The 102,145-nt window shown below is 38.2% G+C and overlaps 3 protein-coding genes and 1 pseudogene across 4 annotated transcripts; 3 read left to right on the top strand and 1 right to left on the bottom strand.

The window, feature by feature from the left end:
• The first annotated feature begins 19,892 nt into the window (after positions 1–19,892).
• On the top strand, positions 19,893–21,293 carry LOC149838745 (putative UDP-rhamnose:rhamnosyltransferase 1 pseudogene; annotated as a pseudogene).
• A 1,677-nt stretch (positions 21,294–22,970) lies between these two features.
• On the bottom strand, positions 22,971–52,111 carry LOC149838744 (proteasome subunit alpha type-6-like). Of its 2 annotated transcripts, XM_090007778.1 has the most exons (9): positions 51,953–52,111; positions 51,600–51,694; positions 51,428–51,509; positions 50,072–50,168; positions 47,318–47,376; positions 47,073–47,155; positions 25,371–25,466; positions 24,175–24,234; positions 22,971–23,278 (listed from the first exon to the last, which is right to left on the bottom strand). In XM_090007778.1, the coding sequence occupies exons 3-9, from the start codon at positions 51,432–51,434 to the stop codon at positions 23,186–23,188; spliced, it is 495 nt and encodes a 164-aa protein (XP_089863904.1). In that variant the 5' UTR covers positions 51,435–51,509; positions 51,600–51,694; positions 51,953–52,111; the 3' UTR covers positions 22,971–23,185. The 2 variants fall into 2 exon arrangements, with proteins under 2 accessions (XP_089863904.1, XP_089863905.1); XM_090007779.1 differs by lacking the exon at positions 25,371–25,466.
• Positions 52,112–53,662: 1,551 nt separating this feature from the next.
• On the top strand, positions 53,663–56,970 carry LOC149838743 (large ribosomal subunit protein eL21x/eL21w-like). The gene is made up of 2 exons (XM_090006780.1): positions 53,663–54,024; positions 56,483–56,970. The coding sequence occupies exons 1-2, from the start codon at positions 53,788–53,790 to the stop codon at positions 56,738–56,740; spliced, it is 495 nt and encodes a 164-aa protein (XP_089862906.1). The 5' UTR covers positions 53,663–53,787; the 3' UTR covers positions 56,741–56,970.
• A 17,283-nt stretch (positions 56,971–74,253) lies between these two features.
• On the top strand, positions 74,254–92,331 carry LOC149838742 (receptor-like cytosolic serine/threonine-protein kinase RBK1). Its single transcript, XM_090008309.1, has 9 exons — positions 74,254–74,323; positions 74,571–74,882; positions 76,531–76,785; positions 84,054–84,062; positions 87,240–87,394; positions 87,662–87,741; positions 89,222–89,357; positions 89,984–90,133; positions 92,158–92,331. The coding sequence occupies exons 1-9, from the start codon at positions 74,254–74,256 to the stop codon at positions 92,329–92,331; spliced, it is 1,341 nt and encodes a 446-aa protein (XP_089864435.1).
• Positions 92,332–102,145: the final 9,814 nt, after the last annotated feature.

Here is a 102,145-nt window from a genome sequence, read left to right as displayed (position 1 = left end):
ATTGTGGGTCTTAATCGGAGCTCGGGTTAAATCCGGGTCTGGTATAAAATTTCACAAACTATACCCAGGTCTTAATTGGGTCTTCTTATTTATCACCATACCCGGACCCTATAGGGTTTGGTTAGAGTCGGGTCCGGGTAAACCATGCCCGTTGACACCCTAGTCCCAATTGATTGCACCATAGCCATGATTTTCCTACGATCCTCAACCTTTACTGAAGTGCTTTCCCACTTTACTGTGGGAGGTTTTGAGAAAACATTTCTTTAGTATGAAAGACACCTCTTGAAACCTTCCATCATGTCGCTGCCTTTCACTTGTAGAAAAGCAAGTCTATCGTAGAATTAGGACATATGAAGGAATTTTTGGAGAAAATTTTCAAATAACTTTGAACTTAGCAGCAAGTGGCTGCAATAAAAGAAGAGACTTTTCTAATCTCACAAATGTTTCAAGAAAACATTTTTTAGCAGACAAAGTTTCAAGAATCTCTTGCCATTGTGTATGAAATGAGTTATTTCAAAGAATCTAATTAAGGCTTTTATGTTTTCCAGACTAAGATCATCACCAACTTCAATTTTAATCGCTTGGTACTTGTGTAATTCACCAATGTGTGCGGCATTTGCTTTCACCAAAGCTTTTTTTGATATTTATATAGAGGGAAACCACCCCTGGATCAGAGACTTAGCCGTGTTGGCTTCGTCTGTCGTACTTACGATTGTTGTCCCCTAAGGAGTCGTCGGAAGCTTCTTGCTACATGGTAAAACACATTTTTCCCAAAAGTATGCTTTAAAAGTGAAAACTTCTTATTTCAAGCTTGAAACAAGGAGAAGCTTTAAGAAACTGGTTTTCAAAATATAAGAAACATGTTTCCCTTTAACGGGAAGCTCCCTTTTCCCCTTGCTTCTCAAATCAATTCTCTCATTTTCTTAGTATTTATTTGCCTCACTCCTGGTAACTTCCCACTTAATATTGTTCTAGCGTTTCATTTTTCATTTCCCATGTGCTTTAGTAATGGCCCAGTTCTTACTTCATACTACTTTTTGGCAGTCGTTTCCTCATCTCTACCTCAGGTATTGCTTCTTATATACATTTTGCTCCCTAATAGCTGGTCCAAATGATTGTAGTTCTCAAAGAAGTGAGTGCAAAAAGTAACGCACAATGTATGGAGTGTAGAATCCAAGTCTCAGGATAGAATCCCTCTGTCACATGGAGTGGATGTTGTTCTGGTAGGGGTCGGCCTAACCCCAGCTTGCCTTTAAAAAAAATGCATGGTGTCACAGGCTTATTTTCTTTAATAGGTCAGTGTGGCGCGACGGTTCTTCCTCACCGCCGCAAGCCTACTTGTCAGCTCGTTTGCCAATCATGAAAGCTTGTAACCATAGTGCAAGAGAGCAAGAGAGAATAAATAGAGAATAATTGCACTCACACAAAGCAATCACAACGAGAGTGAACAAAAGAAAGCTCAACGCATTTAATTCATTCACAATTTTGCCTGCAAGCTATTACAGTTCAAGTATACATGTTGCCCCTTTGGGGTATTGATTCACCTGAACCGGGCAGCTTACATCAGACTTAACAAAAGCAAAACAGACTCTAAGCGCAACTTTACAATGTAAGTCGCAAGAGAACATGCTCCCCCCTTCAAATCATGCACTGTCCTCGGCACCATCTGTTTTATGGTAAGCCCTAACTTCAGCCAGGTAGTGGTTGTTCATTCGAAATGCATGCTCCCACGTTGGTTTTGTTGTTTTCTCTCACTGCACTAGGTATTTCTTTGCTTCGCCCAAGTAGTTGACCTTGTGACGAAGGATCTTACTGAGGTGCTTCTCGTCCCGTTGTGTTGTCAGGGCCCTCTGCATGATGGGAGCGCATTGTAGCACGCTGCGTTCTGGATCTCCATCATATGGATGGAACTGCTTGAGGTTGCACACGTGGAACACCGGGTGCACCTTGAAGTTTGGGGGCAACTATAGCTTGTGCGCCAACTTGCCCACCTTCTTTATGATAGTGAAGGGTCCTTCGTACTTTCTAAGCAGTCTGCGGTGCTGTCCGTAGAAGATGCCTGTGCGACCAGGATATAACTTCACCAACACTTGGTCCCCAACTTGGAATCCATCGGGCCGACGATGTTTGTCCGCCCACTTCTTCATTCTCTTTGTCGCCTTGTGTAAGAATGCCTTCGCCAACTCATTCTGCTCATGCTAGTCGCAAATAAACTGATCGGTGAAGGATGGTCTTCTTTTTTCTTGTGCGGCAAGAGTGTGCGGGGTCAGTGGCTGCTGCCCCGTAGCTATCTCAAACGGGTTATGGCCTGAAGACTCGCTCTTCTGCATATTATAACAAAATTGTGTTATGTCAAGGAGCTTCACTCAATTTTTTTGAATGGCACTAACAAAGTGCCTAAGGTACTGCTCAAGTATCTCGTTGATGCGTTTTGTCTCTCATCTGTCTGCGGATGAAAGCTTGTTAAAAACAGCAAATCAGAACCAAGTCGCTGAAATACTTCACGCCAGAACTTGCCCATGAAGCGAGCATCACAATCACTCACAATGCTCTTTTGTATGCCCCAGTGTTTCACCACATGCTTTACAGTCTTCTCTATAGGGCACTTCTTAGAAGTTGGGATAAATGTGACATAGTTTGAGAAACAATCCACCACAATCAAAATAGAACTGAGGCCCTCTACCTTTGACAGAGTAACAATAAAGTCTATGAAGATGTTATCCCAATGACGTTCTGGAATTGGTAGAGGCTCAAGGAGACCAGCAGTCTTTTGGTTTGTCCTCTTATCTTGTTGACAGATGAGGCATGTCCGCACATACCCCTCAATGTTGTCCCTCATATGCGGCCAATAATAACCGCGCTCAAGGAGTGCTAAGGTCCGCTCCTGACCAGGATGGTCGGCCCATAGTGTATCATGGCACTCCTTAAGCAATTCTCGATGAAGGCTTCTCCACTGCGGCACGAAGACACACCCACATTTTGTCACAAGAAGGTCATCTTGTAGCCAAAATTGTTGGGTCTTCCCTGCCTGCACCAGAGAAACGAGGTGTTGTGTTGTCGGGTCCTGTTGCATCCCTTCGCGAATGCGGCTCAACATTGCACCCTCTAAATGCACTTCAGAAGGTTCTGTGTGTGCAGCTGCCAGTTCAGCCCTGCAGCTCAAAGCATCTGCCACAACATTGGTCTTTCCAACCTTGTACTCCAAGGCAAAGTCAAACTCAGCCAAAAACATCAGCCACCGAGCTTGTTTAGGCGTCAGCTTCTTCTGTGTCTGAAAATAGCTCATGGCCATATTGTCCGTCTTGATGATGAACTCGATACCTAGAAGGTAGTGTCGTTAGGTCCTGAGGCAATACACGATGGCAGTCATCTCACGTTCGTGCACCGTGTAACACCTCTCTGCATCCTTCAACTTTCGACTCTCATATGCAATCGGATGACCCTTCTGCATAATAATTCCACCGATGGACAAGTCTGGGGTGTCTGTGTGGACCTCAAAGGGTTTGGAGTGATCAGGCAGTCGCAACACTCGCTCCCTCACTAAGGCTTTCTTTAAGCCATCGAAGGCATCTTGGCACACTTCTATCCAAAGTCATACCTGATTCTTCTTTAACAAATCTGTGAGGGGCACAACAATAAGGGAATAGCCTTCAATGAAACGTCGACAGCAATTTGTCAAATCAAAGAATGACCGCAACTCTGGCACTTTACTTGGCGTAACTCATTCCTGGATGGCCCTTATCTTCTGCCCATCCATACGCAGCACATCACGCCCCACAACGTGGCTAATGAAGTTGATCTCCTCCTACCCAAAGAGACACTTCTCTCGTTTGACACAGAGGTCATTCTCCTTTAGCACCTGAAACACGATTCGCAAGTGCCCAACATGTTCCTCCATATTGCCGTTGTAGATCACGATATCATCCAGGTAGACTACCACGAAGTTGTCTAAGTAAGGGTAGAAGATCTGGTTTATTAAATTCATGAACATAGCTGAAGCATTTGTCAACCCGAATGACATTACTAAGAATTCATAAGCACCAGAGTAAGTGACGCAAGTTGTATTCAGCTCATCACCTTCAACAATTCACACCTGCCAGAAACCCGATCGCAGATCTAACTTGGAAAAGATATGGACATTGCTTAGCTGATCGAATAAGTCCACTATCAGTGGCAATGAATATTTGTTCTTCACCGTGACATTGTTCAAAGCACGGTAATCCGTGCATAACCGTTTGGAGTCATCATGTTTCATCTGAAGAAAGACCAAGGCACCAAATGGGGATTTCAATGGACAAATGATGCATGCATCCAACATCTCGTCTAGCTGACTGCACAGCTCCTTCAGCTCAGCTGGCCCCATGCGGTATGGAACCATCGCCGGAGGCTTTGCTCTCGGGGTCAACTCAATCTTATGGTCGACCTTACGTCTTGGTGGAAGACACTTCGACAATTTCGGAGGCATCACCCCCTGAAACTCCTCCAATAGTGGGGCTAGGGTCGGCGGCACTGTTGCTTCTACCTTTCCTTCTTCTGTGAGCACAACAACTAAGAATGTTTGACCCCATGCTTGACACCCTTCTTCAACTGCATCGCCAATAACACTGAAGACTTGCCTTTCTGCGTAAGGCACTGCACTGTGTGAGACAGGTTTGGTCACATAATCGTTAATGTGTTAAACTTTAGCAGTATCATAACATTCTGGTTTCGCAGAAACTTCATACCCAAAATCATCTATAAATTGTCCAGGAGCACCACAGAGAAGTTGGCTTTGCTGACCCAACTCCCCACTTGGATAGCCACATCTCTTGCTTCACCAAGGATGTGCTTGGCCTCAGAGTTCACCATTTTGATGGTCATTTGCTTTGGCCGGAGCTTCAAGCCCAACAACTCTGCCTTTTCTCGCGATATAAAGTTGTGTGTGTTTCTGGAGTCTACCATAGTTGAAGTAGACTTTTCATTCGTAATGACTTCGAGATACATTAGTTCTTTGCTAACCTGCATGTTCTTAACTGTGCAACTTCTAGCTGCGTTGATCGACCACATGGCTCACATTTACGGTTGCATAGTCTCAGTGTCACTACATTCAGTATCACTGCATTCCTCTTGCGTTGCATTGGCTTGCATGTTGTCCTTCACGAGGCACTTGGAGCACTGTCTGACGATATGCCTATCACCACAGAATTAACATGTCACAACCACACTCTTGTTGCTATTGTTATGCTTTGTGTAGTTCTGTTTCTTGTCGAATTGATGGCGTGTCGATGTCTCACCTTTGTTGTTGCACCGCTTGTCCTTATTTTTTCGTGGTCAGGCTTCTTCCCGACTTTAGTTGATGGGGTGAAAGGCTTGCCCTGAGTGTCAACTAAGCGCTCAGCCGCCACATATTCATCTTTCAAAATATGGGGGTTGCTCATTTCCACTTCAGACTATGCCCATGGCTGAAGTCCCACAATGAACCAGTTGAGCTTATCCTCTTTTGGCATATTAGGCAACTCCAGCACAATCTTTTTGAACGTTCTGACATAATCTTGTAACGAACCAGTATATTTAAGCTCGCCAACCATCTGATACGCCTGCCTCTGTGCATTTCTCGGCATAAAGTAGTTACACAACTCTATTTTGAAGTCATTAAAGGTGTCTATCACATATTGAACCCTCTCCATGTCATCGTGCTTTCGCCTCCACCAAGCGATAACATCTCCATCGAGTAGAGTTGCTCCAGCCTTAATCCTTAGATCTTCAACGATCATATTCAGAATATCCAAGTAGTCTTCTACTTGAAACAAGAAGTTCTCAATGGCCTTGCTGTCACGGGAACCATTGAATTTTGCGGGTCTTGGCACATCAATCCTTGATGGCCTCTCACCATTTCTGTCATTCAGGGTCACCGTCCGCGGTAACGTGTGATTCTTCAACTGAAGCTCCCCTACTTCAGTCTGTAAGTTGGTCACTGTTGTCGTCAACGAAGTGACCTGTTTCACCAACAAGATCATATGTTCTTGCAGACTCACCACCACATCATTCAGTCCACCGAATGATTCAACTATGCATGAAATCGCTTATTCATGCGAAGTCACATCTTCCACCAACCTGTTGACAGTTGCAGCTAACTCCTCTTGGCCCCAAGGTGAACCCATCTCCTCGGATTCGACAATTGTCTTGCCTTTGGTGTTGTGCAAGTTTTGATAAGGCGTCATGATGTCTTGCTCATAAATTGCAGTCTATCAGCGTGTTTGTCAACACTGACTCCGGAGTACCTTCCCCAGCATAAGAACGAGCTCTGATACCACTTGTCACAGGCCTATTTCCTTCAATAGGCCAGCGTGGCACGCTGATCTTTCCTCACTACCGCAAGCCTACTTATGAGCTCGCTTGCCAGTCACGGAAGCTTGTAATCAGAGTGTAAGAGAGAATAGAGAGAAAAGAATTTCAATCACACGAAGCAATCGCAACGAGGGTGAACAAAAGAAGGCTCAATGTATTTAATTCATTCACAATTTTGCCCACAGACTATTACAGTTCAAGTATACGGACTGCCCTTTCGGGGTATTGATTCACCTGAACTAGGCAGCTTACATCAGACTCAACAAAAGCAAAATAGACTTTAAGCGCAACTTTACAATATAAGTCGCAAGGGAACACATGGAGTGTAAACCTTTTTTTTCTTCTTCATTTGTCTAGGATAATAGAAAACCCCTTATCACTGATCACACATTTTCATGCCTCTAGTTAGTGAAACCCTTGAGGTCCCCCCTATTCACGGGGGAGTACATTCTACGACATTGCATAAAAGGGCACCATCCATAACTTTCAAACTCGTAAGATCCATCAACTTGGTGACATTCACATGTCAACGAGTGGAGCCCTTGTGGGCAAAGTGAAGAGTGTTTCATATATGTGAATATTTAAAACATTTAAAGCACATAATGAAAAGCAAATAAGAAGCAACACATAAAGAGTAAAAAGTAGCCCAAGGGGTTTGGAGGAATGGAGAAGGCCTTACCCACTAGGTGGGTGGTCAAGGTTCCATTCTCATGAGTGCCAGCCCCTTGCATTAAAGAGGGCAAAAGATAAGTTCTTGCTTAGTAGAAGCTTGACGACTCCTAGGGCAAGGGGTGCACCATGGGTTTACGCTATTGGGATCCTGATCGTAAGTACAACAGGCTTGGCCGACGCAACTAGGTCTCTGATTACGAGGGTGGTTTCCCCATCCTTCATGAAAAAAAAGAGTAGAAAGTGATATAAAAAACTAAATTACTTTGTACTTTTATCTAAATTCATCTTTTTATTTTTTACCCAAAAATTATCTATCATGTGTGTAGGATTTGCAACAAAAACATAATTAAAAAGTACAAAACGTTAAATATTAAATTGCATTTTCAACATAAAAAACAATCCACATTCATAATAATTTTTTCATAAAATTTGAGAGGCATTAAAAATACGCGATTTTATGCGTTCATAGTTTTCAAAAGCTTTTGATGACTATTAATGCAGAATAAACTTAGGCTTAGGCTTGGCCTTAAACCCATGATGACCATGCAAGGGGTATATCGACATGGCACACACACAAAGAGAGAGATTTACAATTTTTTATTGGCTAGATGAGGTTAGGCAGACCCCCTTCCAGTAGGGCTGCACAACGAGCCCAATTAGCTCAAGCTCAACTTGGGCTTGATTTGTTTAAACCCAGCTTGGACTCGTCCCACTAAGTAAACGAGTCAAGCTTGATCAAGCATTCGAGTTCAATTAAGCTCAATTAGCCCTGTTAAACTCGACTAATAAAGTCATATAGTGGCTAGTTCTAGGATATATAGAGCTTTTCTTGAATAATAAGTACAAAATAAGGATTTTTCTACTCAAGTGGATAAGGTGCTGGTTGTTAATGTATGAGTATTGGGGTTCAAATCCCGCCCTCTATGTCAGGCGTTTCAAATTTTTAATTTTTTAAAATAAATCAATTCGGCTTCAGCCGAGCCAAGCCATGATCGAGCCTAGCTCGTGTGCACCCTTACCTACTTGAGAAACAAGATTAACTTCACAAGCAATATGCTGGTGAAGTTATTGTAGAAAAAAATATCAAGTATAACATTCAAGAAATAAAGAAATACATGTACACAAGTAGGAAGACTTATGATATATGTTTTATACAAAAAAAAATTAAAAGGTTCATCATTAAATTTATAATTAACTAATGATGTGTCATTTCAAAATTCCATAATTTATACCATGAATCACAATCAGGCACATTATACCGAAAATAGTCAAAATATGTTGGAGATATGGTCAAGGGAAAAGGCAACTTCCAAAAGTTGTGATCCTCAACAATGAGGTTGACGACCTCATCAAGATAAAAATGAATGGAGTTTCTCATTTCTATATTTCAAATTGCAAATTACCTTGTATAAATATCTGTTTTGTAGATTTACTTTTCAATTTTTTTATTATGGTTGTAATCCCTAAAATTATGATAAATCCCAACTTGTATAAAGTTATGTACAAGAATCCTTATATGGATATCAATGAGAGTTCAATATTCATTCTCTCTTACTCGTCATTGCCGATAACCATTTTAGCGTGCTATCAAAGCGGAGGTCATCCTGACTACTATGTTGCGTAAGATCAATCGTGATTCAGCCCAACGACTTCAGCAAAGTTCCTTTCTTTCACGAACAAGCTCAAACTGTTGTTCATGAATCTACTGACTGGTTTCAACATAAGTACAACACTTAAATTTTTTGCAAAAGAGTGCTATGGTTGACGTTCAACTTCACATTCCAATGGCTTTAAAAAATCCAGACAAATAGCAGTGAGGAAGATGCATCAGTGGACTCGATTGTCAATTTGTTCTTCCTACACCACTTAGATAATCCAGGTACCATATTAGTTTCACAACTCTTAACCGACAAAAATTATCTGACCAGAAATGAGCGATATGCATGGCTTTGAGTGCCAAGAACAAGCCCGGTTTTGTCGATGGCTCGATCTCAAAGCCCGATAGTGCTTTCACTTCATTTGCGGCTTGACAAAGATGCAATAACATGGTTCTTTTGTGAATCTTAAATTAAATCCACAAAGGTCTGTCCTCCAATGTCATATATTCGGACACTACGTTTGATGTCTGGATAGAACTCCATGATTGGCTTTCCCAATCTAATGTACCATACATCTATTAAATCCAATTTGATATTATCAATCATAAACAACTTCAATCGTCAGTTGTTGTCTACTTTACTAAGCTTAAAGGGATGTGAGACAAATTGACCTTGTATGTTTCATATCCAACATGTTCTTGTGGAGCAATGAAAATGGTCCAAGTGATGCAACAACAAGACAAATTAATATAGTTTTAAATGTGCCTTAACGATAGCTATAACCCCATTCAAAGTCAAATTCTTCTTATGAACCCAATTCCACCGGTCTCAAAGGTGTATGGACTAGTTATTCAAGAAGAAAGGCAAAGAGAAATGTGTGTCCTTCATCCACCATCCGAACAAGCTATGTTGGCTGCAACTATTAAAATTGGGAATGACCAGAATGTGCCTCAAAATGGGTATTTAAGAGAAACTCAAATGAGGTCCCATTAACCACCTAAAGCCCAAATGCGATCATTGCAAAAAATTAGGTCATATCAAAGCCCATTGTTATCGATTGCATAGCTTTCCATGTTCCTAACATGGAAAGCAATGCAAATGAAAACTTGAAGGCAAATTCAACAACCATCGAAGAGGCTGCCATACCTCAAATCACACTTGAACAATACAAGCAACTCATGGCTCTCATATCTCAAGGTAAACCAGAACCTCAGGCTAACACAAGCGCCACCAACCATATGGCCTCTAGTATATACCTTCTTGATTCTAAACAATCCATTAAATGCCCACCCATAGAACTACCCACCAGACTATCTGCACCTATTACTCACATAGGTAGTGTCAATTTAAGCCCACATATTTGTTTAACTGACATCCTATGTGTTCCGAGCTTCAAATATAAATTTGATTTCTATTAGCAAAGTCACATGTGATTTACAATGTGACATCATCTTCACTAATGAATCTTGTATTTTTCAGGACCTCACTTGAAATGAGCGATTGAAGTGGGTAAACTGCAAAATAGCCTTTACATGTTTGAGCCCAAGGGTAAAATCGCTCTCTCTACTTTCAGCCCTAGTCATTTTTGGCATTATCGTCTTGGACATATTTCTTATTTTCGATTCAAACTCTTATTGATTTCAATAAAATAATTTATAGTAAGTTCGATAGTATATGTTCTGTTTGCCCACTTGCCAAACAAACTCGACTTCCTTTTTGAGATAGTACTATTAGCTCCACATCACCTTTTTCAACTCATACACATTGATTTGTGGGGAGGATATCAAACATCATCATTATCAGGTGCACACTACTTTTTAACCATCGTGGATGATTATATTGGTTCTACTTGGGTTTATTTGATGCAGTATGAGTCTGATACTTTTTTATTGATTCAATATTTTTTTGCTATGGTTAAAACCCAAATCCAAAAGGTCCCAAGTCATAACGAGAGTGAGTTCTTTTCTATTGATATGCAGGCATATCTTCGTAGCCAAGAAATAATTCACCAACATAGTTGTGTCTTAGCACCCCAATAAAATGGAGTTGTTAAACATAAACATTGTGACCTCCTTAATATGGCTCGTGCCCTATGCTTCCAAGCATATTTGCCAATTAAGTTATGGGGATAATGCATATTAAACGTAGCTTACCTCATTAATCGTGTGCCCAATAAGGCCCTAGCTAGAAAAACCCCATGTGAACTTTTGTTTCAAAAGTGCTCTAATTATAAACACCTTAAAGTTTTTGGGTGTTTATGTTATGCTCACAATACAAATAATTTTCATAAGTTTGACATCAGAGCCAAAAAAATGTGTATTCATTGGATATCCTTTTGCCCAAGCTACATATCGTTTATGTGACCTTAAGTCAAATGTCAGTTTTATTAGTCGAGATGTGAGTTTTCATGAACACTTCTATCCTTTCCAGTCTACCACGTGTGCACCAAGTAATGATGGGTTGTCGTCCTACCCGTTGACATACTTGAATCCATACTCGACAATTCTCCTTTAGATCAAGTAGTTGATGTCAATCCTGCTAATGCTATCCAACCGACTCCTTTATTGAAACCCACATCAAACTCCCACTTCGACCCAAATCCATCTGAATCAGCTTAACCTAAACCCGTGGATTCCATATCACTGAGACGTTCCACTAAAGAGTGATGTCAACCCACTCATCTTAAAGATTATAAGCGTTATGCTGCAGTTTACTTAATCACTTAGGATGCTTAAATTGTTGTCCAAAAATGTACAAGACACCCTCTATCACATTACCTCACCTATGAAAACTTTTACATAGTCACCATGCCTTTCTTGTAGCTAGTTGTTACCAAAAATCTAAAACCACAAACCTTTACCTAAGATATGAAATGCACACATTGGCAAGAGGCTATGACAGTTGAAATTCGGTTTATAGAACACAATCACACTTAGACGGTCACTCAACTTCCTCCAGGCAAACACCCCATTGGTTGCAAATGAGTTTATAAAGTCAAGTATAAATTAGATGGTTTCATCGAGCACTCTAAGGCATGTCTTGTTGCCAAGGGATACAACCAAATTAAAGGATTAGATTACCATGAGACGTTCGCTCTAGTGGTCAAGCTTGCCACAGTTCATTTCCTCTTAGCAGTGGCTGCCATTAAAAACTGGGTGTTCCAATGTATTTTTACATGGCAACTTTGATGAGAAAATTTACATGTCCTTACCTCTTAGGTTTGGTCAATCGAGAGAGCAGCGAGTTTGTTGGCTCAACAAATCTATTTATGGCCTCAAGCAGCCATCTCACAAATGGTTTGCAAAGTTCTTCAGTTTCCTTAAAACAATTAGGTTTACACAGTCCAAAGTTGATTACTCTCTTCTTGTGTATCACCAAATGTGGATACACATTTGCCCTTGTATATGTAAATGACATCATCATCACTAGAGATGATACAGTACAAATCGACTAATTAAAGATACTCCTTAATAATGCTTTTCGTACTAAAGATCTAGGAGTACTCAAATATTTTTTAGGAATTGAGGTGGCAAGGTCAAGTAAGGGCATATTCCTATCACAACATAAATGCACCTTAGATATACTTGAGGACCATGAATACTTGGGAACCAAACCATCAGAGTTTCTCACGAAACAACATTTGAAGCTTAACTCAGAAGATGGCGAGTTATTAAATAACTCAACTCATTATCGTCGCCTAGTGGGGAGGTTGATATACCTCACCATAGCTCGACCAGACATAGTTTATTGTGTGAATACACTAAGCTAATTTATGCACGCACCAAGAATGCCACACCTAGATGTTGTACTTTGTCTATTGCGTTATCTCAAATCAACGATTGGCCAAGGCATTCTACTATTAGAAGAACAACAAGCTTCAATTATCAGTATATTGTGATTCATACTGGGCATCATGTTTGAAAACTCAAAAGTCTACTTTAGGAATATCTTGGAAAACCAAGAAGCATACAATGATGTCTAGGTCATCAGCTGAAGTAGAGTATAGATCGATGGCCCTTGCTAGCTGTGAGTTGACTTGGTTAAAATACTTATTGACAGACCTAGAAATCAAGCATTATCAACCCATGTTGATGGTCCTTGACAATCAGACAACATTGTATATTACAACAAATTCGGTTTTCCATGAACATACCAAACATATAGAAATCAACTGCTACGTCATAAGAGAAAAAACCAACAATGACCTGATCAAGACACAGTTCGTTTCTACTTCACTTCAGTGTGCAAATATATTTGTTGGATCGATTTTCGGATCGCACAATTTCACAATCATCATCATGAAATAAAACATGATATAAATCATAATATGCAGCAGAATACAAATCATGATTTTCAACAGATCGAAACATAAACAGGGAACAGGCATGTCGGGTTTCGCATAAAACCAAAATCCAGATAGCAGCATATGAACAAGCAGATGCACTGAACACAATAAAAACAATAGAAGCATGTTAATACTGTGTAAAAGGCTAAGGCGTACGAAAGTACTCTCCTTAGAAAAGTTTCGCCCCCACATACAGTGCAAAATAGGGTCCAGCGTCCTTCCCCCAGGAAACAATAGCCTCGACGATCAGACCGGTGCACTCTGACGGATCGTCCTTGGAAAACAACCTCCACGAACCGAAGTTGCAGAAAAACCCCTTTCGGGATAACTGAGAAGAGAGAGAGAGCAACAGGGAAATGGAAAATCGCAGCTCTTCTTTAGAGATTAGTCTGTCTCAGATCTGTTGTAACCCCAGCCCTAACCACACTTTTATAACCCACGAGCGGTTACAAAGCATGTAAGGAACCCGTTACGGAATCCGAGGAGACGTGACCCGTTAACGGAAATCAAAGAGTCGAGATCCGTTAAAGGAATCTGAAGAGCCATAACGGGCACGGACTATGAGGAGTCGTGACCCGATATCATTTCTCATAACCCATTAAAGAATCCAAATATCCACAGAAACTTTAGGCAAAAAGGTACTTTGGTCTTGATTGGATATGGCCCTAAAGGGCCAATTACCTGAACCTGAACCCGAACCCGAACCCGAACCCGAACCAGCCTGGCACGGCACGGTGGGCGCGCGCGCGTGTGGTAGTCATTCCAACCTCTTGTTCTCAGGAACAAGTGTAAGAGTTTACATGTGGGTTATAAAGGCCACAATAAACTCAACCACAATCAATACGGGACTATTCCACGTCATCAAAACCATCTTTTTCCAAAAAAAGAGGGAAAACAACCCACGTTTCATATTTGAATTCTCTCTCCCCTCCCTTCTTACACCTAACAATATTCACAAAAACCATTAGGGCATGATGAGTTCATTTATCTCAAGAGCAAGTTGGGTGTTATCAATACCCATGCTCCAACTTGAGGGGGAGCATGTTAGAGATAAGGTCAAGAGAAAAGGCACCTTCCAAAAGTTGTGATCCTCGCCAACGAGGCTGACAACCACATCAAGATAAAACCGAATGGAGTTGCCCATTTCTATCCAGATTCGTGATCCTTAGTAGATGATTTCAAATTGCAAATTACCTTATATAGATATATGGTTTGTATATTTACTTTTCAATTTTTGTATTATGTTTGTAATCAATAAAATCATGGGAAATCCCAACTTGTATAAAGTCATGTACAAGAATTGTTATATAGGTATCAATGAAAGTTCAATATTCATTCTCTCTTACTCTTCATTGCTGATAACCTTTTTATTTTATTTTTTAAATTAATAGCATGATATTCCAAAACAAATCGGGTTATATCCTTAAGCTTGCAGTGCCACTTTGTGAGCCTTTTTGTAGTATGCAAAATCTCATTCTTGAGGTTTTCTTTCATGGAAATCTCAAAATAAATCGAAAACCTTAATTTTCTTGGAAAAAATATGCTTAAAATATAAAAATATCAAAACAAATAAAACTATAAACATTATGAATCATGATAAATTCAGCATAATATCATGATATATTGAAACTATGCATGATTTTTGAAATGCGTCACTACATTGTAACATTACACAACTTTGGTCAGACCATTTTGTAAATCACATTCTTTAGTCATTAACATCATTATGGCAGACCTACAAGCATAAACAATGACTATAAACAAGACCAATTAAGTAACATATTATTATTTACACAGAAAGAATGCATGTCATCATCCTTACCAACTCTTTCAACCATACCCCAAACTTATTTTCACGTTCTTTCTGTACTTCTAAGTCAATGAGATGTGAAAGTTCTCTTCGCAACTCCAGATCAAATCGTTTATACTTCAATGTTACTTCAATGTTCCATATCGAACATATCTGGCCCATTGACATCCCTATCAAACATATCTGGCCTGAATACAGATTTTACTTCAATGTTCCATATCCAGAAATCAAGTGTTGAACTCGATCTAAGGTTCCACAAAACCTGATCTGTTTGCATCCTTAAGGGGTGTACGATTTTATTTTTATTTTTATTTTTTCAGAAGCTTGCTCTGTGGTGCTTCCTGCATATAGTGTTCTTTCGCACGAGGCATATGCTCCTTAAAAGCTGGATACTGAACCAGGTAGGCCCATGTGCGTCGAGTACCCAACCCGTAGTAGATTCGGCTTGGACCAAGTGCAGGAGTTAGACCGGTCAAGACATTTGAGATTTTGAATATATATTTCAACTCTGGATTCAATCGTACACTATTGGATCTTATTCAATTCAGGCTTATATTCGGATCAACTGCAAAAATTTAGATTTAGATCCAGATTGTACCTGATCCATTTGTCACCCTGATTCCCCCTCCCCAATTCCATTCCGTTTTGCTATCCCAAAATCATCACCTTAGCCCACAAGGTTCCCCGCCTTCCTAGTGGGTATGGTTGGGAAACAAGCCGAGCCACTCCCGGCTCCGCTCATGTACCGGTCACTGGTAAAGAGTTTTTTTTTTTTAACTCGTAAAATAAGCTCGGCAAACTGAACAACAGGTATTTGGCTGACGGATCGGCTCGACTTGTATAAGCTCTTTAGGCAGTAAGAAATATATTTTAGATATATTTTACATATAATTTTTGTAATCCTATTTCTTTCAGCTGTAAAGCAATATATTATTTCTGCAAACAAGTCAGCTCGAACTCTGCTCGTTTAATTCAAACTCATTATGAGCTCGCCACCAGAATGAGCCAAGCTTGAATACTTCAAGCCCCGGTACTTCCGCTGGTTTACCAGCCCTACTAGTGAGGCCGTTTGTGGTTTGTCACGACATGAGATGACCACAGTTTGAAACCCACAAGGTGGTGTGGCTTCCCCAGCTTGGACCTTGCTACAAAGAAGCCCCTTGTGGGTTTCGAACTCAGGACTGTCTTATCAACACCTCACCTTGATATTCATAAGTCGCTCCTACCATATGAGGGGAGGGGAGGGGGCTTTTCTTAGCTTAGCCGAAAAAAAGAATAGCACCTTGGGAAATCTCAATTAGGAAAATCATGGGATAAATTTAATTTTATATTTTCAGAGAAATCTAAAAAAATATTGGTATATATGAAATATATAAAAAATACACAGAAACAAGTTTATAAAAAGTATTAAAAAACATATTTTATCGCGTTAATATCAGGATAGAAACGTGATATACTTTTTTCTGATAACTCAACCCACAAACCCAGGGTTAGGTTCCCAACCTCCAAGATCTAACCATTTTTTGAAATTTGGAACGTTGGGAGACGGCCGTATTTTTTTTTTCTGAACATAACCCGTTTTTTTCATATCCCGTCCTTCTTTCTTTCTAGAAATGAACCAGAAATGAGATTTCCTTTCTTCGGCCTTCTGCAAAGAGCTCCCACCTTCCTCAGATTCGTAAAAGATGTAAAATTTTTCACCCACAAACCCAATCTGTCCATAAATCATCTCTCCGATGACAAATTGACCGACCCTTTGATTTTCGTTCAAGATTTCTGCGCCATAATCCAGAAATTGAGCGGCAACAATCGTGATTTCCACGCTTTGAGGCGTTTGGATTCCATGTTAGAGAAAACCAATTTGTTGGATTCTTCAACTTCGGTTCTCGTAGTCCATGGTCTGTGTAACCTGAACAAATTGGTGAGAGCGAAATCTGTTCTAGCGAAGATGAAGTCCAAGAGAAAAGCCCCTGATTTCTTTATTTACAGCCTGGTTTTCCACTGTTTGGTAAAGGATGGTAGATTTAGAGACGTCGAATCGATGTGGGGTGAGATTTGTGGGGCAGAGTACCCAAATGGTGGCATCGACACATCAAATTTCGTTGTCCATCAGTGTAAATTTGGAGATATAGCGGAAGTTGAGAGTGTCTGTAGCAGAGTTTTAATGGGTAGTGGCTGTTTGAATCGGCAGAGTTACACTGCTTTGATTGGTGCTTTGTGCAGGGGAAATCGCTGGATTTTAGCGAAAGAGATTCTTCATGAGATGGAGATGAGGAGTTTGAATCCTGATAATTTTACGTATCTTGCATTGTTTCAGTGTTTGTGTAGAACAGGGAATTTGTATGAAGCAGATCTGATATTGAGGAATTTGGTATATGGGGATTACAGGATTGATGTTTGTGTGGTTGGTAGCTTCATGAATGGTCTTTGTAGGTTGGGTAAACTGAGAGAAGCGAAGAAATTGTTTCGCAAACTAATAAAGAAGGGTGCTTCTGATAAGGTTGTTGCTGTGATCAGACCGGGTAAGAGGGCTATTTTTCAGCTGAATTTAAGTGGTGCTGTTCCTTTGGTGATGGCACATGAGACCTATTGCAGATCTCTGAGTAGTACTGGATGGATTGAAGAAGCTAAGTTGGTAATGAAAGAAATGATTCAAGAGAATTTTGCAGTAGAGAGTTGTGTGTATGGATGTTTTGTAAGGAGTCTTATTAGAGCAGGTAGGATTGAAGAAGCAACTGGCTTTTCTAGTTTCATAGAAGAGAGGGGTTTTGTTTCTGCTGAGGATACGAGAGTTCATGTCATTACGGGTCTTTGTGAAGTCGGGAGGATTCATGATGCACACAATCTTCTTCATGAGATTGTAAATGGGAGTTTCATCCCAACTGCAAGAGTTTGCAATTGTCTTGTTGATGGCTACTTGAAGTTGGGGAGGTCAAAGGAAGATGCAATGAAACTGTTTGAGAAAATGCGTGAGGGAAGTTTTGGCCGAGCTGATGCCTCTACATACAGTATCATGGTAAAGGGTCTCTGTGAAAATGGAGATGTGCAGATGGCTTTAGCTCTCTTCCACGAAATGGCTGTGAAGAAAATGTCAATCAAAGGTTCGGTGTGCAATTCCATCATTAGAGGACTCTGTGGGAGTGGGCTATTTGGTGAAGCGCACGAGTGTTTAAATCTAATGATTGAAAATGGTTATTTGTGTTCATATGTTGGATGGAAGTTTCTGTTTGAATCCATGTGCCTAATAAGCAGGAACAAGATCTCCCTTTGACTCCTAATAGTTTATTTGTTAAATTTAGCTTAACCTTAACTCGAGAAGGCAGCAGCACAAGAGAGGAGTTCACTCAATTATCTAATACGAGAAGAAAGAGCTGTTCTATTCTCTCCTGATACCAGCATGCCCTTCTAATTTGTAGGTATTGCCCAATGTCAGAAGGGCTCATGATTCTTGTTCTAGTTAGGAATTCAAATTTTCTAACTCATAGCCTATTTCTATTCTCAGGTTTTAATCATTGAATTGTACCAACATAAGGGAGCTTTGCCCTTTTCCCCTTTTCAGTTTTTGGATAACCTATTAAAAAATTGATTGAAATGACACGTGAATCGGCCCCTTTTGGATTGGCTAAGGGCCGATCGATTCAGGCTGATTTAGACCAATTTTGATAACATTGGTGCCCACCCTTGGAGGGCAGCAGATCAGGTGTAATCACATTGGGAAAATGTACCTTGTTTGGTAGAGCTGAAGGCATTCCTCATCAAGAGAGAGAAGATATATAGCTTTGCTATCTAGTTATATACAATCACTTCAAGTGGCTCTCTCTTATCTTTACCCCTTTTTGGTTGCTTGTGAAAGAAAAAATTTTCCACTTTGGTTGGCTGTCATTGATAAGTTAAATTAATTCAAAATAAATAATTTCTCATCAAATGTAGCCATACATGTACCTTTCTCTCTCTCTCTCTCTCTCTCTCTGCCGTCAAACTCTATTTACCTAATAGGATGATCTCTTTTGTTTTTCATATATTTTCTTCATTTATTAGATATTTTTGAAAATTTAAATGTATTTTATTCGTTATTCTATTGCAAGTAAGTTTTGCTGGCAAAAGTCAAGTTTCACTAAAACTTTTAGGTGAAACTCACTTTAGCTGGCAATAGGCGAATCTCAGTTTCGATGGCAACTAGTTTCATACAAATTTCTTTAGTTACATTTTAGTCTTTTGAAGGTGCGCAAGATATTTGTTCAAATGTCAAGTCTGCATAAATACATGTGAATTTCTTTAGTTTGTGATTTTAATTTTTTAGATGTTCACAAAATATTTGTGCAAATGTTGAGTAGTCTACCCAAATATCATGTAAATCTCTATAGTTAAATTTTAATTTTTAGAGGTTCACAAGATATTTGCACAAAGGCTAAGAGGTTTGTGCAAATTACATGTGAATCTCTTTTATTGGATTTTAGTCTTTCAGAGATTAGCAAGATTTGTGTGAAGGTCAAGAGAACTGCACAAATATCATGCAAATTTTTTAGTTGAATTTTAGTCTTTCAAAGGTTCACAAGATATTTATGCAATACAATTTTATTTTTTCAAAAGTTCGCAAGATATTTATGCGAAGATCCTAAGATCTACACAAATATCATTTAAATCTCCTTAGATGGATTTAGTTTTCCCTAACCTAGTTTTTCCATAAAACAAGTGACATTGTCATGGACTTTGTAATGTTATATTCTTGGGTGTCAGTGTATGAGTCAATGCATTTGGTCCTGTCACCAGGGATGCAAGACCAAGATGGCGTGTCTCTTTCTGATCTTTGACAACAAAATTCTTTTAAAAGAATTATCATAAAAAACAAACAAAAAGGGCATCCTCTTTCCGATCTCTCTACCTAAAATAATAGATTCATATGAAGATCACCTGTCATTAAATCTATTTACCCACACAAAAGGTATGCGAACTCTCTCTCTCCACATTAAGCCAAGAAACACACAAAGATTGTTCCTCTCTCTCTCCATTAAGCCAAGAAACACACAAAGATTGTTCCCAGACACCAAACACCCTAGAATTCATGTAAGCAAACAATTGTTAATTGCATTGAAGCATATAAGCACTTGTTTCCAAAGGGCATGGTACAATCTCATCATCCATGGCCACCAAACTTCACATTGTCCTCCTGCCATGGTCAGCCTTTGGCCACATGCTACCCTTTTTTGAGCTCTCCAAATGCTTAGCTCTCAAGGGCCTGAAGGTATCATTTGTTTCCACCCCTAGAAACCTAAAAAGACTGCCACCAATTCCTCCAAATTTAGAATCACAGATAAATCTAGTGCAGCTTTCTTTGCCCTCAGAAGGCAACCTTCCTGAAAACGTAGAGGCCACCATTGATGTGCCTCTAGAAAAGGTCCAGTATCTGAAAAAAGCCTATGACGGGCTTCAACGCCCCTTTGAGAGGGTGATTTCTGAAGCCTCCCCAGATTGGATAGTCCATGATTTTGTCCCCTGTTGGGTAGTGGAGGTTGCAGAGAGATACAGAGTGCCAACAGTGTTCTTTAGTGTGTTCACTGCAGCCACACTTTGCTTTCTAGGACCGCCTGAATTTCTATCAAACAGAACATGCCCAGAAAATTTCACAATCACTCCTGAATGGTTCACATTCTCCACATCCATCAAGTATACTGACCATGAAGCACCTACCATGTTCAAATCACTCACTCAATATGATGCATCTGGCAGGTCTAGTGCACAGCGTCTTGCATCAATTATTAAGGGTTGCAAGTTTGTTGCCATAAGAACTTGTAGGGAGTTTGAAGGGGATTTTGTTAATCTCCTTGGCCAACTCTACCAGAAACCAGTGGTTCCAGTAGGCTTGCTTCCAACACAGATTGAAAGGGAAAGTAGTGGTAGCAATGTTAAAGATACTGAGATGCACAGAATTCTTATGTGGTTGGATACACAAAGACCAGACAGTGTTCTGTTTGTTGGATTTGGAAGTGAATATAGAATGAGTAGAGAAGAGGTGCAAGAGCTAGCTTATGGGCTAGAGCTTTCAGGGTTGCCCTTCATTTGGGTCCTAAGGAAACCACCATATGCAAATGACAAAGATGATATACTTCCAGAAGGGTTTGAGAAAAGGAGCAGGAGCCATGGGGTCATTTGCATGAGCTGGGTCCCACAGGTGGAAATTCTAGCTCATCAAGCCATTGGTGGTTGCCTGTTTCACTCTGGATGGGGAACCATCATAGAATCTCTGCAGTTTGGGCATGCACTAATACACCTACCTATGATGGCAGATCAAGGATTAAATGCTAGATTGCTGGTTGAGAAAGGGGTTGGTCTTGAGGTGGAGAGAAAGGAGGATGGGACTTTTGGTAGAGAGGGGATAGCCAGATCCTTGAGATATGTAATGACAGAAGAAGAAGGAGAGCCACTCAGACTTAGAGCAAGGCAGATGAAAACAATTTTCTCCAACCAGAAGCTGCATGATGACTGCCTGCACAACTTTGTTTGCAACCTTTACAGTCACAAGCATCACCACACCAAGGACTGATTTGTGTTTCAACTGGTATTGGGGTGTGGGCGTAACTGCACGCATGCATGCATGCAAAAGAGAGAGAGAGAGAGAGAGAGAGAGAGAGAGAGAGAGAGAGAGAGAGAGAGAGAGAGAGAGAGAGAGAGAGAGCGTGTTGCATACATATGCAACAGAGATTTGAGCGAGCAATATGGCTCCATGATGAAAAACCTTATAGGAAACATGAATGAAAAACCTTATAGGAAACATGAATGATTTTGTTCAAAGTACACTGTCCAATAAAAAGCACCGTAATTAGAGAAAAACGACGTTTGTAGAGATTGCCACAGCAAAAATTCAACACCTCTAACAGCCATGTTTGGCTTGTTGCCCCCCCCCCCCCCCCCCCCCCCCGTGTGACAACAAATCAAATTTGATTAGGGATATAATGAATTAAAATGGAAAAGAGAACCCCCGGCAATTTTGACTTGAATGAATGAGAAAATCACTCATTTCTCACCGCTCATTTGCTAAGGTTTGTTTGGTCGTGCCAATGAAATTCATTCTCATTTGACAACAGAACAGCTTGTGTTAACCTGGCTGGCCCAAGAAACCCCACCAGAGGATGTAACAATCTCGGCAGGTGGAGCTTTCTCTGTTTGGAAACTGCCTCTTGGTGAAGAAAGAAAAAGTGCATTACGTAATGACCGTGGATTTAGCAAATCCATGGAGTCGTTTAGGAGCACTCATTAAAATCCATCAAGGATTACCCATATACATCGTCACCAGCGTGATCATTGAAAGTGTCACCGGTGTGGCATTTCGTAATTATCATCTCACCGTGGTGGTAGAGGGAATTGGAGCTGACAAAAGTCATGCCAGTTCCTGCTTTCCCCTTTTTCCTGGCTTCAAAACAGTTTTAAATGTGTGAATTCCACACCACTACGGAGACATCTGATGGTGACTTATTCTCTCGGCCACAGAATCAATTCTAGATATATGAAACATTTGACAAGTGAAGTGGTTTAGGCTCTCTTTGGGAACCAGTGTTGGAGTGGAGATGAGAATAGAGTTGTCAATAACATCCTTGTGAGGATGTTGTTGAAAATGGTGCATCTCCACTCTCAACATTCTCATCTCACAAAACAATGTTCCAAAACACCTGCCGGGGTAAGTGGTATTAATTACACCCTCATTAAATACCATCTCCTCTTATCACTTTCTGTGAATCTTTTTTTTTAATTTTCACTTTTCAAAAATACAACCAAACATACCCTTTATGTAAAATCATCAAAAGGCTATGCAGGCATTCATAAATAGATTTGCTAGTAATCGAATCACTACCAAGTGCCAGCTATCTATCAATTTTTTTTCTTCAGTTTAATTTCTTCGGACTATTCTAGATCTTCTAAAGTTTTTGAAGGGCAAGTGGTTATGACTCAGTTACTGGAAGCTTATTAAAAAATTGGAAAACTTTTCAGAAGCAGAAGTATGAAACTAAACACTATTTTCATGACTACAAAATTTCAAGTTTTGGAGAAGATAGCTTCCAGATAAAAAAAGTCATGAAATGAAAATGATTTTCCTTGGGGATAAAAATGTTATAACTACCTTTTTCGGTTATTGTATCCTCTTATGATTCTTAAATGGTTCGCGCTTCTCGTATCCAAGCATTTTTAAAACACTCACTTCTGTCTTCATGCTTCCCACACCTGCTTCTTAATCCGACAACCACGTAACGATAGATGAAAGACTTTAAACTACAATTTGAATAAGGAAAAATCATGCCAAGGTGATTGCAACAGATACCCCCCCTAAAATAAGCGGTGTTGTATGACTATGGCAAGGGCACTGGCAACCAAGCCCCTAGCCCCAGAACGAGGCAACGCTCTTACAGGTAGGAACCTCAACATGGATGGCGATGGCACTGATCAATCACGTTCGCTAATGGCTGTGAGGTGTTCATCAATCTCTTCGGTCGTCAACACTCTGAAAACAGGCTTCTCCTTTCTCACAACTCCAACCTGTATTTATCATAAATTGCATGTCATTTACAAATTAACCAAGACGACAAAACAAAAAGGTTGAAAAGAAAGGTAACTGAGATAAGTAAATACCGTTCAGCAATAAAAATATATGAAAATACCCAAGTAATGTTTAACCTAATGTAGACAGATGAAGTTTCACAGAGAAACTTTTGTGTTACCATGAGGACAAAAAAAAATCTTTGACAGTGACCCGTGCGTGTTTGTGTACATCTGATATGATCAGATGATTTAAAGTTTTAAACCATTGGTGAAGCATCCAGCATCTCAAATGCAGGAATTGATGTGGTCAGTCAGCAAGGTTACACAAGACCCGAGCCAAGCCTAAGCCCGGCTGTACAACCTCATCTTGGTAGCTCACACGGCCAGCACAGTCAAGCTCAAGCTGATAGTAAAAGACATACCTTTATCTTTCTCAACTTTATCAAAGGAAGAGAAGTTGAACGGACACCTCCCATTTGAAAAGAAAACTCAAGAATACATGTTTTTTCTGTTAAAATTTAATAAGAACGTGATAGTGGACTCCAACTATGTGAACACTCTCATCACTCACGTCCAACAACTTTGACACATCTTTAACACGAGATTCTATTCGAATTGGGTGCTTCACTATTTTGATGGCCCTGTTTAATTTTCTCAGGACCTCATCAACAAAAACTGGGATCAGCATTGCTTCTTGCCTGCTAATTGACGACAGAAACAACATTATGAAACTTGATCTGCCATACCAAGTGGATCTCGACCCCAAGTTAGCCCCCATGATGTTAGTCTTAATGCTTGAGCTTGAGAAACTTCTGGTCTATGCCTATGCAACTGAGGCTCCTTTTAGAATTATAAAATTGTGGACCACATGAGAGAGAGAGAGAGAGAGGTACCTCAATTTCATTAGCCTTGAAATCTTCCTGAAGAACAGATTGAAGAGCAGATATTGCAGTCTACATAAGACAATGGTAGTGGAAAAATGAGACATTTCACAGAAATGGTCAAAACCTAAAGAATAAACTCAGCAGCTGATGACAATTGAAACAGATCAACAATAATAAATTGACATATTTCATGAGTAAAAAATGGCTGATCCAAAGCATAACCTGCCTTACCATACTCCAAATGTACTTGCCACAGGGTGGCGAGTTTACAGTGAAATGGTAAGACCTCTCTCTCTCTCTCTCTCTCCTTTTGTACCCCCTCCCAGCCCCTATATATCACAAATATTGCAAGTTATTCTGACAATATTGTGAAAAAGTCATGATATTTTCCACATTTTAAAATGTTGAAAATCACGATATATTGATACTACTGTGGCTTTATCATCAAGACAAATATATCACAATATCGACAATTTCTCAAGAATTTCTTTTTATTTCCTACATATTTTCAATTTTTTAATTTATTTATGTTCATCAAGATTTCCTAAAAAAATGCAAAATTATATAAATGTTCAAAATATCCCAAGAAAAACATTGCTAACAAAATGCTCTTAAAAAACTTTGTCACTAGGCTTCCCATGGACCACCTCCTAATGTGAGGCATGCCTCAAAGCAAGCCGTGTGCCAATGTCCATGAGAGACTTCTTTGGGGCCTTTGCAGCTGAGAGCCAAACCTCATGGGCATCTCATGAAAAGCACCGCAAAGAGTGAGTCTTTGATCTTGTTGAGATGAATTGGTGCAAACTAAAAATGGGTATTTTGGTCAAATGGATTTCCTAAGTGCCAAGTAATTTACAGATACAATTTATATACATGCATTATACAGCTATGAGAACCTTAGGAAGGAAACCAAGCGGAACTTATGACAGTAAGAGCTGGCATGAAAGCACCAAAACTCCATTTTACAAAAATGTGGTTTAGTGTTAGCGTTTTATGAATCACATGGTTTTTGCTTCATTTTCCTATCAAGATGATCCAATGTTTAATGGTTATAACAGCCCTTCATGTAATCTCATGACAACATGCAACACATGTATTCAAGCCTTTTTTGCAGCCACTTCAACAGATACAGCTTTTGAATAAAAATAATTAATGAGTCAAAATACAAAAGTCAAACACAAAAGACAGTATCTAGAAATATTTACCTGTACTGTCTCCTCATAGGTGAATGAAGGATTGTTCTTCATTTTCTTTTCTAAAAAGTTAATTGCTTCTTGCTCTTTCGAGCCAACACTTGTTGCCTGCCAAAATTTAAAAAGTGAACTATGCATAAAAGAAATCACATGGTTGTCATTTTTGGTATTTAAATTATTAAATATTTTTTACATGTTTGAAAAGGCATGCTTTAATAGTGGCACGGTTCCCTGTCTTTTCATTTGAAAAAGGGTGACATGTGTTAAAATGTAGAACTGTACATATATGTATATATAATAATATTATATTATTATATATATATATAAATACATTTTTCATTTCTTTCTTTTCTGTATTTTTTTTCTTTTATTTTTATTTTTTGTCTTTATGTCATCTAGTTCAGTTTGAACTAGAATGACTGTTGCTAGTCAAGTCCTGTCCAGACTTGACTAGCAATAGAGCTGTTGGACTGACACATTCCAACAGCTCTACTGTTGGACTGTGCCCAACAGCTCTATTGAGTCCTCTTTCAGCTGTGTATATAAAGGGGTGCAGCCCCTCTTGTATTTTACTCCAATGCTTCTTAAGCAATTGGTTTTTCATATCAATAAAGAATACATTTTTATTTTTATTTTGTTTTCAGTTATACCCTTTTTAAGGGTTATGCTTTAGTGTCATTCTTGACACTTGCTCTTGTTAATCAAAGCTCGTGTTTCGAAGATCCCCATTTCATTTCATGGTATCAGAGCCGCGGAAGTACTAAATCTTGAGGAAAAGCTGCCTCGGTTTCCGTACCCGTTTGCAACAGTATTCGCCACTTGAAGAGAAGTGTTTTATCACTTCATTGGAGAAGATTTCACATCTTGTTGTATTGTTTTTTTTTCTTTCTTTTTCATTTTCCTTCTTGTTTCTCTTCTATCCCTATTTTTTCTCTCCTTGTAATCGATGGATGACAATGATAAAGTCACCGTCATGCCTATGAAACTAAGCGATACGAACTATGTAACATGGGCTTCAATCATGAAGCACCATATATGGGGAAAAGGCTTATGGGGGATTGTGGATGGTTCCGATTCGGAACCTAAGCTATCTCTTACTAAAAAGGAGGGAGATAAAGAGGTCCCTCTATCGGAAGAAGAGAAAATCAAGGCTATTGCCTCATACGAGAAGAAATGGAAAGAATGGAGAATATCTCATGCGAAGATAATGTCATGGCTTATCAATAGCGTTGACATTAAAAAATGCTCAAGTCTTGCCAAATTTGATCATGCCGATAAGGCATGGGAATACCTTAAGAATATGTATTCCCTTAAAGATATTGCACACGTGTGCAACCTCCAAGAAAAAGTTCGAATGATGACACAAGAAGACAAAACTATTCGTGAATATTACAATGGGTTGTCCGAACTTTGAGAAGAACTTGTTAGAAAGTGAGTTGGAATACATTGGGTTCAATAATGAACCAATACATATGCACGTGAAGTGCAAATATACCCATTAAAGGGAAACAACACAAGCACATAATGTGCTAACCCATAAAACCCATAAAAAGGGAAAAATATGACATAAAGTCATAAGTTGCATATCATTGAAGAAACAATGGACAAGGGGTAAAAACCCCATTACAAATGGAGCATAAGCTCCCTCAAGAAGTGGAAAATGTTAGATTTATATTTGTATTGGATATGGATCCGATTTCAGGATCCATATCCGAACAGATCCAAACGAATGTGGCATACTTGTAATTTCTGTGTTGTTTTATTATAAATACATACAGCAAAGAGGGTATCGATATCACGTACCCTATTTTCCCATTCAGCATCCCTTTTCTTTCTCTCTCCCTCTTCTCTCTTCTCTTCTCCCTAATTTGTATTTTCAGGTTGAAGGCAGATCTCCAAGGCTTGAAGGTGCAGATTCTAACATGGTATCAGAGCATCCGTGATCGATCTTTTCCCTGTATTCACGCCTGTCACGATAGAGCAAGTCCTCTTCACGATCGAACGAGTATTCTGCAGGATCAAGCGAGCCTTCACGCCCGTCGCGATCGAGCAGCGAGTCTTCACGCCTGTTGCGATCGAGCGAGCATTCTTCAGCCTCTCAGCCACGATTGATCACGATTAAACCTCGCTCCACGGAGCCACGACTGATCACGATCAGATAGTCTTCACGCCTGTCAATCAGACCTCGCTGGTTCGCTGGTTTTTCTTCTTTGCAGCTGCCAATCAGATCTCATTTCACCGAGCAACATCACGATCAAACCTCGTTCCACCGAGCATCTGTGGACACGCAGTCAAGTATTTTTACCTGTCAATGACTGCTGAGCATTGACTATCTCACTCCAGTTGAGCATTAGCAGTCGAGCATCCTTGCCTGTCCACGTCTGCTGAGTATTGAACTTCTCATTTTTTTTTGGCCGAGTATTTTTTTTTAGGGGCAATATTATATCAGCATCATAATGTCTACCCTCTCTTCGAGTTTTCTTTCCCAACTCATTTCCCAAAAGTTAACCCATTCCAACTATTTGACGTGGAAACGTCAGATAGTCCCTTTCATTAAGAGCCATTGTCTGTATGGTCACATTGATGGCTCCACCCTAGTCCCGCCTGAATTCATCTTGGGTGAAACAAAGGAGGCTACCAGTTCAGGGACCGCTACAAATAACATCCCTAACCCAGCATATGCTGTATGGATGGCACATGACCAGGCTTTAGTGGCTTATATTACTTCTACTCTCTCTGAAGAAGTACTTGCAGGCATTGATGATGATATCTCGGCTTTACAACTATGGAATACACTTGCAAAGACATACTCTCAAGTTTCAGAAGCTAGATATCTTCAATTGAAGCGTCAATTTCAAAGTATCAATAGAGGCTCTAGATCTGTACTTGAGTATCTTTATGAAATTAAAAATGTAAGCGATCAACTTGCTGTTATAGGTCATCCTATTTCAGACAAGGATAAAGTCCAGCAGGCCCTTAGTGGTCTAGGGTCAGAGTTTGATATATTTTGCACTGCCCTAGAGGTTCTCCCTGTCTTACCCTCTTTTGAAGACTTAAAGGCAAAACTGATTCAGCATGAGGCTAGTAGAGTTCACAGGCATGATGCTTCTATTCCTACTTCGGCTAGTATTTTAGTCACCTCTACACATGGTACGTCAGGGCAGCGTGCACACATCTTGGGTCATACATCTGGACAAGGAAAGGGTATTCTCCCTACTCCTCAGGGCAGCACTCATGTTAACTTGCCGAAGCGCATCCCTACATGTTTTTATTGCAACAAGAGAGGACATGTTAAATCTGAATGTTGGCACAATCCTCAGAACAAATCTAAGGGAGGTCGACGTGATCACAGGCCAAACCCCTCTGCCATTCCTAGATCGTCTTCCTCCTCCTTCACACCTGATGCTCAACAACTCCTAATGACGGCGATTTCTAATCTGAATCTCAAGCAAAACAATGATGGTGTCTGGTATGTGGACTCCGGTGCTGCCGCTCATGTGACTGATGATGCAGGTAAACTATCTAGTGTTTCTCCATACTTAGCAAGAGGTTCTGTAGTTACAGGTGACGGCACCCATCACAAAATCACTCACATTGGAAATGCACATGTGTCTTTGCCAAATACTTCTCTTCCTTTACAAAATGTTTTAGTTGTTCCTAATGTTAAGAAAAACATCATTTCAGTATCTAAACTCATTGATGACTCTTCCACATCAGTTGAATTCACTCCTTCCTCTGTTTTTGTCAAGGACCTTCTCACCAAGACGATATTCGCTGAAGGAATTCGTGAAGGCAACATGTACGTCCTCAAGGAAGCTCCTCCAGTGTCCAAGTCCAGTCCGCTTGTTTCTCCTTCAGTTGATCCGAATGAAGTCAATTTGACTCAAGTTGATATGCCGACCATTTGGCATAATCGATTAGGCCATTGTAGTCATTCTTTTATTGCCAGTCTTGTTAATAATGGATTGTTACACAAATCCAGTTTGAAATCTGTTAGTGAGTCAGGCATGTGCTCAAGTTGTCAACTCTGTAAGAGTCATGCTCTTCCTTTTAATTCCATAAATAAAAGAGCTTCTAAATTGTTTGAAACGATATACTCCGATGTTTGGGGACCAGCTCCTGTCTCATCTCCTTCTGGCAGTAGATACTATGTCATTTTCGTTGATTCCTTTTCTCGCTATACATGGATACATTTCATAAAACACAAATCTGAAGTGTTTCATCTATTTACCCAATTTCATGCCCTCATCCAAAATAAATTTTCATCCAACATAGTGCATTTTCAATGTGATGGTGGTGGTGAATATTTATCATCTGAATTTACCGAATACTTGCTGAATCATGGCATCACTAGACAGATATCCTGTCCACACACACCACAGCAAAATGGCATTGCAGAACGCAAGCACCGACACATTGTAGAGACTGCCTTAAGCATGCTTCATGACACTGATCTCTCTATGACTCTATGGACTGAGGCATTTCACACAGCTGTTTATGTTATAAATCGACTGCCTCTAGCTCTTCTCGCTGGGAAATCTCCTTTCTTTCTTTTGAATAATGAGCATCCTAAATATGATGAGCTTCGGGTTTTTGGATGCATTTGCTATGTTCATGTTGATTCCAGCATCCGGAACAAATTTCAGACACGAGCTATAATGTGTCAGTTTGTGGGTTATGCGGATCATTATCGAGGCTATAGATGCTATAATCCCCTTACAGGTCGTATACATGTTTCAAGACATGTCGTTTTTGATGAACTCAGATTGCAATTTCATACTTCATCCAAGGCCGTTCATGATTCAGCATCTAGACTATATGATCCATGGCTGTGTTCAAATATCTTAAGTGGTGGAATTCAACCGACTATTTTTCCAGTTTCTTCTGACAGTACTCACATTGAAGCAGATATGTCTGATGCCCAGATGGATAGTACTCATAATGAAGCAGACATGTCTGATGCTCAGATGGATGATCCTCCTTTAGACAGGTTCTCTGGCTTGGTTTATTCTCGTCGCACTCCTGCCCCTACCATTGACTCTGCCATTGTTCCTTCTCATTCACGAAGGTCCACCCGAGCAAGACATCCCGTGGATAGATGGATAAGTTATGACTCTTTCACTTTGGATTTTCAACTTTTTATGACCAGTTTGCATAAACAGACTGAACCAAAGTGTTATTCTCAGGCCTCTCACAATTCCCGTTGGATTGAAGCCATGAATGAAGAAATGGAAGCCTTGAATGAATGTCAAACATGGGAAGTCGTTCCTCGACCAAAGGATAAGAATATTGTTGGATCCAAATGGGTTTATAAAATCAAATATAAACCAGATGGAAGTATTGATAGGTATAAAGCTCGTCTTGTAGCCAGAGGTTTCACTCAACAACATGGGGAAGATTATGATGAGACTTTCAGCCCTGTTGTTAAGATGAGTACAATCCGGGTTATTCTCTCTCTTGCAGTTACTTTTGGATGGTCATTACATCAACTTGATGTCAAAAATGCTTTTCTTCATGGTTTTCTCAAAGAGGATGTTTACATGGAACAACCACCAGGATATGCTACTAGTGATCCTAATTTATGGGTGTGCAAGTTGCACAAGTCATTATATGGGTTAAAACAGGCTTCTCGTTCATGGTTTGAAAGGTTCTCTCTTCACATTCAAGAAGCTGGTTTTCAGAAGAGCGCCCTTGACCATTCTCTTTTTATCTATCACAAAGGAGGGATCACTACTTGGTTATTGATATATGTGGACGACATTATTCTCACGGGTAATACTTCTTCTCATATTGTCCAGATCAAAGAAGTGTTAGAACAACATTTCAAAATGAAAGACCTTGGGGACCTCAGATACTTTTTGGGGGTTGAATTAGACAGGACTAAGGATTCCCTTACCCTCTCTCAGCACAAATATGCCCTTGATATTCTTACATCCTCTGGTATGACTGATTGTAAGCCCACTAACACACCCAGTGTTTTGCATACAAAGTTGAACGTTTCAGATGGCAGTCCTCCATATCCTGTTCCTACTTTTTATCGCAGTATTGTTGGGAAACTTCAATATTTAACATTCACTCGTCCCGACATTGTATATGCCGTCAATCAGGTTTCCCAGTTTATGAATGCTCCCACAGATGCTCATATGGAAGCTGTCAAGCGTATCTTACGTTACCTCAAGGGGACCATTGGCGATGGACTTACTTATAAACGCGTCTCTCCTACTGTGGATGGCCATATTATCTCTACATACACTGATGCTGATTGGGGAAGCGATCTTGATGAACGCCGCTCTGTTTCTGGCTATTGTGTCTTTCTTAATTCTAATCTTGTGTGTTGGAGTAGTCGCAGACAACGCGCCATTGCCAAATCCAGCACAGAAGCTGAATATAGGGCCATGGCTGCTGGCACAGCCGATGCTACTTGGCTTCGTCATCTTCTTGGGGAATTGTCTCTTCCTATTGCTCAGTCTAACATGCTTGTTGACAACCAAAGTGCCATCAAAATCTCATTCAATCCCATCCTTCACAGTCGTACCAAACACATTGAGATTGATCAACATTTCATCCGTCAGAAAATAGAAGATGAGGAAATCTCCCCTGCGTATATACATACTTCTGAACAAGTTGCTGATCTTTTCACCAAAGGACTTACTGGATCACAGTTTTGGTATTTGAAGAACAAGTTGGGCATGATGAAATATCATGCACAACTTGAGGGGGGATGTTAGATTTATATCTGTATTGGATATGGATCCGATTTCAGGATCCATATCCGAACAGATCCAAACGAATGTGGCATACTTGTAATTTCTGTGTTGTTTTATTATAAATACATACAGCAAAGAGGGTATCGATATCACGTACCCTATTTTCCCATTCAGCATCCCTTTTCTTTCTCTCTCCCTCTTCTCTCTTCTCTTCTCCCTAATTTGTATTTTCAGGTTGAAGGCAGCAACGACTCTTTGGGGAGCCACCCTAGGTTGCGCAAACCACGAAAAAAGGGAAAAATAAAAAATAAAATAAAAGATAAAATTACAAACATATTCCAAATGGAATATGCGTAAAACTGGAAATGTCTAAACTACCCCTATGCCTATAAATAGAGAAATATACATTATATATATATAATTAGGATAATACATATGCATATATACCATATATGAATATGTATTATACTTTATATATATAAAATATATATAATATTACAAATGTTGAATGATACATTTTAACACCCCCCCTCAAGCTTTGCGTGGGGGAACGAAAAGGTTGAAGACGGCAAGAAAAAGAATCTCAAAGCTTCAAGAGCCTTCAGAACGAATGCCATTGTAAATATCTTCCTCCAATGTCTTTATCGATGAGCACCTTCTATCCAAGGGACTTCCTTTTCTCTTATCTTCAAGATCCTGAGAAAAGAAAACAACAAAGAACAAGTAAAAAATACCTTTGCACTTTACTCAAAAAGGAACATTCCTAACAAGGTGCAAAATTTATGTATAATATGATAGTTACTTTAGCATAGAACGAAAAATTTAGAAAACCAACAACAACAACAACAACAACAACTACGCCTTCATCCCAAAACAATTGGGGTCAGCGATATGAACCAAAAAAGAAATTCATTTTGGGTCTTCCACATGAATCGAAAAATTTAGAAAACCAAAGTTTCTAAATCATATATTATGTTAAAACAAAAATGAGCGGAAGCACATTATGCAAAAATAAATTGCAAGAATGCATAATGCATTCATAAGGTCCAACATTGAACAAATATAACCCCATAATGAGGAATAACAAAATGATCCACGAAGGGATACCACAAGAAGCCTACGAAGAGGCATAAAATACATATGCTTTATTGAATGAGAGCCCAAAAAAGGCCATAAAGAGCATATGCATATTCATATCATTAAATGAATTAATACTCAAAGAACTCATTAATGATCATGCTTCAAACATGTAATGAAGTGCCAAACAAGAGAAACGAAGTCTCCAAGCATACTTTAGGCAAAATAAACCCAAGAGTTCACAAGGTTTTAAAAATATTTATGAAAGTCACACTTAATTGAGAAAAAAAAAACATATTTTACATATAAGGGTGGCAAAAACCATAAGCACTTAATATATAGATTAAATGCTAAGAAATCAACTTGATATGCATATCAAAAAGATGATTCACTTGAAAAACACAAGTCATGAATGAAATTTTGCAAATTTCAATAATAGTTCATCCATTACAAACAACTTCCTCATTAGTTCTCCAAAAACCCATAAATCAAGTGTATAAGCTACTAGATCAAGAATATAAAGCCATTAAAGGCCAAAGACACACACAAAGGTGTGTAAAAAGACCTCTTGTCTACATATAATAATACTTGAAATAAGTGCATCTACGACAAGAACAAGAGAATACATGCCAACATAGACTAAAAAGTATCTCTTGTCTACGTAAAAAATACACTTAAAACCAAGTATGTTCAGCTACTAGAACAAGAGTAATAAGCCAACCATGGGCTAAAACATAATACATCTATAGCACTTGAAATGAATGAAATAAGTCAACCATGGGCATACATCTTAAGCGACTAGAACAAGGACACAAACGCCAACATAGGCTAAAAATCACACACCATGGTGTGAATCAACGTGCCTTATCTACATATAAAAACACTCAAGACAAGTGTGTTCAGCTACTAGACCAAGAGAGCAAAAGCCAACAAAGGGCTAAAAACACACGAAGGTGTAATAAAATTCTTGTCTACATATGATGACACTTAGATAATGGGCATAAAAGGAAAAGACTTTTGAGGCAATAAACTTGTAATGAAAATAAACCTCGAATAAAACAATACTCCTTTTAAAATGAATTCTCATAACAATAACATGCATTTAAAAAATATCTTCAACAAGATACTATAATCGATAAAATAAAATTCTTGAGAACAAATGTGTGAACATACACACACCAAGAACACTTAGAATACTTGTGCAAAATCACAAGAACACATGTGCACAACGAGCACAACATATGGAATCACAAATGTGCAAATGCACTCATAAGATTCATAAACAAATAAAAGGTTGGGCTATAATCCCAAAACATCTTGATTTTAAATGTACCTTAAAACATTTAAGGTTTCAAATACCATATGTCCATCACATTTACTTAGAAGCATCCATAATATCAATGGCACAAGAACAAACTAGTGACACACTCATATATCAAATCATTCTAGAGTCCCAAGGTGCCCATAACTCACCTCAACCACCATCTATAATATGGTAAGTGGACAATCTAAAAAGACATAACAACGAGTGTCACACTCATAATTAGAGATCATATACCAAATCATTCTAGAGTCCCAAGGTGCCCATAACTCACCTCAACCACCATCTATAATATGGCAATTTGGACAATCTAAAATGATATAACACGAGGTGCCCATAACTCACCTCAACAAACATCTCTAATAAAACAATAATAAGGCCAAAACAATGATGCATTAAATAACATGTGATGGACAAACATAAATGCCACAAAAGGGCAATAAACACATAAGGAATCATTTTCCAAATAAATTTTTTTTACAAAGAGGACCGATTAACAAATTGAATCAAAGGTCCAATATAATCCATCAAAACAATTTTGCATAACCACGAATTATGCTTAATCTTCAAAAGAAGTCTTGTACACCAAAAAAGGCTTACTATGCAACATAACATGAAATATTAAGCAACATCATGTGTATGAACCGATTTGGAACAAACAAGCCTTAACTATGAAAGACATAAGGTGCAATTAAACGGTGAAGTTGGTGAAGTTCAAAAATAACAAACTTAGGCCAATATAGGCATTCATAAAGATGGTGAATTTCGAAAAACTTATGAAATCTACTATTTCAACTTAAAAATGATAAACAATCATGAAATCTTCATAAAAGAGTATATACTCACAAGAAGATTATAAGGACCGAAAGGCTCCTTAAGGAGAGTTTGAACAAACAAACATATACAACTCCCAAAGAAGGAGAAAACTCCATTAAAGTGGAAGAAATCCCAACAAAATAGATTCATTAACAAAACCTTATGATAAATAAGATTGTACTATGGCTTAAATAAAAAGTAAACATTTATTGAGGAAAAATTTAACACTCTTAAGTTTTATCGAAAAACATGACTTAATAGATTATTACCTACTCCTAATGAAATAAGTACACAATAAACATTAGTGAAGACCATAACTTTTGTAATGAAATATGCGGAAAAGCAAAAGAGTGCATTAAGCACTTACAACATTCACTAATGAACAAACAAAAGGGCAAATACCAAAACCCACAAGAGACAATCACAACATAAAAATATAAATGTTTCTTATTGAAAAGAGAGAGAACTCTCTAAATGTTGAAAACATCCTTAAGAGTGTAAAGATAGAAAGAAAATCACCATATTCCATAAGACGATTTTAAAACTTAATTCAACCGGTATTAAAAAAAACTTTCTTAATTAAATGTTGCTCATATAAAACGGACACATAATATGGAATTTTTCATATATGCCAAACATTTTTCAAAAAACAATATTTCACAAGCATTTTAATCTTAACATACCTTTCTTTAAAGACTAAATATTCATATAAAGGTATTTTCATAAACAAGGTTAGGTTTAAAATGTAAATTCAAAGTTCCAACGGTCATAAATTTTTACCGACCCATTAAAGCAAGTTTTGAGCAATCATATATCTAATTTTTCGCCAAACAAGTTATCATTTAAAGTTTTTCAAAGAAAAACATACGAAAACGATTCAATGGAGTAGCAAGAAACTCAAAAAAGACATAATGACAAAAATCACACATAAAGAAAAGAACATATTCCATTCTTCATACAATACTCAAAGAAATAGAATGCATACCGAATAACTATAAGAAAGACAATATAGAGAAATGAATACTTCACCATTTTTCTTTAACAAATTCTTGAATACCACGCTTCCCGATGCACCAAAGAGCAACTCGATCTCAACCTTGCTCTGATACCATGTTAGAAAGTGAGTTGGAATACATTGGGTTCAATAATGAACCCATACATATGCACGTGAAGTGCAAATATACCCATTAAAGGGAAACAACACAAGCACATAATGTGCTAACCCATAAAACCCATAAAAAGGGAAAAATATGACATAAAGTCATAAGTTGCATATCATTGAAGAAACAATAGACAAGGGGTAAAAACCCCATTACAAATGGAGCATAAGCTCCCTCAAGAAGTGGAAAATACAAAGGGGGAGACCCCTATTTATAACACAAGAAAGGAGCCACCTAGGGGGTTCCCAAAGGAGTCGTTGGGAGCCCCCAACGACTCTTTGGGGAGCCACCCTAGGTTGCGCAAACCACGAAAAAAAGGGAAAAATAAAAAATAAAATAAAAGATAAAATTACAAACATATTCCAAATGGAATATGCGTAAAACTGGAAATGTCTAAACTACCCCTATGCCTATAAATAGAGAAATATACATTTTATATATATAATTAGGATAATACATATGCATATATACCATATATGGATATGTATTATACTTTATATATATAAAATATATATAATATTACAAATGTTGAATGATACATTTTAACAGAACTTTCCCTTTTAGAACCAAAGTGTCATTGTGCCGAAGACATCGAGCTTCGTCAGAAACAACTCGATGCTGAACATTTTTACCAGTTTATCACTGGATTAAGGCCGGAATTTGAAACCACTAGGACTTTATTAATAGCAAATCAAGTCCCTAAAGACTTTTGGGCAGAAGCTGCCTTAACTGCCACTTATCTCATTAATAGGATGTCATCTTCTTCGTTACAAAATATCACTCCCATTGAAAAACTTATGAACATTTCTCCAGACTACTCTAGACTAAGAATATTTGGGTGCAAATGTTTCATATTTACTGACAAAAATGATAAACTTTCCCCGCGTGCGATTCCCTGTGCCTTTTTAGGATATGCTGAAAACCAGAAAGGTTATAGATGTTTTGACTTCAAAAATAATAAACTATATGTGTCTAGAAATGTTTCATTTCTTGAAAAGGAGAGCTTCTTTGATTTTAGAAAATTAAAAGACGTCACTGAGTACTCCTTTTTGCTAGATCTAACATCAACATCTGATGAATATGACCTTGACTGTAACTTTGATGATGATCAAAGAATTATTGATCTTAATGTTGAAAATGAAGAAGATCATAGAGATACTAGTATTCAATATTCCAAGCGACAAGAGTCTAATACTCCATGTGCACTTGAGAAATATTCTAACATTCCAACTAGACAAACATCCCGAATCTCGAGGCCTCCAGGAAAGTTTGTATCATACGAGTCTTTCTCACCCATATATAGGGCACTTATTGCATTAATTCACTCATATGAAGAACCATCCACATATTTTCAAGCAAAAAATGATATCAAATGGATAGAAGCCATGAAAGTTGAATTAGATGCACTTGAAAAGGCTTTTACATGGAATATTCAAGATCTTCCTCCAGGGAAGAAAAACTATAGGATGTCGATGGGTTTATAAAACTAAAACCAAGAGTGATGGTACTCTTGAAAGATATAAAACCCGTTTAGTAGCCAAAGGTTATGCCCAAGAATATGGGATTGATTATGAAGAAACCTTTGCTCCAGTGGCTCGTATGACTACTGTCCGAACCTTAATTGCCTTAGCTTCTATCAAAAAATGGTCTATTTTTCAAATGGATGTCAAAAATGTTTTTTTAAATGGAAAGCTAGTTGAAGAAGTATATATGGAACCCCCTCCTGGTCTAAGTATTCCTAAGGGTAAAGTCCTTCGCTTAGAAAAAGCTCTTTATGGACTTAAACAAGCCCCAAAAGCTTGGTATGATAGGTTTAGTCGTGTTATGATTGATATTGGTTTTCAATTCTGTTTAACTGACACTGCTTTGTTTATTAAGAATTCTGATGCAGGGATCATTGTGCTTCTTCTCTATGTGGATGATATGATCATCACCGGAAGCTATAAACAGGGAGTTGAAACAATCAAAACACTTCTTAAATCTCATTTTGAAATGACTGATTTGGGCTTGTTGAGATATTTTTTAGGCATTGAAGTTGCTTATTCTCCTAGAGGATATTTATTATCTCAGACTAAATTTGCTTTTGATATTGTTTTCAGGTCTGGTATTACTGATGATAAGAAAGTTGACACTCCAGAAGTTGTTAATGTTAAAATGAAGATTGATGATGGAGAACTTCTTGCAGACCCTACTCCTTACAGACAGTTTGTCGGGGCACTTTCCTATCTATCCATTACCAGACCAGATATAGCACATGCTGTTCATACAGCAAATCAATTTCAACATGCTCCTACTTCTGTTCATATGGGAGCAGTCATGCGTATTATCAGATACATCAAGTCCTCTCTTTCACGAGGACTTTTCTTATCTTCCTCATCTTCTCTTGATTTAATTGCATATACTGATGCTGATTGGGAGGTGATCCCAATAACAGACACTCAACCACTGGCTTTTGTGTCTTTTTAGGGGAATCATTAATCTCGTGGAGGTGTAAAAAGCAGCAGAAGGTATCTCTCTCATCCACTGAAGCTGAATACAGAGCCATGGCAACCACGACCATGGAAGTAGTTTGGCTCCGACGACTGCTTGCTGACATGGGAGTTGAAGCAACAAAGGCTTCACAAATGTGTTGTGACAACAAAAGTGCGATCTACATTGCCAGTAACAGAACATTCCACGAACGCACCAAACACATCGAAATGGATTGTCACTACGTCAGAGAGGAATATCTACACGGGATAATTGATCTGCCATATGTCACTTCAGAATATCAGTTAGCAGACTTCTTTACAAAGCCTCTCGCTGCTCCCCGATTTCACTTTCTCTTAGACAAACTTTCGCTCATTGTACCGTAAGTTTGAGAGGGAGTGTTAAAATGTAAAACTGTACATATATGTATATATAATAATATTATATTATTATATATATATATAAATACATTTTTCATTTCTTTCTTTTATGTATTTTTTTCCTTTATTTTTATTTTTTGTCTTTATGTCATCTAGTTCAATTTGAACTAGAATGACTATTGCTAGTCAAGTCCTGTCCAGACTTGACTAGCAATAGAGCTGTTGGACTGACACAGTCCAACAACTCTTAATAGAGCTGTTGGACTGACACATTCCAACAGCTCTACTGTTGGACTGTGCCCAATAGCTCTATTGAGTCCTCTTTCAGCTGTGTATATAAAGGGGTGCAGCCCCTCTTGTATTTTACTCCAATGCTTCTTAAGCAATTGGTTTTTCATATCAATAAAGAATACATTTTTATTTTGTTTCCAGTTATACCCTTTTTAAGGGTTATGCTTTAGTGTCATTCTTGACACTTGCTCTTGTTAATCAAAGCTCGTGTTTCGAAGATCCCCATTTCATTTCAACATGGCCATCAATTCTTGTAAATGTCCCACCTGGCACCCATGTGCAAGGTTTAAAACTCAAGAATTACATAAATTTGGTGAAATACAAGAATCTAATAAGGTATCAGAATAAAAACAAAATACAACACTGTCATAAAATAGAGCAGATCCCGATGCACTCCAAAATGAGCTCCAAGAGTTGAAACATAATGCATTTGGATAAGACCATAAGAACAAAGGTGAAACAATTTGAATGTGAATGAATATCTTCATTAATAAAGAACACTAATAAAATACAAAAGAAATTACATAAAGTCCTCACTATGTAACTCCCAAAACACACAAAAACACCTAACAGTACCCATCACTCTCTCACGAAAAGGCAAGGGGAGAACCCTTCTAGCCATTGGAGAGGATCCGTTGGAACCTCTCCAACTACTATACAAAGTCAACTTTGGTTGACTTTAGTTGACTGAGTCAACCAAAGTTGACTTTCATATATATATATATATATATATATATATATAAGATAACTCCGCCTGTGTATAGCTGTTTAGTTATACACTACCGGTCCCAAGCCCGGATAAAGGAGGAGGGTTGCGGTAGGCCTGTGACAGCCAACATAAAAACTTTGTCATACCCTATAAATATGAACCAATATGAGAATTTCGTTGGGGCGTTCCCTACTGAGCGACGCGCTGTACTCTATAGGCCCGGAGGCAGTGATAAATGGGCAAGGGTTGCTAGGTCGTCGCCTGGAAGCGACGCGTCACACCGGCGCCCGGGTGTGGTGTAAAATAAGCAAGGGTTCCCTCACTTTGTTGGACGGGTGGGGGTAAAGAAGTTAGTCTAAGACCATAAATTTAGGTTAGCCACTTGGAACATAGGGTCTTTAACTCGTAAGTTGATAGAGTTAGTAGATGTTATGTGTAGGAGAAAGATTGATATTTTATGCCTACAAGAGACCAAATGGGTAGGCGAGAAAGCAAAAATGATAGAACCTTAGGGATATAAGATTTGGTATACATGAATAAATATGAATAGGAATGAAGTAGGGATTGTTATGAGTCGTGAGTTTATAGATAATGTAGTTGAGGTCCGTAGGAAGGGTGATAGGATTTTACTTATTAAATTAGTATTATGTACAAATATTATTAATATTATTAGTGTTTATGCACCTCAAGTAGGTTTAGATGATTCCATTAAGGGTTAATTTTGAGAAGATTTAGATGAAGTAGTACAAGGGATATCTTATAGAGAAAGACTTTTCATCGGCGGTGACCTTAATGGGCATGTAGGCATTAGTATGAATGAATTGGAGCGTATCCATGGAGGCTATGGTATAAGAGAAAGAAATGAAAGTGGAGAAAAGATTTTAGATTTTGGTTTGTCCTATGATATAATCTTAGCAAACACTTGGTTTAGGAAGAGGGAGTCTCACCTAGTAACATTTAAAAGTGAGGTTAATACGAGTCAGATAGATTTGTTTTCTACTTAGAAAGAGAGATAGGGGTTGCTGCATCGATTGTAAGGTTATACCGGAAGAAAGTGTAGCTACACAACATAGAGTCTTAATTTTAGATCTTAGAATTAGACAATGCCGCAAAAGGGATAGACATAGGATAGATCTTAGAATTAAGTGGTGGGCACTGAAAGGAGCTAAACAAGGAATGTTTGTAGAGCAGGTAGTTAAGGAAGCTGATTGGTGTCTCGAGGAGGATTCAAAATCAATGTGGAATAAGATAGCGGGAGGCATGAAAAAGGTGGCTAAGGAGGTATTGGGTGAGTCTAAAGGCGGTGCACCGCTAGGTAAGGATACATCGTGGTGGAACGAGGATGTCAAATTAGCTATTAAGGTTAAAAGAGAGTGTTATATAAATCTAAGTAAGAGTCGTGATAATGAGAATTTGGAGAAGTATATGATAGCAAAGAAGGAAGCTAAAAAAGTAGTTCGGAACGCGAGGGATAAGGTATATAAGGAGGTTTATGACAAGTTGGATACCAAAGAGGGCGAGAAGGATATTTATAGGCTTGCAAAGATGAGAGATAGGAAATCGAGGGATTTGGGTATGGTTAGATGTATCAAAGATGAAACGCAAAGGGTTTTAGTCAAAGATGAGGATATTAAGAAGAGATGGAAAGATTATTTTGATAAGCTATTTAATGAAAGTCATGCTCAGGATCTTGGAGACTTCTCCATTCCTTTTCATGAGATGAATCGTGACTTCATGCGCAAGATTCAAAAGAAAGAAATTGCAGAGACTTTGAAGAAAATGAAATCAGGAAGGACAATTGGCCTAGATGGTATACCTATCGAGACTTGGAAATGCTTGGGAGAGAAAGGTTTAGAATGATTGACAAATCTTTTTAACAAGATTTGACAGACAAATAAGATGCCTAATGAGTGGAGGAAGAGTACTTTGGTGTCTCTATATAAGAATAAGGGTGATATACAAGATTGCACAAACTATCGTGGTATAAAACTCATGAGTCATACTATGAAACTTTGGGAGAGGGTGATTGAGTCTAGGTTGAGGAAGGTTGTTATGATATCGGAGAATCAATTTGGTTTTATGCCTGGAAGATCAACTATGGAAGCTATACATCTTCTTAGACAACTTATTGAGAGAAATAGAGAGAGGAACAAAGATTTGCATATGGTTTTTATTGATTTGGAGAAGGCATATGATAGAGTACCTAGGGACGTTCTCTGGTGGACAATGATGAAGAAATGTGTTTCTCTCAAGTACATTAGTATAATTAAAGCTATGTATGAAGGAGTAGTAACCAATGTCCGCACTTGTGGAGGGGTGACAACCAATTTTCCTATTACGGTTGGGTTACATCAAAGATTTGCTTTAAGCCCTTTCCTATTTGCTATAGTGATGGATGAGCTTACGAGATCAATTCAAGAAAATGTGCTGTGGTGTATGTTGTTTGCTGATGATATTGTTTTGATTGATGAGTCTAGAGCTGGGGTTAATGCAAAGTTAGAATTATGGAGACAAACATTGAAAGCAAGAGGTTTTAAGTTGACTTAGAGTAAGACAGAATACATGGAATGTCAGTTTAGTAAGCAACAAAGTAGTGATGGGAGTGTAGTGAAGCTCGGTGAGCAAGAAATACCGGTGGATGATTGTTTCAAATATTTGGGATCTATCATTCAAAAGTATAGAGAAAGTGATGGAGATGTAAATCATAGGATAAAGGTTGGGTGGATGAAATGGAAGAGTGCAACTGGAGTGTTGTGCGATCGTAGAATGCCATTGCGGTTGAAGGGAAAGTTTTATAGGACGACTATTAGGGCCGCTTTACTATATGGTACGGAATGTTGGGCTGCCAAGAGACATCATATTCAAAAAATGAGTGTAGCTGAGATGCGTATGCTGAGATGGATGTGTGAAAATACAATAAAAGATAAGATTCAGAACGAGGAGATACGTAAGAAGGTAGGCGTTGCACCCATTGAAAATAAGATGAGAGATAATCGTTTACAGTGGTTTGGACATATTCGACGAAGGCCTAATGATGCTCCAGTTAGAAGGATGGAGAAATGGGAAAATATATTAGTTAAAAGAGGTCGGGGTAGGCCTAGGAAGACATGGATGGAGGTGATAGAAAAGGATATGAATGCTTTGAACCTCACTGAGGACATGGCATTGGATAGAAATGATTGGAGGAGAAGGATTCATGTGGAAGACCGAGAATGATTTTCTTTTTTGGTTCATATCGCCGACCCCAATTGTTTTGGGATGAAGGCGTAGTTGTTGTTGTATTCATTTCAAACACGATAATAATTCAGAAATTCACCTAAATAGATAATTTTTTAAGAAATCAAAGTTCTTAATTCACAAGAAAACATCATTGTATATTATTAAGAGAGACGTAAGCATAAGATAAAGTCATTAATCACTTAAATTATTTATGAAAATCAAGCACACATATATCTATTACAAAATACATAAATGCATTACAAGCATGGATTTTCAACACTACCACAAAGAAATAGCTCACAAAGGAGCATAAATTACAAATCATTTTTACACAGCAAAGATAAGAAATTATTTCAATCATTAAAAAATACACGGATCAATTTTATTTTAAAAGCAATATTAGCCATACAACTAAAAAGTTACTTAGGAACTAATTTTAAGAGACAACAATGAAAAACTTTCAAGATCACCAACTAATGAAACCAACAATATCTCAAAAAAATGCCACAAAGGCTATGAAATATGAGGAATTATAAAAAACAAAGTGCAAAAGCACATACACAAGTCCAATAGTGGACAATACAAAAGCAATACAAGCACAAAAGTACATATAAAGACTTCAAAGAGTCTTAGAACAAGAACAAAAGTAAAAAATATAAGCTTTATTGAATGGACAAGATTAAAAAAGTATTGCAAAATATGCAAGACAATCAATCATGGAATAAATCATGCAACTAAAGCATATACAATGCAAGATGAAAATATTTCAATAACCATTTCTCATGCAAGGGAAAATGAGTTTAGAAAAAGAATTACGAAAAAATCCCATATAACACAATGAATGATATTTGTAAATCTAAACACTAGTTTGACCACTACAAACAATCACCTCACTAGTCCTCAAATCCTCAAAATCAAGTGTATCAGCGACTAGAATAAGAGCATAAACATAATGTCACTAAAGGGCTAAAGTCACACAAAAAGTGTAAATAAACATAACTCATCACATTGAAACACATCTATTGTCTACATATAATGACACTTAGATAAGAAGCATAAAAATGAGAAGACACCTTAGGTAAGAAAGCTTGTAATGAAAACACACTAATGTCACAAATAAAAATATCAATTTTAACGAAAGACCATGGTTTAAAAAATAGATAGCCATCACAGATAAACAAAATTATAAGCATCCATAATAATAACAATGGCAAAAAACAAACGAGTAATACAACACACTCACAAATCCAGAGATTAAACAACCGTCAGTTAGAGCTAAACCATAAGTTGACAATTTAAACTAACATAAAACGAGGTGCACGCAACTCACCCCAACAAGCATCTCTAATTCAAAAATAACAAAGGCCAAGAAAAATGATGCATCACATAAAATTATGTGATAGACAAAATCAATGCTATAAGAAGGCAATAAATACTCACGAAAATCAATTTTCAAATAAGTTAGCTCATACGAAAGAACCGATTTGAAGAACACAACATTTCAAATCAAATTCAATAAGGGTAGATGAAAACCTATAATGAATATAGTGCAATCATATCCACAACACTATGTCAATTTTATGCAATTATATGCAATACATGATGTCATATGACCATTTTTCATAAACTTGAACAAGCAAATAATGAACAACGATCATGCCCAAATTAAGCAATCAACATAGAGAAGATGAAATTTTTGAAGTACCTTTCATAAATCCACCAATCAAAGAATACGTGCACCAAGGCACAAAGATCCAATAAAAAATCAATAAAGAGAAAAAATAATAATTTTAAGAAGCTAAATCTAAATCATAAGTCTACTATGAGACAAATGAAGGCACACATGTAGAGATTCATAAAGATCTACGTATAGATGTTTAATACATAATTAACTCTAATCACGAACCCACATATTTCATAAAAGAAATTTTATCACAATGCAACAAATATAAAATCTCTAAGAATCATGACCCAAAATATCAATGCATAAGAAATAAACCACTAAGAGTATATACCAAAGAAGGCACAATAAATTAATAATTTATAATTAACAAGTATGAAATGAATTAAGAGCCTTCGATCAAGAACAAAAAGTGTCTACCAAAGATCTAAATGGACAAACACAACAAGTGTCAAAGGACACACCAACAAAGCCCACAAAAGGGCATACACATGTAGGCTTAATTACAAAAATATTTTATTCATTCATCAAAGTGCAAGAAACATGAAAAACATGTAATCATAGTTTTTAGAATCCTTAAGAAATCACATATTTACTTAGTACATAATTTATAACATGCTTTGATAATTAAAAAAGGGTACTAGCATACCGAAAATATACTTCGAATCAATATGCTCACGCAAGAGCCAACAAAACAATAACATATTTAAAAATAAACTTTAATTTCAATTAATTTGAAAAACACATAATTTTTCAACAAAAAAGATCAAAAACCAATTTTTCGAATTTTACTAAAGACACTTCACCAAATAAGAAACAAATACCGGAATGTGAGATCATCGAGTCCAAGTCATATATAAATTAATAATTTTCTTTAGAAGAAAAAACACGAACAAGATACCAAGACCAAGATGCCAAGCTCTGATACCATGTCATAAAATAACGAGGATCCCGATAAACTCCAAAATGAGCTCCAAGAGTTGAAACATAATGCATTTGGACAAGACCATAACAACAAAGGCGAAGCACTTTGAATATAAATGAATATCTTCATTAATAAAGAACACTAATAAAATAAAAAAAAATTAAATAAAGTCCTCACTACATAACTCTCAAAACACACAAAAACACCTCTTAACACTACCCATCACTCTCTCACTTTACAAGGCACACACTCACCCCTATTTATAGGGAAGGAAGAGAGAGGAATAATAAAGGAAAAGGCAAGAAGGGGAGAACCCTTCTAGCCGTTAGAGAGGATCCAACGACTAGAAATATACCAGTTGGACCCTCTCTAACCGCTATACAAAGTCAACTTTAGTTGACTTAGTCAACCAAAGTTGACTATCATATATATATATATATATATATATACATACTCACACCAGATTTTGTTATATAAATCTGAAATCTGACCCAAATACCTAATCAGGTGTAACATCTACCAGACCTGAGTAAATGATAATAGGTTGGTTGGATATCCAAACAAACCCAAAACATTAACATCCCAAAATAGCACATAGGTGAAATGACTATGATTACTATGATGTTGTTGTTGTTATTATTGCACTGTTAGGAGATGCATTTCATAAATTTTTCAGTTTTTTGACAGCCGGTATTAAAGTATTTCTTATTTTCTTTAGTTTATGTCATGAGCTTCACCATACACTGTTATTGCAACACTTCTCTCATTTCCACAAAGAGAGCAGAAAGGATTTATAGCATTAGGAACAAACTAGTTTCCTAGGTGTATGATATATAAATGATAACAGAACATCCAAGAGGTAGATAGAGGCGGAGTCATGTAACTCATAAGTATTTGCATGAAAGATGAAACATGAATGCATAATTAAATCAACAATCTAAAAAATGACACTCACATACCCTGTGACCAAAATAGTGCCCAGCTGGATCACATTTGAAGAGTTGAGGCCCCAATTCTTCGTCAATCCCCAGAACCATAGCCACTTTAACATTGGATGAAAAAGAAATAAACAACAAACAGATCAGCTAAGCGAGCATAAAAAATTCTAAAGAGTTTCATGAAAGAATCCGCTATCACACCCCTTGAAATTCATAATAGGAAAGTACCCTCTCAAAGAAATAGAATAGAAGAGCAAAGAAGGCACCTACACCAAGAGGCCGCATATAGGCATGTTGTGTATAAATTTGCGATTTGTCAGCAATCCTGCACAAATATTTAAAGGTTAAACAGTCCAAGCCATTTTAGAAATAAGGCCCAACTGTAAAATATTTCATGGATGTCCAATCTGCAATTATGAATATGAAACAGGGTAAATGAATAACCAAAAGTGAAAGAGTAAGCTCACAAGATAGAATATTAAAGAAGCAGGCAATTATATCCATAGTGTGAACCAATAGCACTGCAATTAAGAAGTGTTAAAAAATAATTAAGAGATTAATTTTAAAAAGAAAAATAGTGGGGCATATGTCTTCCTCCAGCTGAAAGGAGCTCACTTCATTGCAACTGCTTGCATGATCATACTTTACATAACCATAACAAAATTAACCATAGAATCCAATATTATCTTGACTAAGAGTTCAGGCTGCTTTCATACTCCTTTCTTCCAGTGAATAAATGGCTCATTTGAAAAGGTCAAAAATCTAGTACACAACAATGTATAATAGTCAACAGATCAATGTGACAGTTTATAGGTCATCAAGTCATAGGTGGCCAGGTGCCCATAGAACATTGTACAGTGTTGTGTACTATGCAGTTAAAATACCACCTAGTCCGCCTAGGCTACCTAGGCGCAAGTCTACCACCTAGGAGATATGTCACATGACACACCACTTAGGGGGTGAATCCCACCTTGAGATCATAGGAGAAAAGGGAAGGCAATTGCATGCCGATACAACACGACATGGATTTAGACACGGGACATGGTGCAATTTGTGTAAGACATGGTCCAACAAAGTGACACAGTACACAACACGTCTAACATGTCGACACGGTAAAAATATGCTTATATATATAAATATACATGGCTGTGTCCCCGAATCCTAATTTTTGAAAATTGCCATATCATACTAAGCGAATCTGCATCATATCCCGTATGCGTATCCACATCCATGTGACAGCCTAGGAGTGCTTAGGTGCCTACGCAAGTACCAAGGCTGGAGGAGGGGCACCAAAGTTGGTATTTTAATTTATTTTTATAATATTTAAAACATTATAATCATGTTTTGTTTGAATTTTTTGAAATATTTAAGTGTTCCAGTTTTTTCTCTTATTTTTACACTTTTTATGTTTTTACTTTTAAATATTTTTGTTCTTTTGTGTGTCTCTAGGTGATGCAGCTAAACAAATATTTGTTTAGATGAAGTTGAATGTTAGAAACATCATTATGTTTTAATTATTTAGATTCATTTATGGTTTCTTTTTAAGTTTGGTCGTTTGGCCTTATAAATTGTGTTGATTATGTATTTTATATTATTTTTAAGAATTTTTTTTTATCTGCACTAGGAGCCGACTAGCGCTTTTAACTACTTAAGTTGTGTATGTGTATCCATGTTCTTGCTTGTCCACCACACACACACACACACACACACACACATACAGTAGCCATTATATAACCTAAATGCTAAGAACAGTAAATATTAGAAAAGTAAATATATAATATTTAAAAGTACTCTATGAACAGAATTTCATCATAGCTTGTTGACTATTAAAGACAAATGAAACTTGCAGTGTTTTCATACACATGGATCTTTTGAACTAACATACTGGCCTAAAGAAGGATTAAAAAAAATCATGAACTGATATCAGCTTGACTACAAAGGAAACCATATCAAATGGCCATCACTCAAAATATGGAGCCAGGGCAAATCCTACTTCAATAAATACATGAACAATATTACAGTGAAACTTCTAGGATTAGCTCTGACAGAGTTTACAAGAGACGGAAAGGCTCTAGATAGTGAATTGGCAGCAGATACATGGTTGCAAACCTTGCTGATTTGTTCAAAGTTATTTTCCTAAAACCTCCAACAGAATACCTTCTTTGCCAATAATTTCTCAAAAAATGCATTCTCCTTTGGCTATCATGCTTTTTTTTAAATTATTTTTTGATAGGTATTAAACCTGTGAAATGCTATTAACCACAAATATTTACAAGTTTTTCATGGCATCTGACAGAGCTGCACAACAACAATGATGAAGGGATTCACCATATAAAAAAGACCTTTAAATTGATCAAAGACTAATCTTTTGCAATAAATACATAAGATGTTTCACATGGGTGTGGGTACGGGTGCGACACGGGTGCGGAGCAATTTAAAAAAATTTGGACACGGGGACACGGCTATATATATATATATATATATATTTTAAAAAAATATATATAACAATAATAAGATTGTAAATTTTAAAGCAATAAGTTGACCGGTCAAAGTTGACAATATATATATAACAATAATAAATGGACAAAAATAGACTCGGTCAAAGTTGACCAAGTCCAAAATGTGGATGGACTCGGCCTTGGTGCGTTGACCGAGTCCGACACTTAGTTGACCGTGTCCGCCCCGTGTCCGAAGCCGCACCCGTGTCGGGGCGTGTCGACGCAGGTGCGTCGACCTTTTAGCCGAGTCCGTGTGACTTAGGTTGAAACACACTATAAAGTTAATGAGCTTGTAAAAAACAAATAAATTGCAAGCAAACTTGAATGAAATCCACAAATGTGCAACCAGCTTATAGAAAAAAGATATTTTGAGTGGTTAATATGTTGCTTAACCTATGCCCCAAATATACAACAAACAGTACACAATATCATGCACTTTGTGTCAAACAGTAATCATGAAAATAGAGAAAAGAGTTATACACAGCGTTCAGTACCTCAAAACACAAACTAAAAACATCATACCATTTTGCCAACACATCTACTGGCATTTCATAGCCCCATTTGAAACGGAATTCAGATGCTTCATTCCTCGCTTGCTGGACCAACGACCTTGCATCAGCTGAAAATTTGTTCAACAAAAGGTTAATTAATAATCACCAAGGATCAGGAATTAAATATAGATAGAAAAAAGTAAGAATATAGAATGCTGTGAAATCAACTAACCTAAATACCAGACACTTTATTTTTTCTTTTAAAGAATCACATTTTAATGGAAATACATCAACAAACATGGTACACTGAGAATAAGGGCAAATAGGCATTAAGAATTAAACTCCTTTCAACCATACAATTTAGACAAACAGTATGGTAACTGATGAACATATAATACACCAAAGTGCCCCACCCCGTCTCAAAACGCAGATGATCAACATGAAGAGTTTGGCAAGAAAAATCATGACACTATTAGCCATGTCTCATAAAAACCAATGTCAATCTTGCACGTGCAACCTCAGTTGCTACAAGCACTAAGTTTCAGAGTGATGGATAATGAATAAAAAAATATCTTGTTCAGGCATCTACATATAAAATAGTCCAAGAATTGCAACAAGTGAGCAATCGAGAAGCGGATGTAGAATAACATATGAGCTGAACTGAAAATGTCAGATTTGGACATTAAAAGGAATAATTTAGACTGAATGCCCATAAACTTTGAGAGGCAACCGCCTATAAATTTTGGAATTATCAAAGTGCCGGCTGACTGTTGCTGTCAGTTTTACCTCCAACCTTTCGCTTGTTTATTGACTTACTTAAGGGTCATAAAAAAGCCACGATCTAGGAGGGACACCTATGACATGCATTAACCTGGACCGAAGATTCACTGTTTTCATATCTTATGATCCTTTGGCTCGAGTAACCATCCTAGCTGATTGCTTTCTCAATGACAAATCATACCATTCAAATACATTAGTAACATAACTGTGCCTTCTAAGTATCCAGGAAATAGTCATCGCATATTGATTATTGCTGTGTATGAACCCGAAACTGGCAACACCTCAGCAAATACATTGAACTTCTCAAACAGAGCCCTATAAGCTTGACCCGATCAATACAAGTGCTTCCCGAGTTCTCAAACCCAATAGAATGGATCTCGAACGTGTAGAGGTTACTACATGGTGCACGAACAGGTCACCAGGAATCGGTTTTACACACCAAGCACACAATTCTAACTTCAAATCAAATGATTTCACAACAGAATTCTCAAATTCCCGAATAAATCAAGCTGAATATCTTCTCCTTTATGAACTGCCGAAGATTAAATAAACCACAGGGATCAAACGGGAGAAGAGAAAGAGAAACAGATCAACTGCGAGAAATTACCAGTCATGCCGGTCGCTAGCAATCCAAGGCACTTGGTTATCGGAAAGAGATGCGTAACACTCGTCTGATCCAAAAGCTTGCCCTGCAACAAAATCCGATCCCGTACAGCAACCGTTTTGCGGGAAAAACTCGAATTCAAGTGCAATTACACTGGGAACTCAATGACACTCACCGGGACCTTCCTCTGTGTCACTACGCAGATGGAATCCGCCCCGAGAACTCCAATAGAAGTTATACCGGCAGCCTTCACGGCCTTGAACGCATATTCTGATTAAAAAAACATATTGGTTATCGAGAACCCTCGTTGTTATTCCTGAGGCAATTCCTAAAACGTTTTTGGCGATCCAAATGTGAACAGAAACAAAAGGGGCAAAAAAAAACTTTATGTTGAAAATGTATTCACCAAAACCCTCATACTTCATCAACAAATGATATGTATTTTTACGTTAACGATGGGAAACATGAAAAAGGGGGAAAAGTTGAATAAAATAAAATAAAAAATACATATATAACAAATTCACGCACCAACTTAGTAGAGACGACCCTCAGGGGAGAAGATGGTAATGTGACGATCGTAACCCGCTCCTGTTCCCCGGCTCATCTTCTTCTAGGGTGCCTTCGATCTCTCTGGTTTTAGGGTTCCTTAGGATCAGTTCAGAGAGGGAGAGAGAGGAGCCTTGGCTTGCAAGAAAGGCGGGAGGGATCAGATCAGTAATTTATAGAAGACCGATTTTTTTTTCCAATGAGAAATAGAAGACGACCGAGCGAGTAGTATACAACTAATATCGCCGATTCCGATATTTTCAAACAATGCGATGATACGGAAAATATCGCGATGATTTGTTTTCGCAACGTGGCAAGCGGAGTGGTTGTAAGAGTGCTGAGATGAAGACACCGGATCAAAGACCACTGGCGCACAGGCTGCTTTCAGAGGTAGGCCACGTAAGGCAGGGTGGTCGTGGGGTTATTTAAAAATCTAGACATACTCAAATTTTATCACCGGTTCAAAAGTATTGAATGCTAACCTGATATGGTCATGGTTTGGTGAAAATTTTGACCCGGAGCCGACCCGTACCAAACCCTATACGGTCATGGTTTGGTGAAAAAAATAGGTTTGATTAAAAACTGGGTCAGACCCAAAAGATCCGATTAGCATATGGAGCTAGGTATGGTTTGTGAAATTTCATACCAAACCTGGGTTCGACCCGAGCTCTGATTAAGGCTCATGATTTTTTAATATAAAAAATAATAAATATCATTTTATCAGTTATCTATGAACTGGGTCTGGTTTGTGTAATTCTTATAGGGTCTGAGTATGGTTTTTCTTACAGTGTACCTGATAGAAACTGGGTCGAGACCCCGTACCTGCACCTCAAAATAGATTCAGGTTTCGAATTGCCTGGGTCCGTACCCAAAACAAATTCACGTTGGTCCAAAGTCATGCATCCGATTCAGGGCTCATTTCACCAACAGGGCCTCCGCTTTGTCTGGCAGGAACGGTTAGTGCAAGTCACCTTGTGTTGGGGCGTTGCAAGTTTGAATCCCAATGGTTTGGTTGTATAACTGGTAGGGGTCTGCCTAACACTACCTTTTTCTGTCTGAAAACAAATTCGGGACTCATTTCAAAATATCTCTTGATGAAATCCGACCCGACCCACTTACACCTCAGCCTTTTCGTTCTCAGTTTTCTCATCTCACTTCATTCTAGGCGTGTCAACGGATCGGATCTGGTTCGGATTCACGTGAGACTAAACCTGCTTATGATTTGAGGTACTGGTGCCGGGTTCAGACTAGAGGCTAGTCAGATTCACCATAAGAGAAACCGTACTCAGGTCCTATAAGGATGCATGAACCAGACCCGGACCATACCTATAAAATAATAAATTTGATCTTTTGTATATTGAACAGATATGGATCTTAGTTGAAACTCGAGTCGGGCTCACATCCAAGTTGAAATTTCACAAACGATACCCGGCTCCACATATTAATTACTCTTTTAGTCCAACCCAGATTCTAATCGGACCTCTTTCTGTATCATCAAATCCTGACTCATATAGGGTTTGATATGGGTCCAATCCGGGTCGAACCCGACCCGTTAACGCTTGTGCTTTTATTCAGTCAATCATTCGGTGTGGATAAATTAGATAAAAATGCAAACCCAACCCACTAACGCAACAGCGTAAACGAAAAACCCTAAAGATATATTTCTAGGGTTTCGCGTTTCTCCCCTCTTCTCCTTCAAGGAAGATAGACACTCACAGCCACAGCTCCACCCGAGGCGTTGGAGGAAGAAGAAGTGAGGAGGTGGTGGTGGTAGTGGTAGTGGTGGTGGAGAGAGCAGCAGTACCTGCGGAAGAAGGATGCCGGCGGGGCACGGACTCCGGTCACGGACGCGCGACCTGTTTGCTCGTCCGTTCAGGAAGAAGGGGTACATCCCACTGACCACCTACCTCCGTAACTACCGGACCGGCGACTACGTCGACATAAAGGTGAACGGAGCTGTCCACAAGGGGATGCCCCACAAGTTCTACCACGGCCGCACCGGCCGTGTCTGGGACGTCAACAAGAGAGCCATCGGCGTCGAGATCAACAAGCAGGTCCTCTCTCTCTCTGCCTTCTTTTCTTGATTTCCTAACGCACGCAATCTTCTTCTCGACGGTTTTGCGATGTTGGAATCTGTTGTTGTTTTTGGTGGTGGTGTATGTGTTCGAATTACGCTCCCGATTGCTTCGTATTAGGTATGGATGCGCTATTTAGTTTCAGTTGCTTCAGAATGTATGTATCTACTTATCCTGAAAAATTGGGCAAGTTGGGATCTTTCATTGTATGCTAATATCGCAACTTGTTCCTGTTTGTTGGATAGGTTGTTTCATCCAAACATGTCTGTAATTTGGTTAGTTTTGGTTTTGTTATTGTTTGGCGTGAATCTTGTCGGTGTTGATTCAAGGCCATGAAGCTTGTAAGATGTTCTTTTTTATTTATTTTTAAATATCTTAAGTTAGAGAATATTGTAAAAACAATAAAAGGAAATTAATGGACTCAAAAAATGTAGCTGGAATCTGCACTCTAATCGAAGTACTAATTCATGGACATTTTTGCTTTGTGGGTGCATTCGTTGTTGAATTGTGATTATGCAAATATGAGGGAGGATGTGTATTTTGCATTAAGAATTTGGATCATAATTGGGTAATTCTGAAGTTGGAAGTTATTTCCTTTGATGATTTGATGTCATCATTTTGACTTCCAACCGTGAATGCAGCTTGATTTGAAGATTACGATGCTTGTGGTGAATTATTGCCTGTGAATTGCACGGTATCACCAAGAACATGACTTTGTGGTCACAAATTTTATTTGGTAATTGGGGCTTGCCGTTGTTTTATGATGTGGGGCAAGTAAGGATTACAAGAGTATCCTTGCACAGGATGCACAAGAGTTGCCAAAGCTTATAGATGAGATGATGATCGACAGTGAGTGATTTCTAGGATTCTTCCTTTAACACAAGTGCTATAAAAATCAGGTCCCATCACTATTGGTTCTTGTAATTCTCAGCAAGCGCAGCCCTTATGTAGTTGAGATCCAAAGTGCATTCCAACATTGTCACGCAATGTGGATAATTATCATTCGTCCATCAATGAGATATTCAATCTATTAGTATTGCTGCCAATTCCTCTGTTCTGTGATTGGAAGCACTCTTGTTTATTAAATAATAGTGGGGGATTTCATTCAATAACATTTATTTTTAGGTAGTAGTCCTGCCCTCAACATTCTAAATTTTAATCACAATTGTGACTTGTGTAAGTAATTGCAGGGGATAGTCATGTCCTCATGGTTTTTTTTATATATGCATAGAATAGCATATTATGCACATTTAGGCACACAAACTACACGCATAGTTTTTTGACAACGTTTTAACATGTAAGGCAATTATTGTTTTAAATTTTGAATATGTGTATATGTGGATCATGCTCTATAATCGAAGATCTATCTCTCTTTTTTTCAACGTCTGTAAAAATGGATCATGGTCTAGAATCCAAGATCTCTCTCTCTCTCCTTTTTTTCAACATTCATTGCAAATAGTATCCCAGTTTGACAAAATGTTACACATATATCAAAGAAAATCGATCTTAAGAAATTTTAATTATTATAATCTGCCGTCATTTTACCAATTTCATCAGACAAAATGAAGAACTGACAAGTGGTCACTGACAGTCATATATGATTGAGAAATGCATGTTGCTCACTTGTACTTGTTCCTATACCATCGATATTTTTTCATTTATACAGGCTCGAACTTAGCTTATGGCAGTTGTCTGTGGTATGGGCGTTTTAAAGGCTTATACTGAGAGTTGACTCAGCTGGGGAGCTTGCTTGCTTCTTCTGATTTAGTTAATGTGCATTAAATCTGAAATGGATTGAAATTGAAACTTCTTCTGAATTGGACTCGAAATTCTGTATTCATGATGACTTGCCTATGTTGTGTCCAAACAGATCATGGAACTTTATGGTCTTTATAGCCTGAAAATTGTTTTTGTTTGCTGAAATTTCACTAGCATCTGGTATATAGCTTAGGAGTTACTTTTGGTTCCTTTTCCCCATCGTTCATCACATCTAACATGTTGAAGTTTTTTCACATTTCTATTCGAGGAGTGTTTTCTATGCATGATAGTGTGGGCACCTTTGTTATTGTGCTCTGAAAAGCATATGGATGCATGATGTACGATCTGCATGCATGTGTACGTTGTCATGTTTTCTTTTTTAGTTTTTTTTATGTCACTGTATTGATACCATCCTTGCCAATTGAAGACGAGCTGCAGGCTTAATTTCAATTATTTGGCAATTGGCATCATCTACCCAATAGTGATGGTTACTGGCATCTACTGCCCATTACTCCTATAATCAGAACCATATCGTCTGTTTGCTTACATTTCTGGCGCGCATGAAATATTGTTCTATCTTTGCATACGTGGGTCTTCAGTACTTTTATGATATTGGGTATTGGAAGATATGCAGCATAAAGGTTTGATTATTCATTAAAATTTGTTTGTGGAATTCTAGGTTGGGAACAGGATCATAAGAAAGAGAATCCATGTCCGAGTGGAGCATGTGCAGCCATCACGGTGCAGAGAGGAATTTCAGCTGAGGAAAATCAGGAATGAGAAGTTGAAGGCAGAGGCCAAAGCTCGTGGGGAGAAAGTCAGCACTAAGCGACAGCCCGCGAGTCCGAACCCTGGGTTTATGGTAGAAGGGGCAACACTAGAGACCGTGACCCCAATCCCGTACGATGTCGTCAACGATCTCAAAGGCGGGTACTGATCCACTTCATATGATCTGTCTGGGTTTCTTTCTTCAACGTCGTTGCTTTCTCAAGTTCCAATTTTGCTGCCTGGTTTTGTTCATCATTCAGAGCCTATAGACATTTGTGTGTCTGAGCTATTCTGTAATCTTTTGATTTGCAATTGATGGTTGGATACTTAATAATTGAAACTACAACAACCAAGGTTTTGTATCAGATATATTATGCATTTTCTACAGATTTGTTTGGATTTATTAGTTGATGAAGGCTTGGCCTGGCTGGCTAAGCATTGAAACAGGCTATTTTCAGAATGGTCTGTGATCTGCGTAGGCATGTCTTTTGTTCGGTGAGCCTGAAAATCAAACCCGAGTCTGGTCTGACCGTGGACCTGACAATTGTTAGGGCCAAATTGGCATCTGGAGTGTAAAGGCCAGGCTGTTTATGGGCTGCTTCTCTAACCATTTGGTAGCCCGACGGTGGGGGTCTGTTTCATGGACTCCGTAATTAGTTGAATTTAGGCTCTGTTTGAGAGAAGGGTATCTGAGGGGCTGGGAGGGTGTCAGATACGGTTACATGACGTTGCAGGGTCCAGACCAATTTGGACTTGTTTGGGAGAGGGAAGTTTGTATGTTGGCTGGAAACCAGCCAACTCGAAATACTAATAATTTCAAATTTCAATGGGGGGTGGGGGCTCTGCTTCTGGTAGGAGCAGCTAGTTCTAGTTTCCTTGTGTTGGGACATTGCAGATTCAAAACGCAATGGTATAGTTGTATAACTGGTAATGGTCTGCCTAACACCAGTTTGCTTTTAAAAAAAAAAATCAAATTTCAACTTCTCTAGTAAAGATGTGGTATTTGCACCTCTCTGAATCACAAGGATTCTGGTGGGTTCCTGAATTTCTGATGGTTCAAAATTTTTATCTAATTTACTTGAAGTAAATCCTATATTCACCTATTTTACCTCATTATTGACTGCAATGATAGTAGTCAAGAGGCTTACAACTACCCTCACCTACGGTCAAGTGTTAGAAAGCTTAAACTTTGAACGACTCGAAACTCCTTTCAAGTCCCTCCAACACTGCTTCCCAAATAGAGCCTTATTTATATGAGAGTTCCAAGTATCCCCGATTGGGAGTACCCTGTGCGGAAGCAGATCAGGTCATGCTGTTGCTCATGCCGACATTGTAGTCGTCTGTTTGCATTTTGGATGAATGCCACGTGGTTTTGTTGACTTTTGAGCTTTTTAAAATGCAAATCGGATGGCCATGATGTCGGCCGCATGAGGAAAAAATGCTCATGTTCAGCATGACCTGATCTGCTTCTTTTGACGATGGGCCGCTCTTTTATCAGTTCCATTCGTATGGTGTTTGGGGAAGGACCACCTCTATGGAACCAAATAGAAACTACCATCCCGTCAGAGAATGGAACCAAATGTGGAGTCACCATTGCAAGTGGGCTTCAAGGTGTCAGTTGAAAATTACCACCTCCTTACAGTCTACCAAATGCATAAACTCAATTGCTTTTTTTTAAAGGCAATCTGGTGTTAGCCCGACCCCTACCAGGTTCCATTAAATTGAGAATCCTTACAAAGATTGTATGCAGTCCCTCTATGGGGACTGGTCCGGGGTTTTGTATCCCTGTGGCTAGGGGTCCTTTCCTTTTGAATGAACTGTGGGGGCCACGAACTACCCCTATTAAGGCTGGTAAACGAGCTAAACGAACCGAGCAGGTCATGTTTGGGCTCGATGCATTTACTAGTGGATTGTGCTTGTGGCTCAGCTTGTGTTCTTGTTTAGCCGGGCCGAGCTGAGCTCGGCTATCCCTAAATGAGATGAGCCAAACACTGGCTCATGTAAAAACACTCCATGTTATTTATACATGGTATATGCATTTTTATATATTATACTTGAAAATACATATAATTTTTTATAAATTATACTTAATAGTTCATATTTTATGTATATATTTTTCATTCATCCTTCTTTTATATGTATTTTATGCATTCTTTCTTTTATATATTACACAAAATACATATTATTCATAAAAAATATATATTTTATCTATATGAGCAATATCGAGCCGAGCCGATGTGAACACCTTGTGTTCGGGCTCGACTCATTTAAGCTAATTGAGCTGCTTGTGGCTCGGCTTGCCAACTATACGAACTGATCATGAACGAGTTCATGACGAGCCGAACTGAGTTGAGTCGCAAGCTGCTCGGTTTGTTTATCAACCCTACCCCCTACCTCCTTGCCAAAGACTGCGTGAAGGTTGTGTTAGAATACACAATCCTGTACCCAAATCTAGATCCATCCAGAAGATCAATCTCATAAAGAAGTCATCTCACATAAGGAGTCCAAGAAAGCAAGACTCCAAGATCAAGAGAAGAACAAGAAAGTAAAACTCATAAAGAAAGTTTATCAAGATCAAGAAAGAGTTGGCCAAGAAGGAGTTGGCGTTTTTTCCGCTCACAAAGAAAGTCCCAATGGGACTCTTATTATTCAAAGAGAGTCCTCTAAAGACTCCTACAAAACTTGACCTTTTTCACTTTGTACTCTATTGATCCATGATTCATGGCAACTCTTGTAAATCTCTATATATACATCAATGGAGGACGTGTGTATTGAGGTGAGACTTACCATGAACATAAGATCATTTATATCTAAACCACTTAAAATTGTGTGCTATTGTATGCTTATTTTTTCATGTGTCACACATCATACTGCGCTCGCTTATGGTATGAGAGTGTACACCTGGGCGTGATTGCATCTTCAACATCATCATCAAGCACGAACACAAAACTAATTTCTCTCTTACTTTCTCCCACTACTTTACAATATTTTTTGAGTACCAAGTTGCCGCCTGTTGACAACTAGTGAAAATCTCAAGTCATCCCACTGGTGATTTTGTATGAATTATTTGATCGAAACCATGCCCCATCAAGTTTATTATGCAAGATGAAATACAAATATTCAATCCTGATTTGTTAAGTGGCAATGGCTCCAACAACTGTTCGCAGGACAACCTCGCTTCCTCTCCCAAATGCATAAACTCTCATCCCAGCTACCTGTTTCCAGACACCCACCACCAAAATGGTTTGGCCAATTTGCTGCTGTAGGAGCAAATTGGTAGGTACAACTTACAAACCCTTATAAGCATGAACTGCTTGCACGAAAGGCATTTTTAGCATTTTTTTTTTTACCAAATCCAACCTTTTGGATGTGTTTCTCATGATTTATGGGCTAGGAATTGACACTTGAATTGCGTTTTCTGCACTTTGAAATTTATGAAAATTTTAGATGGTTTTTTAAATCTTAAAAAGATCACCCTCATGTCATAATCAGACAATTTAAGAACTGATTCTTATAAAACCAAGCATGTTGGATCATATTTGCACGGTCAGACTTTTTTTTTTTATGACGAAAAACCCTTGCCGAAGTGAGGGAAAACCTTGGGTGGAGCCTCACAACCACCATACCTTACGTGTCCCACCTCTGAAAGCTGCAAACACTCATGTGCCAGCAGGGTTTGATCAGAGGTCTTCAACTCAACACCTTCACAACCACGCCCCCCCATTGGTATTTGCAGGGTTAAACTTCAAACGTAAATGGGAAGTTCGTATCTTACCAACTCCATGCTGCCATTGCCTCATTGCTCTTTTTTTCTCAGGACATGTTTGTTGGCCTGCTCTTTTTTTCTCAGGACATGTATTTGCTGGATTTTTTACAAGATCTCCATCCTAGGCACTTAGTTTTAATCTTTGCTCCATGAAAAATTCAGCTGGTTTGGCTCCCAAAAGTCCCGTTTCATAAATAATTTCTAAGAGTGTATTTCCTTTTAGACAAACAAATGCTTTCTTTAATTAGAGAAAACCACTTCAATTCCAAGAAAGTACTTGAGAACTCCTAGATCCTTTATATGAAATCTGAGGCCCAAGCAGTTCTTGAACGTTGGAATCATTCCCAACAATAATGAGATCATCAATGTAATCTTCTTCATCGTATTCTTTTCTTTCTACTCGTTCCTTGTGAGAGAAAATAAACAATATCCATTCAAAAGATCAATCTCATAAAGAAGTTCTCTCACATAAGGAGTCCAAGAAAGTAAGACACGCAAAGAAAGTTGATCAAAATCAAGGAGTTGGTGTTTTTCCCTCACAAACAAATTCCCAATGGGACTCTTATCATTCAAAGAGATTCCTCTAAAGTCTCATTCAAAGCCTGACCTTGTTCACTCTATACTCCATTGAGTCAATTAATCACTGATCAATGAATCCTCGTGGATGTATTATTTATTGTTAGATACTGCCACAAGGAAAGTTCTCCATAATGACTTGGGAAGTATAGTGAGTTCTAATCAGTGATGTCAAAAAGAAGAACCGTTCCTTGTCGACAAGAAGTAGATGGCAAAAATTTCCGGTGCAATAAAATAGTAATGAAAACTTGCTAAATGAAACAAGTTAAATGGATTTTCAGGTTTTTGTTTTGTTTTATTTTAAATTTTGACCTGTGATCCACATGCTTGATTTTATAGGGATAAGCTCTTGGGGAATTTGATTTTTGACACATGGTTAAGTTCTTTTTGCAAGGTTTGAAATATCAACAGTACAAAATCTTTGTAAACTTTTGAGGCTTTAAATATCATCTTCTTCATCAAACATGATCCGTGTATCAATTCTTAATAAATTGACTGTTTCAAACACACACACACACACACACACACATATATATATATAATGATTAAAATATGTTAAATGAAACATGCTAAATAAGTTTTTTGGGTTTTTCTGTGCTCTGTGAGGTCAAAACTGCAAAAAGAGCACAGAAAAACCCAAAAAACTTATTTGGATAATTTGGATAATATATGCATAATTTGGATAGGGTAAAATACAATATAGTTGCCCTCCTAACAGCTTAAAACTTAGGCATCCTTATATAGGCGTGCAAAATTGAAGGCATCCTAACTTGAGACAATCCAACTCTCCAGCCATCACATTAGACCTATTGGGAGGTACACCTAGCTAAGATATGACCATTTTCATTCTGATGCCTATCTTATGCCCCACATCCAATTAGGGATATGACCCAACTGCTGTACAAGTTAGGTGCAGGAATTGAAACAGTTGCTAACCCCCAAAAGTCTATGTTAGGTGCACTCTTTAAAAGCTTGGTTGCATAAAAACAATAAAATCTGCCGACAAGGGCTTCACTAATCTTTTTTTGATATTTATCTGCATGCCATACTTATGATCCAACTTAAAATGTTGAACCTAATCCAAGTCAAATATGAAAATGATCTGATTGAACATATTCGAATTCGATCTGGATCTATATTCAGATTTTACTTAAAGAATCCATATCCAAAAAAATATGTCGGACTTGATGGGATATCTGATCCATTTGCAGCCCTAGGTTTGGGGTTTCAAACTCATTAGTGGTAGCAACTTTGAAGTTTATTCATGTTTTTTTAATTAGCCAGCTCGCGGCTCAACTCATTTGAATCGGGCTCGACTTGTCTAAACATGAGCATGAGTCGAGCCAGAGCTGGGTTCAGTGGTAAACGAGTCGAGCCCATACAAGCCCTAGTTCGGATCATGGTCAGTTTGTTCAGTTCGTTTACCAGCCCTAGTTCTTACATCTAGTTGACTTATTTTGATGTAGATAAGACATTAACCAAATCAAAAGTACAGTGCGTTAAGTACCCTCCTCCGCAGTCTTTGACCTGAGATTTGGTTCACCCACTTCTCCAAACCAATGTTGTCAGTATCGGGGTCTGTCTCGGCCGATAGGTATAGTAACAACAACAACAACAAGAACTACGCCTTCATCCCAAAACAATTGGGGTCAGCGATATGAACCAAAAAAGAAATTCATTTTGGGTCTTCCACATGAATCCTTTTCCTCCAATCATTTTTATCCAATGCCATGTCCTCAGAGAGGTTCAAAGCATTCATATCCTTTCCTATCATCTCCATCCAAGTCTTCCTAGGCCTACCCCGACCTCTTTTAACTAATATATTTTCCCATTTCTCCAACCTTCTAACTGGAGCATCATTAGGCCTTCGCCGAATATGTCCAAACCACCGTAAACGATTCTCTCGCATCTTATTTTCAATGGGTGCAACACCTACCTTCTTACGTATCTCCTCGTTCTGAATCTTATCTTTTATTGTATTTCCACACATCCATCTAAGCATTTGCATCTCAGCTACACTCATTTTTTGAATATGATGTCTCTTGGCAGCCCAACATTCCGTACCATATAGTAAAGCAGGTCTAATAGTCGTCCTATAAAACTTTCTCTTCAACCGCAATGGCATTCTACGATCGCACAACACTCCAGTTGCACTTTTCCATTTCATCCACCCAACCTTTATCCTATGATTTACATCTCCATCAATTTCTCCATACTTTTGAATGATGGATCCCAAATATTTGAAATAATCATTCACCGGTATTTCTTGCTCACCAAGCTTCACTAAACTCCCATCACTACTTCGTTGCTTACTAAACCGACATTTCATATATTCAGTCTTACTCTTACTCAACTTAAAACCTCTAGCTTCCAATGTCTGTCTCCATAATTCTAACTTAGCATTAACCCCAGCTCTAGACTCATCAATCAAAACAATATCATCAGCAAACAACATACACCACGGTACATTTTCTTGAATTGATCTCGTAATCTCATCCATCACTATCGCAAATAGGAAAGGGCTTAAAGCAGATCCTTGATGTAACCCAACCGTTATCGGAAAATTGGTTGTCACCCCTCCACAAGTGCAGACATTGGTTACTACTCCTTCATACATATCTTTAATTATACTAATGTACTTGAGAGAAACACCTTTCTTCATCATTGTTCACCAGAGAACTTCCCTAGGTACTCTATCGTATGCCTTCTCTAAATCAATAAAAACCATATGCAAATCTTTGTTCCTCTCTCTATATCTTTCAATAAGTTGTCTAAGAAGATGTATAGCTTCCATAGTTGATCTTTGAGGCATAAAACCAAATTGATTCTCTGATATCATGACAACCTTCCTCAACCTAGACTCAATCACCATCTCCCAAAGTTTCATAGTATGACTCATGATACGCATTCTCCTTGAATGAGTTATTTTTTATAAATATTAAAAATACTAAAAATTAAATTTTAATATTTTAAATATTATTTTATTGGTTTTAACACGTCACGTTCTGATTGACATGGTAATGTTTTTTTATTATTTTTTGGCCAATACAGAATGATTCACTTGAGTATCGGTATCAAGCCCGATACAACTGAATCGTTGGCCAAACGACTGAGGGCCCGTACTGATACTAACAACATTGCTCAAAACCCTATATATTGTCTAGTATTTCTTCTTTCCAGCCAAAATAAACAAGAGGAGGAAGACAAAGCCAACACCTACTTAAATATGTTTAGCTCTAGGAATGTTTGCTCACTCTCTATCATAGGAACTAATTCTAAAAAGAACTTTGACTGAACATGAGAATCTCCAACCCATGATTTCAAACCAAATCTGATTAGAAATCACGACAACTCCTGAGATTTCATGGGTTGGCTTGTGATTCAGAATCTTATCTTTTTAAAGATGAACGTTGAGGCTATGAGAGCTTGAGCCCCTCACCTCCGTTGTTGTTGTTGTTGTTGTTGTTGTTGTTGTTGTTGTTGTTGTTGTTGTTGTTGTTGTTGTTGTTGTTGTTGTTGTTGTTGTTGTTGTTGTTGTTCTTCTTCTTCTTCTTCTTCTTCTTCTTCTTGTGGCAGCTCCCTCGTCGGTTACTGCTGCATATGTCTCATCGGGTTCCGTTCTCAGTCATGGACATACCCCAACAAGACCTTCTCCTTCGGCTTCACTAAATCTCAGCAAAATCCATCTTTGTTCCTCGTCATAGTAACCTATTCCCCTCCACCATCCTCGTCTAGACCACCGGTGGTGCCGTCAACATTGTCACCACCTCTACTTGCTCAATGGCTCTGACACCATTGACTGACAGTCCAAAATCGTGAACAACGACGTCTCTAGCATTGACCTCTACGATTCTGGCAACTTCCCATTGAAAAAAGGGAGCTCCTCTGTTTGGGATACCTTGGGCCATCTCGCTGATGTTCTGGTCCAAAACCAAAACTTTTCAGTTAGACCCTCAGCTTGGAACTATATTCCTTCTCGATGTCCAATTTCATCGAGAAGTTGTCACTTAGGTGGAACGACACCATTAAAAATTGGAGCATTCAAAATGACACCTTCGCCAAAAATTTTCAATTCGAAATCCCTTTATGTGGAGGCTTGCCAGAGCATCTCTCTTGGATTTTTAGGTCTTTTCAGGTGGACCCAAGCGAGAAGGAGCTTGCCGACTGGAACCACCGGTGAGCTCCATCCCTCTTTGTGGGGGTATGCAGGGGTACCCCTCTCTTGAGCAGCCCATTGGCTAGCAATGAGGGCATTTGGCTTATGTCTCTCATCATACGTACAACCCAAACCCCTTTATATAATGAGAGATAGAAGGTGGTTACGTGAATGTGGTCTCTCCACATTTACGTAACTCCCACCCCACAAACGGTTCACTAACTTTCCTCTGAACAACCCACTAACAGTGTCAAATCGAGTTACCTTATGGGTTGGATCCAGACTCGTAATGTCCAACATTCTCCCACTTGAACAATTGACACTTAAAAGTGCACTAAATCAAGGTTTATATCGTTATCTCGATTTAATTTTTTATGTGGGTTCACACGCTATCCGGTATCAAAAGAATGAAACATATGAATCATGGAAATGAACACCTCTTTATGAAATGTCATATTTTCATGTACTACAATACAATTTATTTTTAGTGCTTTAGCATGTTAAGAGTACCTTTATGAATAGGTTGGTCTCTAACCCATTTTATTGGTCCTTTAATATTGTTATTTTGTTATTCTCTCTAACCATATGAGGGATCCTTTATGAAAAATCAGTAATACACAGTCTCATTAATTAGTATTGTTATTCTATTATTCTCTCTAACCATATGAGAGATCCTTTATACAAAATCAACAATACACAAAGTCATAGAGAATCAATTCATTTTCACAAATATGAACACATATAATGTATTGTCATACATCAAAAGGAATAAAAAAGACCCATCCTCTTTATATGTTGGAAATACAATCCTGGTGCTAGCCCTTTAGTAAGGAAATCTGCAGTCATTTTCTTTGTCCCAATTGTATTAATACATATCAAATGATTCTCAGTTCTTTATTTAACAACAAAATATTTTAACTCCATATATTGACACAATGTTAAGCTCTTATTGTTATTTGAAAAGGACACTGTTGCTTCATTATCACAAAAGATCTTTAGTGGTCTCTCAATATAGTCCACAATACCAAGACTAATAATAAAGTTTTTTATCCAAATATCCTGAGACAAAGTTTTGTATAGAGCAATAAATTTTACCTCCATGGTATGAGCAACAGTTGTAGACTAATTTCTACTTCTCTGTGATACAACACTACCTGCTAGTAGGAATAGTGGATTTTCTATTGTCGAAACGTCCTCTTAAGTTCGCATCAGAGTATCCAATGATCTCTAGGTGGTCAACTTTTTTGTAGGTCAACATGTAGTCCTTCGTTCTTTGTAAATAGAGCATTATCTTTTTCGCTGCCTTCCAGTGCGCAATGCCTCGATTTGACTGATATCTACCAAGCATTCATACAACAAATGTTATATCAAGTCGTATGTAGGTTTGCGCGTACTGCAAACTCCCAACCGTTGAAGCATATAAGACACTTGTCATCTGAGTCTTTTCATTATCATCCTAAGGACAGTCCTTTAAGCTCAATTTATCCTCTTTCATTATAGGTGTCAAACCAGAAGAACAATTCTCTATCTCATATCTTTTAAGAACCTTTAGAATATAAGATTTTTGAGAGAGGCCAAGGACACTCTTAGTTCTGTCATGGCAGATCTCGATTTCAAGGACATATGTGGTCCTTCATATCGAAATGAGAGAAAAAAAACTTTTTTTATATAACAAACTCATCATTAATTGCAAGAAGAATATAGTCAACAAATAAAACCAAAATCATGAACTTACTCCCTAAAGTTCATCAATAATATTTTCTGTGAATCCAAAGTTCATAATTATCTGATTGAACTTTTTATATCACTGGCGAGGGGGCCTGTTTAAGTCCATAAATTGACTTCTTTAATTTGCAAACTAAATGATTCGAGTTATCTACACTGAAACCAAGAGGTTATTGCACGTATACCTCCTCTTTCAGTATCTCATTCAGGAAGGCAATTTTCGCATCCATTTGATGTAGTTCTAAATGAAAATGAGCTACGAGGGCCATGATTATCCTCAATGATTCCTTAGTTGAGACAGGAGAAAAAGTTTTCTTATAATCAATACCCCTCTATTTGTGTGAAACCTTTTGCAACAAGCTTAGCCTTGTACATTTTCACTTGACCTTTAGAGTCTATTTTGGTCTTATAAACCCACTTATAACTAAGAGGTCTAACTTTATCAGATCGAGGTACAAGATCTCACACTTGGTTTTTTGCCATAAAGTCAAGCTTTTCTTTCATGACATTGATCTAATGTATTGATCTTTCACTTTCAATAACTCTTACAAATGTGAAGGGATCATCATCAATATCTATGAAATTATTAGATTCTTGCAAATACACCACATAGTCTCGATGGATAGCAGATTTTTTGGTCCTCGTAGACCTCCATACAGGTGTTACAAGTGGTTCAAAATAAACTTATGTATCCTGTTATTGTTGTATATCCTCATTAACAACTTGATCTATTTGAGAATAATGTTCATTGCCCGAACTTTTCCTGACATTATCCAAAGAGACAATAACATAAAAAAACTAGGTCATTCTCTTTTGCAGGTATGGAACTTGAATTTTGCATTTTTTCAAAATCAATATTTCGATATGTATCTATCTCAATGGAACCATTTTTCAGAAATCTCGCATTATCTGTTTCTACTATCTATGGTGTATGAGATAGATAATAAAACATAAAGCCCTTTGACCTTTCTAGATAATCAATGAAAAATCCATTAGTCGTCCTAGGATCAAATATTTTTATATGTGGGTTATACAATTTATCTTCAGCTGAACATCCTCATATGCACATATATGATAGAGAAGGTTTCCTACCTTTTCATAACTCATAAGGAGTCTTCTGAATAGTCTTCGTAGAAACCTTATTCAAAATATGCATTGATGTTCTAAGGGCTTCACCCCACAAGGTCAAAGAAAGGTTTGAGTGATTCAACATCGCTCAAACCATTTATTTAAGGGTATACTTTTTTCTTTCAGTTATACCATTCCGGTAAGTACTACCAGACATGGTATACTGAGGTATAAGGCCTTCTTCTTTTAGAAATCGTGCTAATGACCCTTATTTTTATCCTATCTCAGTGAAATGACCATAATATTTGCTACCTCTATCAAACCTGACAACCTTAATAACTTCACCGATTTGTTTCTCTACTTCTTTCTTAAAATCCTTAAAAACTTGAAAGTAGAGATACATATACCATGAGTAATTGTCTATAAAGGTGACAAAATACTTTTCACTCGTATAACATTATGAAAAATGGCTGCAAACATCCGTATGCACTATTTTCAACTTTCTATTGCTGCGTTTGACATCTTTCTTATATGTATTAGACTGCTTATCCTTTATTCAATCAACACATGGTTCTATATTTATCAAATCAAGGCATCCAAGAATTTCTTCTTTCACAAGTCTTTGAACTCTCTCTTTTGATATATGTCCTAACCTTCAATGCCAAAGCAAATAGAATTGATCTTCTTTTAAACCACGTTTATTGTCAATCAATGTATTCTCAACAGAATAGGATTCCTGAATTTGGAATTCAGTTTTTAACTGATACAAACCATTATACACATATGCAAAACCTATATTAATAAATTTTTTGATAATAACAAGCAGTGTTGTGAGAGGCGTACGCCTCAGTACCTGAAGCGTACGCCTCAGAGGCGAGGCGCAAGCTCAAGGTACTGAGGCGTTGCTGTGATGCGCCCCTCATCAACCTGCGACCAGTTGTGACCACCGACCACCGGAGTTGTTGTGCTGCAGATGCTGCTCAGTCTTCTCCGACCACCGGACGACCGGCATATCCCTCGCTTCCGTACCAGCTGGGCGGTGGTCCTTCTCTTACTGCCTCCCCTCCCACCGCTTCACTTCCATTCCAGTTGTGAGAGGCGTACGCCTCAGTACCTGAGGCGTAGGCCTCAGAGGCGAAGCGCAGGCTCAACGCCTCGCTTCGCCTCATCGCATTTAACAACCTTGATAACAAGCATGGAGTTTTCAAATTTAAAACTAAAACCAAACTTTTCAAGTTTAGATATTGAAATCAGGTTCCGACTATAAGATGAAACATAAAATGTATCAACCAAATCCAAAATGAATCTGGATTCCAACACAATTCTACAGGTCTTAACGTTCTTGACATGTGAACACATCTTATTTCCTGAGAAGGTGTTTCTTTCATGCTTTGTTGGTTCTATTTTGTTCAGAATTACCTGCAAAGAGTTGAAAATGTGCACTGTGCTACCAGAATCAATCCACCAACTATGGAATGAAACATGAATCAAATTACATTCATGAAAAACAAATGACTTATTACGTTTATTTTAGAGTCATTTTTTATGCTTCAAGCAGTCCACCTTCTTATGCCCCTTCTTCTTGCAGAAGAAACACTTTATATAAAAGCCTCTTGCTTGGGATTTGGCTTTTGCCTGAGAGTTAAAACTCTTCCCAGAGGTCATCTTGTTGTTTTTTCTTTTGAAGAAACATTTTTTTGACCTCAACTTCTATTTTTTCTTATGACAGGCCATATGTGCACTCGACACCCTCTCACCCTTCAGTCTCTCCTCTTCTTAAACACACTTGGACAAAAGGTCATTAAAAGATCACTCATTATTATGTGTATTATAAGAGATTTTGAAGGATCCATATTCAGTAGGCAATGAGGTCAAAATCAGATGGACCAAGAAAGAATCAGAAATGACAAACTTCATGTCATTCAGCTGAGATGCAATATTCCTCATTTTTAAAATATATTGTTGGATGTGATTGTCGCCAATATATTTCATAGATACCAATTTTGATATGAGTGTACTGACGCTTGCCTTATTAGAACTGACAAATTCAGCCTCAATGGCTCCCCAAAATTTCTTTATTGTGATGCAGTGATGAATGACGCCTCAAATATTCTTAGCCACTCGAGATTGCAAAAGCAATAGGCTAAGTCTGTTCGAGCACTTTCACTTCTCAGAGGCAATCTTCTGTTCAGTTGTGCTATGTTCTATTAGATCGGGAGGTTCGTTAGTTCTAAGGGCCAAGTCAAGATCCATATAACCCATAGTGAATAACACTATTTCTTTCCATTTTGAAAAATTCGATCAGTCTAAAAGGAAAATGTTACTAGAACCATCAATAAGAAAAGAATCTGATACAACAAGGAACAAAAGATAAAACTTTATTATTGCTCAGACGAGACTTGTGATGAAAGGTAAAAAGTGAGACCCTTTATTATTCACCTTTTCTAAGACAAGCATAGTTGTCGTTTCACTTTGGTAGAAATGACAATACTCACAGTTGCTTCATCTCTTCAATTCACAAGGAATTGACTTTAGTTGGTGAAACTAGCAGATCATGTAACCAGAGGTAATTCAACACTATACCTTTGGGTACGAACATGCTTCATGGGCTACAATACATATCTACTATTACACTCTGTGTGAATTTAGAACACAACAACCTACCTTTGGGTAGAATAGTTGTTTCATAAAGTTAGACACAATCATAATAATGAATCTTAATATGATAAAAAAAATATCCAATCAATACAACTCAGATCACTTTGGTGATTGCATGAATCAGTCAATTAAGATCTTTTACTGAAAAATATATTCGTATTATGGAGCATGACCGTGCACACATGTTAATGCATGTATATTCATGATAAAATATACTTTATATAATCAAAATATAAGTTCATGCTTTAACTTATATGCATAAACTAATTTTTATAATAAAATATCATGAATTTAGTCATAATTCATGCTTAAAACATCATGCATAACTTAACTAACATAAAACACATAAATTAATATGCACAAGTCATGCTTTCTTAACAATGAACACTTATAAGGCATGAAAAATAATAAAAGCAAGCTCATATGGGTAAAATCCGAGGTCCTCAAGCTGGAACCAGTTTAAAACGACTCTGAACCGGTCATCTAAGGGTCTTAACCGGTTTTGGACATAATCACCCGATGAAAAAATGAATAAAAGCTCATAAAATCCTATAACCGGATGAGAAAATTCTTGTTTTTTCATGGATTCATAAAAACAAGGTCTCTACATCTCGGAACCGGTGAAAAACTAAAAAGAACCGATAAAAAATAGCTTCAAACTGGTCTCGAAATGGGCCATACCGGTCATTGATCCGATTCAGGTTTGAATATTGCCTGAACCCTATTATGGATCCCATCCAGTCAAAATAGGATTCGGGTCTGACCCGATCCAAGCAGTATCCAGGCCAGACCCGATCCAAATATGATCTGGGTCTGACTCGATCCAAATAGGATTCAGGTCTAACACGATCCAAATTGGACCCGGGTCGAACCTGGTCCAAAATGGACCTGGGTTAGACCCAATCCAAACTAAACCCGGGTCAGACCCGACTCAAACAACATCCGGGTCAGGCCCGATCCAAACAAGATCTGAGCTTTCTAGATTAGACCCAAACTCAGAACCCTTATGGGTCCGATTCTGATCCTCGGTCAGGACCGACCCAAGGAACTGGTAGACCCAATCCACCTAAAAGGGTCTGGATTGGGCCACCTCGAGTTCGGTATGCTGGACCTGATCCGATACCTAGCTTATGAAAACACAATCTGCTTGCGATTTTTGAGAAACCGAAGGCTTCAATTTCTCAGAAATCGCAAGCATCAGACAACCCACATCACAAACCGATGCCACCTCGACATTGACGGCCTACCAAAAGGCCACCGACGACGACAACCCTCACCGACGATGCTGGTTTTTTTAGAAAACCTAAAAAACAAAAAAGGGAAATACCCCTTCGACATCCAATTTAGAGAATGTCACCGACGAGGATGCTGGTAACTCAGTGACCCAATGTAGAATGTCACCCCCTGCTCCCTGACGACGACGGTGGGTGAAACTGAAAACCATAATCGGCCCGATCCATACAGTGGTCAGCCAGTGAGGCTGCAGGTGAAATTGAAGGTGGAAATTCGGCGAGGGCACAATATAGCCAACAACGTTGGCGAGATCGCCAACTTTCCATGGCCCTCCCTCCCCTTCAAACTCCTAGCGGCATCGGCAGAAACGTTCCTTTTTTTATATCTGTCGACAGGATGTCTGTCGCCACCGGTGACAGTGCCAACAACAAGAATAGAGCTTGGCCACCGTATGGTCGGGTTCCACTGTAGCAATGTACAGTGGAACCCGACTTGCGTTTGGGTTAAAAAAAATTATAAAACGAACGCCTTTCGGTTGCAGAGGGCAGCTTCAGCAATGGCCGGTTTCTTCCCGTATCTCTTCCTTCCCAGCGAAAGTCGTTTATGCGAAGAGGACCAGATAGCAGACCAACCCTTGTTGCCGCTAGTGATAAGTAGCAAGCGAGCATTATGTATGCCGGTCCTAATTCTGCTACCCGTCGTTGATGCAAAACTGCAACAACAGGCGAGTTTGCATTAGCAGCAAAATATGATACGCCGATGTCGATGAGCGTAAACAAAATGCTTCCGATGCACCCACATGCACAACAGAACCGTGGTGGGCTCATAACCCAGTGTTTGCGTATTTGCAAAAATAGAGCTGAAATGTAATTGTGTACCTGTAGACGTCATGAAGTGACGTGCAGGTGCTCGACGTTCTCCTCAGCCTATCGACGATGCCTACGATGAGCTCATGCCTTAGGTTGATGTCAACAGAACCCTTAACCCAATAGAAAATTTCTTTAATGTGGGCAATGACGGCGTTTGGTTGATGTCTCTCATCATATGTACAACCCAAACCCCTTTATATAATGTGAGATAGGGGTGGTTACGTGAATATGGTCTCTCTACATTCACATAACTCCCACCCCACTAACTGTCCACTAACTTTTCTCTAAAAAGCTCACTAACAGTGTCAAACTGGGTCACCTTATGGGTTTGACCCAGACCCATAATGTCCAACACTGCATCCCCTCTTTGCTTGGGTTCGCTGGAGTGCCCACACCTTGTTGGTGAGCGCTTGGGTTGAGGCAAGTGGAGCTCGCCAAAAATCACCGGCAGCAAAGTCCACCCCTTCTCAGCTGAGCCATGAGAAAATGAATCTCATGTCAAGCAACCAAACAAAGAAATTAGATTCTCATGCAAATGAGATTCCTTTTCTCACATTAAACAAACATGATATTTGAATTGCATGAGATTCTAAATGATATGATTGTGAGTCTCATGAGATTTACTTACTGATTTATGAAAAGTACCCAAGCGTACCCCTAGTGTGGGATAGTTGTAACCAAATTATCCCTGGATTGTTGCTTTTTTTTTTACAATAACTGTCATTTTTTTATATATTAGCTACTGAAGACCAATGTATCTCTCTTTCACCATTCCGACCAATATGTCTTTAAATACATTGAGTGCTACTATGGAAATGTCCCGATGACCAAACGATAATTAGTCTATCGATATTGTATGCAATTTTTTTGTCAAAAGATGGCACGCCTATTTAATATATTCGCCATTTAGGAGGCTCTTGTCCTATGTCACAATGATACGCTATGTGTGTTATGGTTGACACGATTAGGATACATGCCAACACATCCACGGCATATACAAACATTAATTTAACATTTTAAATTATTATTTTATTGCACTTTAATAATATTTCAATACAAATATTTTTTTATATATTAAAACATTGAAAAACAGTTTTTTTATTGATTAAACTATTCAAAAAATCCTGTGTCTCTGTATCTTAATTTTGATTTTTTTTTGGAACATGTGTGTCGAATTCGAGTCATGTATTGGGTTGTATCCGTATCTTTGTGACAGTCTCTCTCTTTCTCTCTCGCTATGAAGTCTAAACAACCAATTAAATTAACAAATGATCACTGTTCTTAATACCGTTTAGGAGGTAGGACCACATTAGTTGATAGAAAAATTACTTGAATCTCTCTCTTTCATGCGGAGAAAGAAAAAAGACCTACAATTTTACCTCTCTCTCTCTCTCTCTCTCTCACGCAGAGCCAGACACGCGCCTTGACTGGTGAAACCATTGGGAAGCAGGTATGGCTAATGCATAAATAAGGAAGAAAAAGCCACTCTAAAAAGCATCCTTCCTGACTCCAAGTAATCTTTTTTCTCAGTCGCTCTTTTTTGATCTTTTTCCTTCCTCGTAAAAATCTGCCTTTCATGTCTCCCTGCTCTGTTCTTGCTCTGCTTCATCATGTCTTGGATCTCTGCAGGAATGGGTGGTGAGAACCAAGTGAAGCTCTCCAACCATCCCACCAATCAAGTTATAATGGAAGAAGTTGCAGGTAAATCATATTTTAATGCATGACCATCCTCTTATTTCTTGTTCTTTTACATGATTTCAATCGACGGTAGCCGTATTCTCATACAGATCCAATTCCCCCCTTCTCTCTCTCTCTCTCTGACCAGGGTCTAAAAATGGAAACACAGAGAGGGAAGAACGATCAAAAGACCTCAATTTGGATACCACCACCGAGCAGCAGAGCTCCACCAGGACGGTTTTAGAGGGTTCTGCTTTGGTGCTCTCTTCAGATAGTAGCAGCATCAGTAGCAGTAGCAGCAGAAGCAGCACCTCCTCTGTTGGGAGACCGAGTTGCTCTGATGGGTCACAATGGAGGACTCTGCTCCACATGTGGAAGGCCAAGCCCATGAGAAGGCTTTCGACGTTTCCCCCGATAGGGCACTCTATGTTGGGGAGAAAGAATGCTCCTAGGGAGGTTGATCGGCCGCGCCAATTTGAGGAAGATGATTCAGGAGTGTCTGGAGCTCTGTCAAATTCAAGGCCGTCATGGAGGAGCTTCAATTATGATGAGCTTGCTTCTGCTACTGACGACTTTAGTATTGGTGAGTGTGCTCAATCTTATTTCATACTCTCTCTCCCTCCCTTTCTCTTTGATGACAAGAAAACCAGTTTAAGGTGTTGCCCACAAGGACTACGCTCATTTGGTAGGGGCGACTTGTGAATGTCACCACGTTGTTGGCAGGGGGACCTCAAGGGTTTTACCGACCAAGGCCAGCCAATGTGCGGTCGGTGATCGGTGATGAGGGGTTTCTCCTTGAATTATCCAAAAAAAAAAACTTATTTAAAGCATCAAACCATTGTAGGTGGGTTTGAATCCCGATAGGCCCTCAACTTAGTAAAACCTTAGGATCAATCCATCTTCCTTTAGAAAGGCGCTTTCAGCGCTTTAACACAAGTACACACTTTGGGAATCATCTTGTTCTATAGTTTTTTAAGGAGAAGAAAACAGTATTTGGTTAACAAGTTCATGAAGAAAACCCCTTTTTCAGTTCCATCTCCATTCTTAAAATAGAAGAAAGAAAACCATATTTTTTATATAGTTCATAAGCTTCTGTGGTGGACATTCTTGGTCTATTCTAACTGTAGGGCAGTGCTTTTACAACAGATTGAAGTGATCCTGCCGTACCATTAGAAGTTTCATGATATGATAGTTCTGATTATAGTTGCTGGGCATTAGATTGTGCTAAACACATTCTACATATTGATGGGGATAATTCATAGCCGTTTTGATATGTGGCTTGCTACCCTTTAATTGATGAAGGGTATATTCTGATTTGTCGTAGGACTCTGTAATGCTTGTGCAATCTGCATAGTTTCAGCTTTCAGGCCTACTTTGTTCATTTACTTTTTTTATCTACGTAATGTCGAACTACAAGTTACTTTTTTGTGTGTAGCCTATTTATCATTATCAATTCATTCTCATGATCGTGATCATCAACAGCATCACATATACTTTTTCTCTCATATATAGGGAGTCAACGTTGGGAGTCCTACTTTTTCATCTGTTTCCAGCTTGTCTTGATTCAGAAGATAAAGTCAATACGCTGCAGCTAACATAAAATTCAAAACCAGTTTGTGTTTTTATTTTCCTATCAAAGTCAATGGTCCCTAGGAACTCATAGTTATGTCTGCCAAAACTTATTTTTCTTTTTGAAATATGGGCGTAGAAAGAATATTGACAACACCAATTAACCTACCAATTCTGATGCCTAACATCTTGACTTCAAGAAAGTTTCTTAAGAAAGAGAATAGGTTGTAGACCCTAAGGAGTTGCCCACATGGTCACAGGCTATATAGTAGATAGGGAGGTCTCCCCCTACCTCAAGTTCAGGTCCCAGTATTAGCACTCCCTTCCGCAACGCCAAGCAGGAGGCTCCTTGGGGTGCCCATAGAGTTTTATGCCGCCAAGATGATGACCATAGATACAATAGGCTAACACCAGCATGTCTAAGTCTCCAATCTCAAGTGCGGTTTCTTTGAGTTTAACCAGTACAAGAATAAACATGGTAGATATTAGAATTCATGAACTTGATCAATTTTCACGTGTTTTGACAAACAAAACACAGCCGTTGCGTTTGTTATAAAGATGAAATTGCATGATTTTTATGAATATCGGGAGTAATATTATCATGTCGAAGCAAACTGAAAATGCCTATATTTTTGGTATTGAAACTTTGAACCTTTTGGCAGAGAGGTTGATAGGAAAAAGTGGCCATGCTGAGGTTTATAAGGGATGCCTAGCAGATGGGCAACTTGTAGCCATCAAGAGATTGACTAAAAGGAGCACAGAGGAAGAGAGGATAGAGGATTTCCTATGTGAGCTGGGGATTATTGCACATGTAAACCACCCAAATGCTGCTCGCTTGATTGGGTTTGGAGTGGAAGGAGGCCTTCATCTGGTTCTCCAGTTCTCTCCTCATGGTAGCTTAGCATCCATGCTTCATGGTAAGTCTCTGCATTTTCCACATGTTTATGTCAGCATTGCATATTGATCCCTTCATTCCTGCATATTCATACCATTTTGAATGCCCCAGAGGTCCGGAATCTGGCATGGGGCCCACTCAAAATCAGACCCTCATGCAAACGGATGATCTCAAAATGTTATCAGTATCGGCCGATGTGCATAGTATCGGCAGAGTTTCGATAGGCTGCATGCCTGAATCGGCTGTTTTTTAATAAATGTAAAAAAAATACTATTTTTTAAATATTAATTTAATGGTTTTAACACATGTCATGTTGTGATTGACACGTAATAATTTTTTATTATTTTCAGGCTGATACATAAGGATTCAGATGAGTATCGACCGATACAGCTGAATCGGTGGCCAAATGATTTAGGGCTGATACCCATTCTGACAACATAGACTTTAATAAATCTAGGATTTCTAACTTTGTTTTTTCCGATAACAAAGAACCTGGGCCTCTCATAGTAAACTCCGGGTGAATGTCCTAATTGCAAAGAACAACCTACCAGGCAAGCCACCGGTCTGATCTCAGGGTGAATTGATCCTGAGAAAGATAGGGTTCCACCACGTTTCCAAAAACCACCCTTACCACTTGGGCGACTTGATGTGGGATCTGGCAAGAGGCCTATGCCAGATTTGATCTTTAAAAGCAAATGAGGGACCTGGGTTGTTGTTCCTTTAACCTTAATACGGCTCAAATGCTTATGATCGTGAGCACAATGTGATTAATTTCATCAAAAAAAAAGCTTGATCAAATATATATATATATATATAGTTCTAACTTTGGATCTCAGATTTCAGATCCAAATTCATTTTAGGATCCAGAATCCAATTCCATTCCCAACTCTAGATTTCAAATCCAATTCCACTTTCAAAACCCATCTAGACTTTTTAAATCTATTTCTATTTTTAAATTCCATTTGGATCGTTCAATTCCAAGCTCCATCCTGACTTTAAAATTTAAATCCAATTTCATTTCAAATGTTATCTCTTCTTCTAAATCTAAGTTTAAAGTCCATTTTTCTGACTTTGAAATTTCCTTCCTTTTCCTTTTTCACTCATCTTCCAATCATTCTTTTCAAATTCAAAATCTTATTTTCCCAACTCTAATTATTTCAAAGACTTAGAATTTCTCTAATCTATCTCAAGTTCTAAGTTAGATTCTACTATTCAGAAATCATTTCTTTACTCCATTATCAAGTTCATCTCAGAACACTTGGAGATTTTTCAAAATCATTTTTGAAAAGAGCATACATCCTTGCATTGCACAAGTATGATTCTTTGTGCATTTAGACTTAAGATAAATTCTTAGATAATATTTAGGCAAAGAAAAAAGGCATAAATTTGATCATTGGTCCGATTACCCCTGGTAAAGGCCCCAGGAACGGTCGAACCTTGTACCGACGAGCGAATCCCGTCTCTTCATTTTTCTCGCAATATTTTCAAAACGGAGATGAGTAACTTTCTAAATATTTTCAAATTAAGGTCAAGTGTGACCCCGCGAAAGAATTCCTCTCTCTCTTCTTTTCTTTCTTTTCTCTTCTCTCTTCTTTTTCTGTCTTTCATTTTCCTCCATTCAAAAAGGAGGAAAATAGAGGTTAGAAAAGGAAAAGAGAAGGAAGAAAGACAAATCACAAGAGAGGAAAAAATTTGCGATGATCACAGTTTTGGCGATCGTGATGGGACATTTTTGAAAAAAAATGCCTCGTGAGATAAAGCTCAAGTAGGATCCTGTCCTGGATGGATATACAAGGCATGAATTTTCTTTGTGGGAAGAACCACGATGGGATTAGAAGGAAACACTTCGTAAAAACGAGGAACCTCGTTGGAACGAGATTCAGGTTTAACCAATACCTGAAAAGGAAGATACCTCGTGGGCACGAGGTTCAGGCTTAACCCTTATCCTGAAGGGGACAACCAAATGGAATCCTCGAATGAAGAAACCATGATGAAACATTCAGAGTTTGGACAAACAAATCCGAAAGGAGTTTGCGAAAGGAGGAAGATGGAGTTCCCTAAAGCTTGGAAAAGGGATAATTTTTGGTGCCTTATTGTTGAGACTGAAAATAACTTTTTGACAATAACAGACCTCTCACAAAAAGTACATGTTTAACCCTTAACCTGAGTGGGTACGACCATACAGATTTCTCGAATGGAGAAACCGTGATGGGACAAGAGAGATACTTCAACTGAATGAGGCAATTCTTCTGGGAATGTGAGAGATGGAAAATAAGGAGATATGAGACAATTCTTTCGACAAAATGAACGATGAATAAGGTGACAGGAGGTGAATCTTTCGATGGTGTGAAAGATGAATAAGGCGATCCTTTTAACAGGAGCAAGGTGATATTTTTGGACAAGGCGAAATATGAATAAGGCGATCTGAGGAGGCAAATCTTTTGACAAGGTGAAAGATAAAGAGGGCAATCAGAGAAGGCAAAATTTTTTGATTTAAAGCGGAAGATGAATAAGGCAATCATTTTGACAGGAGAAGGCGAATTTCTCGATCAGAGCGAAAGATGAGGAGGACAATCTTTTTGGAAAGGAGAAGGTGAGAACGAAATATGAAGATGACAATCCTTTTGGCAAGGAGAAGGCAAAAGTGAAATGTGAAGATGACAATCCCTTTAACAAGGAGAAGGCAAAAGTGAAATATGAAGATGGCAATCCCTTTAGCAAGGAGAAGGTGAAAGCGAGATGACAATCCTTTTAGCAAGGAGAAGGTAAAAGTAAAATATGAAGATGGCAATCATTTTAGCAAGGAGAAGGCAAATCTTTCGATCAAAGCGAAAGACGGAGAAGGCGATCCTTTTATCAAGGAGAAGACGAATCTTTCGATCAAAGCGAAAGACGGAGAAGGCGATCATTTTATCAATGAGAAGGTGAATCTTTCGATCAAAGCGAAAGACGAAGAAGGCAATCCTTTTGGCAAGGAGAAGGCGAATCTTTCGATCAAAGCGAAAGACGGAAAATGCAATCCTTTTATCAAGGAGAAGGCGAATCTTTCGATCAAAGCGAAAGACAGAGAAGGCAGTCCTTTTATCAAGGAGAAGATGAATCTTTTGATCAAAGCGAAAGACGAAGAAGACAATCATTTTATCAAGGAGAAGGCGAATCTTTCGATCAAAGCGGAAGACAGAGAAGGCAACTCTTATGAAAGAGGGGAAGACAGCTCTTTCGACTATGCAAAAGAAGGAAAAGGCAACACCCAGATGTATCAAAAACAGATGTTAAGTTATTATTTCGTATCAGGAAAGCTGGAAAGTTTCGCCAAAATGATAAAATTTATAGTTGTATCAAGGTAATTTTTTTAAGGTAAGCACTTTCAAAAGAGGTTCCCTCTTCCACCTAGAGTATTACCCCCAACTGGGTTAACTCTATAGAGTCTAGAATCAAAGTCAAATTATTGTTGTTGATTTTCTTCAAGGAGGCTATCAATTTCCTTGATATGAAAAGAGAGAAAATATTCTTAGCTTCATAGAAGCATTTGAATGAAAAGATATTGATAGAAAAAATTTCACATAGATAAAGAAGATTCTTGGCAGTTTGGGCAGTTTGATATCCTGGGCATTTTTCCATGATGATCTTTTTGCACTCTTTTGAGTCATGGAGCTTTCTTGGGCTTTTTACATCATCCTTCATTTTGGAGATGTCCTGACGTTTCTCTCTTTTTTTTCGGGGAAGGGTACGTCACAAAACTTCTTCATCTTGGAGATGCTCAGATCCTTCTTTTTCTTTCTCAGGAATTAGGCTTGATGACATCGGTATAAAGGTCTTTAGATGATAGCAAAAATCAAATAGCTTTTAGGGTTTGTCGGTAGGTTCATCGCACTCGCCTTCATCTCGACGGTGATCTGAACTTTCCCTGGAAGGATCCTTCACAAACTCCTTCATCTTGGAGATGATCCAAATCTTCTTTGGCCCCGGAGATCTAGCTCGCATATTCGTCTTCATCTTGACGACAATTGAGAGATCCCTTTTGCGGATATTTGATTGCAGCTTAAATGACTGAGAAGATATGGATTGGGTAGGTCCTTTTTACTGCCCAGGATATTTCCATTGTCTTACTGCCGAAGAATAATCTTTAAGAATGTGCCACAGCTATGATCAATATCAGCTCACTTATGGCTTTTCAACGTCATTGAATTTTCCTTCGCGAGTTATATCGAAGATTTTTTTTTCTTCATCCTTTTGGTTGACCAACAGAAAATTTGGAGTTTGAGTCTTTCTTCATAAAAGCTTCACCCTTTTGGAAGGAACACTAAGGAGATTTGAGAGAATTCTTTATGTAATAAAAGTTTTGAGATCAACAACTATTTTATGGCAATTTGGCAAGATATTCCTGAAATCCTTGATGATGAAACCTTTGCTTAACATCGAATTTTGACACATCAGTGGGATTCTGGAGAAGAATCCAACACGAGGCTGAATTCTGAAGGTAAATATAAATTTAAAGTTCTGAAGGCAAGCTTGGCATAAAACTGGATTTTGAAGGTAAGCCTAACTCAAAAGTTGGTTTTGAAAGACCAACCGAATCAGGACTCAGGTTTTTACAAGGAAAGCTAGAAGATTCGAGTCGAAACTCGAGCCTTTGAAGGAAAGCTAAGAAGTTTTTGGTTTCTAAGGAGAGAAAGTTCGGGTCGAAACCCAAATCTTCAAAGGAAAAACCAGACCAATTTAGATTTTTGAAGGAAAGAAAATTCGAGTCGAAACTCAAAATATTTAAAGGAAAGCTGGATTGTTCGAGTCGGGGCTCGAATATCAAAGGAAAACTGGGAAGTTCAGATTTTGAAGGAAAGAAAACTCGAGTAAAAAACTCAAATCTTCGAAGGAAAGCAAAAAAGTTCGAGTCAGGGCTCGAATCTCAAAAGAAAATTGGAAAAATCATATTTTTGAAGGAAAGAAAACTCGAGTTAAAACTCAAATCTTCGAAGGAAAGCAGAAAAGTTCGAGTCAGGGCTCGAATCTCAAAGGAAAACTGGAAAGTTTAGATTTTTGAAGGAAAGAAAACTCGGGTTAAAACTCAAATCTTCTAAGGAAAGCAGGAAAGTTTGATTCAAGGCTCGAATCTCAAAAGGAAACTGGAATGCTTTAGATCTTGAAGGAAAGAAAACTTGAGTTAAAACTCAAATCTTCAAAGGAAAGCAGGAAAGTTTGAGTCAGGGCTCAAATCTCAAAAAGGAAACTGGAATGCTTTAGATCTTGAAGGAAAGAAGACTCGAGTTAAAACTCAAATCTTCAAAGGAAAGCAGGAAAGTTCGAGTCAGGGCTCAAATCTCAAAAGGAAACTGGAATGCTTTAAATCTTGAAGGAAAGAAGACTCGAGTTAAAACTCAAATCTTTAAAGGAAAGCAGGAAAGTTCGAGTCAGGGCTCGAATCTCAAAAGGAAACTGGAATGCTTTAGATCTTAAAGGAAAGAAGACTCGAGTTAAAACTCAAATCTTCAAAGGAAAGCAGGAAAGTTCGAGTCAGGGCTCGAATCTCAAAGGAGAGTTGATGAGAAATTTTTTATGAAAGATTGACAGAAATTAAGGAAAATTGAAAAAAGATCGTAACATGAAGGCTTGAAATTGAGATTTGAATAACCCGAAGGTAAAAATTGGATTTAGAGCTTTTTGATTTTTGATGAATGGTTAGTGCAAAGACTGAACTTGAGGGGCTAACTGATCGGTCAACCAAACACTAGCACGAGTGCTAGCTGTACTGGATTTCAAAAATGCCCCAGTATGGGTACTGGGTTTTGAAATTGCATCTGCACGAGCTCTGGCTTTTCTGACCGAGAGTCGGAAGAGGAGACCAGCATCTTCAAGACATTTGGAAATTGAAGTATGCATGATTGTCGGGGTTTTCCGGATTATCCCTTATCCTGAAGAGGAAGAAGGAAATAAATTTGATAGAAGTGATAAGGGCTGATGAAGAATAAAATTGATAAAAAAATTAATAAAGAAAAGATTGAAAAAAAGATTAACAAAGCATCAAATAAAATTGATAAAAATTGATAAAGAATCAATAAAGTTGACAAAAATTGACAAGAAAAAAAAATTGATAAAGACTGACGAAAGTCTGGGAAAAATTTGGTAAAAATTTGATGATAAAAGACTTCAAGATTATCCCTTATTTTGAAGAAAGGAGGAGAAATGCCTCGATAAACGAGGTTCAGGTTTATCTTAACCTGAAAGGGTAAAAGAAAATAGAATTTAACGAGAATTTAATGAAGAAAAATTGTTATAAATTTAGAAAAATCAAATAAAGCTTGATAAAACTTGTGTTGGAAAAAAGAATTCTCATAGGTAGCATTATTGCTCCTACGAGAGGTCCCAGGATTATCCCTTATCCTGAATGGGAACACCTCGGTCAACGAGGGTCAGTTTTTTCCCTTAACCTGAGCGGGAAAAAGATTTAGAAAATACCTCATGGGAAAGAGGCATCAGGTTTACCCCTTAACCTGAAAGGGTTAAGAATAAAATTTATAAAAAAGTGGGAAAGATCGAATAAATTTATGATAATTTTGTTCTTGAAAAGAATGCTCACAGATAACTTTGTTGCTTCTGTGAGGGGTGTCAAGTTTATCCCTTATCCTGAATGGGAACACCTCGGACAACGAGGTTCAGGTTTATCCCTTAACCTGAAACGGAAACACCTCGGTCAACGAGGGTCAGGTTTGTCCCTTAACCGGAAAGGGTAACACTTCAGACAACGAGGGTCAGGTTTGTCCCTTAACCTGAAAAGGTAACACCTCAGACAACGAGGGTCAGGTTTGTCCCTTAACCTGAAAGGGTAACACCTCGGACAATGAGGGTCAGGCTTATCCCTTAACCTGAGGGGAAAGATACCTCGAAGAATGTGATGAATATATATATATATATATATATATATATATATATATATATATATATATATATATATATATATATATATATATATATATATATAGGGGATGGGTGTGTGTTGGTGGTCGTTGATTTACTCAAGAATGTGATGAATTTTCTTGGTTAGTTCATCATCCCTTTTATCAAATTATTTGGTTTTGTACCTTGTAGGAAGGCGAGCCCATTGAGTGATTCGGTCCTCCATGTGGGTTGCCTTATCATTTTAAAAAAAAAAACACTAATACAACCACCATTAGCAACTTAAAGTCACAAGTTCGAAAGCCACTGGTGGCATCTCTTGCTGTAAGGTCAAAGCTGGGTATACTCTTTGGTGGGCAGGGGGACCTTAAGGGTTTTACCAAGCGGAGGCCAGCCAAGGTGCAGTCCGTGATGGGGGGTTTTCCCTTAGATTATCCAAAAAAATCCACTAATACAACCACCATTAGCAACTTAACGTCAGCTACCTAAGAGTTCCAAAATTTTAACATAAAAACAGGCCCAATCTAATGATTTTTTATTAAGTGATGGCTTGATGACTCTAATTAGTTGGACATCCTAAAGTATTTTTTTTTCTTTCTTTTTTGTTGATGAAGTATTCTAAAATGCTTGCATGATAGTCATTCACCAAAGGTGGGCATGAATGATGAGCAGAATACAAAACCTTCCTGCATCAGAAAAGATTTTGGAAGTAGTATGAATGGATAAATCTAAGGGTAGCCTTGGATCTGAGATCCCTTGATTTCTGGTCCAAATATTTAAGACCAGAAAAACGTGGATTTTAGACATGATAAGAATTCCAAACCCGAGAATTAATTGAGATCCAACATTTGCTTGAGTGTCAGATCTAGCATGGGCTCCTTGCCCGATCCACCTCGCGCAAAGAGATCCTCCGGTCTCTGAAGCAATCAAATACCCCCCAGGATCTGTGGCACGATTCCCTAGGTCCAGCCAAATGACCAAGGATCTCCATCTAAAGTGTGTATCCATATCTATAAAGAAAAATGAAGATATGAGATACATCCCTGTATCCAGGCTTAGTCCCCAAGCGACTTTTTGGGAAACTTTTTTTTTATACTTACACATTGAAACCACCCTCAAGATCAAAGACCTAGCTGCACTGGTTTTGCCTGCCATACTTGTCGCTGTCCTAACAACTTACAACTCCGTGAGCTTACCTTGCCCCCATGAACTTGTTGGATCCTGAGTCTAGATCCAATGTGCCCATAGGGTCTCACTGGAACCCCAAGAACCACAGATTAGTTGGCTTGTTAAGCCTAATTATGAAACATGATTATATGATTTATAAAATGGTTATGGAGGGAGTTACTAGATTTTATAGGGCACTATCTTTAATTAGTAGTGGATTAAATTCAATCTTATAAATGAAGACCATGGCTATGACTATGAAAATTTAGTACTCAGTGAGTGGATTCTGAAAAGCCCTACTGCTTTTTACAAAAATAAAGGTTGGAGTCCTTCTAGCATGTGCCCCATTCGTTCCAGTGACCGGACCCATACCAGATTTTCAAACCACCAGGTTTCAATAAAAGACACTACTTTTTGGCTTAAGAAAGGAGTGACACCCTTGAAATTTGAGCCTAAACCACCTTGCCTAGCGGCCTAGGTGCCATCCCACTATGCCAAACCCCTTTGAGTGAAGCAGGTTATATGTTCCCCCCCGAAACACGTAGTTGCGTGTTCTCGGGTCTGAATGAGCGTCACATATGTAATCACGTGGGGCTCATTTCCCCGTGTGTGTCGGCATCACTTAGCATTGGAGTCTGGTGCGTTTACAAAGACTTAAGTACCATTTCCCGCCATTAGTATCATAAAACAATGTTTCGAGGAAATGACAAAAATGTTCTTCTGCCAGAAAGGGTTAAAGTCATCATCGTTTTCGCCCTAAGGAGTAAACTCCTCTGCTTTAACAGGAGCTCCTTGCAATATGTTGCCCTAAACATTCCAGATCACCCTTTGACGATGCACCATCTGTTGTGCTGTAACAAGAGCTTCGATTGACGATGCACCATTTGCCGTCGTCTGTTATCGTCGGAGCACCCATTATCGCTTTCTGCTGTCGTTGGAGCACCATTTGCCGTCGTCTACTATCGCCGAAACACCCTTTGATGTCTTCGTCATCTATTATCGCTGGAGCACCCTTTGTCGTCGTCTGTTCGTGAAAAATAGTTGAACTACCAGAAAAATCAACATTTTATCTATTGTTCATCATGATACTAGGGTGAAAGCATCAAACTGACTAGATAGAGAATAACAATTTACAACAGAAATAATGGTGGCAACGTCAAACTGAGTAGAGTAGCGATTTATAATAGAAATCCGATAAGAGAGTAGCAATTTATAGTAGAAATCAATTCAGAGAGTAACTATTTATAATAGAAATCAGATAAGAGAGTAGCGATTTACAGTAAAAATCAATTAAGAGAGTAGCGATTTACAATAAAAATCAGATAAGAGAGTAGTGATTTACAGTAGAAATCATATAAGAGAGTAGCAATTTAAAGTAGAAATCAAATCAGAGAGTGGCGATTTACAATAAAAATCAAATCAGAGAGTAGCGATTTACAGTATAAATCAGAGAGTAACGATTTACAGTAGAAATCAGATCAGAGAGTAACGATTTACAGTAGAAATCAAATCAGAAAGTAGCGATTTACAGTACAAATCAGATTTCTACTGTAAATTGTTACTCTCTGATCTGATTTCTACCGTAAATTGCTACTTTCTGATTTGATTTTCATTGTAAATCATTACTCTCTTATCTGATTTCTACTGTAAATCGCTCTTTTCAATAAAGATAATAAAAAAGACCACGGTCGCTCAGAGAAAAATCTTATTGCTCTTTTCAACAGTTACAAGGGACAAAAAAAAGAAAGAATTTATACAAGGCAAGGGCAACAACCCTAAACCTAAACAAGTTGGGTCTGATCCATAAGAAACTAAGTCTCAAACATAGGCCCAAAAAAATTTTGTTTCGGGGGCCGCTGCCCCCTTAGACCCCTGCCCGCTGACTACGCAGTGGGACCCACATCAGGGGAACCCTTGAACCCCCCTTTATGTAAGAGAAAAAACTATGAATCAGGCTCCACAACTCATCAGGCAGGAACGAGAAGGCGGCCATGTGTTGTAACACAAGCTAAAAACAAAGATGAAACATGCAAATCTATTTACAGGGAGAGGAAGTGGGAGGACATTTTCATCCAACACATATCTATCTTACAGGAGGACATTTTCGTCAAAAGTATATCTACCTTTTTTATATGTTATTTTATTATAAACTCATCGTGGGCAACATTGGCATATGAATTATCATGGGTCCCAAGATATTCCTCTGTACACACAGGAACACATGAATTTGTGTTTCGGGGAGAACACACACCACCCTCTCCCCTTTGAGGCAGGGGAGGAACTTATCTGGTGCCCTGAAATATCCGTTTCCATGCCACTGAATTTCATCCATATGCGCCCCATATACGCAATACATCTTTTGGGCATCTTGTCATGTGTCCCAAGAAGGCCTTTGGGACTGAGACCTAGTTTTTGCAGGATCAAAGGCAATGTTAGAATGGAGAATCAGGTACAAGATTGCTTTGGGGACGGCAGAAGGACTGAAGTACCTGCATGAGGGCTGCCAACGTCGTATAATTCACAGGGACATCAAGGCGTCAAATATCTTGCTAGCAGAGGACTACCAACCTCTGGTATGATCTTTATATTATTTCTCGTGTTCATATAGTCTTTCTTGAGTGCTCCTTGAGAAACGAATCTCTTTCCTCATTGTTGTGCAACGAGTGCAGATGAGGTGCAATGTCATTGCACACTCTTAGCATTCGATTATGATTCAATATGGTTTTGGCTTACCAAATGCAACTAAACGGAGTAGAATTCAGTAGGATATCGGATAAAATCCGATTCATTGACATCCCTACTGATCTCACTCTCTCTCATATGATAATTATTTGATGCAGATATCAGACTTTGGACTAGCAAAATGGCTACCTGAACAGTGGACACACCACATAGTGTCACCCATCGAAGGCACTTTTGGGTATGTATGTCTCCTTCCATTTCATCCCATATCCTCACCACCAGATCTAGCCATCAGTCCCATCATCCTATCACAGTGGATGCTAGGCCTCTGTCCAACCTTCGCCAGGTCCGACCCGGCAGGTTTGCAACACAAACAGTGGATCATACCCAACCGATCCGATATTAGTAGACCCATGGATCTGATTGAGTTCAAAACTTAGACATGTTAAGAAAACAAATCTCTTCTTGGGTATGATAATTTGTAACTCGAACCGAGTTTTATATCTGACCATGTTGGTTCTTTATAATATGATCTGAACCAACTCGAGCTCAAACTCAATTTGTACTTGACCCCTTTAAACCCTAAGAATTATACATCTACCATATGACCCAAACTGGCAAGGATCTAAACAGACATCATTTTTTAAATAAATAAATAAAATTTATACCCAAACTTATTTAAATGTTAACTACATAAATGTATCCATAGATTTCCAATTTTCTAAAATTAATTATATAGATAAGTTGTTTTCAGTATTTTTAATTATAGCTTAAGCCAAGGTGATTGCAAAGCTACCTGGTTGGTACCCAAATAGGACCAGACCCGAACTATTTATATAATTGAACCTATATGGACCTGAACCGGTTATTACCCAAACCACATAGACTGAATCCATATCCGATTCAAACAGAGCTGCACCCGATGTGTAAAATGCTTGACCTGATATTTGCCTGACCCGATAACCTATTTGGGCCTAGAATAAACAGTACTCAGAACCTAATCTCGATTCAGGATTGGGTTCACATCTAGACCCAATTAAAAAATGGGGTCTGATGGAACCAACCCAAACCAACCCATTTACACTCCTAGGGCAAATAAACAATGAAGACCAAGCCAATGTTTTATGACCATCTCTTGCAACATCTTTTTTGTTTTTTTGACGTAACATAGAAACCATCGCTGTAGTATGCACACCCTAGTTATTGAACTCTTGACCTCCTTCAAATTAAAAGCCTTACGCCGACCCATCTAGCCCAGTGTGCAGAGCCCTTATTAGGGATGGCAGTGGACCGGGGGAAAGAGGGGCCCCACCCCACCTCACCTTGTTTGGACCGGGGATGAAGGGTATGAAACGGGGATGGAGGTGGGGACAAAGGTTAAAATCCATCCCCGTTCGGGGATGGAGGTTCTAATCTTGAGGCGGGGCGGGGGTAGTGGAGACCTTGTCCCTCGCCCGCCCCACTGCCATCCCTAGCCCTTATGGGTAGCTCTTGCACATGTTGATATTTTTTTTTTCAAAGGCAAGTTGGGGTTAAACCGACCTCTACCAATTATACAATGATACCATTGGGATTCAAACTTGCAACGTTCAAACCCAAAGTGATATGCACTAGCTGCTCCTACAAGACAAGCTGAGCCCCCAGTTGGTACACGTGTTGATACTTGATAGAAGATAATTGGTTGAATGACTTGCCTTATAACTACTAATTGTGTTTAGGTACTTGGCACCAGAGTACTTCATGCATGGAATTGTGGATGAGAAAATTGATGTCTTTGCGTTTGGGGTTTTGCTTCTTGAGCTCATTACTGGGAAATGTGCTATCGACTCGTGTCGGCAGAGCCTTCTTATGTGGGTATGCATTTCCATATTCTTTCCCACATATTCTCGATGGGCATTTTCATCATCTATTCATTAAGGGTGCGTTTGATTGCCTCGGATCTGATATGATGTGATGCGAAAAGGAGTTGATGTGACATGGAGCCTATGCCGAGATCCGAGGCAATCAAACCTTGGATCTCTACCCTGACTTTCCGAGGTTCTGATTGAGATTTATGTTGATGGGAGATCCGCGGATCTTTGGTGGGCCAGAGAGATCCATGTCTCAAGTCTTGAGAACCAAGGCATTCAAATGCACCCCCCTGAATCACAGATTGCCCCAAAGGTGATGGGGCCTAGGCCCCTAGGCAGGCGGTTTAAGTTCAAATCTCATGAGCATCATGGGTGCAAAGGGGTAAGCTCACAGAGTTTTTACGCTGTCAGAACAATGATTGTAAGTATGGCAGCTAGAGCCGGGCGCGGCTAAGTCTTTGATTCTGAAAGCGGTTTCTTCTTGTAAAAAAAAAAAAAAATATATATATATATATATATATATATATATATATATATATATATATATATATATATATATATATATATATATATATATATATATATATATAAAAGCACCCTTATTGAAAATGCTAATTGTTAATTTTCTAGGCAAAACCATTGCTTGATATCAATTATGTGAAAGAATTGGTGGATCCTAGCCTAGGGGATCATTATGATCCGCGCGAAATGAACTGGGCTATGCTGACTGCGTCCATGTGCATTCACCACTTGGCTACCGCAAGGCCGCTAATGAGCCAGGTTAGTCTTTGATTATTATTAGTGTTAATTAAAATGAAAGCATTAACAAGCAGACTAGTGTAAGATTTCATTTTAACCATAGCGACCAAAGTTTAAGACAACAATTTAACTGATGTGAATTTCTTGTGAGAAATTAAAATTGTATATTCTCTGCATTTATATATATATTGGTAAAATATCAGCAACATAAATAAAATTAAAAATTGTGAAAACATGAGCAAAAACTTTAAAATTAAATATATCACAATATACAGAACATATTTTTGATATTTTTTTGAACAAAAATTAAATATTGGATAAAATTTACTATACTTTAGCTTAAAATATCACAATATTTTGTATGTTCTGAATGGTTCAATATCATAATGTTTTCAATATATTTTCAGAAAACACTGTCACATTTATCACTGTTTTTTGCGTATTGTCAAGGAAGACCCATGAACCATGCCTATCCTGAAATGGACTTTTCATTATGGTGGTACTGTGTGAATGGAGATTCAAGTAGTGGAAAAAATAGTGATGTTTGGGAATCATTTTCTTAGCTCTTGTCCAAACTAGGGGTGGACTCTGTTGGGTCACATTATGAACAACAATGCACCACGCTGGTACGGTACTGTTCTATGTAGTCATGCCTACTCAGTCACGTTGTACTCAGGGAAACATTGAGCATAGGACCATGACCACTTCTGGCTACATCAAGCCATGGATTGTCGTCGTGGGCCCACCAGAAAATGGTCGCGATTTTTCGCTTTCGTGAAACACACAGTTTGTGCATGGAAAGTTAGTGAGCTACAATGTTTTGTGTAGCTCACTAGCAAACATTGGTTTACAAGTTCTAATTCTTGTGATTATCCCCGTATTTGTATGTCATGTTATCTATTTAAATATAATGATTCAAAATTTTGATAAGCTTCCAATTAAGATAAACTTTATAAATAAATAAAAAAAACTTTAGAAAACTTCTAATTCTAGTTAACTTCTAAAATCTAAATATATATGGTCAGTATCCCTTGCCACAAGGTGGAAGCTGTATATACTCCTTGCTAGAAAAGGGTGGCTTCAAGAGTTTTACTAACCCGAAGCCTGTGTGTGTGTGTGTGTGTGTGTGTGTGTGTGTGTGAGAGAGAGAGAGAGAGAGGGAGAGAGAGAGAGAGAGAGGTTCTGTTGGCTTACCTCCCCCCCCAACCCCCAAACCCCACCAAAAAAAAAATCTATTTCTAGATGATCACATACATTGCCTCAAAGGGGTTTGGTCTAAGTTTAAATCTCATGGGCATCATCCCTTGCACAAACCAAAGCGTGGCAACTCCCTGGGGGCAAGGGGTAAGCTCACTAAGTTTTATGCTGCCAGGACAACGACTGTAAGCACAGCAGGCAAAGCCACCACAGGTAGGTCTCTGATCCTCGGGGTGGGTTTTCCATGTAAATATAAAGAAAATATATCATATATACATTTTGATGACGTTTATAGATTGGATACATAAACCCAAAATCAGTGTGACAAATATCGCAAGATTTACTAAAATCTTGCGATAATCTCGCGAGAAATTGCCTGAAAGTTTAAAATGGCAATTTCTTGCGAGATTTTCAAAATATCGGGAGATTTATAAAAAAAACATAAATAGTGCGATTTAAACACGATATTTACATTTTAAACGGCTATTTATCATGAAAAAATGTATATTTTTATTTTTAAATAAATTTTATAAATATTTTCTTATAAAAATATTTTTTAATTTGTTTTTTTATTGCCGAGATTTTGCCAAAAAATGCGAGATTTATGAAAAAAAATCAATTTCTTCCAACTTTTTTAAAAACAAGATTTTGCAGATAAAAACGTTTGTCACCACATGTCCCAAATCCAATAAAATGTGAAAATTAAAAATCCAAACAGAAAAATGCAAAATGGATTCTATAAACTTGGACAATGTCAAGATCTTGATATCGCATCAAACATGTTGGAGAATGATGTATGAGCACATGGCCAAGTTGCACTAGCATTGAATTCCCTTGTTTGTTTGCAGGTTGTGAGGCTTCTAAAAGGTGAGGTTGCAACCATGGAGTCAGTGGGAAGGGGGCAACGCAAGTCATGTAGTGGCCGTACGCTCTTGTTGAGTGCTTTGGACGTGGATGAATACTCATCATCCAGATATCTCAATGATCTCAATCGCCACAAGCAACTTGCCTTGGAATTTTAGCCTGTCTTCATTCTACCTTTTTTAATTTGTATTTGGGAATTACATTTACTGGAGCCAAAAGCTTGTGTGATTGATGAAGGTCCACGTCTTGTAAATATAAGAGGAAATGATGCAGCAAGAGTACCCCAGTAGTGGGTCATGTTCTAGGTTGTGGCTTAGTCAACATACTTAAGAGTGAGATAGAAATCCTACCTTGGCCTTGGTTGGGTCAATTGGTCCAGACCTCTTACCTGGCTAGGTTGGGTTAGGTCCCCTGGCTTCACCAAGATTTGCAGACAGGTTGAACCAAGTTGCAGTAATTCTCGCTACCACAAGAGAAGAAACAGGATCAGAAGATCGGGGCGACGACGATACGATTACTCGCGCAACCAATCCTATGAGAGAGTGAGCTTATCACTCATCTTTCACCTAATTACCTTGACGTTGGCAGCTTAATTTTGCAAAGTTTGGCTTCTTGGGCTGTTGGGTTGGGCTTTTTTTTTTGTTTTAAAGGCAAGCTGGTGTTAGGCAGACTCCTACCGGTTATACAACGATATCATTGGGATTTGAACTTGCAACGTCCTAACACAAGGTGACGTGCATTAGCTGCTTCTACCAGACAAGTGGAGCCCTTATGTGTGACCAAGGGGCTTGTTTGGTTTCATGGAATACGGCAGGCAGAGCCGGCTAGGTCTCGATCTTGAAGGTGGTTTCTCCGTGTAAATATATATATATATAAAAGTTCCACCTAATTACACAGATCCAAACTCATTGATTCCGCAACTTGGCCAGCTTCTGCATGAAAAAAAAGAACAATTTGACAAAATCTTGGTCTTAATCTTACTGATCTAGATTCACTAATATTACTAACAATCAAGTTTTGAATGCTGTAATAAGTGCTGTCCTGGTGTTTTTTCATGTGTTAGATAGATTCACTTATGAATAGGGGTGGGCATATATCAGCCCGGCCCCGGCCTGACCCGATCTTAAAATGCATAAATGCTTGACTGAAATTACGGGTTAGCGAGAGAATAGCAAGTTTTCATGCAACTAATTAGGTAAATAATAATAATAATTAACAAATAGCAAGTTCTCAACAAATAAGGTAAATAATAATAGTTATCAAAGTTACTATATAATATTTATTTTTTAAAACTTTTATATTATTAAAATTTTAATAAGTAACTCAGACCCATCGAACCGGCCGGTAGCCCATGGGCAGGCTTGAGTCTGGCCGACGTATATAACGGTCTAGGTTTCAGCCCGGTATCTAACAGGCCCGGGCCTAAAATCATGACCTGAACACAACCCATGGGCCTAAAATCTCATGACATTCACAATTACCCGTTGCGAGATGAGATAAGCCCTTGTGGGCTACGGGGCTGTTGGCCTTGCCTTGGTAACCAATGTTGTCATAACCTGTTTCGGAATTTATCCTTAAAAAAAAAAATCAGAAAATTGTCTTAAATCGGATCATCTTGAATAATAATTTATAATTTAAAACAAAAAGGTTTAGCAAAGTTTTCTCAAAAAGAAAATAGATAAATGAAGCAAATAATGACTTAGTGGTTCAATCAAATTTAATTTTGAAATGTTCATTTAATTCTTAAAAGATGTAATAGCAAACAAATATCATAATTAATTATCAAAAATATCAACAAAAAAAAACGAAAATCGATTCATGCCGATTTTCTATTAAATTGATGAAGTGCCAATTCGATTTGAATCACCGATTCAAGCCGATTTTAATACGATGATGCTAATTACTATGGTCCCATAATGATTGCTCAAATATACAGTACATGAAATGTTTTATTTGTAACGATAACTTTGAATGTCACTTCCCCTTCTGTTAGGGTTCAATCTACTTTTTTTTTTCTCTGATAAACCTTTCCAAACATAGGGACTTAGCCACATTGACTCAGCCTGCCGTACTTATGGTCTCTGTCCATGTTAGCATAAAACTCTGAGGGCTTATCCCTCGACCCCAGGGAGTCGCCAAGCTACGGCTTACTCAGGGAGATGACGCCCATGAGATTTGAACCTAGACTGCCCGTCAACCCAACCCACTACGCCTAAACTGGACTCAAGGTTTAAAACCAAATCTTATTGGTTTAGGCTCAAAATATATAAAATGACCTAAATCTATCCAAAGCGGTGGTCAGCCTGCCGGCCCCTTACTTTTTTTTTTTTGATAGGTAAGCTGGGGTTAGGCAGACCCCCACCAGTTACACATGCATAACATTGGGTTTTGAACTTGCAACGTCCCAACAGATAGTGACGTGCACTAACAGCTCCTACCAAACAAGCCAAGCCCTCGGTGGTGCCCACAAGGGGTGCAAAGGGTTCGGGTTTTAATCTGTTGCAAAGCAAACATTCTCAACTTTAATCTATATTATTTTAATGGCCCGGCCCCTTGACTTAATTGGTGCCCACTAGAAGTGCAAAAGGGAAGGTTCGGGTGCACGCTGGATGAAGTAGAACCACATCAGAATCCGGATCAAATCCGATACTATTGAATACCAAAATTGATATGTTCGAATTGGATTTGACAAAAAGAAAGACTAAAAAGACAATTCTTATGCATAAAAGATCAGGATTTATCTAGATCCAAATGTCGATCCATCCAAAGAGCTGATATGAATTTGAGTCCATAAAAGCTCAAAGCTATGTAAGCACGAATCTGATCTGAATTTAACATTTCGATCTTGTTTTAGGATCCAATTCTTAGAATGATATGCCAGATTCAGATCAGATATCTGACATAATGTGGCCCATTTGCAGCCCTAACCACCGCTTATTTCACATTGAAATCTATCTCAGAAATTCCACGAAATGAGGACAATCTAGTAGTTGACGTAGACCCTCTAGAAGAAAGAACGAATCACAATATACAAGATGGGTAAATAAAAAAGCAGATTTACTCAAGGTTTTCAAAAATTACCTTATATTAGATTTTAATTTGGGTAAATCTCATCAATAATTGTTAGAGATAAGATTCAGGAAGGATTGACCACTAAATCTCCTTTCCAAATAGACTCTCTAGATAGTGTCCATATGAAAGGAAAGTCGTCTAATGAAGATCATCTGTTTGAAAAGTCAATAATGACAAGAGACTCCAAATCATCACCTGTTAAAGATCAGTCGTGCTTACCTAATTTTGAAGATCATGATAGAAAGGAAAGATCTATAACCAAGATTTATATTCCTAATGCTAAGACTATTCTGGATTATTTCAAATGTATTAAACAACTGGACTCTCATTGTAATCTATATAAAGATAAGAAGAGAAGAGTCCCTATTCAACATTGAATAGAGAGACTATTGTGGACGTAGGTGTTTACCGAACCATGTTATATCGGCCTTGTGTGTGTGTATTCAATGTATTGAGTGTGTATGCCCTTTATTATGGTATCAGAGCCATAATGATTTCATCGTCAATGACAACCTCACTATCATCCACCAGCAATGCTTGATAGCCCAGAAGCCAGTCAGAAGCTTCAGGTACTCTCAATATGATTTTAACTCAACCGAAATTTCAATCCAGGCTCTATCATTTTTTAACCACCAAATTAACGGCCAATAATTATTTGTTATGGGAATCACAATTTCTTCCCATCTTAAAATCATATGACCTTATTGGTCTTGTTGATGGAACAAAGCCATATCCATTGGAATTCAAAATGGACTTAAATGAAATCAATCCAGATTTCATATTATGGCATCATCAAGATCAACTTTTATTTAGTTGAATTCTCTCATCGTTATCTGAATCAGTTCATACCCATGTTGTGGGACTCTCAATGTCCTATGAGGTCTGGACTTCATTGAAGCTTGTTTACGTTGCTCAGTCATGGGCCTAAATTATGCAATTGAAAACTTGTCTATTTGAATTAAAGAAAGGCTCTCAAAGTGTTGAGGAATATATATACAGAATGCAAAAATAATTTTGCATCAACTGACCGTTGCATCTAAGTTAGTATCTGAAGATGACTTTATGACACATATTCTTTGTGGCCTGCCTTCTGAATTTAATTCATTTTGTATAACCATTGGAATTCATACCAAACCTATCATATTTAATGAACTCCATAAACTTTTGTTAATCTATGAAGCACAACTAAGTGAAAATGAGTTGGTTCCTGATTTTACCATGCCCACGACTAATCTTATTACCCACCAAAATCAAAATCAAAATCAAAATCAAAATCAAAACTCAAAGTTAAACTGACGTGGTGGCTATAGAGGCAAGAATAATAATGGCAATCAAGGCGGTTAAAGAGAAAGAAATAGAAGATATTCTTCAAACTATAATCAACCTCGAAATGAATAAAATTATGAAGATAATGGGAATCAATCAAACAAAATGGTTTGTCAAGCATATAATAAGCCGGGTCACATGGCAAGGAAGTATTTTCAATATGCCTTATTTTATCAATTAAGCTCTTTGCAAGCTTATCATGCTGCCCCTATGATGTACGGTGATGATTCGTGGTACCCCGACTCTAGCGTGACTCACCACATCACCAATGATCTAAGCAACATGTCTTTAAATTCTGAATATCAGGGCAATGGCACCCTATAAGTTGGCAATGACTCAAGTTTGTAAATTCATAATGTTGGTATGATTTGTTTCCCTAAAGCTCATCTTTTTCTCAAAGATGTGTTGCACATTTCTCATATCACAAAGAATTTGATGTCTGTCAATAAATTGACCAAAGATAATAACTTATTTGTTGAGTTTTATCCTGAATGTTGTCATATCAAGGACAAGGCTTCGGGGAGACTTCTAGCCAGCATGAAGAGTGATAAAGACCTTTATCGTATTTTTCTTCAAGCAAGACAGAATAAAGAAGCAATGATGGGTGAACACACCATGATTGATCATTGGCACCAACGCCTTGGTTATTCTTCATCTAAAATCGTTCAGCATATGCTTCGTTGTTTATGTCAAGAATATTTTTAATGGCAAGATTAAATTTCTCCATACTGATTGGGGCAGTGAGTATCGTAATGTTTCTACTTATTTGCAAGCTTATGGGATTGGCCACCAGATTTTTTGCCTTCATACATATGAACAAAATGGCAGTGCCGAACACAAACATCGGCACATCATTGATGTTGGCTTCAATCTCATGGCCCATGCTGGAATTCCCTTGAAATTTTGGACTTATGCTTTTCAAACTGCGGTATACCTAATCCATAGACTCCCTTCGACCACCAATGCTCATAAAACTCCTTTAGAACTTATTTTCAAAAGAACTGTTGATTACAAAATTTTGAGAGTTTTTTTTTATGCTTGTTTCTCTTGCCTACAGTCTTATTGTAGTCAAAAACTAGATACTTGGTCCATCCTATGCACATTTTTGGGTTATAGTCCCCAACACAAGAGATACATGTGTCTCAACATGACCAATTTCAAAATTATTATTTCTCGGCATATTGTGTTTAATAAATTTCGCTGTTCTTTCTTCAAAATTGATCGATTCTCTCACTCCCTGCCTTCAACCTTTCAATCTTGTTCTCTTGTTTCCATTGACATACCCTATTCTTCTACTCTATACCCAGCTGCCCCTATGTCTCTATCGTCTTTTCCTGCCTCTTCCCCACCACCCTCCCTTCTCATCCATGTTCATGTGGACCAACCTCGACTTTTATCTCCCTTTTCTTTTGCCGATCTTACTCTATTAGTTGAACCTACTAAATCAGTGTCTTCTTCTTCTCTGTAACCAGATTGCACCCATCGTATGATAACTCGAACCATGGATGACACTTGTAAACTCAAATTTTACCTCTCTACTAAGCATCTTCTTTCCAACGCCCTTCTCTCTAAACTGACCCAAAAGTTAGAACCTACCTCTTTTACTATAGCCAATCAAGATTTCTGATGGGGCAAGCCACACACTCGGAGTTTAATGCCTTAATCAAGAATGATACTTGGGTTCTTATTCATCCTACTCACCATCATGTTATTGGGTGCAAATGCATGTATAAAGTTAAAAGATGGTCTGATGGTTGCCTCGAGCGATATAAAGCTTATCTCGTCGTCAAGGGATTCAATCAACAAGAAGGTGTAGATTACTTTGAAACCTTCAATCTGGTTGTCAAACCTACTACTATTCGCATCATTCTTACTCTTGCCACTGAACACAACTGACTGATCTGGCAACTAGACGTTCAAAATGTATTTCTACATGGTGTTCTCAATGAAGATGTCTATATGTCTCAACCACATGACTTTCAAGATCCATGATTTTCTCATTATGTGTGCAAGCTTCAATGTGCTCTATATGGTCTCAAACAAGCACCTCGCACGTGGTTTCACCAACTTAATACATTTCTTTTGGGCATTGGTTTCATTGGTTCTCAAATGGACACCCCTTATTTATTTATCGGAGCTCTTATGTTCTTATTTTTGTGTTAATTTATGTGGATGATATCATCGTAACTGGAAACTCTCCATCTCAAATTCGCTTTCTTATCTCTGATATAGGCCATGAATTTGCCCTCAAGGATTTGGGACCACTTCATTTCTTCTTGGGAGTTGAAGTTCTCTCTCTTCCCACCTGGTTGCTTCTATGTGAACATAAATATATCTTAGAGCTTCTCAATTGGACTAACATACTTGGCCCCAAACTCGTAAGTTCCCCTATGGCTACCACCAATCTTTCCTTGTCAGCTTTCAGTGGTTCCGCTTTTGAAGACCCCATATTATATCACCGTATTATGGGTGCATTGCAATATATCACTTTGATTCAGCCAAATGTCTCATTTGCAGTTAACAAAGTGTGTCAGTTTATGCACCAGCCTACTATTGATCATTGGCAGGCGGTCAAGTGTATTTTATGCTATCTAAAATCCATGTTTTTCTATGACATGACTATGACTCGTTCCACTAATTTTGACTTGTCAGTGTATACCGACGCGGACTAGGCCGAGTGCCCAGATGATCGAAAATCTACAAGTTGTTATGCAGTGTTCATTGGTCCCAATCTGGTATCCTAGAGCTCCAAAAAGCAAACTGTCGTCTCTCGATCGAGCAACAATGCCGAATATCGAGCTCTCTCCAATTATGCCGCAGAGGTTACTTGCATTGGTTATCTGCTACATAAACTGGGTCTCTCTAGTCCTCCTCCCATTATCTAGTGTGACAACATTGGCGCCACCTACCTTGCTTCTTACTCGGTTTTTCATTCCTGCTCCAAATACATTGAAATCAATGCTTATTTTGTCTGTGACAAAGAAGGAATTACATGTTCGGTATCTTCATACTTATAATCAACTTGTTGACGTGTTCACTAAACCCTTATCTTCTTAGTGATTTTCATTATTGTTGTTCAAACTCAATGTGCACCCAGACTCATTGTATTTGCGGGAGGCTATTAGAGATAAGATAGATCCATATAAGTATAATGTTGAATATGTGATGTGAATCCATTTGAATTATGGTCAAATCCTTTGACCATGGTTTTATTTAAGCTTGTCTAAGATCCTTTTAATTTTTTTTAATATGGATCATATTGGACTTGATGAATAACATCTCAAGTCAAAATTGGATATAGATTCATACAAATCTAATATATTTGGATATAGATTTTTAAGTGGATTAGATAATGGATCTGAACATATATGTTCACAAGTTTGTGGTTTGATTGCTCATTATCATAAGATAAGATTAAATCATTGGAACAAGCTTATAATGTTTAACATATTCGAATGGTAATGGAATAACTCCCATGAGATATGAATCTAGATATATATCAATCTAAAATGATCATGTATGATTAACCTGATGAGAATTTAAGCATGTTGCATGTGATAATGCACATGGATAGTGAACATACAAACTATAGTGAAAGTTTAAAAAATGAGAGTATTTGCTATATTTAGCGAATCATATTTTATCATGGATCTATGAGTTGATAAAACCTATAATACTCCACTAGTGTGCATGAGGACACAATGATGTCCTATGATATGGTCATGGAAGAGTCATAAGAACCTCCTAACAAACTAAAAAAGTGAGACCCAATATGATATATTTATTTAAATATGATATTGTGCATTAAGAGTTATGATTTAAGTTATGACATGATGAGAAACCTATATAGTTATATGAAGTTAATGCAAGTAAGAAAAATGCTATGGCTAAACTCATATCATATGTAGAAAGTATCATGGTTCATACGATGATAAAAAAATCACATGAATATGTGAAAAATAACTCATAGCATGCGTAAAAAACATCATACTTAAAAATGAAGGAAATCTACGTAACTATGTAGAAAATAACTCATAGCAAGTGTGAAAATCTTGTACTTGAAATATGAACGACGGAAAGATCTACATGACCATGAGAAAAATAACCCATAGCATGTGTAAACCTCATACTCATACTTGAATATAAATGTTGAAAATATCCACATGACCATGTGAGAGTTAACCCATAGCATGTGTAACAACCTTATACTTGAAATTGAATGATGAAAATAATCACATGATTATATGAGAAATAACCCAGAACATTTGAAAAAATCATCATTAAGATAACCCAATGAATAATACAAGTTTATTTGGTGCTTGTTTTATCATGAAGTGCTATATATATATATATGATATATGATGCATTATTTATGATATAATAACATATGATCAAGTGAAGGATGTTGGATCTAAGATTTGAATCCAATATAAAAACTGAATCCAATATAAGATCTAGATTTAATGTGGCCATAAAGTCACGTATGGAACCCCAAGAGATCACAAACATTGTGGTGAGGCCATGAGTTGTGGTGAGCTAGACAATTATTGCTACATAACGGCTACCCATGAGAAAAAAAATAGACCCAACCCCTACCTCTGCAACAAAGAGCTCGATAATTGAATCGAGGATATCCTCCTTAAAGAAGGCCATTAATCAAATCTCCAATCTCTTCTTCTGTCGACATGGAGCCTCACCTTCACTGCACATACCACCGATCCCAAATCCCAACAGACAAGATCAATCTCTTTCGGATGAAGCACGAGACTGTTGCTTAGTCTCATCCGAGAGTCCAATCTCCTTTTAGAGCTTCTTTGGATAATAAAAAGAAAGAACTGCTTAATTGCTTTGTTGCTCTTCTTTTTCTTGATCAATGATAGCTATTCTTCCCACCATAGTGTTCAACAACAACACTTTACTTCAAATTTAATTTTTGAAGTGCTGTTGTTAACATCTTTAATTACAAGTCCAATAAAGTGGGAGCACTTTTTTTAAAAATTATGAATCAATAATAATTTCTAGTTTGTGAAGAACTTTTCATTCAGGGTCATTAAAGCTAACTTTTTTTTTTTTTTGAAAGGGGCATTAAAGCTAACTTTCATCTTTGCTTAACAAGTAGTTCTTGCAGTCAAGCTCCACTCTATATTTTTGCCCTCGAGAGCAAATCTTCATTTGATTCGAGGAAAACCCTTTGCAGGTCTCTCATTTAATGTGATCCTTCTTTAGCAAGCCATATAAAAGACCAACATGAAGATGTGACTCCATCTTATGGGCTAGGGATGTCAATGGGTCGGCTATTACGCAGACCTGACTCTTGGTGATAAACAAGGAGCTCCTGTTAAATTTCGGGTCCGAATCAAAAGGTCTGAGAGTTTATTATTTATTAATGATTATTATTTATGTAAAACTTGCTATTCTCTCGTTAACTCAGAATTTCAGTCAAACATTTATGTATTTTAAAATTGTGCCAGCTTTTACATCGACCCGTTGAGCCGAACCATAAGCTTCTTTTCAAACGAGAGCAAAGTTAAGAATAGAGTCAAAACCCGATTCGTTGACCGAATAGGCCTGATC

This window comes from Nuphar pumila, chromosome 5 (genome assembly GCF_984573655.1).
Source record: "Nuphar pumila chromosome 5, dmNupPumi1.hap1.1, whole genome shotgun sequence".
In the NCBI taxonomy this organism is placed as follows: domain Eukaryota; kingdom Viridiplantae; phylum Streptophyta; class Magnoliopsida; order Nymphaeales; family Nymphaeaceae; genus Nuphar; species Nuphar pumila.
This window is presented reverse-complemented; position numbering and strand designations above follow the sequence as displayed.

Bases quoted from the DNA above. Each gene is read 5' to 3' on its own strand.
- LOC149838744 (XM_090007778.1), bottom strand. The intron at 24,235-25,370 runs GTAAATATTTCT...TGTCTTATGTAG, and splicing joins CCTATGAGGAGACAGTACAG to ACTGCAATATCTGCTCTTCA. The intron at 23,279-24,174 runs GTACCTCTCTCT...TGATAAATACAG, and splicing joins TCAAGGCTAATGAAATTGAG to GTTGGAGTTGTGAGAAAGGA.
- LOC149838743 (XM_090006780.1), top strand. From the start codon at position 53,788: ATGCCGGCGGGGCACGGACTCCGGTCACGGACGCGCGACCTGTTTGCT. The intron at 54,025-56,482 runs GTCCTCTCTCTC...GTGGAATTCTAG, and splicing joins GCGTCGAGATCAACAAGCAG to GTTGGGAACAGGATCATAAG.
- LOC149838742 (XM_090008309.1), top strand. From the start codon at position 74,254: ATGGGTGGTGAGAACCAAGTGAAGCTCTCCAACCATCCCACCAATCAA. The intron at 74,324-74,570 runs GTAAATCATATT...TGCTCTCTTCAG, and splicing joins TATAATGGAAGAAGTTGCAG to ATAGTAGCAGCATCAGTAGC. The intron at 89,358-89,983 runs GTATGCATTTCC...TTAATTTTCTAG, and splicing joins GGCAGAGCCTTCTTATGTGG to GCAAAACCATTGCTTGATAT.